This window comes from Arvicanthis niloticus, chromosome 30 (assembly GCF_011762505.2).
Source record: "Arvicanthis niloticus isolate mArvNil1 chromosome 30, mArvNil1.pat.X, whole genome shotgun sequence".
Classification (NCBI taxonomy): domain Eukaryota; kingdom Metazoa; phylum Chordata; class Mammalia; order Rodentia; family Muridae; genus Arvicanthis; species Arvicanthis niloticus.
The window spans coordinates 694,141-838,319 of NC_133438.1; positions in this window are offsets into that span (position 1 = coordinate 694,141).

Below are 144,179 nucleotides of genomic sequence, written 5' to 3' on the forward strand. Positions count from 1 at the left end.
GTGGACAGTGGGAAGAGTGTCCATGTGGTGGACAGTGGAAAGGACATCCCTGTGGTGGACAGTGTGGAGGATGTTTCTGTGGTGGACAGTTTGGAAGACATCTCTGTTGTTGACAGTGGGAAGGACATCCCTTTGGTGGTCAGTGGAAAGAACATCCCTGTGCCTGACAGTGGGGAGGACCTCTCTGTGGTGGACAGTGGTTAGGATGTCCCTGTAGTGGAGAGAGGGAAGGACGTCCCTTTGTTGGACTATGGGAAGTAGGTCCTTGTGATGGACTGTGGGAAGTACATCTCATTGGTGGACAGTCGGAAGGACGTCCCTATGGTTGATTGTGGAAAGGACGACTCTGTGGTGAACAGTGGTGAGGATGTCCCTGTGGTGGACTGTGCAGAGGACATTCCAATGGTTGACAGTGGGTAGGATGTCCCTGTGGTGGACAGTGGGTAGAACCTCTCTGTTATTTACAGTGGAAAGGACTTCCTGTGGTGATCAGTGGGAAAGATGTTCCTGTTTTGGACAGTTGGAAGGACTTCCCTGTGGTGGACAGTGGGGAGTAAGTCACTGTGGTGCACAGTTGCGAGATCGTCTCTGTGGTGGACAATGGGAAGGAAGTCCTTTGGTGGATGGTGGGAAGGATGTCCTTTTGGTGGACAGTGGAGAGGACATTTCTGTGGTGGACATTGGGGAGGACTTTTTTTGGTAGACAATGGGTAGGAAGTCCCTGAGTTGAACAGTGGGGAGAACCTCCCTTTTTTGGACAGTGGGGAGGATGATTTTTGGAAGACTCTAGGAAGGATGTTCCTGTCGTGGAGAGCGAGGAGGATCTCTCTTTGGAGCACAGTGGGAAAGATGTCCCTGTGGTGGACAGTATAAAGGACGTCACTGTGGTGGAGAGTGGGGAGGATGTCCCTGTTGTGCACAGTGCGAAGGACTTCCCTGTGGTGGGCAGTGGGGATAATGTCCCTGTGGTAGTGAGTTGCAAGGACAAATCTGTGGTGGAAGTGGGAAGGACATCTCTTTGGTGGACAGTGGGAAGAATGTCCTTTTGGACATTGGAGACAGTGGAGAGGACATTCCTGTGCTGGACAGTTGGAAGAAATCCCAGTGGAAGACAGTGGGGAGGACCTCCCTGTTGTGGACAGTGGAGAGGACATCCCCGTGGTGTACAGTAGGAAGGATGTCACTATGGTGGCCAGCAGGTAGGACCTCTCTGGAGTCAAGAGTGGGGAGGACGTACCTGTGGGGAAATGTGGGAAGGGCATACCTGTGGTGAACAGTAGAAAGGACATTTCTGTGCTGGGCAGTGGGAAAAAACATCCAAGTGGTGGACATTTTAAAGGATGTTTCTGTGGTGGACAGTGGAGAGGACCTTCCTGATGTGGCCAGTGGTAAGGAAGTCCTATTGGTGGACAGTGGTTAGAACATTACTGTGGTGGACTGTGGGGAGTACGTTCCTGTCATTGACAGTGGGGAGCATGTCCCTGCTGTGGACACTTTACAGGATGTCTCTGTGGTGGACAGTGGGTAGACTTGTCTGTGGTGGTCAGTGGAAAGAACGTCCCTGTGTTGGACAGTGGGGAAGAGATCTCTGTTTTGGACTGTGGGAACTACATACCTGTGGGGGACAGAGATGAGAATATTTCTGTGGTGGACAGTGTAAAGAACGTCCCCGTGGACATCAGTGGAGAGGACCTTCCTGTGGTGGACAGTGGGAAGGAAGTCCCATTAGTGCAGACTGGAAAGGACATCACTGTGGTGGATAGTGGTTAGGATGTCTCTGTTGTGGACAGTGGGAAGGATGTCCCTTTGGTGGACAGTGGGGAGGGTGTCCCTGTGCTGGACAGTTTGGCAGATGTACCTTTGGTGGACCTTGGGAAGGACATCCCTATGGTTGACAGTCGAAAAATGTCCCTCTTATGAACAGTGAGGATGACATCCCTGTGGTGGACTGTGGGGAGACATCCCTGTGGTTGATAGTGGGTAGGATGTACCTGTGGTGGACAGTGGGTAGGACCTCTCTGTGGTGGACATTAGCAAAGACGTCCCTGTTGTGGACAGAGGGAAGGATGTCTCTGTTGTGTACAGTTAAAGGATTCCCCTGTGGTGGACAGTGGGGATTATGTCCCTGTGGTGGACAGTTGGAAGGAAGTCTCTGATGTGGACAGTGGAGAGAATGTTTATGTTGTGGACAGTGGGAAGGATGTCCATGTGTTTGGCAGTGGAAAGGACGTCCCTTTGGTGGACAGTAAGAAGGATGTCTTTGTGGTATGCAGTTGAGAGGACATCCCTGTGGTGTACAGTAGGAAGGATGTCCCTTTTGTGGATAGTAGAAAGGATGTCCCTGATTTAAACTGTGGTGAGGACATCGTTGTGGTGGAAAGTGGGGAAGCCCTCAATGTTGTAGACAGTGGGTAGGACTTACCTGTGGTGGACAATGGGAAGGATGTCCCTGTGGTGGAGGGTGATGAGGATCTCTCTTTGGAGGACAGTGGGAAAGACATTCCTGTGGTGGACAGTTGTGAGATGATTCTGTGGTGGAAAGTATAAAGGACATCACTGTGGTGGACAGTGGGGAGGATGTCCCTTTTGTGCACAGTGTGAAGAACTTTGCTGTAGTGGAGAGTGGGGATTATGTCCCTGTGGTGCAGAGTTGTGAGGACATCTCTGTGGTGGACAGTGGGAAGGACATCCCTTTGGTGGACAGTGGGAAGGACGTCTCTGTGGTGTACAGTAGAGAGGACATTTCTGTTTTGGACAGGGGAAAACACGTCCCTGTATTGGGCAATGGGATGGATGTCCCTGTGGTGGAAAGTGGGGAGGATGTCCCTGTGGTGGACTGAGAGGAGGACAGACCTGTGGTGGATAGTGGGAAGGACGTTCGTTATTTTGGTAGACAGTGTAAAGACCTTTTTCATGGTGGACAGTGGGAAGGATGTCCCTTTGATGGACAGCAGGGATGAAGTCTCTGTGGTGGAGAGTTGGAAAGATAACCCTCTGGTGGACATTGATGAGGATATTTCTGTGGTGGACAGTTGAAAAGACATCACTGTGATGGACAGTTGAGAGGACCTTCCTTTGGTGGACAGTGGGAAGAATGTTCCTTTGGTGGCTAATAAGAAGGAAGTCCCTGTGGTGGAGAGTGGGAAGTATGTATCTTTGATGGACAGTCAGAAGGATGTCCCTATGGTGGACTCTGGAATTGACATCCCTGTAGTAAACAGCAGGGAGGACCTCTCTGTGGTGGACAGTGTGGAGGACATCCCTTCTGTGGACAGTGGAAAGGGTGTCCCTGTAGTGCACCATGGTGAGGACCACCCTGTTGTGCACAGAAGGATGTCCCTGTGGTTCACTGTGTTGAGCATGTCCCTGTGGTGAACAGTGTGTAGGACATCACTGTGCTGGACAATGGTGAGGATGACGCTATGGTGGACAGTGGTAAGGAAGTCCCTGGGGTGTACAGGGGAAAGGAACTCCCTCTAGAGTACAGTGGGGAAAACATCCCTGTGGTGGACAGTGGGAACAATGTCCCTGTGCTAGACCGTGTGGAGGATATCACTGTGGTGGACATTTGTGAGGATGTCCCTGTTGTGGACAGTGGGAAGGACTTCCCTTTGTTCAACAGTGGAAAGGATGTCATTGTAGTGGATAGTGGGGAGAATGTTACTCTTTGGAAGTTGGGGTGGTGCTCCCTGTGGTGGAGTGTGTCTAGGATGTCCCTGTGGTGGAAAGTGGAAAGGATGTTCCTGTGGTCAACAGTGGAGAGGGCCTTCCTGAGGTGGACTGTGATAAGGAAGTCCTAGTGGTGGACAGTGGTTAGAACATCACTTTTGTGGACTGTAGGGAGAAAGTCCCTGCAGTGAACAGTGGGAAGTGAGTCACTGTTGTGGACAGTGAGAAGGACATCCCTGTGGTTGACAGTGGGGAGGATGTCCCTGTGGTGGACATTTGGGAGGACGTCCCTGTTGTGGAAATGGGAAGGACATCACTTTGGTGGACAGTGAAAAGGGCGTTCCTGTGGTTGACAGTGGAAAGGACATCCCTGTGATCTACATTGGAGAGGACCTTCCTGTGGTAGACTGTGGGAAGATAGTCCCAGTGGTTGACAGTGGTTAGGACGTTATTGTGGTGGACAGTGTTGAGGACATTTCTGTGGTGAAGCATGGGAAGGACGTCCTTGTAGTGGACAGTGGGGAGAATGTCATTGTGGTGGATAGTGGGTAGGTGTGGTGAATAGTAAGAAGGATGTCCCTGTGGTTTACAGTTGGGAGAACGACCCTGCTGTGGACAGTTAAAAGGAAGTCACTTTGCTGGATAGTGGGGTGGACTTCCCTTTGGTGGACAGTTGGGAGGACCTTACTCTGATGGACAGTGGAGAGAATGTCCCTGTGGTGGACAGTGGGGAGGAGTTCCTTGTGGTGGACTGTGGGAAGTACATCACTGTGGTGAACATTAGGGCGGACATTTCTGTGGTGGACAGTGGGAAGGAGTTTCTTGTGGTGGACTCTGGGAAGGATGTCACTGTGGCGGACAGTTTGGACTATGTCCCTGTAATTGGCAGTTGGAAAAACGTTTCTTGGGTGGACAGTGGAATGGATGTCCTGTGGTGGACAGTGGGAAGGACCTCTCTGTGGTAGACAGAATGACATCACAGATGTGGACAGTGGAAAGAATGTCTCTTCACAGTGGTGATAATGTCCCTGGTGTGCTCAGAAGGATGTCACTGTGGTGCAGAGTGGGGAGGATGGCCTTGTGGAGAACAGTGGAAGGACGTCACTGTTGTGGACAGTGAAAAGAATGTCCTTGTTCTGGACAGTGGTGAGGATGTTTCTGTGGTGGACAGTTGTGAGGATCTCCCTTTGGAGGACAGTGGGAAGACATGGACAGTGGACAGGATGTCCCAGTGGTGGATGGTGGGGAGGATGTCCCTGTGGTGGACAGTGGAGAGGACCTCCTTGTGGTGGACAGTTTGGTGGATGTACTTTTGGTGGACAGTGGGAAAAACGTTTCTTTTGTGAACAGAAGTATGTCCATGTGGTACACAGTGGGCAGGAAGTCCCTGTGGTGAACAGTGTGTAGGACGTCCTTTTGGTGGACAGAGGGAAGGATGTCCCTGTGATGGACAGTTGGGAGAACATACATGTTTTGGACAGTGGGAAGGACATCCCTGTGGTGGACAGTGGGTAGGATGTCCCTGTGGTGGATGGTGGGGAGGACATTCCTGTGCTGGAGTAGTGTGAAGGATGTCCCTGTTGTGGACAGTGAAAAGGATGTCCTTGTTCTGGACAGTGGGGAGGATGTTTCTACAGTGGACAGTTGTGAGGACCTCCCTTTGGAGGACAGTTGGGAAGACATCCCTGTGGAGGACAGTGGAAAGGATGTCCCTGTGGTGAACAGTGGGAAGGACATTCCTGTGGTGGACATTGGTGAGGATGTCCCTGTAGTGGAAACTGAGAAGGACTTCCCTGCTCTGGACAGTGGGGAGGATGTCCCTGTGGCAGATATTTGAAAGGACTTCCCTGTGGTGGACAGTGGAACGTACATCACTGTGGTGGATAGTGAAGAGGATCTTCCTTTGGTGAACAGTGTGAAAATGTCCCTCTTGTGGAAAGTGTTAAGGACATCCCATAGTGGATAGTTGGGACAATGTCCATGTGGTGGACAGTTGGAAAGATGTCCCTGTGGTGGACTGTGGGAAGGACATCTCTGTGGTGGACAGTGGAATGTACATCACTGTGGTGGATAGTGTAGAGGATCTTACTGTGGTGGACCATGGGAAAGATGTCCCTGTGGTGGACAGTGTGAAAACGTCCCTGTGGTGGAAAGTGGTAAGAACGTCCTGTGGTGGATAGTTTGGAAGATGTCCGTGTGGTTGACAGTTGGAAGGATGTCCCTGTGGTTTACTGTGGGAAGGACATCCCTGTAGTGGACATTGGTGAGGACGATCTTTGTTGGACAGTGGTAAGGACGTCCTGTTGGTACTCAGGAGGAAGTCCCTTTGGTGGCCATTGGGTTAGACATCTCTTTGGTGGATGGTGGGAAGAATGTACCTGTGGTGGACTGCAGGAAAAACATCCCTGTGGTGGACAGTGTGAGGGATGTCTCTGTGGTGGACTGTGGAGAGGGCCTTCTTGTGGTGGACAGTGGGAAGAATGTCCCTGCGGTGGACAGTGGAGAGCATGTCCCTATTGTGGACAGTGGGAAGGATGTTTCTGTGGTGGACAGTGGGGAGAATGTCCATTTGGTGGACAGTTGGGAGGACATCCCTGTTAAGGAGAGTGGGAATGATGTCCGTTTGGTGGACAGTGGGCAGGATGTCCCTTTGGTGGACAGTGGAAAAGATGTCCCTGTAGTGCAAAGTGGAGAGGATGTCCCTGTTCTGCACAGGAGGATGTCCCTCTGGTGCACAGTGGGGAGAATGTCCCTGTGATGAACAGTGAGACAGATATCACTATGCTGGAAATTGTTGAGGATGACCTTGTGGTTGACAGTGGTAAGGACATCCTTGTGGTACACTGGACAGAGAGGAGGACATCAGTGAGGTGGACAGTGGGAAGGACATCCCTGTGGTGGAAAGTGAAGAGGACTTTTTTCTAGTGAACTGTGAGGAGGATATTTCTGTGGTTTACAATGCAGAGGAAATCCATGTGTTGGACAGTGGGGAGAAAGCCACGGGGTGGACAGTGGGGAGAAATTCACTGTGATGGACTGTGGGGTGGATGTCCTTGTGGACAGTTGGGAGTAAGTTTCTGTGGTGCAGGGGAGAATGTCCCTCTGGTGTAGAGTGGGAAGGATTTCCATATGGCGGTGAGTGCGGAGGACATCTCTGTGGTGGACATTGGTGAGGTCACCTTTGTTTTGCACAGGAGGATGTTTTGTGGTGCACAGTTGGGAGGATGTCACTGTGGTTTACAGTGGGAAGAACGTTACTGTGTTTGACAGTTGGGAGGACATCCCTGTGATGACAGTTGGGAGGATGTCCCTGTGGTGGACAGTGGAGAGGATTTCACTGTGGTGATGATGGCTTGTGTACAGTAGGGGAGTACGTTCCTGTGGTGCACACAAGAACATCACTTTGGTGGATAGTGGTAAGCATTTCCCTGTAGTGGAGAGTGCAGAGGACATCTCTGTAGTGGATAGTGGTTAGAACATCCATGTTGTGCATAGGAGGATATCCCTGTGGTGCACAGTGTGGAGGACATCTCTGTTCTGCAGTGGAGGATGTCCCTGTCATGCAGAGTGGAAAGAATGTTCCTGTGGTGAACAGTGGGAAGGACATCACTGTGGTGGAATTTAGAGAGGACGACCCTGTGGTGGACAGTAGGAAGGACATCCCTGTGGTGGACAGCAGGGAGAACCTCTCTGTGCTGGACAGTGGGTAGGATGTCCCTGTGGTGGACAGAGGGAAGGATGTCCCTGTGGTGCACTGTGGGAAGGACGTCACTTTGGTAGACAGTGGGAATGACATCCCTGTGGTGGACAGTGGGAAAGATGTCCCTCTGGTGGACAGTGGGAAGGACGTACCTTTGATGGTCAGTGGGCAGGACATCTCTGTGGTTTACATGTGGAAGGACATCCCTGTGGTGGACAGTGTGGAGGACCTTCCTGTGGTGGACAGTAGGAAAGACGTCCCTGTGATGGACAGAAGGGAGGACGTCACTGAAGTGAACAGTGGGAAGGACATTCCTGTGGTTGACAGTGGGGAGACCTTCTATGTAGTGAACTTTGAGGAGGACATTGCTGTGTTTTATAGTGCAGAAGGACATCTGTGTGGTGGACAGTGAGGAGGAAGTCTCTTTGGTGTACAGTGGGGAGAATTTCACTGTGGTGGTCGTCCTTGTGGAGAGTTGGGAAGAAGTTTCTATGGTGCAGTGGAGAACATCCCTGTGGTGGATAGTGGGAAGGATTTCTGTATCATGTTGAGTGCAGAGGACATCTCTGTGTTGGACATTGGTGAGATCATCCCTTTTGTGCAAAGGAGGATGTCTTTGTGGTGCACATTTGGGAGGATGGCACTGTGGTTTACAGTGGGAAGAACATTGCTGTGTTTTCAGTTGGGAGGACATCCCTGTGGTAGAAAGTGGAAAAAATGTCCCTGTGATGCACAGTGGTGAGGATGTCCTTGTGGTGCAGAGCGGAGAAGATGTCCCTTTGGTTAACAGTGGGAAGAATGTCACTCTGCTGGATATTTTTGAAAACGTCCCTGTGGTGGACAGTGGTAAGGACATCCTTTTGGTATACAGGAGGACAACCCTGTGGTGGAGAGTGGGGAAAACATTTCTGTGGTGTCCACTGGGGTGGATGTCTCTTTCGTGGATGGTGGGAAGAATGTACCTGTTGTGGGCTGTGGGGAACACATCCCTGTGATGGACAGGGTGAGGGATGTCCCTGTAAAAAACATTGGGGAAGACCTCATATACTTTCCACTGTCCACCGCAGGGATGTCCACCACACTGTTCACAACAGGCATGTCCTTCCTACTGTCCACCACAGAAAGGTACACCCTGCTGATCACAACAGGAACGTACATCCTAATGTCCACCTCAATGATGTCATTTCCTCTGTCCACCACAAGGACATTTTCCCACTGTCCAACACATGGTTGTTTTCCCCATTGTCCACCAGAGGGACATGCTTGGCACTGTAAAACACACGGAGGTCTTTCCCAATGTCCACAACATGTATGTCCTTCCCAAAACCCAGAATATAAATGTCCTTCCCACTGTCCACCACAGGGACCTTCTTCCCACTGGTCACCACAGAGAGGTCCTCTATACTATACACCACAGGGATGTCCTTACCACTATTCTCCTAAGTGACGACCTCTCCTCTTTCCACCACAGGGACATCATTCCCATTGTCCACCACAGGGAGTTTCTCATAAATGTCCACCAGAGGGACATCCTTCCCACTGTTCACCACAAGGAGGTCTTTCCCAATGTCCAAAACAGGGATGTCCTTCACACATTCCACAACATATAGGTCCTTCCAATGTTCACCACAGGAACCTCCTTCTCACTGTCCACCACAGGGAAGTCCTCTCTACTGTCCACCACAGGTATGTCCTTTCCACTGTTCTCCACAGGGATGTTTTCCACACTGTCTACAACAGGCATGTCCTTTCCATGGTCCAACACAGGGACCTTATTACCACTGTCCACTACAGGGAAGTTTTCTCTACTGTCCACCATGGGGATGTCCTTTACACTGTCCACCAAAGGGATGTCCTCCGCACTGTCCACAACAGGCATGACCTTCCCACTGTCCACCACAGAAAGGTACATTCGGCTGTACACAACAGGAACGTACTTCCTAATGTCCACCTCAATGTTGTCCTTTCCTCTGTCCACCACAGCGACGTCCTTCCCACTTTCCACCACATGGTGGTCCTCCCCACTGTCCACCAGAGGGACATGCTTGCCACTGGAGAAGACACGGAGTTCCTTCCCAATATCCACAACATGGATGTCCTTCCCAAAATTCACAAATGTCCTCCCCACTGTCCAACACATGGACCTTCTTTCCACTGTTCACCACAGAAAGTTCCTCTCTACTGTCCACCACAGGGATGTCCTTACCACTGTCCAAACCAGTGACATCCCCACTGTCCACAAAAGGGATGTCCTTCCTACTGTCCACCACAGAAAGGTCCTCCCCACTGTCCACCACAGAAATGTCCCTACCACTGACCACCTAAGTGACGTCCTTCCCTCTTTCTACAAGAGAAACTTTCTTCCCACAGTTCACCACTAGGAGGTTTTTCCCAATGTCCACAACAGAGATGTTCTTCCCACAGTTGACAACATAAATGTCCTTCCCACTGTCCACGATAGGGACCTACTTCCCACTGTCCACCACAAGGAAGTCCTCTCTACTGTCCATCAAAGTGATGTCCTTTCCACTGTCCACTACAGGGATGTCCTCGAAACTGTCCACAATGGATATTCTTTCCACTGTCCACTACAGGGACATACTTTTCACTGTCTACCACAGGGAGGACCTCCCCAAACTTCACCACAGGTAGGTCCTCTCCACTGTCCAATACCAGGATGTCATTTCAACTGTCCACCACAGAAATATTCTCCCCAATGTCCAAAATAGAGATGTCCTTCACATTGTCCACCACAGAGACTTTCTACCTACTGCCTTCCACAGGGACATCCTACCCACTGTCTACCACAGGGATTTCCTTCCCACTGTCCACCAAAGGGACATTCTTTCCACTGTCCACTGTACATCTGTACATCTGTACATCTTTCACTTTTCACACTGTCCACTGTACATCTTTCAACTGTCCACCACAGAGACATCCTCCCCAATGTCCACCACAGGGAAATCCTCCCCACTGACCACCACAAGGACGTTCTTCATACAGTCCACCATAGTGAAGTTCTCCCTGTTGTCCACCAAAGGAATGTCCTTCAAACTGTCCACCAAAGGGTCGTTCTTCCCACTGTCCTCCATAGGTACATCTTTCAACTGTCCACCACAGAGACGTCCTCCAAATTGTTCACCACAGTGACATCCTTTTCACTGTTCACCACTGGGACATTTTAACCACTTTGCACAGCAGGAATATTTTCCTGTGCACAACAGGGATATCCTATTTATTGTGCACCACAGGGACATCCTTCCCAATAGCCACAACATGAAGGTCCTCACCACTGTCCACAACAGGGACAACCATTCCACTTTCCACCACAGAAACATCTTCATCACTGTTTATCATAGGGACACATTTACCACTGTCCAGCACTGAGAGGTCTTCTCTGCTGTCCACCACCGGGACATCCTTCACACTATCCACCCCAGTAACATCCTCTCAGTTGTCCAAAACAGAAATGTGCTCCCCACTCTCCACCACAGGGACGTCCTACTTACTGTCCACCACAGGGAGAACCTCCCCACTGTCTACAACAGGGATGTCCTGCCCATTGTCCACCACATGGACATCCTTTCGCTGTCCAAAAAAAACTTCCTTCCCACTTTTTAATACAGGGATGTCTCCCTAACTGTCCATCACACAAATATGTTCCCAACTGTCCACTACAGAAACATCCATCCGACTGTACACAACAGGGACATACTCCCCACTGTCTTCAACAAGGATGTCCATCAAACTGTCCACAACAGAAAGATCCTACCCACTGTCCACAACAGGGACATACTCTCAACTGTCCACCTTAAGGAGTTCCTACCCACAGTCCACCACAGGGATGTCCTTCCCACTGTCCACAAAAGGGACATCCTTCCCACTGTCTACCACATGGATGTCCTTCCAACTGTCCACCACAGGGACATCATACCACACAGTCCACCAGAGTGTGGTCCTCCCCACTGTCTACCACAAAGACATTCTCCTGTGCACAACAGGGATGTCCTCACCACTGTGCACCACAGGGACATACTTTGCATTGTCCACCAAAGGGAAGTCGTGACCACTGTCCACCAAAGTAAGGTCCTCCATGCTGTCCACTACAGGTTCTTCCTTACCACTGTCTATCACAGGTTCATCCTCACCACTGTCCACCACAGGGATGTCCTTCCCACTGTTCACCAGAGGGACGTCTTCCCCAGTGTGCACAAAAGTGACATACTTTTACTGTCCACAACAGGGATGTCCTTCTCACTGTACACCACAGAAACATCCTTTCCACTGTTCACCACAGGGACGTCCTTCCCAATATCCATGACAGGGAAGTCCTCACCACTGGCCACAACAGGGACGTCAGTTCCACTGTCCACCAGAGAAACATCCTCATCACTGTCTATCACAGGGACATCTTTACCACTCTCCACCACAGAGAGGTCCTCCCTGCTGTCCACCAAAGGGACAAGCTTCACACTATCCACCACAGTAACATCCTCTCAGTTGTCCAAAACAAAAACATCCTCCCCACCATTTACAAGAGGGACGTCCTACCTACTGTCCACCACAGGGAGAACCTCCCCACTGTCTACAATGGGGACGTCCTTCCCATTGTCACTACATGGCCATCCTTTCACTGTCCACAAAAAGGACTTCCTTCCCACTGTTTACCACAGAGACATCTTCCTAACTGTACACCACACAAATATGTTCCCAAATGTCCACACCAGAAACATCCATCCCACTGTACACAACAGTGACATACTCCCCACTGTCCTCCACAAGGATGTCCATCCAACTGTCCACAACAGAAAGGTCTTACCCACTGTCCACCACAGGGACATCCTCCCAACTGTTTATCCCCATGAGTTCCTCCCCACAGTCCACCAAAGGGACTTCCTTCCCACTGTTCAACAAAGGGACATTCTTCCCACTTTCCACAACACAGACATCTTACCCACTGTCCACCACATGGACGTCCTTCCCACTGTCCACCACAGGGATGGCCTACCCCACAGTCCACCAGAGTGTGGTCCTCCACACTGTCCACCACAAGGACTGTACTCTTCCCCCCATGAGCAGGACTGAGAGACCTTGGTTGCCACAGCAAGGTCAAGTGACGGAATCTAGGTGGAGTTACCCACCTTGGCTGCCTGGAACACAGCAGAACTGCCCCTGGGCTTGCCCTGAGACATCTCCGGCCATGACCAGGAATGGACTATGGATTATCCCACCCATCTGAAACCAGGAGGGGTTGTGGGTTGGGTCTTCCCCTTTAAATTGAGAGCTGAACATTAAAGCTTTGGGCCTTGACGAGAGAACTTTGTCTTGGCCTCATCTCTTCTCACCGTCCTTCCCCTTTCATTCCCAGCCCCCCTTTCAGGTGAATCCAGTTGACTTGTGGCCACGGGCGGCTACAAAGTACATTCCTCTGTGCACAACAGGAATGTTCTCACCACTGTGCACCATAGGGACATACATTGCATTGTCCACCACAGAGACGTCCTTCCCACTGTCCACCACAGGGTCGTCCTCACCACTGTCCACCACAGGGATATCCTCCTCACTTTATAAAACAGGAAAGCACTCTCCACTGTACAACTCAGTGATGTCCTCTTTACTTACCTGACCTGACCAGCAGGTCCTAGGTTATTCATGAGGGACAAGGAGGATTACAACCTGGAAGAAGAATGGGCGAGAGACAAAATGGACTCAAGGAAGCAAATGCTTGTCAAAAGTCATATATTTGGGCACAAAGCGCTTATTTATAATACATTTTGTAAAGGGAGGGGTAAGAGGGATCCAGGTGATGGAAAAGTGAAGAATCTTCTTGGCCTGTGCCCTGAAAAAATGGCGGTCTAACTGCTTTCCTCAAAAGATATGGTACACTGCTTTAAGTCTATAAATCTATTTGTAACTATCAAGCCGAACCTTGTGGTTACTACGGAGATGAGGCTGCAGGGGATGTAAGTATCAAGCCGAACCTTGTGGTTACCAGGGAGATGAAGCTGCATGGGACATTGTGCAAGTGGGGAGAAGTAGAGGGTGAGGGTAAGAGGCGAGGTTCCTGGCTTCTGACACTTACCACCACAGAAAATTTCTCCCCAGTGTCCACCAGAGGAACATCCTCACCACTGTCCACCAGAGGAACGTCCTCCTCACACTCCACCACAGAAACATCTTCCCCACTGTTCACCACATAGATGTCCTACCCATTGTCCACAACAGGGGGGTCCTTCCTACTGTCAACCACAGAGAGGTCCTCCCAGATGTCCATCATAGGGATATTCTTCTCCCTGTTCACCACAAGGACATCCTCCCCACTGTGCACCACAGGGAAATCCTTCTGTGTACAACAGTGATATCCTCAACCTTGTGCACCACAGGAACATCTTCCTGTGCACACCAGGGATATCCTCAGCACTGTCTACCGCAGAGATGTCTTCTGCACACTCCATGGCAGAGAAAACATTCCCAATGTCCACCAAAGGCTGTTCTCCTTTGCACCAGAGTAACGTCCTCACGACTGTCCACCACAGGACGTCCTCCCCACTGTCCACTAAATGAACATATTCCCCACTGTCCACCAAAGAGAAGTCCTTTCCACTATCCACTGCAGGGACGTTCTTCCCACTGTCCTCCACAGGGAGGTCTTTCACAGTGTCCACCACAGAGAGTACCTCCGAGCTGTCCACCACAGGGATGCTCTTATCACTGTTCACCACAAGGACATCCTACACACTGTGCACCACAAGGACATCCTCCCATGCACAACAGAGATGTCCTCACCCTTGTGCACCACAGGAACATCCTCCTGTGCATACCTTGGATGTACTCACCACTGTCTACCCCAGAGATGTTCTCTGCACTCTCCAAGACAGGGACATCATTTCTAATGTCCAACAAAAGGACGTTCTCCTTTGCACCAGAAAGATGTCCTGCCAACTGTCTAAGACAGGGACATCCTCCCCAGTGTCAAACAAAGGAATGTGCACCCTACTGTCCACTACAAGAATGTTTTCTGCACAGTCCAACACAGGGGCATCCTCACCAATGCCCATCACAGGGACATCTTTCCTACAGTCCACCACAGGGAGGTTCTCTCCACTGTCCACAACATGGATGTTCTTCTCACTGTAAACCAAAGAAATGTCCTTCCCAGAGTTCACCACAGTGACGTCCTCCCAACTTTTGACTACATGGACATCCTCCCCACCATCCACCACAGGGAGGTCCTCCCCATAGTCCACCACATAGATGTCCTCCAGAGGGAAGTCCTCCTCAGTGTGCACTACAGTGAAGTACTCACCACTATATACCACAGGGATGTCCTTCCCACTGACCACCTCAGTGATTACCTCCCTTCTTTCCATCACAGGGACATCCTACCCACTGTCCACCACAGAACGGTTCTCCCTGTTGTCCACCACAGAAACATCCTTACCACTATTTACCACAGGGTCGTCCTCACCAATGTCCACCACAGGGAAATCCTTTCCACTGTTCACCACAGGAACATCCTTTCCACTGTGCACCACAGGGACATTCTTCTGTGCATAACAGAAATGTTCTTACCACTGTCCATTTCAGAGATGTCCTCTGCACTCTCCACTCCAGGGAAATCCTTCCCACTGTCCACAAAAGAGACGTTTTCTTGTGCACCACAGGAATGTCCTCCACACTCTTCACAAAACCATCATACCCACTTTCCACCACAGTGAAATTCTCTCACCAATGTCCACTGCAGAGATGTCCTTCCCACGGTCTACCACAGGGATTTTCTTCTCACTGTCCACCACAGGGACTTCCTTTCCACTGTCCATCACATGGAGGTCCTCACCATTGTCTACCACAGGGACATCCTTCCCACTGCCCATCAAAGGGAAATCATTCAAATTATTCACCACAGGGACATCCTCCAAATTCTCCACCACAGTGACATCCTTCCCCTGTCTACCACAGAGATGTAAACCCCAGTGTCCACCACAGGGATGTTTCCCCACTGTCCACTACAGGGTTGTCCTCACCAATGTTCACCACTGGGGTGTTCTTTCCCACTGTTCAATACATGGACATCCTCTCTACTGTGCACCACAGTAACATCCACCTGTGCACAACAGGGACATCCTCATGACTATGCACCACAGGGACATCTTCCAGTGCACACCAGAGACATCTTCACCACTGTCGACCCCAGAGATGTCCTCTGCATTCCCCCAAACAGGGACATCCTTCCCACAGTCCACCAAAAATACATTCTCCAGTGCACCACAGAAAGGTCCTCACCACTGTTCACCACAGGGATGTCCACCCCACTGTCCATCACAGGGACATACTTCCCACTTTTCACAACAGGGTCGTTCTTCCCATTGTCCACCACAGGGACATCATTCCCACTGTCCACCATAGAGAATTCCAACCCACTGTCCACCACAGGGATGTAATATCTACTTCGGCCAAAGGGATGTCCTTCCCACAGTCCACCACAGGGACATTCTTCCAACTGTACACCACACGGACATCCTCCCTACTGTCCATCACATGGACGTCCTTACCACTGTCTACCACAGGGATGTTCTTCTCTCTGTGCATCAAAGGGATGTCCTTCCCACTGTCGAACACATGGACATAATTCAACTGTCCACCACAGAAACATTTTCCCCATTGTCCACCACAGAAACATCCTCCCCACTGACCACCACAAGGACGTCCTTCATACAGTCCACCATAGAGAAGTTCTCCCAGTTGTCCACCAAAGGGACATCCTCCCACTGTCCACCACAAGGACGTCCTTCCAAATGTCGACTAAATGGACATCAACCCCACCATCCACAACAAGAAGGTCCTCCCCATAGTCCACCACATGGATGTCCTCCACAGTGTAATCCACAGGGATGTCCTCTTCAGTGTGCACTACAGTGAAGTACTCACCACTATATACCACAGGGAAGTCCTTCCCACTGACCAACTCAGTGACTACCTCCCCTCTTTCCATCACAGGAACATCCTACCCACTGTCCAACACAGAAAGGTTCTCCCTGCTGTCCACCACAGAGACATCCTCACCACTACTTACTACAGGGTCGTCCTCACCAATGTCCACCACAGGGAAATCCTTCCCACTGTTCACCACAGGAACATCCTTTCCACTGTGCACCACAGGGACATTCTTATGTATGTAACAGAAATGTTCTTACCACTGTCCATTGCAGAAATGTCCTCTGCACGCTCCACTCCAGGGAAATTCTTCCCACTGTCCACCAAAGAGACGTTTTCTTGTGCACCACAGGAACGTCCTCCCCACTGTCCACTAGGCCGTCTTCCCCACTGTCCACCACAGTGAAATTCTCTCACCAATGTCCACTGCAGAGACGTCCTTCCCACAGTCCACCACAGGGATATCCTCCCAGCTGTCAAATGCAGGGACGTACTTCCCACTGTAAACCACAGGGACATCCTCCTCACTGTGCACCACAGGGACATCTTCCGGTTCACACCATAGATGTCCTCACCACTGTCCAAGAGGAGATTTCCTCTGCACTCTCCAAAACAGGGACATCCTTCCCACAGTCCACCAAAATAATGTTTTCCTGTGCACCACAGAAATGTCCTTAACACTGTGCACCAGAGGAACTTCCTCATCACTGTCCAGCACTGGGATGTCCTTACCACTGTCTACCACAGCAACATCCCCCACACTGTTCACCACAGGGACGTCCTTCTGCCTGTCCATCACAGGGATGTACTCTTCATTCTCCACAAAAAGATATCCTTCCCACTGTCCACCACAGGGATATCACCCCAACTGTCCAAAACAGAGAGTTCCAATTCACTGTCCACCACAGTGATGTCCTTCCCAACTGTCCACCAGAGGGATATCCTTCCCACTGTCCACCACAAGGAGGTCCTTCTTAGTGTCCACAAAAGGGACATCCTTTTTACTGTCCACAACAAAAAAGTCCTTCTCACTGTCCACAACAGTGACATCCTACCCAAGGTCTACCACAGGGATGTCCTATCTACTGTTGTCCTTTCCACTGTTCACCACAGGGACGTCCTCCTCACTGTCCACTACAAGGACATCCTTCCCACAATCCATCAAGGAACCACCTCCCCACTGTTCACCATGGGAACGTCCTACACTCTGTTAGCAACAGGGACATCCTGCTCAATGTCCACCACAGGGATGTTCTCACCAATGTCCAACACAGAGTTGTACTCAGCACTCTTAACCACAGGGACATCTTTCCCCCGTCAACCATAAAGAGGTCCACACCACTGTCCACCACAGAGATGTTTCCCCACTGTCCACTACATGGGCGTCCTCACCAATGTCCACCACAGGGGTGTTCTTTCCCATTGTTCAAAACAGGAACATCCTTAACATTGTGCACCACAGAGACATCCACCTGTGCACAACAGGGACATCCTCATGACTGTGCACCACAGGGACATCTTCCAGTGCACACCAGAGATATCTTCACCACTGTCCACCCTAGAAATGTCCTCTGAACTCCCCAAAACAGGGACATTCTTCCCACGGTCCACCAAAATGATGTTCTCCAGCGCACCATAGATACATCCTCACCACTGTTTACTACAGGGATGAACTCCCCACTGTCCAGCACAGGGACATCCTCCTCACTGTCCAGAACAAGATGTCCTTCTCACTGTCTACCATAGGGACATCCCTTCAACTGTCCACTGAAGGGATGTCCTTCCCAAGTCCACCAGAGGAATGTTATTCCAACTGTCCACCACATGGACATCCTCCCCACTGTCCATCACATGGACGTTCTCACCACTGTCTACCACAGGGACGTCCTTCCCACTGTCCATCAAAGGGACATCCTTCAAATTGTTTACCACAGGGACATTCTCCAAATTTTCCACCACAGTGACATCCTTCCCCCATCTACCACAGAGACATAATCCGCTGTCCACCACAGAGACATTCTTCCCAAGGTCCACCACAGAGATGTCCTCCTCACTGTCCACCAAAAAGATGTCCTCCCCACTTTAAACATGCATGTCCTCCCCACTGTCCCCCACAGAGACATCCTACCCATATCCACCACAGGGAGGTCCTCAGCACTGTCCAACATAGAAACGTACTCCCCTTGTCCACACCATGGACATCTTTCCAATGTCCACAAAAAGAATATTATTCCTACAGTTTAGCACAGGGATGTCCTCCCCACTGTCTACGACAGGGACTTTGTACAAACTGTCCACCAAAATGAGGTCCACCAAACGGTCCACCACAGGGATTTCCTCCAAAATGTCCATAAGAGAGAGGTCCTTCCCACTGTCCCCCACAGGGATGTCCTCCTGTGTACCACAAGGACATCCATAAAACTGTCCACCACAGGGCCATCTTCACCAATGTCCAGCAGAGTGAAATTCTTCCCATTGATCACCACAGGGACAGCCTCCTGTGCATATCAGGAACATCCTGACCAATGTGCACTACAGGGACATCCTTTCCACTGTCCACCACAGGGACATTTTCCACAATGTTCACTACAGACTGGACCTCCCCACAGTCCACTACATGGACCTCTTTCCCACTATCAATTAACCAAAAATCCTCCTCACTTTGCACCACTGGGACATCCTCCTATGCACAACAGGGATGTACTCACAACTGTGCACCACAGGAATATTCTTTTCACTGTCCAAAAGAGAGATGTCCTTCCCACTGTAGACCACAGGGATGTCCTCACTGCTGTCCACCACAGGAACATTCTTCCTACTTTCCACAACAGGAATGTCCTCCCCACTGTCGACCAATGGGATGTTCTCCCCACATTCCACCACAGAGAATTCCATCCCACTGTCAACCACAGAAACATCCACTCCACTGTCCACCACATGGAGGTCCTCCCAACTGTCCAACACAGGGACGTCCTTTCCACTCTTCACCAAAGAGATGTCCTTCCCACTGTCCACCACAGGGATATCCTCCTGTGTACCACAAGGACATCCTTGCCACTATCCACAACAAGGTTGTCCTCAACAATGTCCACTACAGGGACATTCTCACCACTGTCCACAACATGAATATTTTCCATACTGTAAACCACAGGAAATCCTACACATTGTGCACCACAGGGAGGTCCTCCCCACTGTCCACAACAGGAATATCCTTCTGCCTGTCCACCACAGTGATGTCCTCCCCACTATACATCTCAGGGACATCCTCCTGTGCACAACAGGGATGTTCCTACCACTGTACACCCCTGAGATGTCCTCTGCACTCTCCACTACAAGGACATCCATCTCACTGTCCACCAAAGAGACATTCTCTTGTGCACCACAGAAACGTTCTTACTGTCTACAAGGCTGTCATCTGCACTGTCCACCACAATAAAATCCTCTCAACTCTCAATCACAGTGACATCCTCCCAACTGTCCACAACAGGGAAGTCCTCCCAACTATCAGACACAGTGAAGACCTTCCTACTGTAAATAACGGGGACATCCTCCCCACTGGGCACAATAGGGATGTCCTAACTACAGTCCACCACAGAGATGTCCTCCGCATTCTCCACCATATGGGCATCCTTCTGACTATGCACCACAAGGATGTTCTCCAGTGTACCACAGTAACACCCTTTCCACTGTACATCACAGTGAAATCCTCTCCACTGTCCACCACAGGGATGCCCTCCCCACTGTCTACAACAGGGATATCCTTTCCACAGTTCACCACAGTGATGTCCTCCACACTGTCAACAGCAGACATGTCCTTTTCACTCTCCACCACAGGGACCTCCTTCCAATGTCCACCACAGGGAAGTCTTCTCTACTGTCCACTACAGGCATGTTCTGTCCACTGTCCTCCAGAGGGATATCCAGCACACTGTCCACAACAGGCATGTCCTTCCCACTTTCCACCACAGAAAGGTACACCCTGCTGTCCACAACAGGAACGTACTTTCTAATATCCACCACAATGATGTCCTTTTCTCTGTCCACCACAGGGACATCCTTCCCACTGTCGACCAAATGGTGGTCCTCCCCACTGTCCACTAGAGGGACATGCTTACCACTGTAGAACACATGGAGGTCCTTCCCAATGATCACGAAGTGTACGTCCTTCCCACAATTTACAAAATAAATGTCTTTCACACTCTCCACCAGTGGGATATTTTTCCCTCACTTCACCACAGAGAGGTCCTCTCTACTATCCACCACAGGGATGTCCTTACCACTGTCTACCTAAGTGACGTCCTCCACACTGTCCACAACAGGTATGGCCTTCCCTCTGTCTACCATAGGAAGGTACACCCTGCTGTCCACAACTGGAATGTACTTCCCAATGTCCACTAAATGATGTCCTCTCGTATGTCCACAACAGAGATGTACTTTTCACTGTACACTGCATGTTGTTTCTCCCCACTGTCCACGAGAGGGACATGCTTCCCACTGTCCACCACATGGCAGTTCTTCCCAATGTCTACTAAATGAACATCCTTCCCACAATCCACAACATCAATGTCCTCTCCACTGTCCAACACATGGACCTTCTTCCCACTGTTCACCACTGAAAGGTCCTCCACAGCGATATGCTTTTCAATGTCCACCTAAGTGATGTCCTCCCCTCTGTCAACAAGAGGGACATCCTTCCCAATGTTCACCACAAGGAGATCTTTCCAAATGTCCACAAAAGAGATGTTCTTCCCACAGTCCACAACATAAATGTCCTTCCCAATGTCCACCACAGGGACATCCTCCAAATTGTCCATCACAGTGACATCCTTTTCACTGTTCACCACTGGGACATCCTACCCATTTTGCACAACAGGGGCATTGTCCTGTGCACAACAGGGATATCCTACCACTGTGCAACACAGGGACATACTCCTTTGCACACCAGGGATGTCAGCAACTCGCTCCACCCCAGAGATGTCCTCTGCACTCTCCACGACAGGGACATTCTCCCCACTATCCACCAAAGAAACATCTTTCCCACTATTCACCACAGGGATGTCATCCCAAATGTCTAGCACAGAAATGTCCTCTTCACTGTCCACCACAGGGATTTCCTTAACCCTGTCCATCACTGGGATGTCCTCCCCACTGTCCACCAGAAGGATATCCTTCCCACTGTTCACCACAAGAAGGTCCTTCCCAATATCGACAACAGGCACTTCCTTCCCACTGTCCACAACATAAATCTTCTTCCAACCGTCCACCACAGTGTGTTTCTCTCCACTGTCCACCACAGGAACATCCTTGTAACTCTCCAATTCCCATCTGTTCACAAAACGGATGTCCTCCCAACTATCAAACACAGCGAATTCCTTCGACTGTAAACAACAGGGACATCCTCCCCACTGTGCACAACAGGAACATCCTTCTGTGCACAATAGGGATGTCCTAACCACTGTCCACCACAGAGATGTCATCCACACTCTCCAGCATATGGACATCCTTCCAACTATGCACCACAGGGACATTCTCCAGTGAACTACAGTAACATCCTCCCCACTGTCCATCACAGTGAAATTCTCCCCACTGTCCACCACCAGGATATCCTCCCCACTGTCTACAACAGGGATGTGCTTCCCACTATTCACACCAGGAAGGTCCTCCCTACTGTCCACCAAGAGGACTTCCTTCCCATTGTCCACCTCAGTGATATACTCTCCTCAGATCATAACAGGGATATCCATTCCACTGTACACAACAAGGAGGTTCCCCCAATGTCCACCAGAGTCACACACTTCCCAGTGTCCACAACAAATAGGTCTTTTCCAATGTACACAACAGGGACGTCCTTTCCACTATCCACAACATATATTTCCTTCCCACTGTCAAACAAATGGACCTCCTTCCCACTGTCCATCACAGGGAAGTCCTCTCTATTGTCCACCACAGGGATGTCCTTTCCACTTTCCACCACATTGACATCCTCCGCACTGTCCACCACAAACATGTACATTCCACTGTCTACCACAGAAATGTCATCTCCACTGTCGACTACAGGGAGGTCCTCCAAACTTTCCACCACAGGGACGTCCTTTCTACTGTTCACCAAAGAGATGTCCTTCCCACTGTCCACCACAGCGACATCCTCCTGAGTATGACAAGGATATCCTTATCACTGTCCACAACATGGTTTTCCTCAACAATGTCCACTACAGGGACGTCCTCACCACTGTCCACATCATGAATATCCTCCACACTGTAAACCACAGGGACATCCTACACATTGTCAACCACAGGAAGGTCCTCCTCACTGTCCACAACAGGAACATTCTTCTGCCTGTCCACCACAGTGATGTCCTCCCCACTGTACACCTCAGGGACATCCTCCTGTGCAGAACAGGGATGTTCTTACCACTGTACAACCCAGAGATGTCCTCTGCACTCCCCACTACAAGGACATCTTTCTCACTGTCCACCAAAGAGACATTCTTTTGTGCACCACAGGAACATTGTTCTTACTGTCTACAAGGCCATCATCTGCACTGTCCACCACAGTGAAATACTCTCAACTCTCCATGACATTGACATCCTCCCAACTTTTCACAACAGAGATGTCCTCTCAACTATCAAACACAGTGAAGTCCTTCCCACTGTAAACAACAGGGGCATCCTCCCCACTGGGCACAACAGGGATGTCCTAACCACTGTCCTCCACAGAGATGTCCTCCGCACTATCCAACATATGGACATCCTTCTGACTACGCACCACAAGTACATTCTCCAGTGCACCACAGTAACATCCTCCCTACTGTCCACTACATTGAAATCCTCCCAACTGTCCAGCACAGGGATGTCCTCCACACTGTCTACAACAGGGATGTCCTTCCCACAATTCAAAACAGAAAGGTCCTCCCGGCTGTCCACCACAGGGATGTCCTTCCTTCTGTCCACTTCAGTGATATCCTCCCCTCAGACCATAACAGGGATGTCCTTCCCACTTTCCACCACAAGGACGTCCTACCCACTGTCCAAAAGAGGGTCATCCTTCCCACTGTCCACTAAAATGACTCTCCCAATGTCCACAACAGGGATGTTCTTCCCATTGTCCACCACATGGACATCCTTTTGCTGTCCACATAAAGGACTTCCTTCCCACTGTTTAACACAGGGATGTCTCCCTAACTGTCCAACACAAATATGTTCCCAAATGTCCACTACAAAACATCCATCCCATTTTACCCATTGTAAACAACAGGGACATACTCCCCACTGTTCTCCACAAGGACATACATCCAACTCTCCCCAACAGAAAGGTCCTACCCACTATCCACCACAGGGACATCCTCCCAACTCTCCACCCCAAGGAGTTCCTCCCACACAGTCCACCAAAGGGACGTCTATCCCACTGTCCACGAAAGGGACATCCTTCCCACTGTCTAAAGCACAGACATCTTCTCCACTGTCCACCATATATGCGTCCTTCCCACTGTCCACCACAGTGACGTCCTACCCCACAGTCTAGCAGAGTGAGGTCCTTCCCACTGTCCACCACAAGGACATCCTCCTGTGCACAAGAGGGATGTCCTCACCACTGTGCACCACAGGGACATAATTTGCATTGTCCACCACAGGGATGTCATTCACACTGTCCACCAAAGTGAGTTCCTCTCTGCTGTCTACCAAAGGGTCATCCTTACCACTGTCCACCACAGGGTCGTCCTCACCACAGTCCACCACAGAAATATACTTCCCACTGTTCACCAGAGGGACATCTTCCCCAATGTGCAAAAACGGGACTTCCTTTTACTGTCCACAGCAGGGATGTCCTTCCCACTCTCTACCACCCAGTGGTCGACCCTGCTGTACACCACAGGGACAGGCTTCCCGCTGTCCACCATAGAACGTCTTTCCACTGTCCACCACAAGTACATCCTCTGCACTGTCCAACAGAGAAACATCCTTCCCATTGTACACCACAAAGAGGTTCATTCTGCTGTCCACCACAGGGACATTCTTCCCACTGTCCACCACAATGATGTCCTCCCTGGTTTAAACAGGGATGTCCTCTCCACTGTCCACCACAGGGATGTCCTGTGTACCACAAAGAAATCCATAAGACTGTCCACCACAGTGTCATCTTCACCAATGTCCAGCACAGTGACATCCTTCCCACTGTTCACCACAAAGACATCCTCCTGTGTACAACAGGGACATCCTGACCAATGTTCACCACAGGGACATCCTTTCCACTCTCCACCACAGGGATATTGTCCCCAATGTTCACTACAGAATGGACCTCACCACAGTCCACCACATGGACATCTTTCCCATTGTCCGCCAAAGAAACATCCTCCTCACTTTGCACCACAGGGACTTCTTCCTATGCACAACAGGGACGTCTTCACGACTGTGCACAACGGGAATATTCTTTCGATTGTCCACAACAGTGATGTCCTTCCCACTGTAGACCACAGAGATGTCTTCCCTGCTGTCCACCACAGGGACATTCTTCCCACTTTCCACCACAGAAAAGTCCTCCCCACTGTCCACCAAAGTGATGTCCTCCCCATATTCCACCACAGGGTGTTCATCCCACTGTCTGCAACAGAAATGTGCTCCCACTGTCCACCACAGGGTGGTCCTCCCAGCTGTCCACCACGGGGACGTTCGTTCCACAGTCCACCAAAGAGATGTTTTTTCCACTGTCCACCACAGGGACAGCTTCCCCACTGTCCTCGACAGAAATGTCCTCCACAATGTCCACCACAGAGAGGTCCTCCCAACTGTCCATCACAGGTACTTTCTTTCCATGGCCCACCAAACAGATGTCCTTCCCACTGTCCACTCACCTGGACATCCTCCTGTGTACTACAAGGACAGTCTTACCATTGTCCAAAACATGGTTGCCCTCAAAAATATGCACTACAGGTAATCCTCACCACCATCCAACACAAGAATATCCTCCGCAGTGTAAACCAGAAGGACATCCAACCCACTCTCTACCATAGAGAGGTCCTCCCCTCTGTCCAACAAAGGGACATCCTTCTGCCTGTCCACCACAGTGATGTCCTCCCCACTCTCCTACAAAGGGACGTCCTTCCCACTGTCTTCCACAATGACGTCATTTCAATGGTCCACCACAGGAAAGTCCTCTTCAAAGTACACCACAGGGATGTCCTTCCCACTCTACACCACAGGGACATCCTCCTGTGCACAACAGGGATTGTTCTTACCACTGTCCATTCCAGAGATGTCTTCTGCACTCCCCACTACAAGGACATCCTTCTCACTGTCCACCAAAGAGACATTCTATTGTGCACCACAGGAGCATTGTCCTTACTGTCCACATGGCCTTCATCAACACTGTCCACCACAGTGAAATCTTCTCAACACCCCAACACAGGGACATCCTCCCAAATGTCCACAACATGGATATCCTCCCAACTATCAAACACAGTGATGTCCTTCCCACTGTAAACAACAGGGACTTTCTCCCCTCTGTGCATGACAGGGACATCCTCCTGTGTACAACAGAAATGTCTTAACCACTGTCCACCACAGAGATGTCCTCTGCACACTCGACCATATGGACATGCTTTCAACTATGCACCATAGGGACATTCTCCAGTTCACCACAGTAACATCCTCCCGACTGTCCATCACAGTGAAATCCTCCTCACTGTACACCACTGGGATATCCTCCCCATTGTCTACAACAGGGATGTCCTTCCTACTATTCACACCAGAAAGGTCCTCCCCGCTGTCCACCAAGAGGACGTTCTTCCCACTGTCCATATCAGTGATATCCTCTCTCAGATCATAACAGAGATGTCCTTCCCACTGTCCACCACAAGGAGGTCCTCCCCACTGTCCACCATGGGCACACCTTCCCATGTCTACCTCCAAGAGGTCTTTCCCAATGTCCACAACATGGACCTCCTTCCTACTGTCCACCACAAAGAAGTCCTCTCTACTGTCCAACACAGGGATGTCCTTTCCACTGTCCACCACATTGACGTCCTCTACACTGTCCACAACAAACATGTACATCCCACTGTCCACCACAGTAATGTCCTCTCCCCTGTTCAAAAGAGGGAGGTCCTCCCAACTGTCCACCACAGGGGTGTCCTTTCCACTGTTCACCAAAGAGATGTCTTTCCTGCTGTCTACCACAGGGACATCCTCCTGTGTACTACAAGGACATCCTTACCACTGTCTACAACATGGTTGCCCTCACCAATGTCCACTACAGCGATGTCCTCACCACTGTCCACAACATGAATATCCTCTACAATGTAAACCACAGGGACATGTTACACATTGTCCACCACAAGAATGTATTCCCCACTGTCCACCACAGGAACATCCTTCTGCTTGTCCACCACAGTGATGTCCTCCCCACTGTACACCTCATGGACATCATCCTGTGCACAACAGAGATGTTATTACCACTGTACACCCCAAAGATGTCTTCTGCACTCCCCACTACAAGGACATCCTTCTCACTGTCCACCAAAGGGACATTCTCTTGTGCACCGCATGAACGTTGTTCTTACTGTCTACCTGGCCATCTGCACTGTCCACCACAGTGAAATCCTCTCAACTCTCCAGCACAGTGACATACTCCAAACTGTCCACAACAGGGATGTCCTACCAACTACCAAACACAGTGAGGTCCTTCCCAATGTAAACAACAGGGACATGCTCCCCACAGAGTACAACAGGTATGTCCTATCTACTGTCCACCACAGCTATGTCCTCCGCACTCTCCACCATATGGACATCATTTTGACTATGTACCACAAGGACGTTCTCCAGTGCACCACAGTAAATCAACCACACTGTCCACCACAGTGAAATCCTCCCCACTGTCCTACACATGGACGTCCTCTCCACTGTCTATAACAAGGATGTCCTTCCCACATTTCCAAACAGAAAGGTCCTCCCTGCTCTCCACTACAGGGACGTCCTTCCTGCGGTCCACCTCAATGATATCTTCCCCTCAGACCATAACAGGGATGTCCTTCCCACTTTCCACCACAGGGACATCCTCCCCACTGTCCACAAGAGGGTCATCCTTCCCACTGTCCACCAAAGGTCTTTCCCATTTTCCACAACAGGGACATCCTTCACACAGTCCACACCATATAGTTCCTTCCAATGTCCACAACATGGACTTCCTACTGTCCACCACAAGGAAGTCCTCTCTACTGTCCACCACAGGGATGTCCTTTCCACTGTTCACCACAGGGATGTCCTCCACACTGTCCACAACAGGTATGTCCTTTTCACTCTCCACCACAGTGACCTCCTTCCCACTGTCCACCACAGGGATGTCCACCGCACTGTCCACAACAGGCATGTCCTTCCCATTCTCCACCACAAAAAGGTACACCCTGCTGTCCACAACAGGAACATACTTCACAATGTCCACTAAATGATATCCTTTCCTATGTCCCACATAGACGTTCTTCCCACTGTCCACCACCTGGAGTTTCTCCCCACTGTCCAGGAGAGGGACATGCTTCCCACTGTCCACCACACGGAGGTCCTTCCCAATGTCCACAACATGTATGTCCTTCCCACAATCCACAACATAAATATCCTTCCCACCCTCCACCATGGGTATCTTCTTCCCACTGTTCACCACAGAGAGGTCCTTTCTAATATCCACCACAGGGATGTCCTTACCACTGTCCACCTAAGTGACGACCTCCCCTCTCTACACCACAGGGACATCTTTCCCATTGTCCACCACAGGGAGTTCCTCCCCAATGTCCACCAGAGGGACATCCTTCCCACTTTTCACCACAAGGAGGTCTTTTCCAATGTCCACGACAGGGACGTCCTTCACAAAGTCCACAAAATATATGTCCTTCCAATGTCCACCACAGGGACCTCCTTCTCATTGTCCACCGCAGGTAAGTCCTATCTACTGTTCACCACAGGGATGTCCTTTCCACTGTCCACCACATTGACGTCCTCTGCACCATCCACAACAGGCATGTCATTTCCATGGTCCACCACAGGGACCTCCTTTCCATTGTCCACCACAAGGAAGTCCTCTCTACTATCCACCACAGAAATGTCCTTACCACTGTCAAAACAAGTGACATCCTACCCACTGTCCACAACAGGGATGTCCTTCCCACTGACCTCCACAGAAAGGTCCTCCTCACTGTCCACCACAGGGATGTCCTTCCCAATGTCCACCTAAGTGACGTCCTCCCCTCTGTCCACAAGAGGGACATTCTTCCCACAGTTCACCACAAGGAGGTCTTTCCCAATGTCCACAACAGAGATGTTCTTCCCACAGTCCACAACATAAATGTCCTTCCCACTGTCCACCACAGGGACCTCCTTCCCACTGTCCAACACAGGGAGGTCCTCTCTACTGTCCATCAAAGTGATGTCATTACCACTGTCCACCATAGGGATGTCCTCCCCACTGTCCACAACAGGGATGTTATTTCCACTGTCCATCACAGGGACGTCCCCCTCACTGTCCACCACAGGGACATCCTCCCCACTTTGCAAAACAGGGATATATTCCTGTACACAACAGGAATATCCTCACTACTATGCACCACAGGGACATCCTCCTTTGCACACCAAGGATGTCAGCAACACTCTCCACCCCAGAGATGTCCTCTGAACTCTCCACGACAGGGACATCCTCCCTACTATCCACCAAAGAAAGGTCTTTCACACTAATCACAACAGTGATGTCATCCCAAATGTCTAACAAAGAAAAGTCCTCTTCACTGTCCACCACAGAGATGTCCTCCCCACTGTCCATTACAAGAATATCCTCCCCACTTACCAAACAGGGATGTCCTCCCCACTGTCCACCACAGAGATATCCTACACATGTCCACCACTGTCTCCCATAGGGACATACTCCCCTTGTCCACAACATGAACATACTTCCACTGTCCACAAAAGGACATTATTATGACAGTTTACCGCAGGGATGTCCTCCCAACTGTCCACTACAGGGATGTTCAACACACTTTTCACCACAGGGAAGTCCACACAACTGTGCACCACAGAAATTTCCTCCCCACTGTCCATCAGAGAGAGGTCCTCCCCACTGTCCACCACAGAGATGTCCTCCTGTGTACCACAAGGACATCCATAAAACTGTCCACCACAGGTTGATCTTCACCAATGTCCAGCACAGTGACATGATTCTAACTGTTCACCAAAGGGACATCCTCCTGTGCACAACAGGGACATCCTTTCCACTGTCCACCACAGGGAGTTTCTCCCCAATGCTCACTACAAAGTGGACCTCCCCAAAGTCCACCACATGGATGTCTTTTCTACTGTCCAACAAAGGAACATCCCCCAAATTGTCCACAACAGTGATATCCTTTCCACTGTTCACCACTGGGACATCCTACCTACTTTGCACAACAAGGACATTTTCCTGTACACAACACGGATAACCTCACCACTGTGCACCACAAGGTCATCCTCCTTTGCACACCAGGGATGTCATCAACGGTCTCAACCCCAGAGATGTCCTCTGAACTCTCCACGACAGGGACATCCTCCCCACTATCCACCAAAGAAAAATCTTTCCCAATATTCACCACTGGGATGTCATCCCAAATGTCCAACACAGAAAAGACCTCTTCACTGTCCACCACAGGGATGTCTTCCCCCTGTCCACCACAAGGAGGTCCTACCCAATATCGACAACAGCAACTTCCTTCCCACTGTCCACAATATAAATGTTCTTCCCACTATCCACCAGAGTGTGTTTCTCTCTACTGTCCACCACAGAGATGTACTTTCCACTGTGCACCAAAGGGACATTTTCCTTTGCATAAGAGAAACTTCCTCACCACTGTCCACCACAGAAACGTCCTCACCACTGTCCACCACTGTGACGTCCTTTCTACTTTCCACCATGAGGAGGTCCTCTCCACTGCCCACCACAGAAACATCTTTTCCACTATTCACCACAGGGACATCCTGCCCAATGTCCACCACAGGGATGTTATCACCAATGTCTAACACAGAGTTGTCCTCATCACTCTTCACCACAGGGACATCTTTCCCCCATCAATCACAAAGTTGTCCATGCCACTGTCCACCAAAGAGATGTTTCCCCACTGTCCACAACAGGGGCGTCCTCACCAATGTCCACCACAGGGGTGTTCTTTTCCATTGTTCAAAACAGGAACATGCTACCCACTGTGCACCACAGGGACATCCTCCTGTGCACAACAGGGACTTCCTCATTACTGTGCATCACAGGGACATCTTTCAGTGCACAACAGGGACATCTTCACCACTATGTACCCCAGAGATGTCCTCTGCACTCTCCAAAACAAGGACATTCTTCCCACGGTCCACCAAAATGACATTCTCCAGTGCACCACAGAAACATCCTCACAACTGTTTACTACAGGAATGTCTTCCCCACTGTCCAGCGCAGGGTCATCCTCCCCACTGTCCACCACAGGGACATCCTTTCCACTGTCCACCAGAGGTACGTCCTTTCCACTGTCTACCACAGTGACATACTTCCCAATGTCCACCAAAGGGATGTCCTTCCCAAAGTCCACCAAAGGGATATTCTTCCAACTGTCCACCACATGGACATCCTTTCCACTGTCCATCACATGGATGTCCTCACCGCTGTCTACCACAGGGACATCCTTACCACTGTCCATCAAAGGGATGTCCTTTCAATTGATCACCACAGGGACATCCTCTAAATTGTTCACCACAGTGACATCCTTCCCTTTTCTACCACAGAGATGTAAACCCCACTGTCCACCACAGGGTTGTCCTCACCAGTGTCCAAAACTGGGGTGTTCTTTCCCACTGTTCAAAAGATGGACATCCTCCCTACTGTGCACCACAGTAACATCCTCCTGTGTACAAGAGGGTCATCCTCATGACTGTGCACCACAGGGACATCTTCCAATGCACACCAGAGACATCTTCACCACTGTCCACCACAGAGATATACTCTGCAGTCTACAAAACAGAGACATCCTTCCCAGGGTCGACCAAAGGGAAATTCTGCAGTGCACCACAGAAAGGTCCTCACCACTGTTCACCACAAGGATGTCCTCCCCACTGTCCTTCACAGGGACATCATTCCCACTTTCCACAACAGGGTTGTCCTTCCCATTGTCCACCACAGGGACATCCTTCCCACTTTCCACCATAGAGAGGTCCAACCAACTGTCCACCACACCTCTGTTCAAGACAGGGACATCCTCCTTACTGTGCAACACAGGAACAATTTCCTGTTCACAACAGTGATGTCCTCATGAGTGGGCACCACAGGGACATCTTCCAGTGCACACCAGGGACATCTTCACCACTGTCCACCCCTGAGATGTCCTCTGCACTCACCACAACAGGGAAATTCTTCCTATGGTCCACCAAAGAGACGTTCTCCTGTGCACCACAGAAACGTTCTCACCACTGTTCACCACTGGGATGTCCACCCCACTGTCCACCACAGGGACATCATGCACACTGTCCACCACAGAGACATCCTTCCCACTGTCTTCAACAAGGACATTCTTCCCGTTGTCCACCACAGAGACATCCTACCAACTGTCTACTACAGGGATGTCCTTCCCACTCTCCACCAAAGGTACATCTTTCAACTGTCCACCACAGAGTCATCCTCCATACTGTCCACCACAGGGACATCCTCCCCACTGACCACCACAAGGACGTCCTTCATACAGTCCATCATAAAGAAGTCCTCCCTGTTGTCCACCAAAGGGACGTCCTTCCCACTGTCCACCACAGGGACATCCTCCAAATTGTCCACCACAGTGACATCCTTTTCACTGTTTTCCACTGGGACATCCTACCCACTTTGCAGAACAAGGATATTTTCCTGTGCACAACAGGGATATCCTCACCACGGTGCACCACAGGGACATCCTCCTTTGCACACCAGGGATGTCAGCAGCACTCTCCACCCCAGAGATGTTAACTCTGCACTCTCCACGAACAGGGACATCCTCCCCACTATCCACCAAAGAAACATCTTTCTCACTATTCACCACAGGGATGTCATCTCAAATGTCCAACACAGAAAAGTCCTCTTCACTGTCCACCACAGGGATGTCCTTCCCCCGGTCCACCTCAGGGATGTCCTCCCTAATGTTCACCAGACGGATATCCTTCCCACTGTTCACCATAATGAGGTCCTTCACAATATCAACAAAAGGGACTTCCTTCCCATTGTCCACAACATAAATGTTCTTTCCATGTACAGCACATTGTGTTTCTCTCTACTGTCCACCACAGAGATGTACATTCCACTGTCCACCAAAGGGACATTTTCCTTTGCACCAGAGAAACTTCCTCACCACTGTCCACCACAGAAACTTCCTCACCAGTGTCCATCACTGTGACATCTTTTCCATTTCCACCATGAGGAGGTCCTCTCCATTGTCCACCACAGAAACATCCATTCCACTGTTCACCATAGGGATGTCCTTCCCAATATCCATGACAGGGAGGTCCTCACCACTGTCCACAACTGGGACGATTTTTCCACTGTCCACCACAGAAACATGCTCATCACTGTCTATCACAGGTGCACCTTTACCACTGTCCACCACAGAGAGGTCCTCCCTGCTGTTCATCACAGGGACGTCCTTCACAATGTCCACCAGAGTAATGTCCTCTCAGTTGTCCAAAACAGAAACATCCTCTCCACTTTCCACCACAGGGACGTCCACCACATGGAGAACCTCCCCACTGTATACAAGAGGGACGTCCTTCCCTTTGTCCACCACATGGACATCCTTTCACTGTCCACAAAAAGGACTTCCTTCCCACTGTTTAACACGAGACGTCTTCCAAACTGTCCACCACACAAATATGTTCCCAACTGTCCACTACAGCAACATCCATCCCACTGTAGACAACAGGGACGTACTCCTCACTATCCTCCACAAGGACGTCCATCTCACTGTCCACAACAGAATGGTCCTACTCTCTGTCCACCACAGGGACATCCTACCAACTGTCCACACCAAGAAGTTCCTCCCCATCAGTCCACCACAGGGACATCCTTCCCACAGTCCACAACACATCTTCCCCACTGTCCACCACAGGGATGTCCTTTCCACTGTACACATAAGTGACGTCCTCCACTCTGTCCACAAGAGGGACATTCTTCCAACAGTTCACTACAAGAGGTCTTTCCCAATGTCCACAACAGTGATGTTCTTCCTACAGTCCACAAAATAAATGTCCTACCCACTGTCCACCACAGGGACTTCCTTCCCACTGTCTACCTAAGGGAGGTCCTCTCTACTTTCCATCAAAGTGATGTCATTACCACTGTCCACCATGGGGACGTCCTCCCCACTGTCCACAACAGGGATGTTCTTTCCACGGTCCACCAAACAGATGTCCTTCCCACTGTCCACCATAGCGACATCCCTTTGTGTACTACAAGGACATCCTTATCATTGTCCAAAACATGGTTGTCCTCAACAATATGCACTACAGGGAATCCTCACAACCATCCACCACACAAATATCCTCCACACTGCAAACAACAGGGATATCCTACACACTCTACACAATAGAGAGGTCCTGCCCTCTGTCCACCAAAGGGACATCCTTCTGCCTGTCCACCACACTGATGTCTACCACACTGTCTTCCAAAGAAATGTTCTTCCCACTGTTGAATACAATGACATCATTTCAATGGTTCACCACAGGAAAGTCCTATTTACTGTACACCACAGTGATGTCCTTGCCACTGTACACCACAGGGACATCCTCCTGTGCACAACAGGGATGTCCTTACCACTGTCCACCCCAGAGATGTCTTCTGCACTCTCCACTAAAAGGACATTCTTCTCACTGTCCACCAAAGAGACATTCTCTTGTGCAGCACAGGAGCATTGTCCTTAATGTTCACAAGGCCGTCATCAACACTGTCCACTGCAGTGAAATCCTCTCAACACTCCAACACAGGCACATTCTCCCAAATGTCCACAATATGGATATCCTCCCAACTATCAAACACAGTGACGTCTTTCCAACTGTAAACAACAGGGACTTCCTCCCCACTGTGCACCACAGGGACATCCTCCTGTGCACAACAGGGATGTCCTAACCACTGTCCACCACAGAGATGTCCTTTGCACTCTCTACCATATGGACATCCTTTCAACTATGCACCACAGGGACATTCTCCAGTGCACCACAATAACATCCTCCCCACTGTCCATCACAGTGAAATCCTCCCCACTGTCCCCCACCACGATATCCTCCCCATTGTCTACAACAGGGATGTCCTTCCTACTATTCACACCAGAAAAGTCCTCCCCGCTTTCCAACAAGAGGACGTTCTTCCCACTGTCCACCTCAGTGATATCCTCTCCTCAGATCATAACAGGGATATCCGTCCCACTGTCCAACACAATGAGGTCCTCCCCACTGTCCACCAGAGGCACACCCTTCCCATGTCCACCTCAAAGAGTTCTTTCCCAATGTCCACAACAGGGACGTCCTTCCCACTGTCCATAACATATATGTCCTTCCCACTGTCCACCACAGGGAAGTCCTCTCTACTGTCCACCACAGGGATGTCCTTTCCACTGTCTACCACATTGACGTCCTATACACTGTCCACAACAAACATGTACATCCCACTGTCCACCACAGAAACGTCCTCTCCACAGTCCAAAACAGGGAGGTCCTCCCAACTGTCCACTACAGGGACGTCCTTTCCACTGTTCACCAAGGAGATGTCTTTCCCACTGTCCACCACAGGGACATTCTCCTGTGTACCACAATGACATCCCTACCACTGTTCACAACATGGTTGTCCTCACAAATGTCCACTACTGGGACATCTTCACCACTGTCCACAACATGAATATCCTCCACAGTGTAAACCACAGGAACATCCTACACATTGTCCACCACAGGAAGGTCCTCCTCACTGTCCACAACAGGAACATTCTTCTGCCTGTCCACCACAGTGATGTCCTCCTCACTGTACACCTCAGGGACATACTGCTGTGCACAACAGAGATGTTCTTACCACTGTACACCCCAGAGATATCCTCTACTCTCCCCACTACACGAACATTCTTCTCACTGTCTACCAAAGAGACATTCTCTTGTGCACCACAGGAATGTTGTTCTTACTGTCTACAAGGCCGTCATCTGCACTTTTCACCACAGTGAAATCCTCTCAACTCTCCACCACAGTGACATCTTCCCAACTGTCCACAACCTGGATGTATTACCAACTACCAAACACATTGAGGTCCTTCCCACTGTAAACAACAGGGACATCCTCCCCACTAGCACAACAGGGATGTCCTAACTACTGTCCACCACAGATATGTCCTGCACACTCTCCACCATATGGACATCATTCTGAATATGCACCACAAGGACGTTCTCCAGTGCACCACAGTAACTTCCACCCCACAGTCCACCACAGTGAAATCCTCTCCGCTGTACAACACATGGATGTCTTCTCCACTGTTTACATCAGGGATGTCCTTCCCACAATTCAAAATGGAAAGGTCCTCCATGCTCTCCACCACAGGGAAGTCTTTTCTCTGTCCACCTCAGTGATATCCTCACCTCAGAGCATAACAGTGATGTCCTTTTTACTTTCCACCACAGGGACGTCCTCCCCTCTGTCCACAAGAGGGTCATCCTTAGCACTGTCTACTAAAAGGTCTTTCCCATTGTCCACAACAGGGACGTCCTTCCCACAGTCCACACCATATAGGTCCTTCCAGTGTCCACAACATGGACCTCCTTCCTACTGTCCACCACAGAGATGTTCTCTCTACTGTCCACCACAGGGATATCCTTTCCACTGTTCACCACAGCGATGTCCTCCACACTGTCCACAACAGGTATGTCCTTTTCACTCTCCACCACAGGGACCTCCTTCCCACTGTCCACCACAGGGAAGTTCTCTCTACTGTCCACCACGAGGATGTCCTTTCCACTCTCCACCACAGGGATGTCCACCACAATGTCCACAACAGTCATATCCTTCCCACTCTCCACCAGAGAAAGGTACACTCTGCTGTCCACAACAGAAACGTACTTCCTAATGTCCACCTCAATTTTGTTCTTTCTTCTGTCCACCACAGGGACATCCTTTCCACTGTCCAACACATGGTGGTCCTCCCCACTGTCCACCAGAGGGACATGCTTGGCACTGTAGAAAACATGGAGGTCCTTCCCAATGTCCACAAGATGTACGTCCTTCCCTCAATCCACAACATAAATGTCCTTCCCACACTCCACCACAGGTGCCTTCTTCCCACTGTTCAACACAGAGAGGTCCTCTCTAATATCCACGACAGGGATGTCCTTACCACTGTCCACCTAAGTGACGACCTCCCCTCTCTCAACCACAGGAACATCCTTCCCACTGTCCACCACAGGCAGTTCCTCCCCAATGTCCACCAGAGGGATATCCTTCCCACACTTCACCACTAGGAGGTCTTTCTCAATGTCCACAACAGGGACGTCTTTCCCACAGTCCACCACATCTATGTCCTTCCAATGTCTACCACAGGGACTTCCTTCTCATTGTCCACTGCAGGGAAGTCCTCTTTACTGTCCACCACAGGTATGTCCTTTCCACTGTCCACCATCGGGATGTCCTCTGCCCTGTCCAGAACAGGCATGTCCTTTTCATGTTCCACCACAGGGACCTCCTTCCCATTGTCCACCACAGGGAAGTCCTCTCTACTGTCCACCACAGGGATGTATTTTCCACTATCTACCAAAGGGACGTCCACCGCACTGTCCACAATAGGCATGTCGTTCCCACTGTCCACCACAGAAATTTACACCCTGCTGTCCACAACAGGAACATACTTCCCAATGTCCACTAAATGATGTCCTCTCCTATGTTCACAACAGAGACATCCTTCCCACTGTCCACCACATTTAGTTTCTCCCCACTGTCCACGAGAGTGGCATGCTTCCCACTGTCTACCACATGGAGGACCTTCCCAATGTCCACAACATGTACTTCCCACAATCCACAACATAAATGTCCTTCATACTCTCCACCACACATATCTTCTTCCCACTGTTCACCACAGAGAGGTCCTCTCTAATATCCACCACAGGGATGTCCTTATCACTGTCCACCTAAGTGAAGACCTCTCCTCCCTCCACCACAAGGACATCCTTCCCACTGTCCACCACAGGTAGTTCCTTCCCAATGTCCAACAGATGGACACATTCCCACTGTTCACCACAAGGAGGTTTTACCCAATGTACACAACAGGGACGTCCTTCCCACAGTCCACAACTTATATATCATTCGAATGTCCACCACAGGGACATCCTCCTCACTGTCCACTGCAGGGAATTCCTCTCATCTGTCCACCAAAGGTATGTCCTTTCCACTGTCCACCACAGGGATGTCCTCCACCCTGTCCACAACAGACATGTCTTTCCCATGGTCAACCACAGGGACATCCTTCCCATTTTCCACCACAGGGAAGTCCTCTCTACTGTCCACCAAAGGGATGTCCTTTCCACTGTCCTCTAAAGGGACGTCCTCCACACTGTCTACAACAGGTATGTCATTCCCACTGTCCACCACAGAAAGGTACACCCTGCTGTCCACAACAGGAACATACTTCCCAATGTCCACTAAATGATGTCCTCTCCTATGTCCACCACAGAGACTTCCTTCCCACTGTCGACCACATGGAGTTTCTCCCCACTGTCAATGAGTGGGAAATGCTTCCCACTGTCCACCACACGGAGGTCTTTCCTAATGTCCACAACATGGACATTCTTTCCACAATACACAACATAAATGTCCTCTCCACTGTCCAACACATGGACCTTCTTCGCACTGTTCTCCACAGAAGGGTCCTCTCTACTGTCCACCACGGGGATGTCCTTTCCACTGTCCAAACCAGTGACATCCTACCCACTGTCTACAACAGGGATGTCCTTCCCACTGTCCTCGACAGAAAAGTCCTCCCCACTGTCCACCACAGGGATGTCCTTCCCAATGTCCACCTAAGTGACATCCTCCCCTCTATCCACAAGAGGGACGTTCTTCCCACAGTTCACCACAAGGAGGTCTTTCCCAATGTCCACAACAGAGATGTTCTTCCCACAGTCCACAACATAAATGTCCTTCCCACAGTCCACCACAGGGAACTCCTTCCCACTGTCCACCACAGGAAGTTCCTATATACTGTCCATCAAAGTGATGTCATTACCACTGTCCACCATAGGGACGTCATCCCCACTGTCCACAACAGGGATGTTCTTTTCACTCTCCATCACAGGGATGTCCTCCCCAGTGTCTACTACAGGAACGTACCAGCCCCTGTCCACCACAGGGACCTCCTACCCACTGTCTACCACAGGGAGGTCCTCCCCAAACTCCACCATATGTAGGTATTCTCCAATGTCTACCACAGGGATGTCATTTCAACTGTCCACCACAGAAATATTCCCCCCACTGTCTACAACAAGGATGTCCTTCCCACTGTCCACCACAGAGAGTTCTACCCACTGCCCTCCACAGGGACAACCTACCCACTGTCTCCCACAGGGATGTCCTTCCCACTGTAAACCAAAGGGATGTTCATCCCACTGTCCACCAAAGGTACATATTTCAACTGTCCACCACAGAGACACCCTGACCACTGCTAACCACAGTGACATCCTCCCCACCTTTCACAACAGGGACATTTTTCTGTACACAACAGGGATATCCTCACTACTGTAGACCACAGGGACCTCCTCCTTTGCACACCAGGGATGTCAGCAACATTCTCCACCCCAGAGATGTCTTCTGAACTCTCCACGACAGGTACATCCTCCCCATTATCAACCAAAGAAATGTCTTTCATATGATTCACCACAGGGATGTCATCTCAAATGTCCAACACAGAAAAGTCCTCTTTACTGTCCACCACAGGAATATCCTTCCCACTGTCCAACACAGGGATGTCCTCCCCATTGTCCACCAGAGGGATATCCTTCCTACTGTTCACCACAAGGAGGTCCTTCAAAATATCGACAACAGGGACTTTCTTCCCACTGTCCACAACATAAATGTTCTTCCCACTCTCCACCACAGTGTGTTTCTCTCTACTGTCCACCACAGAGATGTACTTTCCAATGTCCACCAAAGGGACATTTTCCATTGCACCAGAGAATCTTCCTCACCACTGTCCATCACAGAAATGTCCTCACCACTGTCCACCACTGTGATGTCCTTTCCACTTTCCACCATGAGGGGGTCCTCTCCACTGTCCACCACAGAAACATCCATTCCACTGTTCACCACAGGGACGCCCTTCCCAATAACCATGGCAGTGAGGTCCTCACCACTGTCCACAACAGGCACGTCCTTTCCACTGTCCACCACAGAGAGGTCCTCCCTGCTGTCCACCACAGGGTCGTCCTTCACACTGTTAACCACAGGAACATCCTTCCCACTGTTCACCACAGGAACATCCTTTCCACTGTGCACCACAGGGACATTCTTCTGTTCATAACAGAAATGTTCTTACCACTGTCCATCGCAGAGATGTCCTCTGCACTCTCCACTCCAGGGAAATCATTCCCACTTTCCACCAAAGAGACGTTTTCTTGTGCACCACAGGAACGTCCTCCCCACTGTTCACAAGGCCATCATCCCCACTGTGCACCACAATGAAATTCTTTCACCAATGTCCGCCGCAGCCACGTCCTTCCCACAGTCCACCACAGGGATTTCCTCCCAACTCTCAAACACAGGGATGTCCTTCCCACTGTAAACCACAGAGACCTCCTCCCTGCTGTGCACCAGAGGGACATCCTCCTGTGCACAACAGGGATATCCTCACGAATGTGCACCACAGGGACATCTTCTGGTGCACACCATAGACTTCCTCACCACTGTCCACACCAGAGACTTCCTCTGCACTCTCCAAAGCAGGGACATCCTTCCCACAGTCCATCAAAATCAGGTTTTCCTGTGCACCACAGTAACACCCTCACTACTGTCCACCACAGGGATGTCCTCATCACTATCCAGCACATGGATGTCCTTACCACTGTCCACCACAGGGATATCCTCCACACTGTTCACCACAGGGACGTCCATCTGCCTGTCCATGACAGGGATGTCCTCCCCACTTTCCACAAAAGACATCCTTCCCACTGTCCACCACAGGGATGTCATCCCAATTGTCCAACACAGAGAGTTCCTCTTCACTGTCCACCACAGAGATGTCCTTCCAACTGTCCACCACAGGGATATCCTCCCAACTGTCCACCAGAGGGATATCCTTTCCACTGTTCACTACTTTGAGATCCTGTCCAATGTCCACAAAAGGGACGTCAATTTAATGTCCACAACATAAACATCCTTCTCACTGTCCACCACAGTGACAAACTTCCCACTGTCTACCACAGGGAGGTACTATCTACTGCCCACCAGAGTGATGTCCTTTCCACTGTCCACCACAGGGACGTCCTCCTCATTGTATACCACAAGGACATCCTTCCAACTGTCCACCACAGAAACCACCTCCCCACTGTCTACTCTGGGAATGTCCTACATTCTCTCAGCCACTGGGACATCTTGCCCAATGTCCACCACAGGGATGTTCTCACCAATGTCCCACACAGTGTTGTCCTCAGCACTCTTCACCACAGGGACATCTTTCCCCCATCAACCACAAAGACGTACATGCCACTGTCCACCACAGAGATGTTTCCCCACTGTCCACAACAGGGGCGTCCTCACTAATGTCTACCACAGGGGTGTTCTTTCCCATTGTTCAAAACAGGAATATCCTCCCCACTGTGCACCACAGGCACATCCTCCTGTGCACAACAGGATAGTCCTCATGCCTGTGCACCACAAGGACATCCTCTACTGCACAACAGGGATGTCTTCACCACTGTCCACCCCAGAGATATCCTCTGCACTCTCCAAAACACGGACATTCTTTCCATGGTTCACCAAAGGGATGTTCTCCAGTGCACCACAGATAGGTCCTCACCACTGTTCACCACAGGGATGTCCTCCCCACTGTCCATCACAGGGACATCCTTCCCACTGTCCACCATAGACAGGTCCAACCCACTGTCCACCACATGGACGTCATACCCACTAACCACCACATGGACGTCATACCCACTATCCACCACAAGGACATACTCATACAGTCCATCATTGAGAAGTCCTCTCTGTTGTCCACCAAAGGGATGTCCTTTCCACTGCCCACCAGAGTAATGTCCTCTCAGTTGTCCAAAACAGAAATGTCCTCCCCACTGTCCACCACAGGGACGTCCTACTTACTATCCACTACAGGGAGAACCTCCTCACTGTCTACAACAGGGACTTCCTTCCCATTGTCCACCACATGGACATCCTTTCGCTGTCCACAAAAAGGACATCCTTCCCACTGTTTAACACAGGGACGCCTTCCTAACTGTCAACCACACAAATATGTTTGCAACTGTCCACTACAGAAATATCCATTCCACTCTACACAACAGGGACGTACTCTCCACTGTCCTCCACAAGGACATCCATCCCACTGTCCACAACAGAAAGGTCCTACCCACTGTCCACCACAGGGACATCCTCCCAACTGTATACCCCAAGGATTTCCTCCCCCACAGACCACTACAGGGATGTCCTTCCCACTGTTCAACAGAGGGACATCTTCCCCAATGTGCACAAAAGGGACATCCTATTACTGTCCACAACAGGGATGTCCTTCCCACTGTCCACAACAGAGAGGTCATCCCTGCTCTCCACCACAGGGACAGTCTTCCCACTGTCCACCATAGAAAGTCCTTTACACTGTCCACCACAGGTATATCCTCTCCAACGTGCACCAGAGGGACATCCTTCCCATTGTACACCACAGAGAGGTCCTTTCTGCTGTCCACCACAGGGACATTCTTCCCACTGTCCACCACAGCGATGTCTTCCCCACTGTCCACCACAAGGATGTCCTCCCCATTTTAAACAGGGATGTCCTCCAAACTGTCCACCACAGAGACATCCTACCCATGTCCACCACAGGAACGTCCTTCACACTGTCCGATACAGTAACGTCCTCTCATTTGGCCAAAACAGAAACATCCTCCCCACTGTCCACCACAGGGACATTCTACTTACTATCCACCACAGAGAAAACCTCCTCACTGTCCTCAACAGGGACATCCTTCCCATTGTCCACCACATGGACATCCTTTCGCTGTCCACAAGAAGGACTTCCTTCCCACCAGTTAAAACAGGGACGTCTTCATAACTGTCCACCACACAAATATGTTCCCAACTGTCCACTACAGAAATATCCATTCCTCTGTACACAACAGGGACATACTCCCCACTGTACTCCACAAGGACGTCCATCCCACTGTCCAAAAGAGAAAGGTTCTACCCACTGTCCACCAGAGGGACATCCTCCCAACTGTCATCCCCAAGGAGTTCCTTCCCCACAGTCCAACACAGAGATGTCCTGACCACTGTCCACCCCAGAGATGTCCTTCCCACTGTTCACCAGACGGACATCTTCCCCAATGTGCACAAAAGGGACATCCTTTTACTGCCCACAACAGGGATGTCCTTCCCACTTTCCACCACAGAATTCCTCCGTGCTCTCCACCACAGGGATAGTATTCCCACTGTACACCATAGAGCATCATTTCCACTGTCCACCAAAGGTACATCCTCTCCAATGTCCACCAGAAGGTCATCATTCCAATTGTACACCACAGATAGTTCCTTTCCACTTTCCACCACAGGGACATTTTTCCCAGTGTCCACTACAGAGATGTCATCCCCACTGTACACCACAAGAATGTCATCCCCACTTTAAACAGGGATGTCCAACCCACTGTCCATGACAGAGACATCCTACACATGTCCACCACAGGCAGGTCCTCCCCACTGTCCACCATAGGGACATACTCACCTTATCCACAACATGGACATCCTTCCACTGTCCACAAAAAGGACATCATTCCCACAGTTTAGCACAGGGATGTCCTCCCCACTGTCCACTACAGGGATGTTCTACACATTATCCACCACAGGGAGGTCCACCCAACTGTCCACCACAGGGATTTCCTCCTGACTGTCCATCAGAGAGAGGTCCTCCCCACTGTCCACCACAGGGATGTCCTCCTGTGTACCACAAGGACATCCATAAACCTGTCCACCACAGGGTCATCTTCACCAATGTGAACCAAAGGGACATCCTTCCTACTGTCCACCACAGGGAGGTCCTTCCCACTGTCCACAACATGGATGTCCTACCCATTGTTAACCAAAGAAATGTCTTTCCCACAGTCCACCACAGGGACGTCCTTCCAACTGTTGACAACATGGACATCCACCCCACTGTCCACAACAGGGAGGTCCTCCCCACTGTCGACCACATGGAGGTCCTCCCCATAGTCCCCCACATGGATGTTCTCCACAGTGTAATCCACAGGGATGTCCTCCTCAGTGCGCACTATAGTGAAATTCTCACCACTCTATACCACAAGGATGTCCTTCCCACTGATGACCTCAGTGACTATCTTCTCTCTCTCCATCACAGGGACATCCTAGCCACTGTCCACCACAGAAAGGTTCTCCCTGATGCCCACCCCAGGGACATCCTTACCACTATTTACCACAGGGTCATCCTCACCAATGTCCACCAAAAGGAAATCCTTCCCACTGTTCACCACTGGAACATCCCTTTCCACTGTTCACCACAGGGACATCTTTCTGTTCATAAAAGAAATGTTCTTACCACTGTCCATCACAGAGATGTCCTCTGCACTCTCTACTCCAGGGAAATCCTACCCACTGTCCACCATAGAGACATTTTTTGTGCACCACAGGAACTTCCTCTCCATTGTCCACAAGGCCATCATCCCCACTGTCTACCACAGTGAAATTCTCTCACCAATGTCTACCGCAGAGTCGTCCTTCCCACAGTCCACTACAGGAATTTCCTCCCAACTGTCAAACACAGGGACGTCCTTTGCACTGTAAACCTCAGTGACATCCTCCCCACTGTGCACCACAGGGACATCCTCCTGTGCACAAGAAAGACATCCTCAATAATATGCACCACAGGGACATCTTACGGTTCACACCATAGACGTCCTCACCACTGTCCAACCCAGAGATGTCCCCTGCACTCTCCAAAACAGGGACATCCTTCCCATGGTCCACCAAAATAACATTTTCCTGTGTACCCCAGAAACGTCCTCACCACTGTCAACCACAGGGACGTCCTCATCAATGGTCAGCACAGAAATGTCCTTACCACTATCCACCACAGGGACATCTTCCACACTGTTCACCAAAGGCACTTCCTTCTGCTTGTCCACCACAGGAATGTCCTCCCCACTCCCCACAAAAAGACATCCTTCCCACTGTCCACCACAGGGATGTCATCCCAACTGTCCAACACAGAGAGTTCCTCTTCACTGTCCACCACAGAGATATCCTTCGCACTGTCCACCACAGGGATGTCCTCCCAACTGTCCACCAGAGGGATATCCTTCCCACTGTTCACCACAAGGAGGTCCTTCCCAATTTCCACACAAGGGACGTTCTTTTTACTGTCCGCATCATAAACGTCGTTTTCACTCTCCACCACAGGGACATCCTTCCCACTGTCTACCACAGGGAGGTCCTATCTACTGTCCACCACAGTGATGTGCTTTCCACTGTCCACCACATTGATGTCCTCCTCACTGTCCAACAAAAGGACATCCTTCCCACTGTCCACCAAAGAAACCACCTCCCAACTGTCCACCACAGGAACGTCCTACACTCTGTCAGCCACAGGGACATCCTGCCCAATGTCTACCACAGGGATGTTCTCAACAATGTCCAACACCGAGTTGTCATCAGCACTCTTCACCACAGAGACACCTTTCCATCCTCAACCACAAAGACGTCCACCCCACTGTCCACCACAGAGATGTTTCTCCACTGTCCACAACAGGGGCGTCCTCACCAATGTCCAACACAAGGGTGTTCTTTCCCATTGTTCAAAACAGGAACATCCTCCCCACTGTGCACCACAGGGACATCCTCCCATGCACAACAGGGTCGTCCTCATGACTGTGCACCACAGGGACATCTTCCAGTGCACAACAGGGACATCTTCACCACTGTCCACCCCAGAGATGTCCTCTGCATTGTCCAAAACACGGACATTCTTCCCATGGTCCACCAAAATGACGTTCTCCAGTGCACCACAGAAATGTTCTCACCAGTGTTTACCACAGGGATATCCTCCCCAATGTCCAGCACAGGGACATCCTCCCTACTGTCCACAACAAGGATGTCCTTCCCACTGTCCACTATAGGGACGTCCTTTCCACTATCCACCAAAGGGATGTCCTTCCCAATGTCCACCATTGGAACGTTCTTCTAACTGTCCACCACATGGACATCCTCCCCACTGTCCATCACATGGACATCCTTACCACTGTCTACGACAGGGACGTCCTTCCCAGTTTCCATCAAAGGGACACCCTTCCAATTATTCACAACAGGGACATCATCAAACTTGTCCACCACAGTGACATCCTTCTCCCATCTACCACAGAGACGTAAATCCCACTGTCATCCACAGGGATGTTTTCCCACTGTCCACCACAGGGTTGTCCTCACCAATGTCCACCACTGGGGTGTTCTTTCCCACTGTTCAAAACATGGACATCCTCCCTACTGTGCACCACAGTAACATTCTCCTGTGCAGAACAGGGTCATCCTCATGACTGTGCACCACAGGGACAACTTCCAGAGCACACCAGAGAAATCTTCACCACTGTCCACCCCAGAGATGTCCTCTGCACTCTACAAACAGGCACATCCTTTCCACGGTCCACCAAAATAATGTTTTCCTATTCACCACAGAAACGACCTCACCACTGTCCACCACAGGGACTTCCTCATCACTGTCCAGAACAGGGATGTCCTGACCAGTGTCCACCACAGGGACATCCTCAACACTGTTCACCACAGGCATTACCTTCTGCTTGTCCACCACAGGGATGTCATCCCCACTCTCCACAAAAAGACATCCTTCCCACTGTCCACCACAGGGATATCATCCCAACTATCCAACACAGAGAGTTCCTCTTCAATGTCCACCACAGAGATGTCCTTCCCACTGTCCACCAGAGTGATATTCTTCCCACTGTTCACCACAATGAGGTCCTTCCCAATGTCCACAGAAGGGACATCTTTTTACTGTCCACAACATAAAAGTCCTTCTCACTCTCCACAACAGGGACATACATCCCACTGTCTACCACAGGGAGGTCCTATCTACTGTCCACCACAGTGATGTCCTTTCCACTGTCCAACACAGGGACGTCCGCCTCACTGTCCACCACAAGGACATCCTTCCTACAGTCCACCACAGAAACCACCTCCCCACTGTCCACCATGGGAACATACTACACTCTGTCAGCAACAGGGATATCCTGCTCAATGTACACCACAGGGATGTTCTCAACAATGTCCAACACAGAGTTGTCCTCAGCACTGTTCACCACAGGGACATCTTTCCCCCATCAACCACAAAGACGTCCACCCCACTGTCCACCACAGAGATGCTTCCCCACTGTCCACAACAGGGGCTTCCTCACCAATGTCCACCACAGGGGTGTTCTTTCCCATTGTTCAAAACAGGAACATCCATACCACTGCGCACCACAGGGACATCCTCCTGTGCACAACAGGGTTGTCCTTATGATTGTGCACCACAGGGACATCTTCCAGTGCACAACAGGGATGTCTTCACCACTGTCCACACCAGAGATGTCCTCTGCACTCTTCAAAACAGAGACATTCTTCCAACGGTCCACCAAAATGACGTTCTCCAGTGCATCACAGAAACTTCCTCACCACTGTTTACTACAGGGATGACCTATCCACTGTCCAGTACAGGGTCATCCTCCCCACTGTCCACAACAGGGATGTCCTTCTCACTGTTTACCACAGGGATGTCCTTTCCACTGTCCATCAAAGGGATGTCCTTTCCACTTTCCACCACAGTGATATCCTTCCCACTGTCCACCAAAGGGATGTCTTTCTCACTGTCCACCACAGGGATGACCTCCCCACTGTCCAGCACAGGGACATCCTCCCTACTGTCCACAACAGGCATGTCCTTTTTACTGTCCACCACAGGGACGTCCTTTCCACTATCCACCAAAGGGATATCCTTCCAAATGTCCACCACAGGGACGTTCTTCCAACTGTCCACCATATGGACATCCTGACCACTATCTACCACAGGGATGTCCTTCCCAGTGTCCATCAAAGGGACGTCCTTCCAATTGTTCACCATAGGGACATCCTCGAAATTGTCCACCACAGTGACAACCTTCCCCATCTACCACAGAGACGTAAACTTCACTGTGAACCACAGGGATGTTTTCCCACTGTCCACCACAGGGTTGTCCTCACCAATGTCCACCACTGGGGTGTTCTTTCCCACTGTTCTAAACATAGACATCCTCCCTACTGTGCACCACAGTAACATCCTCCTGTGCACAACAGGGTCATCCTCATGACTGTGCACCACAGGGACATCTTCCAGTGCACACCAGAGAAATCTTCACCACTGTCCACCCCAGAGATGTCCTCTGCACTCTCCACTCCAGGGAAATCCTTCCCAATGTCCACCAAAGAGGTGTTTTCTTGTGCACCACAGGAACCTCCTCCCGACTGTCCACAAGGCCATCATCCCCACTTTCCAACACAGTGAAATTCTTTTAACAATGTCCACCACAGAGAAATCCTTACCACAGTACCCCACAGAGATTTCCTCCCAACTGTCAAACACAGGGACGTCCTTTTCACTGTAAACCACATGGACATCCTCCCCACGTTGCACCACAGGGACATCTTCTGGTGCACACCATAGATGTCCTCATCACTGACCACCCCAGAGATGTCCTTTGCACTCTCCAAAACAAGGACATCTTTCTCATGGTCCACCAAAATAACATTTTCCTGTGCATCACAGAAACGTCCTCACCACTGTCCACCACAGGGACGTCCTCATCACTGTCCAGAACAGGGATATCCTTAACACTATCCATCACAGGGACATCCTCTACACTGTTCACAACAGGGACGTCATTCTGCCTGTCCACCACAGGAATGTCCTCCCCACTCCTGACAAAAAGACATCCTTCCCACTGTCCAACACAGGGATATCCTCCAAACTGTTCACCAGAGGAATATCTTTCCCACTGTTCACCACAAGGAGGTCCTTCCCAATGTCCACAAAAGGGATGTCCTTTTTAATGTCCACAACATAAACGTCCTTCTCACTGTCCACAACAGGATCATCCTTCCCACTGTCTAACACAGGGAGGTCCTATCTACTGTCCACCACATTGATGTCCTTTCCACTGTCCACCACAGGGACGTCCTCCTCACTGTCCAAAGCAAGGACATACTTCCCACTGTCCACCACAGAAACCACCTCCCCACTGTCCACTGTAGGAACGTCCTACACTATATCAGCCACAGAGACATCCTGCCCAATTTCCACCACAGGGATGTTCTCACCAATGTCCAACACAGAGTTGTCCTCTGCACTTTTCACCACATGGACATCTTTCCCCCCATCAACCAAAAGACGTCCACCTCACTGTCCACCACAGAGATGTTTCCCCACTGTCCATAACAGGGGCTTCCTCACCAATGTCCACCACAGGGGTGTTCTTTCCCATTGTTCAAAGCAGGAACATCCATACCACTGCACACCACAGGGACATCCTCCTGTGCACAACAGGGTCATCCTTATGACTGTGCACCACAGGGACATCTTCCAGTGCACAACAGGGACATCTTCACCACTGTCCACCCCAGAGATGTCCTCTGCACTCTTCAAAACAGGGTCATTCTTCCAACGGTCCACCAAAATGACGTTCTCCAGTGCACCACAGAAACGTCCTCACCACTGTTTACTACAGGGATGACCTACCCACTGTCCAGTACAGGGTCATCCTCCCCACTGTCCACAACAGGGATGTCCTTCTCACTGTTCACCACAGTGATGTCCTTCCCACTGTCTACCAAAGGGATGTGCTTCCCAATGTCCAATACAGGGACATTCTTCTAACTGTCCACCACATGGACATCCTCATCACTCTCCATCACATGGATATCCTCACCACTGTCTACCACAGGGATGTTCTTTTCACTGTTCATCAAAGGGATGTCCTTCCAATTGTCCAACACAGAGATATCCTAAAAATTGTCCAACACAGTGACATCCTTCCCTCGTCTACCACAGAGACGTAAACACCACTGTTCACCACAGGGATGTTTCCACACTCTCCACCACAGGGTTATCCTCATCAATGTCCACCACTGGCGTGTGCTTTCTGACTGTTCAAGACAGGGACATCCTCCCTACAGTGCACCACAGAAAAAATCTCCTGTTCACAACAGGGACGTCCTCATGACTGTGCACCACAGGGACATCTTCCAGTGCACACCAGGGACATCCTCACCACTGTCCACCCCAGAGATGTCATCTGCACTCTCCAGAACAGGGAAATCCTTCCTAAGGTCCACCAAAAAGATGTTCTCCTGTGCACCACAGAAACGTTCTCACCACTCTTCACCACAGGGATGTCCACCCCATTATTCACCACAGGGACATCCTTCCCACTGTCCACCACAAGGAAGTCCTTCCCACTGTCAACAGTAAGGACATCCTACACACTGTCCACCACAGAAATATCCTCCCAACTTTCCACAACAGGGATATCCTTCCCACAGTCCTCCATGAAGATGATCTACCCACTGCCCTCCACAGGGTCATCCTACCCACTGTCTACCACAGGGATGTCCTTTGCACTAGCCAACAAAGGGAGGTTTTCCCACTGTCCACCATGGTACATCTTTCAAATGTCCACCACAGAGACATCCTACCCACTGACCACCACAAGGATGTCCTTCATAGAGTCCACCATAGAGAAGTCCTCCCTGTTGTCCACCAAAGGGACGTCCTTCCCACTGTCCACCACAGGGACATCCTCCAAATTGTCTACCACAGTGACATCCTTTTTACTGATCACCACTGGGACATCCTACCCACTTTGCACAACAGGGACATTTTCCTGTGCACAACAGTGATATCCTCACCACTGTGCACCACATGGACATCCTCCTTTGCACAGCACGGATGTCAACAACACTCTCCACACCAGAGATGTCCTCTGCACTCTCCACGACTGGGACATCCACCCCACTATCCACCAAAGAAACGTCTTTCCCACTATTCACCACAGGGATGTCATCCCAAATGTCCAACACAGAAAAGTCCTCTTCACTGTCCACCACAGGGATGTCATTCCCCCTGTCCACCACAGGGATATCCTCCCCACTGTCTACCACAAGGAGGTCCTTCTCAATATCGACAACAGGGACTTCCTTCCCACTCTCCACAACATAAATGTACTTCCCACTGTCTACCACAGTGCGTTTCTCTCTACTGTCCACCACAGAGATGTACATTCCACTGTCTACAAAAGGGATGTTTTCCTTTGCACCAAAGAAATATCCTCACCACTGTCCACCACTGTGACGTCCTTTCCACTTTCAATCTTGAGGAGGACCTCTCCACTGTCGTCCACAGAAACATCCTTTCCACTGTTCACCACAGGGACTTCCTTCCCAATATCCAAAACAGGGAGGACCTCACCACTGTCCACAACAGGGACATTCTTTCCAGTGTCCACCACAGAAACATCCTCATCACTGTCTATCACAGGGACATCTTTACCAATGTCCACCACAGAGAGGTCTTCCCTGCTGTCCACTACAGGGACGTCCTTCACACTGTCCACCACAGTAAAGTCCTCTCAGTTGTCTAAAACAGAAATAGGTTCCCAACTGTCCACTACAGAAACATCCATCCCACTGTACACAACAGGGACATACTCCTCACTGTCCTCCATAAGGACACCCATCCCACTGTCCACAACAGAAAGGTCCTACCCACTGTCCACCACAGGGACTACTTACCAAATGTCCACCCCAAGGAGTACCTCCCCACAGTCCACCACAGGGATGTCCTTCCCACTGTCCACCAAAGGGACATCCTTCCAACTGTCCACAACACAGACATATTCCTCACTGTCCACCGCATGGACGTACTTTCCACTGTCCACCACAGGGACGTCCTTCCCCACAGTCCACCAGAGTGTGGTAGTCCCCACTCTCCACCACAAGGACATCCTCTTGTGCACAAGATGGATGTCCTCACCTGTGTGCACCACAGGGACATACTTTGCATTGTCTACCACAGGGACATCATTCTCACTGTCCATTAAAGTGAGGTCCTCCCTGCTGTCCACCACAGGGGCATCCTTACCACTGTCCACCACAGGGTCGTCATCACTACTGTCCACCACAGGGATGTCTTTTCCACTGTTCAACATCTTTCCCAATGTGCACAAGTGACATCATTTTACTGTTCACAACAGGAATGTCCTTCCCACTGTCCACCATAAAGAGGTCTTTCCCAATGTCCACAAAAGCTACGTTCTTCCCACTGTCCACAACATATATGTCCTTTCCACTGTCCACCACAGGGAGGTCGTCTCTACTGTACACCACAGGGATGTCCTTTCCACTGTCCAACACATTGACGTCCTGCACACTGTCCACAACAAACATGTACATCTCCACTGCTCCACCACAGAGAGGTCCTCCCAACTGTCCACCACAGGGACGTTCTTTCCAATGTTCAACAAAGAGATGGCCTTCCTACTGTCCACCACAAAGACATCATCCTGTGTACCAAACGGATATCCTTACCACTGACCACACCATGGTTGTTCTCAACAATGTCCACTACAGGGACATCCTCACCACTGTCCACAAGAGGAACATCCTTCTGCCTGTCCACCACAGTGATATCCTCCCCACTGTACACCTAATTGACATCCTCCTGTGCACAACAGGGATGTTCTTACCACTGTACATCCCAGAGATGTCCTATGCACTTCACACTACAAGGACATGCTTCTCACTGTCCACCAAAAAGACATTCTCTTGTGGACAACAGGAACCTTGTTACTACTGTCTACAAGGCCGTCATCTGCACTGTCCACCATAGTGAAATCCTCTCAACTCTCCACCACAGTGACATCCTCCCAACTGTCCACAACAGGGATGTCCTTCCAACTATCAAACACAGTGAACTCCTTCCCACTGTAAACAACAGAAACATCCTCCCCACTGGGCACAACAGGGATGTCCTAACGACTGTCTACCACAGAGATGTCCTCTTCACTCTCCACCATATGGACATCCTTCCAACTATGCACCACAGGGACATTCTCCAGTGCACCACAGTAACATCCTCCCCACTGTCCATCACAGTGAAATCCTCCCCAATGTCCACCACCGGGATGTCCTCCTCACTTTCTACAACAGGGATGTCATTCCCACAATTCACATCAGTAACATCCTCCCTGATGTCCACCGAAAGGACATCCTTCCCACTGTCTACCTCAGTGATATCCTCTTCTCAGATTATAACAGGGATGTCCTTCCCACTGTCCACCACAAGAAGGTCCTCCCCACTTACCACCAGAGGCACACCCTTCCAATTGTCCACCAGAGGCACACCCTTCCCACTGTCCACCACAAAGAGGTCTTTCCCAATGTCCACAAAAGGGATGTCCTTCCCACTCTCCACAACATATATGTCCTTCCCACAGTCCAACACAGGGACCTCCTTCTCACTGTCCACCACAAGAAAATCCTCTCTACTGTTCACCACAGGAATATCCTTTCCTCTCTCCACCATATTAACGTCCTCCACAATGTCCACAACAAATATGTACATTCCACTGTCCACCACAGAAACGACCTCTCCACTGTCCACCAAAGGGAGGTCCTCCCAACTGTCCACCACAGGGACATCCTTTCCACTGTTCACCAAAGAGATGTTCTTCCCACTTTCCACCACAGGGACATCCTCCTGTGTACCACAAGGATATCCTTAACACTGTCCACAACATGGTTGTCCTCACCAATGTCCACTACAGCGACGTCCTCACCACTGTCTACAACATGAATATCCTCCACACTGTAAACCACAGGGACATCATATAAATTGTCCCAAACAGGGAGGTCTTCCCCACTGTCTAGAACAGGAATATGCTTCTGCCTGTCCACCACAGTGATGTCCTCCCCACTGTACAACTCAGGGACATTTTCCTGTGCACAGGGATGTTCTTACCATTGTACATCCCAGAGATGCCCACTGCACTCCCCACTACAAGGACATCCTTCTCACTGTCCACCAAAAAGACATTCTCTTGTGCACCACAGGAACATTGTTCTTCCTGTCTACAAGGCTGTCATCTGCACTGTCCAACACAGTGAAATCCTCTCAACTCTCCACCACAGTGACATCCTCCCAATTGTCCACAACAGGGATGTCCTCCCAACTATCAAACACAACGAAGTCCTTCCTACTGTAAACAACAGGGACATCCACCCCACTGGGCACAACAGGGAATTCCTAACCACTGTCCACCACAGAGATGTCTTCCACACTCTACACAATATGGATATCCTTCTGACTATGTACCACAAGGACATTCTCCAGTGCACCACAGTAACATCCTCCCTACTGTTCACCACATGAAATCCTACACATTGTCCATGACAGGAACGTCCTTCTTACTGTCCACCACAGGGAGAACCTCCCCACTGTCTACAACAGGGATGTCCTTCCCATTGTCCACCACATGAACATCCTTTTGCTGTCCACAAAAAGTACTTCCTTCCCACTGTTTACCACAGGGATATCTTCCTAACTGTCTACCACACAAATATGTTCCCAACTGTCCACTACAGAAAAATCCATCCCACTGTACACAACAGGGAAGTATTCCCCACAGTTCTCCACCAGGACTTCCATCCCACTGTCCACAACAGAAAAGTTTTACCCACTGTCCACCACAGGGACTTCCTCCCAACTGTCCCCCCAAGGAGTTTCTCCCCCACAGTCTACCACAGGGACTTCCTTCCAACTGTCCACCAAAGGGACATTCTTCCCACTGTTCACAACACGGACATCTTCCCCACTGTCCACATTATGGACGTTTTTCTCACTGTCCACCACAGGGACGTCCTACCCCACAGTCCACCAGAGTGTGGTCCTCCCCACTATCCACCACAAGGACATCCTCCTGTGCACACGGGGATGTCCTTACCATTGTGTACCACAGGTGCATACTTTGTATTGTCCACCGCAGGGACTTCATTTACACTCTCCACCAAAGTGCGTTCCTCCCTGCTGTCCACCACAGGGGCATCCTTACCACTGTCCCCCACAGGGTTGTCCTCACCACTGTCCACCACAGGGATGTCCTTCCCAATGTTCACCAGAGGGACATCTTCCCCAATGTGCAAAAAAGGGACATCCTTTTACTGTCCAAAACAGGGATGTCCTTCCCACTGTCCACTACAGAGAGGACCTCCCTGCTCCCCACCACATGGACAGTCTTCCCACTGCCCTTCATAGAATGTCATTTCCTCTGTCTATCAGAGGTACATCCTGTCCACTGTCCACCAGAGGGATGTTCTTCCGATTGTACACCACAGAGAGGTACTTTCCACTGTCCACCACATGGATATTCTTCCCACAGTCCACCACAGTGATGTCTGCCCCACTATCCACCAAAGGATGTCCTCCCCACTTTAAACAGAGATGTCCTCCCCACTGTCCACCACAGAAATATCCTACCCACTGTCCACCACATGGAGGTCCTCCCAACTGTCCACCACAGGGACGTCCTTTCCATGGTCAACCAAACAGATGTCCTTCCCACTGTCCACCACAGGGACATCCTCCTGTGTACTACAAGGACATCCTTACCACAGTCCACATATGGTTGTCCTCAACAATATGCACTACAGAAAAGTCCTCACCGCCATCCACCACACAAATATCCTCCGCACTGTAAACCACAGGAACATCCTACCCTCAGTCCACCACAGGAACATCCTTTTGCCTGTCCACCAAAGTGATGTCCTCCCCACTGTCCTCCAATGGGACTTCCTTTTCACTGTCGACCACAAGGAGGTCATTTCAATGGTCCACCACAGGGAAGTCCTCTTCACTGTCCACCAAAGGGATGTCCTTCCCACTGTACATAACAGTGACATTATCCAGTGTACAATAGGGATGTTCTTACCACTGTCCATCCCAGATATATCTTCTGCACTCCTCACTACAAGGACATCATTCTCACTGTCCCCAAAGAGACATTATCTTTTGCACCACAGGAGCGTTGTCCTAACTGTCCACAAGGCCATCATCCACACTGTCCACCACAGTGAAATCCTGTCAACTCTCCAACACAGGGACATCCTCCTAACTGTCCACAACATGTATGTCCTCCCAACTATCAAACACAGTGAAGTCCTTCCCACTGTAAACAACAGGGACATCCTCCCCACTCTGCACCATAGGGACATCCTCCTGTGCACAACAGGGATCTCCTAACCACTGTCCACGAGAGTGATGTCCTCCACTCTCTTCACCATATGGACATCCTTCCAACTATGCACCACAGGAACATTCTCCAGTACACCACAGTAACATCCTCCGCACTGTCCATCAGTAACATCCTCCTTACTATCCATCTCAGTGAAATCCTACCCACTGTCCACCACTGGGATGTCCTCCCCACTGTCTACAACAGGGATGTCCTTATCACTATTCACACCAGAAAGGTCCTCCCCGCTGTCCACCAAGAGAACATCCTTCCCACAGTCGACCTCAGTGATATCCTCTCCTCAGATCATAACAGGAATGTCCTTCCCACTGTCCACCACTAGTAGGTCTTCCCCTCTGTCCACCAGAGGCACACCCTTCCCACTGTCCACCACAAAGTGTTCTTTCCCAATATCCACAACAAGAATGTCCTTCCCATAGTCCACAACATATATGTCCTTCCAATGTCCACCACAGAGACCTTCTTCTCACTGTCCACCACAGGTAAGTCCTCTCTACTCTACACCACAGTGATGTCCTTTCCACTGTTCACCACAGGGAAGTCCTCTGCACTATCCATAACAGGCATATCCTCTTCACTCCACCAGAGGAACTGCTTATCACTGTCCACCATAGGGAAGTTCTCTCTACTGTCAACCACAGGGATGTCCTTTCCACTGTCCACCACAGGGATGTCCTCTGAACTGTGCACAACAGGAATGTCATTCCCACTGTCCACCACAGAAAGGTACACCCTGCTGTCCACAACAGGAACGTGCTTCCCAATGTCCACTAAATGATGTCCTCTCCTCTGTCCACCACAGGAAAGTCCTTCCCACTGTCCACTACATGGTGGTCTGTTCTATTCTCTAATAATTGTTACATATATTAGAGAAATCCAAAGCATCTCATTTTTAACAACTTTGAATATAAAGAAATTAAAATAATTTGAACAGTATTTTATCAGCAGGTACAGTTATACTCATGGAGGGAAGTAGACATAATTTTAATGTCTCCAGCATAATCATAACTTTTAGCCCACAGACTGTTGTGAAGTCTTTGGGTCTTAGATTTATCCCTCTTCTCACAAGAAACAATAAAGACAAAGGACGAATTCCCGTAAACACACCTCCAGGACCTGGCAGTGAAGACCCAGAACAAAAGGGATGCTTAGCACTTGGGCTTCTGCAGCTCAGTCTGCATTGTCTTAATTCAAATGTAAATGCGCTTTACCTCCAGCCTGTTCTCTGAGGCTTGGCTAGGCCTGAATTGTGCGACTTTGACTTTAACTTTAACCCTTAAATTTAAACTGTAAACTTTAAAAGACAGGTGTTGTATCTTTTCTCTATAAACATAGGCAAATCAAAAATTTTCAAACTCTCGGTTGAACCACCAACTGTATCCAATGGATTATTGGCAGTTTAACTATGTTTTTAAGCCTCTTTTGTAATATTAGAGTATAGCCATATTTTTGAGAAACAAAACCAATCTTTAACGATGTAAGCAATCTATTTTCTCTAAAATCAACATCAAGTAGATTACCTTTATGCTATAAAGTTTTGCTGCCACAAAGCAAAGTGTAAAATTTAATGAAAAACTTGTAGCATTATATAACTCAGGCTGCTGGTAGGTGCACCAAGAACACAGGGCATCCATGTAACACTCAGTAGCTGTAAACAATGGCAGCACTGAAGAATTTGAATGTACTGGCATGGGAACAGGCCAAGATCTAACTATGGCCCATAGTGGTATACTTATCCACAAATCGAACATCAGTATCAGGAGACTCAGAGCCATAATCTTGCAATCTAGCTTCATTCTTCACAATCTGCACCAGCCGCATAGGGACCTAAATTGGATTTTCTTCACCTATGGAATAAGCACAAACATCTCCCCTCCCCGGGCCGCAACAGGCTCTCAGCCAATCTTGTAGCCTCTTGTTCCTATGAGGGACAATGGCTGCACAGCATTCAGCTGTGGCATTTTCAAAGATCATCTGTTCTATCACTGGCATTGCTTGCTCTGGTTCCCCAAAGGTTCTGCCATAAAGGAAGGTCCTTTTGTCCTCCACTCTCTCTCCAGCAGCTGGTGGAGGGTCCTTAACCTTAACAGGCTCTGCAGTAGCCCTTGTTTCTTTTGAGTACTCTCTCTTTACCAGACTCTTTGGCCTTACCTGTTTCTCCAGGCTCTTTGGCCTGATCCCCAGGATCTTTGGCCTGATCCCCAGGATCTTTGGCCTGATGTCGGCTAACATGCTCTGGTTCTGATAGCCTGGAGCGGACCTCTCTTGAAACCTCTTGACTTGCCCTAATAGCTGTGCTGTGGGCTGGATTCTCACAACACAAATAAGCTAAAAGCGAAAACAACACAAGTAAGAGGCCAACTACTGTAGCGGTGGCAATGGGTGAATATCCACTCGCAACGAAGGCGTCCACACCAAGCATACCTCTCAGAGACGTACCTCAATCCTGTAGTCTTTTAACCCACACCAAAACTTTGGGGGTCTCTGCTGTGCCTTGAAAATCCCGAGTTTCAGCACCAGATGTTCCGAGCCCCTCCGTGTCCCCTTTGCCCGTGAAAAAGGACACGTGAGGCAATGTTCGGGTGGTTACTACAACGAGGCTTTACTTCTTGTATAAGCAGAAGCGGAAAGACGGAAAGACCGGAAAAGGCACTGCTTAAATACACCCTAGAGTGACGTGTTCACTTCTGATTGGCTGTTCACTCATTATCCATAATACGCCCCGGGATGGGCAGTGACTTTGGCGTGCTTTTTGCCTTTTGCGCCTGAGCAGTCAGTTATTTACTAGTGGGAGGACAGGATGCCCAGTGTCCATCTTGGAATGGCAAATGCTCACGTGGCTCCCAACAGTGGTCCTCCCCACTGTCCACAAGAGGGATATGCTTCCCATTGTTCACCACACAAAGGTCCTTCCCAATGTCCACAACATGGACGTCCTTCCCACAATCCACAACACAAATGTCCTTCCCACTCTCCAACACAGGGACCTTCTTCCCACTGTTCACCACAGAGAGGTCCTCTCTACTATACACCAGAGGGATGGCCTTATCACTGTCCACCTAAGTGACGACCTCCCCTCTCTCCACCACAGGGACATCCTTCCCACTGTTCACCACAAGGAGGTCTTTCCCAATGTCCAAAACAGAAATGTCCTTCCCACAGTCCACAACATATATGTCTTCCTAATGTCCACCACAGGGACTTTCTTCTCACTGTTCACCACAGGAAAGTTCTCTCTACTGCCCACCACAGGGATGTCCTTACCACTGTTCACCAAAAGTACGTCCTCTGCACTGTCTACAACAGGCATGTCCTTCCCACTGTCCACCACAGAAAGTTACACCATGCTCTCCACAACAGTAAAGTACTTCCCAATGTACACTAAATGATGTCTTCCACTCTGTCCAATACAGAGACGTCCTCCCAACTGTCCACAACCTGTTGGTCCACCCCACTGTCCATGAGAGGGACATGATTCCCACTGTCCAGCACACAGAGGTCCTTCCCAATGTCCACAACATGGACATCATTCTTAAAATCCACAACATAAATGTCCTCCCCACTGTCCATCACATGGACCTTCTTCCCATTGTTCAGCACAGAGAGGTCCTCTCTACTGTCCACCACAGGAATGTCCTTAACACTGTCCACCACAGAAAGGTCCTCCCTGCTGTCCACCACAGGAATGTTCTTAACACTGTCTACCTAAGCGACATCCTCCCCTCTGTCCAAAGAGGTACATTCTTCCCACAGTTCACCACAAGGAGGTCTTTTCCAATGTCCACAATGGAGATCTTTTTCCCACAGTCCACAACATAAATGTTCTTCCCACTGTCCACCACAGGGACACATTCCAAACTGTTCACCAGAGGGATGTCCTTCTGCTTGTCTACCACAGGGATGTCCACCCCACTCCCCACAAAAAGACATCTTTCCCACTGCACACCACAGGGATGTCAGCCCAACTGTCCAACACAGAGAGTTCCTTTCACTGTCCACCACAGAGATGTCCTTCCCACTGCCCATCACATGGATGTCATCCCAACTGTCCACCAGAGGGATATCCTTCCCACTGTTCACCACAAGGAGGGCCTTCCCAATGTCCAAAAAAGGGACGTCCTTTTTAATGTCCACAACATAAACATCCTTCTCACTGTCCACAACAGGGTCATACTTTCCACTGTCTACCACAGGGAGGTCCTATCTATTGTCCACCAGAGTGATGTCCTTTCCACTGTCCACCACAGGGATGTCCTCCTCACTGTCCAAAGCAAGGACATACTTCCCACTGTCCACCGCAGAAACCATCTCCCCACTGTCCACCACAGGAACGTCCTACACTCTGTCAGCCACAGAGACATCCTGCCCATTTTCCACCACAGGGATGTTCTCATCAATGACCAACACAGAGTTGTCTTCTGCACTCTTCACCACAAGGACAACTTTCCCCCATCAACCAAAAGGCGTCCACCCCATTGTCCACCACAGAGATGTTTCTCTACTGTCCACAACAGGGACATTCTCACCAATGTCCACCACAGGCATGTTCTTTCCCATTGTTCACAACAAGAACATCCTCACCACTGTGCACCACAGGGACATCATCCTGTGCACAACAGGGTTGTCCTCATGACTGTGCACCACAGGGACATCTTCCAGTGCACAACAGGGAAGTCTTCACCACTGTCCACCCCAGAAATGTCCTCTGCACTCTCCAAAACAGGGACATTCTTCTCATGATCCACCAAAATGACGTTCTCCAGTGCACCACAGAAACGTCCTCACCACTGTTTACTACAAAGATGACCTCCCCACTGTCCAGCACAGGGACATCCTCCCCACTGTCCACATTAGGGATTTCCTTCCCACTGTCCACCACAGGGACGTCCTTTCCACTGTCCACCACAGTGACGTCCTTCCCACAGTCCACTAAAGGGATGTCCTTCCCAAAGTCCACCACAGGGACATTCTTCTAACTGTCCACCACATGTACATCCTTCCCACTGTCCATCACATGGATGTCCTCACCACTGTCTACCACAGGGACATCCTTCCCACTGTCCATCAAAGGGATGTCCTTCCCCCTGTCAGCAACAGGGATTTCCTTCCCACTGTCCTACACAAAGATGATCTACCCATTGCTCTTCACAGTGTCTTCCTACCCACTGTCTACCACAGGGACATCCTTCAGACTGTCCAACAAAGGGACGTTTTTCCCACTGTACACCAAAGGTACATCTTTCAAATGTCCACCACAGAGACATCATCCTCACTGTCCACAACCAGGACATCCTCCCAACTAACCACCACAAGGACGTCCTACATATAGTCCACAATAGAGAATTCCTCCCTGTTGGCAACCAAAGGGACCCCCTTCCCACTGTCCACCACAGGGACATCCTCCAAGTTGCCCACCACAGTGACATCCTTTTCACTGTTCACCACTGGGACATCCTACACACTTTGCACAACAGGGAGATTTTCCTGTGCACAACAGGGATATCCTCACCACTGTGCACCACAGGGACATCCTCCTTTACAAACAAGGGATGTCAGCAACACTCTCCACCCCAGAGATGTCCTCTGCACTTTCCACGACAGGGACATCCTCCCCACTATCCACCAAAGAAACGTCTTTCCCACTATTCACCACAGGGATGTCATCCCAAATGTCAAACACAGAAAAATCCTCTTCACTGTCTAGTATAAGATGTCCTTCCCTCTGTCCACCACAGGGATGTCCTCCCCACTGTCCACCAGAGTGATATCCTTCCCACTGTTTACCACAAGGAGGTCCTTCCCAATATCGTCATCAGTGACTTCCTTCCCACTGTCCACCACAGTGTGTTTCTTTCTACTGTACACCACAGAGATATACTTTCCACTGTCCAGCAAATGGATGTTTTTCTTTGCACCAGAGAAATGTGCTCACCACTGTCTACCACTGTGATGTCCTTTCTAGTTTCCACCATGAAGAGGTCCACTTCACTGTCCACCACAGGAACATCCTTTCCACTGTTCACCACAGGGACATCCTTCCAAATATCCACAACTGAGAGGTCCTCACCACTGTCCACAACAGGGACATCCTTTCCAGTGTCCACCACAGAAACATCCTCATCACTGTCTATCACAAGGACATCTTTACCACTGTTCACCACAGAGATGTCCTCCCTGATGTCCACCACAGTGACGTCCTACACAGTGTCCACCAAACTAACGTCCTCTCAGTTGTCCAAAACATAAACGTCCTCCCCACTGTCCACCACAGGGACGTCTTACTTACTGTCTACCTCAGGGAGAACCTCCCCACTGTCTCCAAAAGGGATGTCCTCCCATTGTCCACCACTTGGACATTCTTTTGCTGTCCACACATAGGACTTCCTTCCCACTGTTTACCAAAGGTACGTCTTCCTAACTGTCTACCACACAAATTTGTTCCCAAGTGTCCACTACAGACACATCCATCCCACTGTACACAGCAGGGAAATACTCCCCACTGTCCTTCACAAGGATGTCCATCCAACTGTCCACAACAGAAAGGTCCTACCCACTGTCCACCACAGGGACGTCCTTCCAACTATCCACCCCAAGGAATTCCAAACCCACTGTCCACCACAGGGACATCATTCCCACTCTTCACAAAAGAGAAATACTTCTCACTGTCCACAACACGGACATCTTCCCCACTGTCCACCACAGGAACGTCCTACCCCATAGTCCACCAGAGTGTGATCCTCCCCACTGTCCACCACAGGACATCCTCCTGTGCACAACAGGGGTGTCCTCACCACTCTGCACCACAGGAACATACTTTGGATTGTCCACCACAGGGACGTCCTTCCCACTGTCCACCAAAGTGAGGTCCTCCTTGCTGTCCACCACAGAGGCATCCTTACCACTGTCCTCCGCAGTGTCCTCCTCACCACTGTCCACTACAGGGATGTCCTCCTCACTGTATAAAACAGGGAAGTACTCTCCACTGTACACCTCAGTAATGTCCTCTTTACTTACCACCACAGGAACATTCTCCCCCGTGTCCACCTTAGGAACATCCTCACCACTGTCCACCAGAGAGATGTCCTCCCCACTCTCCACCACAGAAACATCTTCCCCACTGTCCACTACAGGGACATCCTTCCCACTGTCCACCACAGTGGTGTCCTCTGCATTGTCCACCACAGGCATGTCCACTACACTTTCCACAACAGGAAATTCCTCTCCATGTCCACACACAAAAACATCCTATCCACTGTCCACCACAGAAACGTCCTCATCACTGTCCATCACTTGGACATCTTTCCCAGTGTCAACCACAGAGATGTCATCCCTGCTGTCCACCACAGTAATGTCCTCCCCACAATCTACAATAGTAAAGTCCTCCCCACTGTCCAAAACAGGGATGTCCTAACCACTGTCCACCATATGGACCTTTTACCCACTGTCCAACACAGGGAGGTCCTTCCTACTTTCAACCACAGAGTGGTCCTCCCAGCTGTCCACCACAGGGACATCTTTCTCAGTGTTCACCACAAGGACATCCTCCCCACTGTGCACCACAGGGACATCCTTCTGTGCACAACAGTGATGTCCTCACCATTGTGCACCACAGGAACATCTTCCTGTGCACACCAGGGATGTCCTCACCACTGTTTACCCCAGAGATGTCATCCGCACACTCCTCAGCAGGGACATCATTCCCAATGTCCACCAAAGGATGTTCTCCTTTGCACAAGAGAAACATCCTCACCACTATACACCACATGACATCCTCCCCACTGTTCACCAAAGGAACATATTCCCCTCTGTCCACCAAAGAGAAGTCCTTTCCACTGTCCACAACAGGGACGTCCTTCTCACTGTCCACCACAGGGAGGTCCTTCCCACTGTCCACCATAGGGAGTTTCTCCCAGCTGTTTGCCAAAGGGTCCTCCTTCTCACTGTTCACCACAAGAACATCCTCTCCACTGTGCACCACAGTGGCATCCTCCCATGCACAACAGGGATGTCCTCAACCTTGTGCACAACAGAAACATCCTCCTGTGCACACAATGGATGTCCTCACCACTGTCTACCCCAGAGATATTCTCCACACTCACCATGACAGGGACATCATTCCCAATGTCCACCAAAGGGACGTTCTCATTTGCAACAGAGAAAAGTCATCATCACTGTCCACCACAAGACGTCCTCCCCAATGTCCACCACAGGAACATACTCCCCACTGTCCACCAAAGGATATTCCTCTCCTCTGTCCACAATAGGGATGTCCTTCCAAGTATCCACCACAGGGAAGTCCTTCTTTCAGTCCACCACAGGGATGTACTCCCCACTGTCTACAACAGGGATGTCTTTCCCACAATTCAAAAGAGAAAGGTCCTCCCTGTTGTCCACCACAGGGACGTCTTTCCCTCTGTCCACCTCAGTGATATCCTCCCCTCAGACCATAACAGGGATGTCCTTCCAACTTTCAACCACTGGTATGTCCTCCCCACTGTCCACAAGAAGGTCAACCTTCCCACTGTCCACCTAAAGGTTGTTCCCAATGTCCAAAACAGGGATGTCTTTCCCACATTCCACACCATATATGTCCTTCCAATGTCCAACACAGGGACATCCTTCCAACTGTCCGCCACAGGGAAGTCCTCTCTACTGTCCAACACAAGGATTTCCTTTACACTGTCCACCAGAGGGATGGCCACTGCACTGTCCAGAACAGTTATGTTCTTCCCACTGTCCACCACAGAAAGGTACACCCTGCTGTCCACAACAAGAATGTACTTCCTAATGTCCACCTCAATGATGTATTTTATTCTGCCCACCACATGGACATCCTTCCAACTGTGCACCACATGGTGGTACTCCTCACTGTCCACCAGAGGGACATGATTGCCACTGTAGAACACACGGATGTTCTTCCCAATGTCCACAACATATACATCCTTCCTACAATCCACAACATAAGTGTCCTTCCCACTCTCCACCACAGGGATTTTCTTCCCACTGTTCACCAGAGAGGTCCTCTCTACTATCCACCACAGGGATGTATTTACCACTGTCATCCTAAGTGATGACCTCCCCTCTCTATACCACAGGGACATCCTTCCCACTGTCCACCACAGGGAGGTCCTTCCCAATGTCAACAACATGGACGTCCTTCCCACAATCCACAAAATAAATGTCCTCCCAAATGTCCAACACATGGCACTTCTTCCCACTGTTCACCACAGAAAAGTCCTTTCTACTGTCCCCCACAGGGACGTCCTGCCCACTGTCCACAAGAGGGATATTCTTTCCACTGTTCACCACAGGGACGTCCTCCCCAGTGTCCACCTCAGAAACGTACTACACACTGTCCACCACAGTGATGTCCTACCCACTGTCTACCACATGGAGGTCCTCCTCAATCCCCACCACAGGTAGGTCCTCTCCACTGTCCACCCCAGGGTCGTCATTTCAACCGTCCACCACAGAAATATTCTCCCCACTGTCCACAACATGGATGTCCTTTCAACTGTCCAACACAAAGACGTTGTACGAACTGCCCTTCACAGGGACATCCTACACACTGTCTACCACAGGGATGTCCTTCCCACTGTTCACCAAAGGGACGTCCTTCCCAAAGACCACAACAGGGACATCCTCCATATTGTCCACCACAGTTACATCCTTTTCACTGTTCACCACTGGGACATCCTACACACTTTGCACAACAGGGACATTTTCCTGTGCACAACAGGGATAGCCTCACCACTGTGTACCACAGGGACTTCCTCCTTTGCACACCAGGGATGTCAGCAACACTCTCCACACTAGAGATGTCCTCTGCACTCTCCACGACAGGGACATTCTCCCCACTATCCATCAAAAACCGTCTTTCCCACTATTCACCACAGGGATATCATCCCAAATGTCCAACACAGAAAAGTCCTCTTCACTGTCCACCACAGGGATGTCCTTCCCCCTGTCCACCACAGGAATGTCCTCCCCACTGTACAACAGAAGGATATCCTTCCCACTGTTCACCACGAGGAGGTCCTTCCCAATATCCACAACAGAGACTTGCTTCCGACTGTCCACAATATAAATGTTCTTCCCACACTCCACCACAGTGTTTCTCTGTACTGTCCAGCACAGCGATGTACTTTCCACTGTCCAACAAAGGGACATTTTCTTTTGCACCAGAGAAACTTCCTCATCACTGTCCACCACAGAAATGTCCTCACCACTGTCCACTACTGTGCCATCCTTTCCACTTGCTACCATGAGGAGGTCCTCTCCACTGTCCACCACAGAAACATCCTTTCCATTGTTCACCACATGGATGTCCTTCCCAATATTCATGACAGGGAGGTCATCACCACTGTACACAACAGTGACGTCTTTTACACTGTCCACCACAGAAACATCCTCATAACTGTCTATCAAAGGAACATCTTTACCACTTTCCACCACAGAGAGATCCTCCCTGCTGTGCACCACAGTGACGTCCTTCACACTGTCCACCACAGTAATGTCCTTTCAGTTGTCCAAAACAGAAATGTCCTCCCCATTCTCGAATATAGGAAAGTCCTACTTACTGTCTACCACAGGGAAAACCTCACAACTGTCTACAACAGTGAAGTCCTTCCCATTGTCCACAACAGGGACATCCTTTTCCTGTCTTCAAAAAGGACTTCCTTTCTACAGTTTACCACATGAATGTCTTCCTAACTGTCCACCACACAAATATGTTCCCAACTGTCCACTACAGAAACATCCATCACACTGTATACAACAGGGACATAGTCCCTACTGTCCTCGACAAGGATATCCATCCCACTGTCCACAACAGAAAGGTTCTACCTACTGTACACGACAGGGACATCCTTCCAATTGTCCACCCCAAGATGTTCCTCCCCCATAGTCCACCACAGGGACGTCCTTCCAACTGTCAAACAAAGGGACATCCTTCCCACTGTCCACAACTCAGACATCTTCTCCACTGTCCACCACATGGACGTCCTTCTCACTGTCCACCACAGGATGTCCTACTCCACAGTCCACCAGAGTGTGGTCCTCCTCACTGTCCACCACAATGATATCATCCTGTGCACAAAAGGAATGTCCTCACCACAGTGTACCAAAGGGACACACTTTGCATTGTCCACCACAGGGACATCATTCCCACTGTCCACCAAAGTGAAGTCCTCCCTGCTGTCAATCACAGGGACCTCCTTCCTACTGTCTGCCACAGGGAAGTCCTCTCTACTGTCCACCACAGTGATGTCCTTTCCACTGTCCACCACAAAGATGTCCACAGCACTGTACAGATCAGGCATGTCCTTCCCACTGTCAACCACAGAAAGTTACACCCTGCTGTCCACAACAGGAACGTACTACCTAATATCCACCTCAAGGATGTCCTTTCCTCTTTCCACCACAGGGACATCCTTCCCACTGTCCACATCATGGTGGTCCTCCCCACTGTCCACCAGAGGGACATGCTTGCCTCTGTCCACCACATGATGGTCCTTCCCAAAACAGTGAAATCTTCCCCAGTGTCCACAACAGGGATGTCCTTCACACTGTCCACCACAGAGAGTTCCTCCCCACTGTCCATGACAGGGATGTCCTTCCCACTCTCCATCTAAGTGACATCCTTCCCTCTTTCCACAAGAGGGACATTCTTCACAAAGTTCACCACAAGGAGGTTTTTCCCAATGTCCACAACAGAGATGTTCTTCCCACAGTCCGCAACATAAATGTCCTTCCCACTCTCCACCACAGCCACCTCCTTGCCACTGTCCACCACAGGGAGGTCATCTCTACTGTCAATTAAAGTGATTTCCTTTCCACTGTCCACCACAGGGACGTCCTACACACTGTCCACCACAAGGATGTCCTACCCACTGTCTACCACAGGGAGATTCTCCCCAATCCCCACCACAGGTAGGTCCTCTCCACTGTCCACCACTGGGACATCATTTCAACCGTCCACCACAGAAATTTCCTCCCCACTGTCCACCACAGGGACATCCTTCCCACTGATGACAACAAGGACATCCTTCATACAGTCCATCATAGAGAAGTCCTTCTTTTTTATCCACCAAAGGGACGTCCTTCCATCTGTCCACCACAGGGACATTCTCCAAATTGTCCACCATAGTGACATCCTTTTCACTGTTCACCACTGGGAAATCCTACTTATTTTGCACAACAGTGACATTTTCATGTGCACAAAAGGGATATCCTCACCACTGTGCACCACAGGGACATCCTCCTTTGCACACCAGGGATGTCACCAACACACTCCACACCAGAGATGTCCTCTGCACTCTCCACAACAGGGACATCCTCCCCACTATCCACCAAAGAAACGTCTTTCCCACTATTCACCACAGGGATGTCATCCCAAATGTCCAACCCAGAAAAGTCCTCTTCACTGTCCACCACAGGGATGTCCTTCCCCCTGTCCACCAGAGGGATATACTTCTCACTGTTCACCACAAGGAGGTCCTTCCCAATATCGAAAACAGGGACTTCCTTCCCACTCTCCACAATATAAATGTTCTTCCAACAGTTCATCTCAGTGTGTTTCTCTCTACTTTCCACCACAGAGATGTACTTTCCACTGTCTACCAAAGGGACATTTTCCTTTGCACCAGAAATACTTCCTCACCACTGTCCACCACAGAAACGTCCTCACCACTGTTCACTACTGTGCCGTCCTTTCCACTTTCCACCATGATGAGGTCCTCTCCACAGGAACATCCTTTCCACTGTTCACCACTGGGGCGTCCTTCCCAATATCCACGACAGGTAGGTCCTCACCACTGTCCACAACAGGGACATCCTTTCCACTTTCCACCACAGAAACATCCTCATCACTGTCTATCACAGTGACATCTTTACCACTGTCCACCAGAGGGAGGTCCTCCCTGCTGTCTACCACAGTGATGTCCTTCAAACTGTCCACCACAGTAACGTCTTCTCAGTTGTCCAAAACAGAAATGTCCTCCCCACTGTCCACCACAGAGATGTCCTGCTTACTGTCCACCACACAGAGATGCTCCCCACTGTCTACAACAGGGATGTCCTTCCCATTGTCCACCACATGGACATCCTTTCTCTGTCCACAAAAAGGACTTCCTTCCCGCTGTTTACCACAGGTATGTCTTCCTAAATGTCCACCATACAAATATGTTCCCAAGTGTACACTACAGAAACATCCATCCCACTGTACACAACAGGGACTTACTCCCTACTGTCCTCCACAAGGATGTCCATCCCACTGTCCACCACAGGGATTTCCTCCCCAATGTCCACCAGAGGGACATCCTTTCCACTGTTCACCAAAAGGAGGACTTTCATAATGTCCACTACAGGGATGACATTCCCACAGTCCAAAACTTATATGTCCTTCCAATGTCCACCACAGGGACCTCCTTCCCATGGTGTACCACAGGGAAGTCCTCTCTACTGTCCACCACAGGGATGTCCTTTCAACTGTTCACTACATTGACGTCAACTGCAGTGTCCACCACAAACATGTACATCCCACTGTCCACCACAGAAACGTCCTCTCCACTGTCCACTACAGTGAAATCCTCTCAATTCTCCACCACAGTGACATCCTGCCAACTGTCCACAACAGGGATGTCCTCCCAACTATCAAACACAGTGAAGTCCTTCCCAATGTAAACAACAGAGACATCCTCCCCTCCGGGTACCAAAGGGATGTCCTAACCATGGTCCACCACAGAGATGTGCTCAGCACTCTCCACCATATGGACATCCTTCTGACTATGCACCACAAGGACATTCTCCAGTTCACCACAGTAACATCCGCCCCACAGTCCACCACAGTGAAATCCTCCATACTGTCCACCACAGGAATGTTCTCCCCACTGTCTACAACAGGGATGTACTACCCATTGTAAACCACAGGGACATCATTTCACTGTCCACAAAAAGGACTTCCCTCCCACTGTTTACCACAGGGACATCTTTCTAACTGTCCACCACACAAATATGTTCCCAATTGTCCACTACAGAAACATCCATCCCACTGTACACAACAGGAACGTACTCTCCACTGCCCTCCACAAGGACGTCCATCCCACTGTCCACAACAGAAAGGTATTACCCACTGTCCACCACAGGGACATCTTTTCAACTATCGTCCCCAAGGCGTTCCTTCCCCATAGTCCACCACAGGGACATCCTTCTCACTGTCCACCAAAGGGACATTTTTTGCACTGTCCACAACACTGACATCTTCCCCACTGTCCACCACATGGACTTCCATTCGACTGTCAACCACAGGGACGTCTTACCCCACAGTCAACCAGAGTGTGGTCCTCCCTACTGTCCACCACAAGGACATTCTCCTGTGCACAAGATGGATGTTCTCACCAGTGTGCACCACAGGGACATACTTTGCATTGTCCACCACAGGGACGTCATTCCCACTGTACACCAAAGTGAGGTCCTCCCTGCTGTCCACCACAGGTGCATCCTTACAACTGTCCACCACAGGTTCATCCTCACAACTGTTCACCACAGGGAGGTCCTTCCCACTCTTCACCAGAGGGATATCATCCCCAATGTGTACAAAAGAATCATAATTTTACTGTCAACAACAGGGATGTTCTTCCCAATGTCTACCACAGAGAGGTCCTCCCTGCTCTCCACCACAGGGACAGTCTTCCCACTGTCCAACATAGAACATCCTTTCCACTCTCCACCTCAGGTAAATCCTCTCCACTGTCCACCAGAGGGACATCCTACCCATGTCCACCACAGGGAGATCCTCCCCACTATCATCCATAGGGACATACTCTCCTTGTACGCAACATGGACATCCTTCCACTGTCCACAAAAAGGATATTATTCCCACAGTTTAGCACAGGGATGTCCTCCCCATTTTCCACTACAGGGACATTCTACACACTGTCCACCACAGGGAGGTCCACCCAACTGTCCACCTCAGGGATTCCCTCCCTACTGTCCATCAGAGAGATTTCCTCTTCACTGTCCACAACAGGGATGTCCTCCTGTGTACCTCAAGGACATCCATATAACTGTCCACCACAGGGTCATCTTCACCAATGTTTAGCACAGTGATCTCCTTCCCACTGTCCACCACAAGGACATCCTCCTGTGCACAAAAGGTAAATCCTGAACAATGTGCACCACAGGCACATCCTTTCTACTGTCCACAACAGGGACATTCTCCCCAAAGTTCACTACAGAGTGGACCTCCCCAGAGTCCACCACATGGACGTCTTTCCCACTGTCCACCAAAGAAATATCCTCCTCACTTTGCACCACAGGGACATCCTCCTATGCACAACAGGGACGTCTCACAACTGTGCACCACAGGAATATTCTTTAAACTTTCCACAACAGAGATGTCCTTCCCACTATAGACTACAGAGATGTCATCCCGGCTGTCCACCACAGGGACATTCTTCCCACTTTCCACCACAGAAATGTCCTCCTTACTGTCCACCAAAGGGATGTCCTCCCCAAATTCTGCCACAGAGACATCCATCCCAATGTCCACAACATAAATGTCCTCCCCACTGTCCATCACAGTGATGTCCATTCCACGGTCCACCAAACAGATGGCCTTCCCACTGTTCACCACAGGGACATCTTCCTGGATACTACAAGGACATCCTTACCACTGTCAACAAAATGGTTGTCCTCAACAATATGCACTACAGAGAAGTCCTCACTATCATCCACCACACGTATATCCTCCGCAATGTGAACCTCAGGGACATCATAACCACTGTCCACCACAGGGAGGTTCTTTCCTCTGTCCAAAACTGGGACATCCTTCTGCCTTTCCACCACAGTGATGTCCTCCCCACTGTCCTGCAAAGGGACCTCCTTCCCACTGTCGACCACAAGGATGTCATTTCAACGGTCCACCACAGGGAAGTCCTCTTCACGGTCCACCACAGGGATGTCCTTCCCACTGTACAACACAGCGACATCCTCCTGTGAACAACAAGGATGTTCTTACCACTATCCACCCCAGAGATGTCTTCTGCACTCCCCACTACAAAGTTATCCATCTCACTGTCCATTAAAAATACATTCTCTTGTGCACCACATGAGCATTGTCCTTACTATCCACAATGCTTTCATCCACACTCTCCACCACAGTGAAATCCTTTCAACTCTCCAACACATGGACATCCTCCCAACTGTCCACAACATGGATGTCCTCCCAACTATCAAACACAGTGAATTCCTTCCCACTGTAAACCACAGCGACATCCTCCCCACTGTGCATCACAGGGACATCCTCCTGTGCACAACAGGGATGTCCTATCCATTGTCCACCACAGAGATGTCCTCCGCACTCTAAACCATATGGACTTCCTTCCAACTATGCACCACAGGAACATTCTCCAGTGCAACACAGTAACATCCTCCCCACTGTCCATCACAGTGAAATCCTCCACACTGTCAACCACCAGGATGCCCCCCACTGTTTACAACAGGGATGTACTTCCCACTATTCACACCAGAAGGTTCCTCCACAGTGTACACCTAGAGGATGTCCTTCCCACTGTCCACCACAGTGATATCCTCTCCTCAGAACATAACAGGGATGTCCTTCCCACTGTCCACCACAATGATATCCTCTCCTCAGAACGTAACAAGGATGTCCTTCCCACTGTCCACCACAAGGAAGTCCTTCCCACTTTATACCAGAGGCACACCCTTCCTACTGTCCACCACAAAGAGGTCTTTCCCAATGTTCACAACATGGACGTTTGTCCCACTGTCCATAACATATATGTCCTTCCCACTGTACATCACAGAATGGTACACCCTGCTGTCTACAACATGAATGTACTTCCTAATATCCACCTAAGTGACGACCTCCTCTCTCTCCACCACAGGGACATCCTCCCACGGTCCACCACAGGGAGTTCCTCCCCAGTGTCCACCAGATGGACATCCTTCCCACTGTTCGCCACAATGAGGTCTTTCCCAATGTCCACCATAGGGACCTCCTTCTCACTGTTCGCCACATGGAAGTCCTCTCTACTGTCCACCACAGGTATGTTCTTTCCTCTGTCCACCACATGGATGTCTTCCACCCTGTCCACAACAGGCATGTACTTTCCACAGTCAACCACAGGGACGTCCTGCCCCCATTCCACCAAAAGGACACTGTCCACAACACAGACATCTTCCCTACTGTCCACCATGTGGACATCCTTCCCACTGTCCACCACAGGAATGTACTAGCCTACAGTCCACCAGAGTGTGGTCGTCTCCACTGTCCACCACAAAGACATCCTTCTGTCCACAACAGGGATTTCCTAACCACTGTGCACCACAGGGACATACTTTTCATTGTCCATCACAGGAAAGCCCTTCCCACTCTCCACAAAAGTGAGGTCCTCCCTGCTGTCCACCACAGGGGCTTCCTTACCACTATCCACCACAGGGTCCTCCTCACCACTGTCCACCACAGGGATGTCCTTCTCACTGTTCACCAGAGGGATGTCTTCCCCAATGTTCACAAAAGGGACATCCTTTTACTGTCCACAACAGGAATGTCCTTCCCTCTGTACACCACAGAGAGGTCCTCCCTGGTATCCACCACAGGGACAGTCTTAACAATGTCCATCATAGAACGTCCTTTCCACTGTCCACCAAAGGTACATCCTCTCCACTGTCCACTGGAGTGACGTCCTTCCCATTGTACACCACAGAGGTGTCCTTTCCGCTGTCCACCACTGAGACATTCTTCCAAATGTCCACCACAGAGATGTCCTTCCCTCTGTCCACCACAAGGATGTCCTCCCCACTTACCAAACAGGGATATCCTCCCCACTGTCAACCACCGAGACATCCTACACATGTCCACCATAGGGATGTCCTCCCCAATGTCCACCATATGGACATACTACCGTTGTACACTACATGGTCATCCTTCCACTGTACACAAAAAGGACATTATTCTCACAGTTTATCACAGGGATGTCCTCCCCACTGTCCACATGAGGAATGTTCTACACACTTTTCTCCACAGGGAGGTCCACCCAACTGTCCACCACGGGGATTTCCTCCCCACTGTCCTCCACAGGGACACCTTCCCAACTGACCACCACAAGGAGGTCCTTCATACAGTCCACCATAGAGAAGTCTTACCTGTTGTCTACCAAAGGGACGTCCTTTCCACTGTCTACCACAGGGACATCCTCCAAATTGTTCACCACAGTGACATCCTTTTCACTGTTCACCTCAGGGACATCCTACACACTTTGAACAATGGGGACATTTTCCTGTGCACAACAGGGATATCCTAAACACTGTGCACCACAGGAACATCCTTCTTTGCACACCAGGATGTCAGCAACACTCTGAACCCCAGACATGTCCTCTGCACTCTCCACAAAAAGGACATCCTACCCACTATCCACTAAAGAAACATCTTTCCCACTATTCACCACAGGGATGTCATCCCAAATGTCCACCACAGTGGTGTTCTTTCCCATTGTTCAAAACAGGAACTTCCTCCCCACTGTGCACAACAGGGACATCCTCCTGTGCAAAACAGGGTCATCCTCATGACTGTGCACCACAAGGACATCTTCCAGTGCACAACAGGGATGTCTTCACCAATGTCTACCCCAGAGATATCCTCCACACTCTCCACAACAGGGACATCATTCCCAATGTCCACCAAAGGGACGTTTTCCTTTGCACCAATGAAAAAAAGTCCACCAAAGTCCACCAAAAGATGTCCTCCCCACTGTCCACCACAGTGATGTTTTCCACATGGTCCAACACAGGGGCGACCTCACTAATGTCCACCACAGGGACATCCTTCCTAATGTCCACCACAGGGAGGTCCTCCCCACTGTCCACAACATGTATGTCCTTCCCCCTGTAAACCAAAGAAATATCCTTTCCACTGTCCACCACAGGGAAGTCCTCCCCACCATCCACCACAGGGAGGTCCTCCCCATATTCCACCACACGGATGTGCTCCACAGTGTAATCTACAGGGATGTCCTCCTCAGTGTGCACGACAGTGAAGTACTCACCACTCTATACCACAGGGATGTCCTTGCCATTGACCACCTAAGTGAATACCTCCCCTCTTTCCATTACAGCGGCATCCTACCCTATGTCCACCACAGAAATGGTCTTCCTACTGTCCACTACAGGGACATCCTTACCACTATATACCACAGGGTTGTCCTCACTTATGTCCACCACAGTGAAATCCTTCCCACTGTTCACCACAGGAACATCCTTTCCACTGTGCAAACACAGGGACATTCTTCTATGCATAACAGAAATGTTCTTATCACTATGCATCGCAGAGATGTCCTCTGCACTCCCATCTCCAGGGAAATCCTTCCCACTGTCCAGCAAAGGGAAGTTTTCTTGTGCACCAGAGGAACATCCTCCCCACTGTCCACAAGGTCATCATCCCCACTGTCCACCACAGTGAAATTCTGTCACCAATGTCTACCGCAGAGATGTCCTTCCCACAGTCCACCACAGGGATTTCCTCACAACCTTCAAACACAGGAACATTTTTCCCATTGTAAACTACACGGACATCTTCCCATTGTGCACCACAAGGGAATCCTCCTATGCACAACAGATATGTCCTCATGAATGTGCAACACAGGGACACCTTCCAGTGCACAACAGGGATGTCTTCACCAATGTCTAACCCAGAGATATCCTCCACACTCTCCACAACAGGAACATCATTGCCAATGTCCACTAAAGGGATGTTCTCTTTGTACCAGTGAAACATCCTCACCAAAGTCCACCACAAGACGTCCTCCCCACTGTCCACCACAGTGATGTTTTCCACATGGTCCAACACAGGGGTGCCCTCACCAATGTCCACCACAAGGACCTCCTTCCCACTGTCCACCACAGAAACATCCTCCAAATTGTCCACCACAGTGACATCCTTTTCACTGTTAACCACTGGGATATCCTACCCACTTTGCACAACAGGGACATTTTCCTGTGCACAACAGGGATATCCTCAACACTGTGCAACACAGGCACATCCTCCTTTGCACACCAGTAATGGCAGCAACACTCTCCACCCCAGAGATGTCCTCTGCACTCTCCATGACAGGTACATCCTCCACACTATCCAACAAAGAAACGTTTTTTTCACTATTCACCACAGGGATGTCATCCCAAATATCCAACACCGAAAAGAACTCTTCACTGTCCACCACAGGGATGTCCTTCCCCCTGTCCACCACAGGGATGTCCTCCCCAATGTCCACCAGAGTGATATCCTTCCCACTGATCACCACAAGGAGGTTTTTCCCAATATCGACAACAGGGACTTTCTTCCCACTGTCCACAACATAAATATTCTTCCCACTGACCACCACAGTGTGTTTCTCTCTACTGTCCACCACAGTGATGGGCTTTCCACTGTCCACCAAAGGGATGTTTTCCTTTGCACCAGAGAATCTTCCTCACCACTGTCCACCACCAAACATCCTCACCACTGTCCACCACTGTGATGTCCTTTCCATATTCTACCATGAGGAACTCCTCTCCACTGTCCACCACAGAAACATCCTTTCCACTGTTTACCACAGGGACATCATTCCCAATATCCACAACAGGGAGGTCCTCCCCACAGACCACAACAGTGACGTCCTTTCCACAGTCCACCACAAAAACATCCTCATCACTGTCTATCACAGGGACATCTTGACCACTGTCCACCACAGAGAGGTCCTCCCTTCTGTCCACTAGAAAGACGTCCTTCACACTGTCCACCACAGTAACGTCCTCTCAGTTGTCCAAAACAGAAATGTCCTTCCCACTGTCCACCACAGGGATGTCCTACTTACTGTCCAACACAGGGAGAACCTCCCCACTGTCTACAACAGGGATGTCCTTCTCATTGTCCACCACAGGGATATCCTCCTGTGTACTACAAGAACATCCTTACCACTGTCAACAATATGCACTACAGGGAAGTCCTCACCACAGTCCACCACCCAAATATCCTCCACACTGTAAACCACAGGGACATCCTACCCACTGTCCACCACAGGGAGGTCCTCCCATCTACCCACCACATGGACATACTTCTGCATGTTCACCACAGTGATGTCCTCCCACTGTTCTCCGAAGGGACATCCTTCCCACTGTCGACCACAAAAACACCATTTCAATGGTCCACCACAGAGAAGTCCACTTCACCGTCCAACACAGGGATGTCCTTCCCACTGTCCACAACAGGGACATCTACCAAATTGTTCACCACAGTGACTTCCTTTTCACTGTTCACCACTGGGACAATCTAACCACTTTGCACAACAGGGACATTTTCCTTTGCACAACAGGGATATACTCACTTCTGTGCACCAGGGATGTCAGCAACACTCTCAACCCCAGAGATGTCCTCTGCACTCTCCACAACTGGGACATCCTCCCCACTATCCACCAAAGAAACATCTTTCCCACTATTCACCACAGGGATGTCATCCCAAACGTCCAACACAGAAAATCCTCTTCCCTTCCACCACAGGAATGTCCTTCCCCCTGTCCACCACAGGGATGTCCTCCCCACTGTCCATCAGAGGGATATCATTCCCACTGTTCACCACAAGGATGTCCTCCCCACTTACCAAACAGGGATGTCCTCCCCACTGTCCACCATTGGGGCATACACCGCTTGTCCACAACATGGACGTCCTTCCACTGTCCACAAAAGGACTTTATTCCCACAGCTTAGAACAGGGATGTCCTCCCTACGGTACTCTACAGGAATGTTCTACATAATTTTCACCACAGGGACGTCCACCCAACTGTCCACCACAGGGATTTCCTCCCCAGTGTCCATCAGAGAGAGGTACTCCCCAGTTTCGACTACAGGGATGTCCTCCTCTGTACCACAAGGACATCCACAAAACTGTCCAACACAGGGTCATCTTCACGAATGTCCAACACAGTGACATCCTTCCCACAGGTCACCACAGGAACATCCTCCTGTGCTCAAGAGGGACATCCTGACCAATGTGCACCACAGGGACATCCTTTCCACTATCCACCACAGGGACATTCTCCCCAATGTTCACAACATAGTTGACCTCCACACAGTCCACCACATGGATGTCTTTCCCACTGTCCACCAAAGAATCATCCTAAGCACTTTGCACCACAGGGACATCCTCCTATGCACAAAAGGGCCGTCCTCACAACTGTGGACCACAGGAATATTCTTTCCACTGTCCAACACAGAGATGTCCTTCCCACTGTAGACCAGAGAGATGTCCTCCCTGCTGTCCACCACAGGGACATTCTTCCCACGTTCCACCACAGAAACGTCCTCCCCACTGTCTACCAAAGGGATGTCCTCCCCACATACCGCCACAGAGACGTCCATCCCACTGTCCACAACAAAAATGTCCTCCCCAATATCCACCACAGGGAGCTCCTCCCAAATGTCCACCACAGGGAAGTCCTTTCCACGGTCCATGAAATAGATGTCCTTTCCACTGTCCACCACAGGGACATCCTCCTGTGTACTACAAGGATATCCTTACCACTGTTCACAACATGGTTGTTCTCAATAATATGCACTACAGTGAAGTCCTCACTGCTGTCCACCACATGAATATCCTCCGCCCTGTAAACCACAGGGACATCCTACGCACTGTCCACCACAGGGAGGTACTCCCCTCTGTCCACCACAGGGACATCATTCTGCCTGCCCACCATAATGATGTCCTCCCCATTGTACACTACAGGGATATCCTCCTGTACACAACAGGGATATTCTTACCAGTGTCAACCCCAGAGATGTCTTCTGCACTCCCCTCTACAAGGACATCCTTCTCACTGTCCACTAAAGAGACATTTTCTTGTGCACCACAGGAGCATTGTCCTTACTGTCCACAAGGCCTTCATCCACACTGTCCACCACACTGAAATCCTCTCAACTCTCCACCACAGTGACATCCTCCCAACTGTCCACAACAGGGATGTCCTCCCAATTATCAAACAGAGTGAAGTCCTTCCCACTGTAAACAACAGGGACATCCTCCCCTCTGTCCACCACAGAGACATCCTTCTGCCTGTTAACCACAGTGATGTCCTCCCCACTGTCCTCCAAAGGGATGTCCTTCCCACTGTCGTCCACAAGGACTTCATTTCAACGGTCCACTACAGGGAAGTCCTCTTCACTGCCCACCACAGTGATGTCCTTACCACTGTCCACCTAAGTGACGTCCTCCCCTCTGTCCACAAGACAGACATTCTTCCCACAGTTCACCACAAGGAGGTCTTTCACAATTTCCACCACAGAGATGTTCTTCCCACAGTCCACAAATGTCCTTTCCACTGTCCACCACAGGGACCTCCTTTCCACTGTCCACCACAGGGACATCCTCCCCACTGTCCACAACAGGGATTTTCTTTCCACTTCCACCACAGGATGTCCTACCCACATACTACTACACCAAAGTCCTCCCCAATCTCCACCACAGGTAGGTTCTATACACTGTCCGCCACAGGGAGGTCATTTCAACTGTCCACCACAGAAATTTTCTCCCCACTGTTGACAAGAGTGATATCCTTCCCACTGTCCTCAACAGAGACGTTCTACCCAATGACCTCCACAAGGACATCCTACCCACTGTCTACCACAGTGATATCCTTCCCACTTTCCAACAAAGTGACGTTCTTCCCACTGTCCACCAAAGGTACATCTTTCAACTGTCCACCACAGAGACATTCTCCCCACTGTCCACCACAAGGACATCCTCCCCACTGACCACCACAAGGATGTCTTTCATACAGTCCACCATAGAGAAGTCCTCCCTGTTGTCCACCACAGTGATGTCCTACCCACTGTCTACCACAGGTAGTTCCTCTCAACTGTCCACCACAGGGATGTCATTTAAACTGTCCACCACAGAAATTTTCTTCCCAATGTCCACCATAGAAACATACTCCTCACTGACCACTACAAGGACGTCCTTCATACAGTCCACCATAGAATAGTCCTTTGTTGTCCACCAAAGGAAGTCCTTCCCACTGTTCACCAAAGGGACATCCTACCCCACAGTCCATCAGAGTCTGGTCCTCCACACTGTATACCACAAGGTTATCCTCCTGTGCACAACAGGGATGTACTCACCACTGTGCACCACAGGGACATAATTTGCATTGTCCACCACAGGGATATTCTTCCAACTGTTCATCACAGAACATCCTTGCTACTGTCCATCACATGGACGTCCTCACCACTGTCTACCACAGGGATGTCCTTCCCACTGTCCATCAAGGGGACATCCTTCCCACTGTCCACCACAGGGACATCATCCAAATTGTCCATCACAGTGTCATCCTTCCCTCTCTACAACAGAGACGTAAACCCCACTGTCAAACACAGCGATGTTTCTCCACTCTCCACCACAGGGTTGTACTCATCAATGTCCACCACTGGGGTGTTCTTTCCCACTGTTCAAGACAGGGACATCCTTCCTATTGTGCACCACAGGGACATATTCCAGTGCACAACAGGGATGTCCTCACCACTGTCCAGCCCAGAAATGTCCTCTGCACTCTCCACAACAGGGACATCCTTCCAACGGACCACCAAAGAGACGTTCTCCTGTGCACCACTGAAACATTCTGACCACTGTTTACCACAGAAATGTCCAACCCACTGTCCACCCCAGGACATCCTTTTCACAGTTTACCACAAAGACTGTCTACACACTGCCCTCCACAGGTACATCTTACACACTGTCTACAATAGGGACGTTCTTTGAACTGTCCAGCAAAGGGACGTCCTTCCCACTGTCCACCAAAGGTACATCTTTCAATTATCCACCACAGAGACATCCTCCCCACTGTCCATCACTGGGACATCCTCCTCACTGACCACAACAAGGACGTGCTTTATACAGTCCACCATAAAGAAGACTTCCCTGTTGTCCACCAAACGGACATCCTTTCCACTGTCCACCACAGGGACATCCTCCAAATTGTTGATCACAGTGACATCCTTTTCACTGCCCACCACTGGGATATCCTACCCACTTTGCACAAGAGGGACATTTTCCTGTGCACAACAGGGATATCCTCACCACTGTCCACCACAGTGACATCCTTTTCACTGTTCACCACTGGGACATCCTATTCACTTTGCACAACAGGGACATTTTCCTTTGCACAACAGGGATATCCTCCCCACTATCCACCAAAGAAACATCTTTCCCACTATTCACCACAGGGATGTCATCCCAAATGTCCAACACAGAAAATCCTCTTTACTTCCACCACAGGGATGTCCTTTCCCCTGTCCACCACAGGGATGTCCTCCCCACTGTCCATCAGAAGGATATCATTCCCACTGTTCACCACAATAAAGTCCTTCCCAATATCAAGAACAGGGACTTCCTTCCCACTGTCCACAACATAAATTTTCTTCACACTTTCCACAACAGTGTGTTTCTCTCTATTGTCAACCACAGAGATGTACTTTCCACTGTCCAACAAAGGGATGCTTTCCTTTGCACCAGAGAAACGTCCCCACCACTGTCCACCACTGTGACGTTTTTTTCACTTTCCACCATGAGGAGGTCTTCTCCACTGTCCACCACAGAAATATCCACAATTAACCACAGGGACGTCCTTTCCAATATCCTTGACAGGGAGGTCCTCACCACTGTCTAAAACAGGGACGTCCTTTCCACTGTTCACCACAGAAATATCCTCATCACTGTTTATCACAGGGACATCTTTACCACTGTCCACCATAGGGACATCCTACTTACTGTCCACCAGAAGAAGAACCTACCATCTGTCTACAACAGGAACGTCCTTCCCATTGTCCAACACATAGATATCCTTTTGGTGTCCACAAAACAGACTTCCTTCCTACTGTTTACCACACAGATGTCTTTCTAACTATCCACCACCCAAATATGTTCCCAACTGTCCACTACAGAAACATCCATCCCACTGTACACAACAGGGACATACTCCTCACTGTACTCCACAAGGACGGCAATATCACTGTCCACAACAGAAAGGTCCTACACACTGTCCACCACAGTGACATCCTCCAAACATTCCACCCCAAGGAGTTCCTCCCCCACAGTCCACCACAGGGACGTCCCTCCCACTGTCCACTGTTGAGGACTGCACTAGCCCCACGTTGGGCACCATAAAATGTTGGGGCCTATGCTGGCCCACTTTGGGCAGCCAAAAAATGTTGGGAACCGCACTAGTCCCACGTTCGGGTGCCAAAAAATGTCGCGGCCTGAGCAAAATGTTGAGGCCCGGGCTGCCTCACGTTTGGTGGCCACTGTATCTCGGTCCAAGCTGCCGCTCAGGTCTGCGGGTCAGGGTTCAGCAAGAGAGAGAGTGAGGACTTGAAGAATGGAGACCAGACAGAGTATGATTCAATCCTGTTTATTCTTCAGTCTCTCTTCCTGGTCTAAGTCCCAAGTCTTAAGTTCCTAGTTCCTAGTTCCTAGTGCCTCCAAGTTTCAAGTTACTTCTTCCAAGTTCTCTCCCAAGTGCCTGCTTCTCTGTGTTTCTCTTCAGTGTCTCCCTAATGTCTAATTCTCTGTCATCTGCCTCTGCCTTTTATGTCTCACTTCTAAGCCATATCTTTTGGTCACACCTTTAATCATGCCCTTAGGTCTTGTCTCTAAATCTGATCTCTAGGTCACTCTTAAGTCACACACTTAAGTTTCACACCTTTAATCTCACACACCTTTAATCTCACACGCCCAAGGTATCTAAACCAAGATTATCAGAGTGTGCTCAGCTGTTGTGGGCTATTGTAATCCAAGTCTCATGTCAGGGTGTATGGCTCAAGATGGCTGCAAAGCTGATAGCCACTTTCTGCTAAAAGTCAGCCCCCAACAGTCCACCAAAGGGACATCTTTCCCACTGTCCACAACACAGACATCTTCACCACTGTCTACCACATGGATGTCCTTCCCACTCTCCACCACAGGGATGTCCTACCCCACAGCCCACCAGAGTGGGGTCCTCCCCATTGTCCACCACAAGGACATCCTCCTGTGCACAACAGGGATGTCCTCACCATTTTGCAACACAAGGATATCATTCCCCCTGTCCACCATAGTGAGGTCCTCCCTGCTGTCCAACACAGGGGCATCCTTACCACTGTATTCCACAGGGTCGTCCTCACCACTGTCCACCACAGGGATGTCCTTCCCACAGTTCACCAGAGGGACATCTTCTCCAATGTGCACAAAAGGGACATCCTTTTACTGTCCACAACAGGAATGTCATTCCCACTGTCTACCACAGAGAGGTCCTCCTGCTCTCCACCACAGGGACAGTCTTCCGACTATCCACCATAGAACATCCTTTCTACTGTCCACTGCAGGCACATCCTCTCCACTGTCCACCAGAAGGACGTTCTTCCCATTGTACATCACAGAGAGGTCCTTTCCCTTGTCCACCACAGGGACATTCTTCCTACTTTCCACCACAGAGATGTCCTCCCCACTGTCCACCAAAAGCTTGTCCTCCCCACTTTAAACAGGTATATCCTCCTCACTGTCCATCACAGAGACATCCTACCCATGTCCACCACAGTGAGGTCATCTCCATTTCCACCATAGGGATGTACTCCCCTTGAACACAACATGTACATCCTTCCACTATCCACAAAAAGGACATTATTCCCACAGTTTAGCATAGGGATGTCCTCCCACTGTCCACTACAGGGAGGTTCTACACACTGTCAAACACAGGGAGGTCCACCCAACTGTCCACCACAGGGATTTCCCCTCATTGTCAATCAGAGAGAGTTCCTCACCACTGTCCACCTCAGGGATGTCCTCCTGTGTACCACAAGGACATCCATAAAACTGTCCACCACAGGGTCATCTTCACCAATGTCCAGAGCAGTGATGTTCTTCCCACTGTTCACCACAAGGACATCCTCCTGTGCAGAACAGGGACAACCTGACCAATGTGCACCACAGGGACATCCTTTCCACTGTCCACCACAGGGACATCCTCCCCAATGTTCACTACAGACTGGACTGCCACACAGTCCACCACATGGACGTCTTTCCCACTATCCACCAAAGAAACATCCTCCTCACTTTGCACCACAGGGACATTGTCCTATGCACAAAAGGGACATCCTCACAACTGTGCACCACAGGAATGTTTTTTCCACTGTCCACAACAGAGATGTCCTTCCCACTGTAGACCACAGAGATATCCTCCCTGCTGTCCAACACAGGGACATTCTTCCTACTTTCCACCACAGAAATGTCCTCCCAACTGTCCACCAAAGGGATGTCCTCCCCACATTCCGCCACAGAGACGTCCATCCCACTGTCCACAACAGAAATGTCTTCCCCAATGACCACCACAGGGAGGTCCTCCCAACTGTCCACCACAGGGATGTCCTTTCCACATTCCAACAAAGAGATGTCCTTCCCACTGTCCACCACAGGGACATCCTCCTGTGTACTACAAAGACATCCTTACCATTGTCCACAACATGGTTGTCCTCAACAATATGCACTACAGGGAAGTCCTTACCACTGTCCATTACACAAATATCCTCCGCACTGTAAACCCCAGGGACATCCTACCCACTGTCCACCACAGGGAGGTCCTCCCCTCTGTCCACCACATGGACATTCTTCTGCCTGTCCACCACAGTGATGTCCTCCCCACTGTTCTCCAAAGTGATGTCCTTCCCACTGTCGACAACAAGGAAGTCATTGCAATGGTCCTCCACAGGGAAGTCCTCTTCACTGTCCACCACAGGGATGTCCTTCCCACTGTACACCACACGAACATCTTCCTGTGCTCAACAGGGATGTTCTTACCACTGTACACCTGAGATGTCTTCTGCACTCCACACTACAAGGACATCCTTCTCACTGTACACCAAAGAGACATTCTCTTGTGCACCACAGGATTATTGTACTTACTGTCCAAAAGGCCATCATCCACACTGTCCACCACAGTTAAATCCTCTCAACTCTCCTACACAGAAACATCCCCCCAACTGTCCACAACATGGATGTCCTCCAAACTATCAAAAACAGTGAAGTCCTTCCCACTGTAAACAACAGGGACATCCTCCCCACTGGGCACAACAGGGATGTCATAACCACTGTCCACTACAGTGATGTCCTCCGCACTATCCACCATATGGACATCCTTCTGACTATGCACCACAAGGATGTTCTCCAGTGCACCATAGTAACATCCTCCCCACTGTCTACCACAGTGAAATCCTCCCCACTGTCCAACACAGGGATATCCTCCCCACTGTCTACAAAAGGTATGTCCTTCCTACAATTCAAAACCAAAAGGTGCTCCCTGCTGTCCCCCACAGGGGTGTCCTTCCCTCTGTCCACCTCAGTAATATCCTCCCCTCAGACCATAACAGGGATGTCCTGCCCACTTTTCACCACAGGTATATACTCTGCACTGTTCAGAACAGGCATGTCCTTTTCACTCTCCACTACAGGAACATCCCTCTCACAGTCCACCACAGGGAAGTCCTCTCTACTGTCCACCATAGGTATGTCCTTTCCACTGTCTACCACAGGAATGTCTTTCGCCCTATCCACAACAGGCATGTCATTTCCATGGTCCACCACAGGGACCTCCTTCCCACTGTCCATCACAGGGAAGTCCTCTCTACTGTCCACCAAAGGGATGTCCTTTCTACTGTCAACCAAAGGGACATCCTCCGCACTGTCCACAACAGGCATGTCCTTCACACTGTCCACCACAGAAAGGAACACCCTGGTGTCCACAACTGAAACATGCTTCCCAATGTCTACTAAATGATGTCCTCTCCTATGTCCACCACAGAGACTTCCTTCCCAATGTCCATCACATGGAGTTTTTTTCACCACTGTCCATGAGAGGAACATGCTTCGTATTGTTCACCACACGGAGGTCCTTCCCAATGCCCACAACATGGACATCCTTCCCACAATCCACAAAATAAATGTCCTCCCCAATGTCCAACACATGAAACTTCTTCGCACTGTTCACCACTAAAAGGTCCTCTCTAATGTCCAGCAGAGGGATGTCATTACCACACTCCAAACCAGTGACATTGACCCACTGTCCACCACAGGGATGTCAATCCCACTGTCCACCTAACTGATGTAATCCCGTCTGTCCACAAGAGGGACATTCTTCCCACTGTTCACCACAAGGAGGTCTTTCTCAATGTCCACAACAGAGATGTTCTTCCCACAGTCCACTACATAAATATCCTTCCCACTGTCCAAGACAGGGACCAACTTTCCACTGTCCACCAGAGGAATGTCCTCCCAACTGTTCACAAAAGGGATGTTCTTTCCACAGTCCACCACAGGGACGTCCTCCCCAGTGTCCACCACAGGAACATACTGCCCACTGTCCAACACAGGGATGTCCTATCCAGTGTCTACTACAGGGAGGTCCTCCCCATCTCCAGAACAGGCAGGTATTCTCCACTGTCCACCACAGGGACGTCATTTCAACTGTCCACAACAGAAATATTCTCCCCACTGTACAAAACAGGGATGTGCTTCCCACTGTCCACCACAAAGACGTTCTACCCACTGTGCACCACAGGGACATCCTAACCACTGTGCACCACAGGGACATCCTTTCCACTGTCAACCACAGGGACTTCCTCTACAATGTTCACTACGGAGTGGACTTCCACATAGTCAACCACATGGACATCTTTACCACTGTCCACCACAAGAAGTTCTTTTCCAATGTCCACCACAGGGACCTCCTTCTCACTGTCCATCACTGGGAAGTCCTCTCTACTGTCCACCACAGGGATATACTCCACACTGTCTACAACAGAGATATCCTTCACACAATTCAAAACAGAAAGGTCCTCCCTGCTGTGCACCACAGGGTAGTCCTTCCATCTGTCCACCTCAGGGATATCCTCCCCTCAGACCATAACAGGGATGTCCTTCCCACTTTCCACCAAAGAAACATCTTTCTCACTATTCACCACAGGGATGTCATCCCAAATGCCCAACACAGAAAAGTCCTCTTCACTGTCCACACAGGGATGTTCTTCCCCCTGTCCACCACAGGGATGTCCTCCCCACTGTCCATCAGAGGGATATCATTTCCACTGTTCACCACAAGGAGGTCCTTCCCAATATCCACAACAGTGACTTCTTTCCCACTGTCCACAACATAAATATTCTTCCCACAGTCCACCACAGTGTGTTTCTCTCTACTGTCCATCACAGAGATGTACATTCCAATGTCCAACAAAAGGACATTTTCCTTTGCACCAGAGAAACTTACTCACCACTGACCACCACGGAAATATCCTCACCACTGTCCACCACTGTGACGTTCTTTCCACTGTCCACCATGAGGAGGTCCTCTCCACTGTCCACCACAGAAACATCCTTTCCACTGTTAACCACAGGGACATCCTTCCCAATATTCACAACAGGGATATACTCAACACTGTCCACAACAGGGACGTCCTTTCCACTGTCCACCACAGAAACATCCTCATCATTGTCTATCACAGAGACATCTTTATCACTGTCTACCAGAGAGAGGTCCTCCCTGGTGTCCACCACAGGGACGTCCTTTACACTGTCTACCACAGTAATGTGCTCTCAGTTGTCCAAAACAGAAATGTCCTCCCCATAGTCCACCCCAGGGATGTGATACTTACTGTCCACCACAGGGAGAACCTCCCCACTGTCTACAACAGGGACATCCTTCCCATTGCCTACCAAATGGACATCCTTTCACTGTCCACAAAAAGAAATTCCTTCCCACTGTTTACCACAGGGACATCTTCCTAACTGTCCACCACACAAATATGTTCCCAACTGTCCACTACAGAAACATCAATTCCACTGTACACAACAGGGACATCCATCCCACTGTCCTCCAAAAGGATGTCCATCCAACTGTTCAAAACAGAAATGTCCTACCCACTACCCACCACAGAGACATCCTCCCAACTGTCCACACCAAGGAGTTCCTATCAACATTCCACCACAGGGACATCCTTCCCACTGTCCAACAAAGGGACATCCTTCCCACTGTCCAAAACACAGACATCTTCCCCACAGTCCACCACACGGATGTCCTTCCGACTGTCCACCACAAGGATGTCCTACCCCACAGTACACCAGAGTGTTGTTCTCCCCACTGTGCATGAGAAGGACATCCTCCTCTGCACAACAGGGATGACCTCACCACTGTGCACCACAGGGACATACTTTGCATTGTCCACCACAGGGACATTCTTCCTACTGTCCACCAAAGTGAGGTCCTCCCTGCTGTCCACCACAAGGGCATCCTTACCACTTTCCATCACATGGTCATCCTCACCAATGTCCACCACAGGGATGTCCTCCTTACTATATAAAACAGGTAAGTACTCTCCACTGTACACCTCAGGGATGTTTTTTTACTGACATCCACAGAAACTTTCTCCACAGTATCCATCAGAGGAAAATCCTCACCACTGTCCACCAGAGGGACGTCCTCATCACTCTCCACCACAGAAACATCTTCCCCACTCTCCACTAAAGGGACGTCCTTCCCACTGACCACCAGAGGGAGGTCCTCTTAACTATCTACAACAGGCATTTTCACCACACTGTCCAGCACAGAAACATCCAATCCACTGTTCACCACAGAAACGTTCTCATCACTGTCCATCACTGGGACATCTTTCCCACAGTCAACCACAGAGAGTTCCTTCCTGCTGTACACCACATGGATGCCTTCCCACTGTCCACAACCGTAACATCCTCCCCAATGTCCAAAACAGGTATGTCCTCCCCACTGTCAAACACATGGACGTCCTACCCACTGTCTATCACAGGGAGGTCCTTCCTACTGTCCACCACAGAGAGGTCCTCCCAGCTGTCCACCACAGGGACATCCTTCTCACTTTTCACCACAAGGACATCCTCCCCATTCTGCACCACAGGGACATCCTCCCATGCACAACAGTGATGTCCTCACTCTTGTGCACACAGGAACGTCTTCCTGTGCACACCAGGGATGTCCTCACCACTGTCTACCCCAGAGATGTCCTCCACACACTCCACGGCAGGGACATTATTCCCAATGTCCACCAAAGAATGTTCTCCTTTGCACCAGAGAAATGTCCTCACCACTGTCCACCACAGGACCTCCTCCCTACTGTCCACCAAAGGAATGTATTCCCCACTGTCCACCAAAGGGAAGTCCTTTCCACTGTCCACCAAAGGGATGTCCTTCCCACTGTCCACCACAGGGAGGTCCTTCCCACTGTGCACCACAGAGTTCTTCCCAGGTGTCCACCACAGGGAACTTCTTCTCAATGTTCACCACAAGGACATCCTCCCCACTGTGCACCACAAGGACATCCTCCAGTGACCAACTGGGATGTCCTCATCCTTGTGCACCACAAGAAAATCCTCCTGTGCACACCATGGATGTCCTCAACACTGTCTACCCCAGAGATGTTCTGAACACTCTCCATGACAGGGACATCATTCCCAATGTCCACCAAAGGGACATACTCCTTTGCTCCAGAGAAACGTCCTCACCACTGTCCACCAACAGACGTCCTGCCAGCTGTCCACCACAGGAACGTACTACCTACTTTCCACCAAAGGGAAGTCCTCTCCACTGTCCACAACAGGGACGTCCTTCCCATTGTCCACCACAGGGACATCCTTTTGCTGTCCACAAAAAGGACTTCCTTCACACTGTTTACCACAGGAACATCTTCCTAACAGTCCACCACACAAATATGTTCCCAACTCTCCACTACAAAAACATCCATCCCACTGTACACAACAGGGAAGTACTCCGCACTCTCCTCGACAAGGACGTCCATCCCACTATCCACAACAGAAAGGTCCTACCCACTGTCCACCACAGGGATATCCTCACAACTGTCTGCCCTAAAGAGTTCCTCCCCCACAGTCTACCACAGCAACGTCCTTCCTACTGTCCACAACACAGACATCTTCCCCACTGTCCAACACATGGACGTCCTTCCCACGGTCTACCACAGGGACATCCTACCCCACAGTCCACCGGAGTGTGGTCCTCACCACTGTCCACCTCAAGGACAGCCTCCTGTGCACACGAGGGATGTCCTCACCACTGTGCACCACAAAGACATACTTTGCATTGTCCACCACAGAGAGGTCTTCCCTTCTCTCCTCCACAGGGACAGTCTTCCTACTCTCCACCATAGAACATGCTTTCTACTGTCCACCACAGGTACATCCTCTCCACTGTCCACCAGAGGAACGTCCTTCCCATTGTACACCACAGAGAAGTCCTTTCCGCTGTCCACTACAGGAACATGCTTCCCACAGTCCACCATAGAGATGTCCTCCCCACTGTTCACAACAGAGACATCCTACCCATGTCCACCTCAGGGAGGTCCTCCCCACTGTCCACCATAGTGACATACTCCCCTTGTCCACAACATGGACATCCTTTCACTGTCCAAAAGTCTACATTATTCCCACAGTTTTGCACAGGGATGTCCTCCCCATTGTCCACTACAGGGATGTTCTACACACTGTCCACCACAGGGAGGTCCACCCAACTGTCAACCACAGGGATTTCCTCCCCACTGTCCATCAGAGTGAGGTCCTCCCCACTGTCCACCACAGGGATGTCCTCCTGTGTAGCACAAGGACATCCATAAAACTGTCCACCACAGGGTCATCTTCACCAATGTCCAGCACAGTGACATCCTCCTGTGCACAACAGGGACATCCTGACCTATGTGAAAAACATGGATATCATACAGATATTACAGAGTGGACGTCCCCACAGTCCACCACATGGACGTATTTCCAACTGTCCACCAAAGAAACATCCTCCTCACTTGGCACCACAGGGACATATTCCTATTAACAACAGGGACATCCTCACAACTGTGCACCACAGGAATATTCTTTCCACTGTCCACAACAGAGATGTCTTTCCCATTGTAGACCACAGAGATGTCCTCCCTGCTGTCCACCACAGGGACATTCTTCCCACTTTCCACCACAGAATCATCCTCACCACTGTCCACCAAAGGGATGTCCTCCCCACATTCCGCCACAGAGACATCCATCCCACTGTCCACAAAAGAAAAGTCATCCCTACTGTCCACCACAGGGAAGTCCTCCCAACTGTCCACCACAGGGACGTCCTTTCCACGGTCCACCAAACTGATGTACTTCCCACTCTCCACCACAGTTACATCCTCCTGTGTACTACAAGGACATCCTTAACCACTGTCCACAACATGGTTGTCCTCAACAATATGCACTACAGGGATGTCCTCAATGCCGTTCACCACATGAATATGCTCCGCAGTGTAAACCACAAGTACATCCTACCCACTCTCCACCACAAAGAGTTCCTCCACTTTTTTCATCACAGGGACATTCTTCTGCCTCTCCACCACAGGGATGTCCTCCCCACTGTCCTCTAAAGGGACTTCCTTCCCACTGCCAACAAGGGTGTCATTTCAAAGGTCCACCACAGAGAAGTCCTCTTCACTGACCACCACAGGGATGTCTGTCCCACTGTACACCACAGGGACATCCTCCTGTGCACAACAGGGATGCTCTAACCACTGTCCACCCCAGAGATGTCTTCTGCACTCCCCACTACAAGGATATCCTTCTCACTGTCCACTAAAGTGACATTCTCTTGTGGACCACAGGAGCATTGTCCAAACTGTCCACAAGGCCGTCATCCAAATTGTCCACCACAGTGAAATCCTCTCAACTCTCCAACACAGGGACATCCTCCCAAGTGTCCACAACATGGATGTCCTCCCAACTATCAAACACAGTGTAGTCCTTCCCACTGTAAACAACAGGGTCATCCTCCTCACTTTCCATCACAGTGAAATCCTCCCAACTGTCCACCACCGGGATGTCCTTGCCATGTCTACAACAGGGATGTCCTTCCCACTGTTCACCACAGGGATGTCCTCTCTACTGTCCAACACAGGGATGTCCTTTCCACTGTCCAACAGAGGGATATCCACTGCCTGTCCACAACAGGAATGTCATTTTCACTCTCCACAACAGGGACCTCCTTCCCAGTGTCCACCACAGGGAAGTCCTCTCTAGTGTCCAACACAGGGATGTCCTTTCCACTGTCCACCAAAGAGATGTCCACTGCACTGTCCACAACAGGCATGTCCTTCCCACTGTCCACCCCAGAAAGGTACACTCTGCTGTCCACAACAGGAACGTACTTCCTAATGTCCACCTCAATGATGTTCTTTCCTCTGTCCAACACAGGGATGTACTTCCCACTGTCAACCACATGCTGGTCCTCCCAATTGTCAACCAGAGGGACATGCTTGGCACTGTAGAAAACATGGAGGTCCTTCCCAATGTCCACAACATGTATATCCTTCCCACAATTCACAACATAAATGTACTTCCCACTCTCCATCACATACCTTTTTCCCACTGTCCACCACAGAGAGGTCCTCTCTACTATCCACCACAGGGATGTCCTTACCACTGTCCACCTAAGTGACGACCTCGCCTCTCTCCACCACAGGGACATCCTTCCCAAAGTCCACCACACTGAGTTCCTCTCCAATGTCTACCAGAGGGAAATCATTCCCACTGTTCACCACAAGGAGGAATTTCCCAATGTCTACAACAGGGACATCCTACCCACAGTCCACAACATATATTTCCTTTCAGTGTCCAACACAGGTACCTCCTTCTTACTTTGCACCACAGGGAAGTCCCCTCTACTGCCCACCACAGGTATGTCCTTTCCACTGTCCACCACAGGAATGTCCTCTGCTGTCCAGGCATGTCCTTTCCAGGATCCACCACAGGGACCTCCTTTCCACTGTCCACCACAGGGAAGTCCTCTCTACTGTCCACCACAGTTATGTCCTTTCCACTGTCCACCAAAGGGATGTCCTCTGCACTGTCCACAACAGGCATGTCCTTCCCACTGTAGAAAACAGAAAGGTACACCCTGCTGTCCACAACAGGAACGTACTTCCCAATGTCCACTCAATGATGTCCTCTTCTCTGTCCACCACAGAGACATCCTTTCCACTCAACCACATGGTGTTCCTCCCCACTGTCCATGAGAGGGACATGCTTCCCACTGTCTATCACACAGAGGTCCTTCCCAATGTCCACAAAATGGACGTCCTTCCCACAATCCACAACATAAATATCCTAACCACTGTCCAACACATGGACCTTCTTCCCTCTGTTCACCACAGAAAGGTCCTCCCTACTGTCCACCACAGTGATGTCCTTAAAAGTGTCCAAACTGGTGATATCCTCCCCAATGTCCACAACAGGGATGTCCTTCCCACTGTCCACCTAAGTGACATCCTCCACTCGTCCACAAGAAAGACATTCTTTCCACAGTTCACCACAAGGAGGTCTTTCCCAATGTCTACAACATAGATGTTCTTACCACAGTCCACATCCTAAATGTCCTTTCCACTGTCCACCACAGGGATGTCCTCCCGTGTGTCCACCACAGGAACGTACTACCCACTTTCCACCATAGGAACGTCCTACCCACTGTCTACCACAGGGAAGTCCTCGCCAATCTCCAGCACACATAGGTCCTCTCCATTGTCCACCAAAGGGACGTCATTTCAAGTGTCCACCACAGAATTTTCCTCCCCACTGTCTACCACAGGGACATCCTCCCCATTGACCACCACAAGGATGTCCTTCATACAGTCCGCCATAGAGAAGTACACCCTTTTGTTCACCAAAGGGATATCCTTCCCATTATCCAGCTCAGGGACATCCTTCAAATAGCCCAACATAGTTACATCCTTTTCACTGTTCACCACTGGGACATCCTACACACTTTGCACAACAGGCACATTTCCCTGTGCACAACAGAAATATCCTAACCACTGTGCACCACAGGGACATCCTCCTTTGCACACCAGGGATGTCAGAAACACTTTCCACCCCAGAGATGCCCTCTGCACTCTCCACGACAGGGACATCCTCCCCATTCTACACCAAATAAACGTGTTTCCCACTATTCACAACAGGGATTTCATCCCAAATGTCCAAAACAGAAAAGTCCTCTTCACTGTCCACCACAGGGATGTCCTCCCCACTGTCCACCACAGGGATATTCTTCCCACTGTTCACCACAAGGAGGTCCTTCCCAATATCAACAACAGGGACTTCCTTCCCACTGTCCACAACAAAAATATTCTTCCCATTGTCCAACACAGTGTGTTTCTTTCTACTGTCCACCACAGAGATGTACATTCCACTGTCCAACAAAGGGACATTTTCCTTTGCACCAGAGAAACTTCCTCACCACTGTCCACCACAGATTCGTCCTTTCCACTGTTCACCACAGGGATATCCTTGCCAATAGCCATGACAGGGCGGTCCTCACCACTGTCCAAAACAGGGACATCCTTTCCACTGTCCACCACAGAAACATCTTCATCAGTGTCTATCAAAGGGACATCTTTACCAAAGTCCACTACAGAGAGGTCCTCCCTGCTGTCCACCACAGTGATGTCCTTCCCACTGATTACAACATTAACCTCCTAATATTTATTTAAAACAGTGATGTCCTCCCCACTGTCCAACACATGGATGTCCTACACACACTCCACCATAGGTAGGTCCTTCCTACTGTCAACCACAGAAAGGTCCTCCCAGCTGTCCACCACAGGGACATCATTCTCACTGTTCACCACAAGGACATCCTCCCCACTGTTCCTGAAAGTGACATCCTCCTGTGCACAACAGTGATGTCCTCACCCTTGTGTACCACAGGAACAACTTACTGTGCACATCAGGGATGTCCTCACCACTGAATACCCTCAGAGATGTTCTCCACACACTCCAAGGCAGGGACATCGTTCCCAATGTCCACCAAAAAACGTTCTCCTTTGCACCAGAGAAACATCCTCACCACTGTCCACCACAGGACAACCTCCCCACTGTCCACCAAAGGAATGCATTTCCCACTGTCAACCAAAGAGCAGTTTTTCCACTGTCCACAACAAGGACATCCTTCCCACTGTCCACCACAGAGACGTTCTACACACTGACCTTAACAGGGACATCCTAACCATTGTCTATCACAGGAATGTCCTTCCCACTGTCCACCAAAGGGATAGTTCTTCACACTGTCCACCAAAGGTACATCTTTCATCTGTCCACCACAGAGACAACCTCCACACTGTCCACCACAATGACATCCTCCCCACTGACCACCACAATGACATCCTACATACAGTCCACAATAGAGAAGTCCTCCCTGTTGTCCAACAAAGGGATGTCCTTCCGACACTCCACCAAGGGACATCCTCCAAATTGTCCACCACAGTATCATCCTTTTCACTGTTCAACAATGGGACATCCTACACACTTTGCATAACAGGGACATTTTCCTGTGCACAACAGGGATATCCTCACCACTGTGCACAACAGGGACATCCTCCTTTGAACACCAGAGATGTCTGCAACACTCTCCACCCAGAGATGTCCTCTGCACTCTCCATGACAGGGACATCCTCCCCATTATCCACCAAAAAAACATCTTTCCCAATATTCACCACAGTGATGTCATCCTAATTGTCTAACACAGAAAAGTCCTCTTCCTTGTCCACCACAGGGATGTCTTCCCCACAGTCCAACAGAGGGATATACTTCCCACTGTTCACCACAAGGAGGTTCTTCCCAATATCGACAACAAGGACTTCCTTCCCACTGTCCACAACATAAATGTTCTTCCCACTGTCCACCACAGTGTGTTTCTCTCTACTGTCCACCACAGAGATGTACTTTCCACTGTCTACCAAAGGGACATTTTCCTTTGCATCAGAGAATCTTCCTCACCACTGTCCACCATAGAAACATCCTTTCCACTGTTCACCACAGGGACGTCCCTCCCAATATCCATGACAGGGAGGTTCTCACCACTGTCCACAACAGGGACGTCCTTTCAACTGTCCACCACAGAAACATCCTCATCACTGTCTATCACAGGGACATCTTTACCACTGTCCAAAACAGAGAAGTCCTCCCTGGTGTCCACCACAGGGACGTCCTTCACACTGTCCACCACAGTAATGTCCTCTCAGTTGTCCGAAACAAAAATGTCCTCCCCACTGTCCACCACAGGGACGTCCTACTTACAGTCCACCACAGGGAGAACCTCCCGAGTGTCTACAACAGGGACGTCCTTCCCATTGTCCAACACATGGACAACCTGGACATTCTTTCACTGTCCACAAAAAAGACTTCCTTCCCACTGTTTACCACAGGGACATTTACTTAACTATCTTCACACAAATATGTTCACAAGTGTACACTACAGAAACATCCATCCCACTGTAAACAACAGGGACGTACAACCCACTGTCCTTTACAAGGACGTCCATCCCACTGTCTACAACATAAAGTCTTACCCACTGTCCACCACAGGGACATCCTCCCAACTGTCCACTTCAAGGAGTTCCTCCCCCACAGTCCACCACAGGGACGTCCTTCCCACAGTTCACCAAAGGGACATCCTTCACACAGTCTACAACAGAGACATTTTCCCCACCGTCCACCACATGGATGTCTTTCCCACTTTCCACCACAGGGACGTAATACCCCACAGTCCATTAGAGTTTGGTCTTCCCCAATGTTCACCACAAGGACATCCTCCTGTGCACAACAAGGATGTCCTCACCAATGTGCACCACAGGTACATACTTTGCATTTTCCACCACAGGGACATAATTCCCACTGTCCACCAAAGTGAGGTCCTCCCTGCTGTCCATCACATGGGCATCCTTACCATTGTCCACCGCAGGATCGTCCTCACCACTGTCCACCACAGAAATGTCCTTCCCACTGTTCACCAGAGAGACATCTTCCCCAGTGTGCACAAAAGTGACATCCTTTTACTGTCCACACCAGGGATGTCCTTCCCACTGTCCACCACAGCGAGGCCTTCCCTGCTCTAAACAATAAGGACTGTCTTCCCACTGTCCATCATAGAAAGTACTTTCCACTGTCTACCACAGGTACATCCTCACCACTGTCCACCAGAATGATGTCCTTCCCATTGTACATCACAGAGAATTCCTTTCCACTGTCCACCACAGAGACATTATTCCCACTGTCCACCACAATGGTATCCTCTCTACTGTCCACCACAAGGATGTCCTCCCCACTTACCAAACAAGGACGTCCTCCCAACTGTACACCACAGAGACATCCTACCCATGTCCACCACAGTAAGGTCCTCCCCACTGTCCACCATAGGGACATACTCCCCTTGTCCACAACATGGACATCCTTCCACTGGCCACAAAAAGGACATTATTCCCACAGTTTAGCACAGGGATGTCCTCCCAACTGTCCACTACAGGAATGCTCTACACACTGTCCATCACAGAGAGGTCCACACAACTGTCCACCCACCACAAAGATTTCCCCCCACTGTCCATCACAGAGACGTCCCCCCACTGTCCACCACAGGGGTGTCCTCCTGTGTACCAAAAGGAGAGACATAAAACTGTCCACCACAGGGTCATCTTCACCAATGTACAACAGAGTGACATCCTTCCCACTGTTCACCACAGGGATATCCTCCAGTGCACAACAGGGATATCCTGACAAATGTGCACCACAGGGACATCCTTTCAACTGTCCACCACAGGGACATCCTCCCCAAAGTTCACTAGAGAGTGGACCTTCATACAGTCTACCACATGGACATTTTCCCACTGTCCACCAAAGAAACATCCTCCTCACTTTGTACCACAGGGACATCCTCCTATGCACATCAGGGACGTCCTCACAACTGTGCATCACAGGAATATCCTTTCCACTGTCCACAACAGAGATATCCTTCCCACTGTAGACCACAGAGATGTTCTCCATTCTGTCCACCACAAGGACATTCTTCCCACTTTCTACCACAGAAAAATACTCTCCCCTGCCCCCCAAAGAAATGTCCTCCCCACATTCTGCCACAGAGACTTCCATCACACTGTCCACAACAGAAATGTCCTCCCCACTGTCCACCACAGGAAGTTCCTCCCAATTGTCCCCTAAAGAGACGTACTTTCCATGGTCCACCAAACAGATGTCCTTCCCACTGTCCACCACAGTGACATCCTTCTGTGTACAACAAGGGCATCCTTACCACTGCCCACAACATGCTTGTCCTCAACAATATGCACTGCATGGAAGTTATCACCGCAGTCCACCACAAGAATATACTCTGCACTGTAAACCACAGAGACATCCTACCCACTGTCCACCACAGGAAGGTCCTCTCCTCTGTCTACCACAGGGACATCCTTCTGCCTGTTCACCACAGTGTTGTTCTCCCCACTGTCCTCCAAAGATACGTCCTTCCCACTGTCAACCACAAGGATGAGATTTCAATGGTCCATCACAGGGAAGCCCCATTCACTGTCCACTACAGGGATGTCCTTCCCACTGTACACCGCAGGGACATCCTCCTGTGCACAACAGGGATGTTCTTACCACTGTCCACACCAAAGATGTCTTCTGTGCTCCCCACTACAAGGACATCATTCTCACTGTCCACCAAAGAGACATTATCTTGTGCACCAGCAGAGCATTGTCCTGACTGTCCACAAGGCTGTCATCCACACTGTCCACCACACTGAAATCTTCTCAACTGTCCAACACAGGGACATCCTCCCAACTGTCCACAACACGGATGTCCTCCCAACTATCTAACACAGTGAAACCTTCCCACTGAAAACAATAGGGACATCCTCCCCACTGTGCACCACAGGGACATCCTCCCAACTGTCCACAACATGGATGTCCTCCCAACTATCAAACACAGTGAAACCTTCCACTGAAAACAATAGGGACATCCTCCCCACTGTGCACCACAGGGACATCCTCCTGTGCACAACAGGGATGTCCTAACCACTGTTCACCACAGAGATGCCCTCCGCACTCTCCACCATATGGACATCCTTCCAACTATGCACCACAGGGATATTCTCCAGTGCACCACAGTAACATCCTCCCCACTGTCCATCACAGTGAAATCCTCCCCAACGTCCACCACATAGATGTGCTCCCCAATGGGGATATCCTTCCCACTATTCAAACCAGAAAGGTCCTCCCCGCTGTCCACCAAGATGACATCCTACCCACTGTCCACTTCAGTGATATTCTCTTTTCAGCTGATAACAGGGATGTCCTTCCCACTGTCCGCCACAAGGAGGTCCTCCCCACTGTCCACCAGAATCACACCCTTCCCATTGTTCACCAAAAAGAGGTCTTTCCCAATGTCCACAACAGGGACTTCCTTCCTATTGTCCACAACTTATATGTCCTTTCCACTGTCCAGCACAGGGACCTCCTTACCACTGTCCACCACATTGAAGTCCTCCGCACTGTTTACAACAAACATGTACATAACACTGTCCACCACAGAAACGTCCTCTCCACTGTCGACCACAGGGAGGTCCTCCAAACTGTAAATCACAGGGAAGTCCTTTCAACTGTTCACCATAGAGATGTCCTTCCCATTATCCACCACAGGGACATCCTCCTGTGTACCACAAAACATCCTTACCACTGTACACAACATGGTTGTCCTCACCAATGTCCACTACAGGGACGTCCTCAACACTATCCACAACATGAATATGCTCCACACTGTAAACCACAGGGACATTCTACACATTGTCCACTACAGGGAGGTCCTCCCCACTGTCCACAACAGGAACATTCTTCTACCTTTCCACCACAGTGATGTACTCCCTACTGTACACCTCAGGGACATCCTTCTGTGCACAACAGGGATGTTCTTAACACTCTACACCCCAGAGATATCCTCTGAACTCCCCACTACAAGGACATCCTTCTCACTGTTCACCAAAGAGACATTCTGTTGTGCAACACAGGAATGATGTTCATATGGTCTACAAGGCTGTCATTTGCACTGTCCAACACAGTGAAATCCTCTCATCTCCATCACAGTGACATCCGCCCAACTGTCCACAACAGGGATGTCCTCCCAAGTATCAAAATCAGTGAAGTCCTTATAACTGTAAACAACAGGGACATCCTCCTTACTGAGAACAACACGGATTTCCTAACTACTGTCCACCACAGAGATGTCTTCCACACTCTCAACCATATAGACATCCTTCTTACTATGCACCACAAAGACTTTCTCCAGTGCACCACAGTAACATCCTTCCCACTGTCCACCACAGTGACATCCTCCCCACTGTTCACCACAGATATGTCCTCCACACTGTGTACAACAGGGATGTCCTTCCCACAATTCAAAACAGAAAGGTCCTCCCTGCTGTCCACCAAAGGTACTTCCTTCCCTCTGTCCACCTCAGTGATATCCTCCCCTCAGACCATAACAGGGATGTCCTTCCCACTTTCCACCACAGGTAAGTCCTCCCCTTTGTCCACAAGAGGGTCATCCTTCCCACTGTCCAGCAAGAGGCCTTCCCCAATGTCCACAACAGGGACGTCCTTCCCACAGTCCACACCATATATGTCCTTCCAATGTCCACCACAGGGACCTCCTTCCCACTGTCTACCACAGGGATGTCCTTTCCATTGTTCACCACTGGGACATCCTACCCACTTTGCACAATAGGGACATTTTCCTGTGCACAACAGGGATATCCCCAAAATTGTGCGCCACAGGGACATCCTTTGCACAACAGGGATGTCAGCAACACTCTCCACCCCAGAGATGTCTTCTGCACTCTCCACGACAGGGACATCTTCCCCACTATCCACCAAAGAAACGTCTTTCTAACTATTCATCACAGGGATGTCATCCCAAATGTCCAACACAGAAAAGTCCTCTTCACTGTCCACCACACGGATGTCCTTCCCCCTGTTCAACACAGGGATGTTCTTCCCACTGTCCACCCGAGGTATATCCTTCCCACTGTTCACCACAAGGAGGTCCTTCCCAATATCATCAACAGGGACTTCCTTCCCACTGTCCACATCATAAATGATCTTTCCACTGTCCACCACAGTGTGTTTCACTCTACTGTTCACCAAAGAGATGTACTTTCCACTATCCACCAAAAAACAGACGTTTTTCTTTGCACCAGAGAACCTTCCTCACCACTGTCCACCACAGAAACGTGCTCACCACTGTCCACCACTGTGACATCCTTTCCACTTTCCACCATGAGGAGGTCCTCTCCACTGTCCACCACAGAAACATCCTTTCCACTGTTCACTACAGGGAAGTGCTTCCGAATATCTACTACAGGGAAGTCCTCACCACTATCCACAACAATGATGTTCTTTCCACTGTCCACCACAGAGATATCCTCATCACAGGGACAACTTTCTTACTGCTAACCAAAGACAGGTCCTCCCACCTGTCCACCACAGTGACGTCCTTCCCACTGTCCACAACAGTAAAGTCCTCCCCTCTGTCCAAAACAGGTATGTCCTTTCTACTGTCCACCACATGGACGTCCTACCCACTAGCCACCACAGGGAGGTCCTTCCTACTGTTAACCACAGCGAGGTCCTCCCAGCTGTCCACCACAGGAACATCCTTCTCACTGTTCACCAAAAGAACATCCTCCCCACTGTGCACCACAGGGACATCCTCCTGTGCAAAACAGTGATGTCTTCACCCTTGTGCACCACAGGAATATCTTCCTTTGCACACCAGGGATGTCCTCACCACTGTTTACCCCAGAGATGTCCTCCGCACACTCCAAGGCAGGTACATCATTCCCAATGTCCACCAAAGGACGTTCTCCTTTGCACCAGAGAAACTTCCTCACCACTCTCCACCACAGGAAGTCCTCCCCACTGTCCAACAAAGGAATGTAATCCCCAAAGTCCACTAAAGAGAAGTCCTTTCCACTGTCCACAACAGGGACATCCTTCCCATGGTCCACCACAGGGAGGTCCTTCCCACTGTCCACCACAGAGAGTTTCTCCCAGCTGTCCACCACAGGGACGTCCTTCTCACTGTTCACCACAAGGACATCCTCCCCTCTGTGCACAACAAGGAAATTTTCCTCTGCACAACAGTGATGTCCTCAACCTTGTGCAACACAGGAACATCTTCCTTTGCACATCAGGGATGTCCTCACCACTGTCTACCCCAGAGATGTCCTCCGTGCAATCCACGACAGGGACATCATTCCCAATGTCAACCAAAGGGACATTCTCCTTTGCCCCAGAGAAACGTCGTCAACACTGTACACCACAAGACATACCGCACACTGTCCAGCACTGGGACGTACTCCCCACTGTCCAGCTAAGGGAAGTCCTCTCCACTGGTCACAGCAGGGACCTCCTTCCAACTATCCACCACAGGGGCGTCCTTCCCACTGTCCACCAGAAAGACATCCATTAACTGTCTACCACAGGGACATACTCCCCATTGTCAACCAAAGGGATGTCCACCCCACTTTCCACCACAGGAATGTTTTCCACACAGTCCAACACAGGGGTCTCCTCACCAATGTCCACTACAGGGACATCCTTCCTACTGTCCACCACAGGGAGGTCCTCACCACAGTCCACAACATGGATGTCCTTCCCACTGTAAACCAAAGAAATGTCCTTCCCACTGTCCACCACAGGGACGTCCTTACATCTGTCGACTACATGGACATCCATCCCACTGTCCACCACAGGGAAGTCCTCCCAACCGTCCTCCACAGAGAGGTCCTCCCCATAGTCCACCACACAGATGTCCTCCACAGTGTAATCCACAGGCATGGCCTCGTCAGTGTGCACTACAGTGAAGTACTCACCACTCTATACCACAGGGATGTCCTTCCCATTGACCACCTCAGTGACTACCTCCCCACTTTCCATCCCAGGGACATCCTACCCACTGTCCACCACAGAAAGGTTCTCAATGCCGTCCACCAAAGGGACATCCTTACCACTATTTACAACAGGGTCATCCTCACCAATGTCCACTACAGGGATGTCCTTCCCACTGTTCACCACAGGAACATCCTTTCCACTGTGCACCACAGGGACATTCTTCTGTGCATAACAGAAATGTTCTTACCACTGTCCATCACAGAGATGTCCTCTGCACTCTCCACTCCAGGGAAATCATTCCCACTGTCCACCAAACAGACGTTTTCTTGTGCACCACAGGAACGTCCTCCACACTGTCCACAATGTCATCATCACCACTGTCCACCACAGTGAAATGCCCTCACCAATGTCCACTGCAGAGACGTCCTTCCCACAGTCCACCACATGGATTTCCTCCCAACTGTCAAAAACAGGGATGTCCTTCCCACTGTAAACCACAGGGATATCCTCCCCACTATGCACCACAGGGACATCCTCCTGGGCAAAACAGGGATGTCCTCATGAATGTGCACCACAGGGACATCTTCTGGTGCACACTATAGATGTCCTCACCACTGTCCACCCCAGAGGTGTCCTCTGCACTCTCCAAAACAGGGACATCCTTCCCACGGTCCACCAAAATAACATTTTCCTGTGCACCACAGTAACATACTCATCACTGTCCAGCACAGGGATGTCCTTACCAATGTCCATTACAGAAACATCCTCCACATTGTTCACCACAGGGACAACCTTCTGCTTGTCCATTACAGGAATGTCCTCCCCACTCTCAACAAAAAGACATCTTTTGCACTGTCCACCACAGGGATGTCATCACAACTGTCCAACACAGAGAGTTCCTCTTTACTGTCCACCGCAGAGATGTCCTTCACACTGTCTACCACAGTGATGTTCTTTCAACTGACAACCAGAGGGATATCCTTCCCTCTGTTGACCACAAGGAGATCCTTCCCAATGTCCACAAAAATGATGTCCTTTTTACTGTCCCCAACATAAATGTCCTTCTCACTGTCCAAAACAATGATATCCTTCCCACTGTCTACCACAGGGAGGTCCTATCTACTGTCCACAGCAGTGATGCCCTTTCCACTGTCCACCACAGTGATGTCCTCCTCACTGTCCACCACAAGGACATCCTTCCCAATGTCCACCACAGAAACCACCTCCCCACTGTCCACCAAGGGAATGTCCTACACTGTCAGCCACAGGAAGATCCTGCCCAATGTCCACCACAGGGATGTTCTCACAAATGTTCAACACAGAGTTTTCCTCAGCACTCTTCACCACAGGGACATCTTTCCCCTCTCAGTCAACCACAAAGTCATTCACCCCACTGTCCACCACAGAGATGTTTCCCCACTGTCTACAACAGGGTGCTCCACACCAATGTCCACCACAGAGGTGTTCGTTCCCATTGTTCAAAACAGAAACATCCTCCTCACTGTGCACCACAGGGACATCTTCCAGTGCACAACAGGGACATCTTCAGCACAGTCCACCCTAGAGATGTACTCTGCAGTCTCCAAAACAGGGACATTCTTCCCATGGTCCACCAAAATGACATTCTCCAGGTCACCACAGAAATATCCTCACTACACTTTACTACAGGGATGACCTCCCCTCTGTCCAGCACAGGGACATCCTTTCCACTGTCCACCATAGTGACGTCCTTTCCACTGTCCACCACAGTGACGTCCTTCCCACTGTCCTCCAAAGGGATGTCTTTTCCAAAGTCCTCCACAGGGACATTCTTCCAACAGTCTACCACATGGACATCCTCCCCACTGTCCATCACAATGACGTCCTCTTCACTGTCTACCACAGGGACGTCCTTCCCACTGTCCATAAAATGGACATCCTTCCAATTGTTCACCACAGGGACATCCTCCAAATTGTCCAACACAGTGACATCCTTACCCCATCTACCACAGAGTTGTAAACCCCACTGTCCACCACAGGGATGTTTCCCAACTGTCCACCACAGGGTTGTCCTCACCATTGTCCACCACTGAGGTATTCTTTCCCACTGTTCAAAACATGGACATCCTCCCTACTGTGTGCCACAGTAACATCCTCCTGTGCACTACAGGGTCATCCTCATGACTGTGCACCACAGGGACATTTTCCAGTGCACACCAGAGATATCTTCAACACTGTCCACCCCAGAAATGTCCTCTGCACTCTCCAAAACATGGACATCCTTACCGAGGTCCACCAAAGGGACGTTCTCGATCTCACCACAGAAAGGTCCTCACCACTATTCACCACAGGAATGTCAGCCCCACTGTCCATCACAGGGACATCCTTCCCACTTTCCACAACAGTGTCGTCCTTTCCATTGTCCACCACAAGGACATCCTTCCCATTGTCCACCACAAGGACATCCTTCCCACTGTCCACCATAGAGAGGTCAAACCCACTGTGCACCACAGGGACATCATACCCACTGTCCAGCAAAGGATTGTCCTTCCCACAGTCCAAAACAGGGACATTGTCCAACTGTCCACCACAGGGACATCCTCAACATTGTCCACCACAGTGACATTCTTCCCTCATCTAGCGCAGAGACGTAAACCACACTGTCCACCACAGGGATGTATCCCACTTGCCACCACAGGGTTGTCTTCATCAATGTCCACCACTGGGGTGTTCTTTTTCACTGTTCAAGACAGGGACATCCTCCCTACTGTGCACCACAGGAAAAATCTCCTGTTCACAACAGGGATGTACTCATGACTGTGCACCACAGGGACATCTTCCAGTGCACACCAGGGACATCCTCACCACTGTCCAACCGAAGGATGTCCTCTGGACTCACCAAAACAGGGAAATCCTCCCTATGTTCCAACAATGGGACGTTCTCCAGTGCAACACAGAAACGTTCTCACCACTGTTCACCACAGGGATGCCCACCCGACTGTCCACCACAAGGACATCCTTACCACTGTCCACCACAGAGATGTCCTTCCCATAGTTCACAAAAAGGACGTCCTTCCCACTATTCACCACAGAAATATCCTCCCCACAGTCCACAACAGGGAAGGCCTACCCACTGTCCACCAAGAAGACATTCTACCCACTGTCCTCCACAGGAACATCCTACCCACTGTCTACCACAGGGAAGACCTTCCCACTGTCCAATAAAGGTACATCTTTCAACTGTCCAGCACAGAGACATCATCCCCACTGTCCACCACAGGGACATCCTACCCACTGATCACCACAAGAACGTCCTTCATACAGTCCACCATAGAAAAGTCCTCCCTGTTTTCCACCAAAGGGACGTCCTTCCCAATGTCCACCACAGGAACATCGTCCAAATTGTCCACCACAGTGACATCCTTTTCACTGTTCATCACTGGGACATCCTATCCACTTTGCACAACAGGGACATTTTCCTGTGCACAACAGGGATATATTCACCACTGTGCACCATAGAGACATCCTCCTTTTCACACCAGGGATGTCTGCAACACTCTCCACCCCAGAGATGCCCTCTGCACTCTCCACGACAGGGACATCCTCCTCACTATCCACCAGAGAAACATCTTTCCCACTATTCACCACAGGGATGTCATCCCAAACGTCCAACACAGAATAGTCCTCTTCACTGTCCACCACAGGGATGTCCTCCCCACTGTCCACCAGAGGAATATCCTTCCCACTGTTAACCACAAGGGGGTCCTTCCCAATATCCACAACAGGAACTTTCTTCCCACTGTCGACAACATAAATGTTCTTCCCACTGTCCACCACAGTGTGTTTCTCTCTACTGTCAACCACAAAGATGTGCTTTCCACTGTCCACCAAAGGGACATTTTCCTTTGCACCAGAGAAACTTCCTCACCACTGTACACCATAGAAACGTCCTTTCCACTGTTCACCACAAGGTCGTCCTTCCCAATATCCAAGACAGGTAGGTCCTAACCACTGTCCACAACAGGGACTTCCTTTCCACTGTCCACCACAGAAACATCGTCATCACTGGCTATCACAGAGACATCTTTACCACTTTCCACCACAGAGAGGTCCTCCCTGCTGTCCACCACAGGGACGTCCTTCACACTGTCCACAGCAGAAAGATCCTAGCCACAGTCCACCACAGGCAAATCCTCCCAACTGTCCACACCAAGGAGTTCCTCCCCCACAGTCAACCACAGGGACGTCCTTCCTACTGTCCTCCAAAGGGACATCCTTCTCACTGTCCACAACACAGACATCTTCCCCACTGTCCACCACATGGATGTCCTTACCACTGTCCACAACCTGGACGTCCTTCCCAGTGTCCACCACAGGGTCATACTACCCCAAAGTATACCAGAGTGTGGTCCTTTCCACTGTCCACCACAAGGACATCCTCCTGTGCACAACAGGTATGTCCTCACCACAGTGCACCACAGAAAATTACTTTGCATTGTCCTCCACAAGGATGTCATTCCCACTGTCCCCAAAAGTGAGGTCCTCCCTGCTGTCCACCACAGGGGAATCCTTAGGACTGTCCACCACAAGGTCGTCCTCACCACAGTCCACCACAGGGATGTCCTTCCCACTGTTCACCAGAGAAACATCTTCCCCAATGTGCACAAAAGAGACATCCTTTTACTGTCCACAACAGGGGATGTCCTTCCTGCTCTCCACCACAGGGACAGTCTTCCCACTGTCCACCATAGAACGTCCTTTCTACTATTCACAACAGGTACATCCTCTCCACTGTCCACCAGAGGGACGTCCTTCCCATTATACACCACAGAGAGGTCCTTTCTGCTGTCCACCACAGAGACATTATTACCAATGTCCACCACAGAGATAACCTCCACACTGTCCACCACAAGTGTGTCCTCTCCACTTTAAACAGGGAGGTCCTTTCCACTGTCTAACATAGGGATGCACTCCCCTTGTCCACAACATGGTCATCCCTCCATTGTCCAAAAAAAGGACATTTCTCCCACAGTTTAGCACAGGGATGTCTTTTCCACTGTCCAATACAGGAACGTTATACCCACTGTCCACCACAGGGAGGTCCACACAACTGTCCACCACAGGGATTTCTTCCCCACTGTCCATAAGAGAGAGGTTCTCCCCATAGTCAACCACAGGGATGTCCTCTTGTGTACCACAAGGACATCCATAAAACTGTCCACCACAGAGTCATCTTCACCCTTGTGCAGCACAGTGACGTCCTTCCCACTGTTCACCACAGGGACATCCTCCTGTGCACAACAGGGACATCCTTTTCACTGTCCACCAGAGGGACCTCCTCCCCAATGTTCACTACAGACTGGACCTTCCCACAGTCCACCACATGGACGTCTTTCCCACTGTCCACCAATGAAATATCCTCCTCATTTTGCAACACAGGGACATACTGCTATGCACAACAGGGACATCCTCACAACTGTGCACCACAGGGATATTCTTTCCCCACTCCACAACAGAGATTTCCTTCCCACTCTAGACCAAAGACATGTCCTCCCTGCTGCCCACGACAGAGACATTCTTCCCACTTTCCACCACAGAAGCATACTCCCCTCTGACCACCAAAGGGATGTACATTTCACATTACATCAGGGAGGTGTCCATCCCACTGTACACAACAGAAATGTTCTCCCCACTGTCAACCACAGGGAGGTCCTCCCAACTGTCCATCACAGGGACATCCTTTCCACAGTCCACCAAACAGAAGTCCTTCCCACTCTCCACCACAGGGCCATCCTCCTATGTACTACAAAGACATCCTTACCACTGTCCACAACATAATTGTCCTCAACAATATGCACTACAGGGGAGTCCTCACCACAGTCCACCACACAAATATCCTCCACACTGTAAACCACAGGGACATCCTACCCACTGTCCACAACAGGGACATGCTTCTGCCTGTCCACCACTGTGATGTCCTCACCACTGTCCTCCAAAGCGACGTCCTTCCCACTGTTGACCACAAGGACATCATTTCAACAGTCCACCACAGTGAAGTCCTCTTCACTGACCACCACAGGATGTCCTTCACACTGTACACCACAGGGACATCCTCCTGTGCACAACAGGGATGTTCTTACCACTGTCCACCCCAGGGATGTCTTCTGAACTCCCCACTACAAGGATATTTTTCTCACTGTCCACCAAAGAGACATTCTCTTATGCACCACAGGAGCACTGTTTTTACTGTCCAAAAGGCTGTCATCCACACTGTCCACCACAGTGAAATCCTCTCAACACTCCAACACAGGGTCATCCTCCCAACTCTCCACAACACAGATGTCCTCCCAAATATCACACACAATGAAGTCCTTCCAACTGTAAACAACAGGAAAATCCTCCCCACTGGGCCCAACAGGGATGTCCTAACCACTGTCCTCCACAGAGATGTCCTCCGCACTGTTCACAACAGGCATGTCCTTTTCACTCTCCACCACAAGGACCTCCTTTCCACTGTCCACCACAGGGAAGTCCTCTCTACTGTCCAACACAGGGACGTTATTTCCACTGTCCACCACATGGATGTCCACCGCACTGTCCACAACTGGCATGTCCTTTCCACTGTCCACCACAGAAAGGTACACCCTGCTGTCCACAACAGGAACGTACTTCCTAATGTCCACCTCAATGATGTCCTTTCCTCTGTCCTACACAGGGACGTCCTTCCCACTGTCCACCACATGGTGGTACTCTCCACTGTCCACCAGAGGGGCATTCTTGCCACTGTAGAACACACGGAAGTCTTCCCAATGTCCAAAACATGTACATCCTTCCCACAATCCACAACATAAATGTCCTTTTCACTCTCCACCACAGGGACCTTCTTTCCACGGTTCACTACAGAGAGGTCCTCTCTACTATCCACCTCAGGTATGTCCTTACCACTGTCCACCTAAGTGACGACCTCCCCTTTCTCCACCACAGGGACATCCTTCCCACTGTCCACCACAAGAAGTTCCTACCCAATGACCACCAGAGATACATCCTTCCCACTGTTAACCACAAAGAGGTCTTTGCCAATCTCCAAAACAGGGCCACCCTTCCCACAGTCCACAACATATATGTCCTTTGAATGTCCACCACAGGGACCTCCTTCTCACTGTACACCACAGGGAAGTCCTCTCTACTGTACACTACAGGTATGTCCTTTCCACTGTCCACCACAGGGATGTCCTCCACCCTGTCCAAAATAGGCATGTTCTTCCCATGGTCCACCACAGGGACCTACTTCCCACTCTCCACCACAGAAAGTCCTCTTCACTGTCCACCACAGGGATGTCCTTGCCACTGTACACCACAAAGGGGTCTTTCCCTATGTCCACAACATGGACGTTTTTCCCACAGTCCACAACATATATGTCCTTCACACTGTTCACCACAGGGACCTCCTCCCCACTGTCACCACAGGGAAATCCCCTCTACTGTCTACCACAGAAATAACATTTCCACTCTCCACTACATTGACATCCTCTGCACTGTCCACAAAAAACATGTACATCCCACTGTCAAAACAGAAACGTCCTCTTCACAGTCCACCACAGGAAGGTCCTCCCAACTGTCCACCACAGGGATGTCTTTTCCACTATTAACCAAAGAGATGTCCTTCCAGCTAGCTGTCCACCACAGGGATATCCTCCTGTGTGCCACAAGCACATCCTTACCAATATACACAACATGGTTGTCTTCACCAATGTCCACTACAGGGACGTCCTCACCACTGTCCACAACATGAATATACTCCACAGTGTAAATCACAGGGACATCTTACACATAGTCCACTACAGGGAGGTCCTCCCCACTGTCCACAACAGCAACAACCTTCTGCCTGTCCACCACAGTGATATTCTCCCCACTGTACACCTCAGGGACATCCTCCTGTGCACAACAGGGATGTTTTTACCACTGTACACCCCAGAGATGTAGTCTGCACTCCCCACTAAAAGGACATCCTTCTCACTGTCCACCAAAGAGACATTCTATTGTCCACCACAGGAATGTTGTTCTTACTGTCTACAAGGCCGTCATCTGCACTGTCCACCACAGTGAAATCCTCTCAAGTCTCCACCACAGTGACATCCTCCCAACTCTCAACAACAGGGATGTCCTCCCAACTATCAAACACAGTGAAGTCCTTCCCACTGTAAACAACAGGGACATCCTCCCCACTGGGCACAACAGGGATGTCCTAACCATTGTCCACCACCACATAGATGTCCTCCACACTCTAAACCATATGAACATCCTTCTGACTATGCACCACAAGGACATTCTCTAGTTCACCCCAGTAACATTCTCCCCATTGTCCACCACAGTGAAATCCTCCCCACTGTCCACCACAGGGATGTCCTCCCCACTGTCCACCTCAATGATGTCCTCCCCAAAGACCATAACAGGGATGTCCTTCCCACAATTCAAAACAGAAAGGTCCTCCCTGCTGTCCACTACAGGGACGTCGTTTCCTCTGTCCACCCCAGTGATATCCTCCCCACAGACCATATCAGGGATTTACTTCTTACTTTCCACCACAGAGACATCCTCCCCACTGTCCACAAGATTGTCATCCTTCCCACTGTCCACCAAAGGGTCTTTTGCAATGTCCACAACATGGTTGTCCTTCCCACTGTCTACCACAGAAAGGTCCTCCCCACTGTCCACCACAGGAATGTCCTTCCCATTGTCCACCTAAATGACGTCCTCCCCTCTGTCCACAAGGGGGACATTCTTCCCACAGTTCACCACAAGGAGGTCTTTCTCAATGTCCAAAACAGAGATGTTCTTCCCACAGTCCACAACATAAATGTCCTTCCCACTGTCCACCACAGGGACCTCCTTCCCACTGTCCACCACATGGAAATCCTCCCTACTGTCCATCAAAGTGATGTCCTTTCCACTGTCCACCACAGGGACATACTCCCCACTGTCCAAAAAAGGAATGTTTTTTCCAATGTCCACCACAGGGAAGTCCACCCCAGTGTCCACCACAGGAATGTACTACCCACTCTCTACTAAAGCGATGTCCTACCCACTGTCTACCCCAGGGAGGTCCTCCCCAGTCTCCACCACATGTAGGTCCTATCTACTGTCCACCTAAGTAACGTCCTCCCCTCTACCCAATAGAGGGTCATTACTCCCACAGTTCACCACAAGGAGGTCTTTCCCAATGTCCACAACAGAGTTGTTCTATCCAAAGCCCACAACATAAATGTCCTTTCCACTGTGCACCACAGGGACATCCTCCTGTGTACTGAAAGGACATCCTGCCCAATGTCCACAAGGTTGTCCTCAACAATATGCACTACAGGGAAGTCCTCACTGCCATCCACCACATGAATATCCTCCGCATTGTAAACCACAGGGACATCCTACCCACTCTCCACCATAGGGAGTTCCTCCCCTCTGTCCACCACAAGGACATCCTTCTGCCTGTCCACCACAGTGATGTCCTCCCCACTGTCCTCCAAAGGGACATCCTTCCCAATGTTGACAACAAGGACGTCATTTCAATGGTCCACCACAGGGAAGTCATTTTCACCGTCCAACACAGGGATGTCCTTCCCACTGTACACTACAGGGACAACCTCCTGTGCACAACAGGGATGTTCTTACCATTGTTCACCCCAGAGATGTCTGCTGCACTCCCCACTACAAGGATATTCTTCTCACTGTCCACCAAAGAGACATTCTCCTGTGCACCACAGGAGCGTTGTCCTTACTGTCCACAAAGCCATCATTCACACTGTACTCCACAGTGAAATCCTCTCAACTCTCCAACACAGGGACATCCTCCCAACTGTCCACAACTCAGATGTCCTCCCAACTATGAAACATAGCGAAGTCCTTTCCACTGTAAACAACAGGGACATCCTTCCCACTGTGCACCACAGGGACATCCTCCTGTGCACAACAGGGATGTCCTAACCACTTTCCACCACAGAGATGTCCTCCGCATTCTCCACCATATGGACATTCTTCCAACTATGCATCACAGGTATATTCTCCAGTGCACCACAGTAACATTCTCCCCCTGTCCTTTACAGTGAAATCCTCCCCACTGTCCACCACTGGGATGTCCTTCCCACTTTTTACAAAAGGGATGTCCTTCCCACTATTCACACCAGAAATGTCCTCCCCACTGTCCATCAAAAGTATGTCTTTCACACTGTCCACCTCAGTGATATCCCTGCCTAGATCACAACAGTGATGCCCTTCCCACTTTCCACCACAAGGAGCTCCTCTCCACTGTCCACCAGTGGTACACCATTCCCACAATCCCTCACAATGAGGTCTTTTCAAATGTCCACAACAGGGACGTCCTCCCCACAGTCCACAACATATATGTCCTTCCACCTTTCCACCACAGGGAGCTCCTTCCCAGTGTCCACCACAAGAATCCACTCTACTGTCCACCACACGGATGTCCTTTCCACTGTCCACAACATTGATGTCCTCCGCACTGTCCACAACAAACATGTACATCCCACTGTCCACCAGAGATATGTCCTCTCCACTATCCACCAAAAGGAGGCATGTTCTTTCCATGGTCCACCACCGGGATCTCCTTCCCATTGTACACAACAGGGAAGTCCTTATTACTGTACACCACAGGGATGTCCTTTCCACTGTCCAACAAAGGGAAGTCCTCTGCACTGTCCACAACAGGCATGTCCTTCCCACTGTCAAACACAGTAAGGTATACCTTGCTGTCCACAACACGAATGTACTTCCTAATGTTTACTAAATGATGTCCTCCCCTATGTCCACCACAGAGAAATCCTTCCCACTGTCCACCACATGGTGTTTCTCATCACTGTCCATGAAAGTGACATGCTTCCCACTGTCCAGCACACTGAAGTCCTTCCCAATGTCCACAACATAGATGTCCTTCCCACAATCCACAACATAAATGTCCTCAACACTGTCCAAAATACAGACCTTCTTCTCACTTTTCACCACAGAAAGGTCCTCCCCAATGTCCACCACAGGGATGTCCTTCCGAATGTCCACCTAAGTGACGTCCTCCCCTCTGTCCACAAGAGGAACATTCTTCTCACAATTCATTACAAGGAGGTCTTTCCCAATGTCCACAACAGATTGTTCTTCCCACAGTCTACAACATAAATGTCCTTCCCACTGTCCACCAATGAGACTTCATTTCCGCTGTCCACCACAAGGAAGTCCTCTCTACAGTCCACCACAGGGATGTCCTTTCCACTGTCCACCAAACGGATGTCCTCTGCACTGTCCACAACAGGCATGTCCTTCCCACTGTCCACCACAGAAAATTACATTCTGCTGTCCACAATAGGAACGTACTTCCCAATGTCCACTAAATGATGTCCTCTTCTATGTCCATCATAGAAACTTCCTTCCCACTGTCCACGAGAGGTTTTTCTCCCCACTGTCCATGAGAGGGACATGCTTCCCACTGTCCACCACACGGAGGTCCTTCCCAGTGTCCAAAACATGGACTTCCTTCCCACATTCCACAGCATAAATGTCCTCCCCATTGTCCATCACAGGGATGTCCTTCCCACTGCCCACCACAGAAAAGTCCTCCCCATTGTCCACCACAGGGATATCTTTCCCACTGTTCACCTAAGTGACGTGCTCCCCTCTGTCCACAAGAGGGACATTCTTTCCACAGTTCACTGCTAGGAGGTTTTTCCCAATGTCCACAACAGTGATGATCTTTTCAAAGTCCACAACATAAATATCCTTCACAATGTCCACCACAGGGACTTCCTTCCCACTGTCCATCACAGTGAGGTCCTGTCTACTGTCTATCAAAGTGATGTCCTTTACATTGTCCAACACAGGGATGTCCTCCATACTGTCCAAAACAGCAATGTTCTTTCCACTGTCCACCACAGGGACGTCATCCCCAGTGTCCACCACAGGAACGTACTACCCACTGTCCACCAAAGGGATGTCATACCCACTGTCCACAACAAGGATGTCCTTTCCACTGTCCACCACAGGGATGTCCTCTGCCCTGTCCAAAATAGGCATGTCCTTTCCATGGTGCATCACAGGGACCTCCTTCTCACAGTCCAGCACAATGATGTCCTCTCTACTGTCCACCACAGGGATGCCCTTTCCACTGGCCACAAAGGGACGTCCTCCACACTGTCCACGACAGGCATGACCTTTCCACTGTCCACCACAGAAAGGTACACATTGCTGTCCACAACAGGAAAGTACTTCCCAATGTCCACTAAATGATGTCCTCTCCTATGTCCACCACAGAGACCTCCTTATCACTGTCCACCACAGAAAGGTACACGTTGGTGTCCACAACAGGAAAGTACTTCCCAATGTCCACTAAATGATGTCCTCTCCTATGTCCACCACAGAGACCTCCTTATCACTGTCCACCACATGCTGTTTCTTGCCACTGTCAATGAGAGGGTCATGCTTCCCAATGTCCACAACATATATGTCCTTCCCACAATCCACAACATAAATGTCCTCCCCGCTGTTCAACACATGGACCATCTTTCCACTGTTCACCTCAGAAAGGGCATCTCTGCTGTCCACCACAGGGATGTCCTTACCACTGTCCAAACCAGTGACATCCTACCCACTGTCCAAAACAGGGATGTCCTTCCCAGTGTCCACCACAGAAAGCTCCTCCCCACTCTCCATCACAGATATTTCCTTCTCACTGTCTACCTAAGTGATGTCCTCCCCTCTGTCCACAAGAGGGACATTCTCCCCACAGTTCACTACAATAGCTCTTTCCCAATGTCCCTAACAGAGATGTTCTTCCCACAGTCCACAACATAAATATCCTTCCCACTGTCCACCACAGGGACCTCCTTCCCACTGCCGACCACAGAGAGGTCCCCTCTAATGTCCATCAAAGTGATGTACTTTTCACTGTCCACCACAGGGACATACTCACCACTGTCCAAACAGGATTGTTCTTTCCACTGTCTACTAAATAGACGTCCTCCCCAGTGTCTACCACAGTGAGGTGCTCCCCAAACTCCACCAGAGTTAGATCCTCTCCACTGTCCAGGATAGGGACGTCATTTCAACTGTCCACAACAGAAATATTCTCCCCACTGTCTACAACAGGGATGTTCTTCCCACTGTCCATCACAGAGACGTTTTTCCCACTGCCCTCCACAGGGACATCCTACCCAGTGTCTACCACAGGGATGTCCTTCCTACTGTCCAACAAAGGGACATTCTTCCCACTGTGCACCAAAGGTACATCTTTAAACTGTCCACCACAGAGACCTCCTCCCAACTGTCCACCACAGGGACATCCACCCCACTGACCACCACTAGAATGTCCTGCATACAGTCCACCATAGAGAAGTCCTCCGTGTTGTCCACCAAAGGGACACAGGGATATCCTCCCCACTGTACAACAGAGAGATATCCTTCCCACTGTTCACTACAAGGTGTCTTTCCAATATCAACAACAGCAACTTCCTTCCCACTGTCCACAACGTAAATGTCTTCCCACTGTCCACCACAGTGTGTTTCTCTCTACTGTCCACCACAGAGATGTACTTTCCACTGTCCTCCAAAGGGACGTTTTTCTTTGCACCAAAAAAACTTCCTCACCACTGTCTACCACAGAAACCTCCTCAAGACTGTCCAACCACTGTGAAGTCCTTTCCACTTTCCACCATGAGGATGTCCTCTCCATTGTCCACCACAGAATCATTATTTCCACTGTTCACCACAGGGACGTCTTTCCCAATGTCCAAGACAGGGAGGTACTCACCACTGTCCACCACAGTGACATCCTTTCCACTGTCCACCACAGTAATATCCTCATCATTTTCTATCACAGGGACATGTTTACTACTGTCCACCACAGAGAGGTCCTCCCTGCTGCCCACCACAGGGACGTCCTTCACACTGTTCACCACAGTAACGTCCTCTCGTTTGTACAAAACAGAAATGTGCTCCCCACTGTCCACCACAGGGACGTCCTACTTACTGTCCACCACAGGGAGAACCTCCAAACTGCCTACAACAGGACATCCTTCCCATTGTCCACCACATGGACATACTTTTGCTGTCCACAAAAAGGACTCCCTTCCCACTGTTTACCACAGGGACATCTTCCTAACTGTCCACCACACAAATATGTTCCCAACTGTCCACTACAGAAACATCCATCCCACTGTACACAACAGGGATATACTCCCCAGTATCCTCCACAAGAATGTCCATCCAACTGTCCACAACAGAAAGGTCCTACCCACTGTCCACCACAGAGATTCTCCCAGCTGTCCACCCCAAGGAGTTCCTCCCCACAGTTCACCACAGGGACATCCTTCCCACTGTCCACCAAAGGGACATCCTTCCCAATATCCACCACAGGGATGTCCTACCCCACAGTCCACCAGAGTATTTTCCTCCCCACTGTCTACCACAAGGACATCCTCCTGTACACAACAGGGATGTACTCACCACTGTGCACTGCAGGGACATACTTTGCATTGTCCACCACAGAATCATCCTTCCCACTGTCCACCAAAGTGAGATCCTCCTTGCTGTCCACCAAAGGAGCATCCTTACCACTGTCCACCACAGGATCCTCCTCACAACTGTCCACCACAGGGATGTCCTCCACACTGTATAAAACAGGGAAGTACTCTCCACTGTACAGCTCAGGGACATCCTCGTTACTTACCACCACAGAAACTTTCTCCCCAGTGTCCACCAGAGGGACATCCTCAACACTGTCCTCCAGAGTGATGTCCTCCCCTCTCTCCACCTCAGAAGCATCTTCCCCACTGTCCACTACAGGGATGTCCATCAAATTTTCCACCACAGGGAGGTCATCTCCACTGTCCACCACAGGCATGTCCACCACACTGTCCACCACAGGAATGTCCTCTTCACTGTCTACCACAAAAACATCCAATCCACTGTCCACCACCAAAACATCCTTATCACTATCTATCACTGTGATTGTGGTGCACCACAGGAATATTCTTTCCAAAGTCCACAACAGAGATGTCCGTCCCACTGTAGACCACAGAGATGTCCTCCCTTCTGTCCACCACAGGGACATTCTTCCCACTTTCCACTACAGAAACTTCCTCCACACTGTCAACCAAAGTGATGTCCTCCCCTCATTCTGCCGCAGACATCCATCCCAGTATCCACAACAGAAGTGTCCTCCCCACTGTCCATCACAGGGAGGTCCTCCCAACTGTCCACCACAGGGATATCCTCCTCACTTTGCAAAACAGGAACATCCTCCTATGCACAAAAGGGACGTCCTCAAAACTGTGCACCACAGGAATATTCTTTCCACTACCCACAACAGAGATACCATTCATACTGTAGACCACAGAGATGTCTTCCCTGCAGTTCACCACAGGGACATTTTTCTCCATTTCCACCACAGAAACATCCTCCCCAATGTCCACCAAAGGGAAGTCCTCCCCACATTCCACCAGAGACGTCCATCCCACTGTCCACAACAGAAATGTTCTCCCACTGTCCACCACAGGTAGGTCCTCCCAACTGTCCACCACAGGGACATCCTTTCCACGGTCCACCAAACAGATATCCTTCCCACTGTCCACCACAGGGACATCCTCCTGTGTACTACAAGGACATCATTACCATTGTCCACAACATGGTTCTCCTCAACAATATGCACTACAGGGAAGTCCTCACTGCAGTCCACTACACAAATCCTCCGCACTCTAAACCACAGGGACATCCTACCCACTGTCCACCACAGGGAGGTCCTCCCCTCTGTCCACCACAGGCACATCCTTCGGCCTGTCCACCACAGTGATGTCCTACGCACTGTCCTCCAAAGGGATGCCCTTCCCACTGTTGACCACAAGGATGTCATTTCAAAGGTCCACCACAGGGAAGTCCTCTTCACTGTCCACCACAGTGATGTCCTTCCCACATTACACCACAGAGACATCCTCCTGTGCACAACAGGTATGTTCTTACCACTGTCTACAAAAGAGATGTCTTCTGCACTACCCACTACAAGGATATCTTTCTCACTGTCCAACAAAGAGACATTCTCTTCTGCACAACAGGAGCGTTGTCCTTACTGTCCACAAGGCCAACATCCATACTGTTCACCACAGTAAAATCCTCTCCAATCTCCAACACAGAAACATCCTCCAAACTTTTCACAGCACAGATGTCCTCCCAACTATCAAACACAGTGAAGTCCTTCCCACTGTAAACAACAGAGACATCTTCCCTACTGTGCACCACAGGGACATCCTTCTGGGCACAACAGGAATGTCTTAACCACTGTCCACCACAAATATGTCCACTGTACTCTCCACCATATGGACATCCTTCCGACTATGCACCACAGGGACATTCTCCAGTGCACCACAGTAACATCCTCCCAACTGTCCACCACCGGGATGTCCTCCCCAATGTCTACAACAGGGGATGTCCTTCCAACTATTCACACCAGAAAGGTACTCCCCGCTGTCCACCAAGAGAATGTCCTTCCCACTGTTCACCTCAGTGATATCCTCTCCTCAGATCATAACAGGGATGTCCTTCCCACTGTCCACCACAAAGTTCCTCCCCAATTTCCACCACATGGTGTTTCTACCCACTGCCCATGAGAGGGACATGCTTCCCACTGTTCACCACATGGAGGTCCTTCCCCATGTCCACACCATGGACATCCTTCCCACAATCCACAACATAAATGTCCTCACCACTGTCCAACGCATGGGCCTTATTCCCACGGTTAACCACAGAAAGTCCCTCTATACTGTCCTACACAGGGATGTCCTTACCACTGTCCAAAACAGTGACATCCTTTCCACTGTCCACAACAGGGATGTCCTTCCCACTGTCCACCACAGGAAGGTCCTCCCCAATGTCCACCACAGGGATGTCCTTCCCACTGTCCACCTAAGTGATGTCCTTCAATCTGTCCACAAGAGGGACATTTTTCCCACAGTTCACCACAAGGAGGTCTTTCCCAATGTCCATAACAGAGATGTTCTTCCCACAGTCCACAACATAAATGTCCTTCCCACTGTCCACCACAGGGACCTCCTTCCAACTGTCCACCATAGGAAGGTCCTCTCTACTGTCCATCAAAGTGATGTCCTTTCCATTGTCCACCACAGGGATGTACTCCCCACTGTCTAAAACATGGATGTTCTTTCCACTGTCCTCCCCAGTGTCCACCACAGGAATATACTACCCATGGTCCACCACAGGGATGTCCTACCCACTGTGTACCAAAGTGAGGTCCTCCCCAATCTCCACCACAAGTAGGTTCTCTCCACTGTCCACCACAGGGACGTCATTTCAAATGTCCACCACAGAAATATTATCCCCACTGTCCACAACAGGGATGTCCTTCCCACTGTCCACCAAAGATAGGTCCTCTCCACTGTCCACCACATGGATGTCTTTCCCACTGTCCACCTAAGTGATGTCCTCCCCTCTGTCCACAAGAGGGACCTTCTACCCACAGTTCACCACAAGGGGATCTTTCACAATGTCCCAACAGAGATGTTCTTCTCACAGTCCACAACAGAAATATCCTCACCACTGTCCACTAAAGGAGGTCCTCCCAACTGTCCACCACAGGGATATCTTTCCACGGTCCACCAAAAAGATGTCCTTCTCACTGTCCACCACAGGGACATCCTCCTGTGTACTACAAGAACATCATTACCACAGTCAACTACATAGTTGTCCTCAACAATATGCACTACAGGGAAGTCCTTATCACCATCCACCACACAAATATCCTTCACACTGTAAACCACAGGGACATCCTATACACTGTTTACAACAAGGAGGCCCTCCCCTCTGTCCACCACAGGGACATCCTTCTGCCTGTCCACCACAGTGATGTCCTCCCCACTGTCCTCCAAAGGGACGTCCTTCCCACTGTCAACCACACAACATCATTTCAATGGTCCATCACAGGGAAGTCCTGTTCACTGTGCACCACAGGGATGTCCTTCCCACTGTACACCACAGGGATATCCTCCTGTGCACAACAGGGATGTTCTTACCACTGTCTACGACAGAGATGTCTTCTGCACTCCCCACTACGAGGACATCATTCTCACTCCCCACTACGAGGACATCATTCTCACTGTCCACCAAAGAGACATTCTCTTGTGCACCACAGGAGCATTGTTCTTACTGTACACAAGGCCTTCATCCACACTGTCCACCACACTGAAATCCTCTCAACTCTCCAAAACAGGGACATCCTCCCAACTGTCCACAACTCAGATGTCCTCCCAACTATCAAACACAGTGAAGTCCTTCCTACTGTAAACAACAGGGACATCCTCCCCACTGTGCACCACAGGGACATCCTCCTGTGCACCACAGGGATGTCCTAACCACTTTCCACCACAGAGATGTCCTCTGCACCCTCCACCATATGGACATCCTTCCACCTATGTACCACAGGGACATTCTCCAGTGCACCACAATAACATCCTCCCCACTGCCCATCACAGTGAAATCCTTCCCACTGTCCACCACTGTTATGTCCTCCCCAATGTCTACAACAGAGATGTCCTTCCCACTATTCACACCGGAAAGGTCCTCCCCACTGTCCACCAAGAGGACGTCCTTCCCGCTGTCCACCTCTGTGATATCCTCTCCTCAGATCATAACAGGGATATCCTTCTCACTGTCCATCACAAGGAGGTCCTTCCCACTGTCCACCAGAGGCACACCCTTCCTACTGTCCACCACAAAGAGGTCTTTCCCAATGTCCACAACAGGGACGTCCTCCCCACAGTCCACAACATATATGTCCTTCCCACTGTCCACCACAGGGAGCTCATTCCCACTGTCCACCACAGGGATGTCCTTTCCACTGTTCATCAAAGAGATTTCCTTCCCATTGTCCACCAAAGGGACATGCTCCTGTGTACTACAAGGACATTCTTACCACTGTCCACAACATTGTTGTCCTCACCAATGTCCACAACAGAGACGTACTCACCACTGTCCACAATATGAATATCCCCCACACTGTAAACCACAGGGTCTACCTAAGCCTAAGCTTTAGCTTCTTTATAAAATAAACAGAGTAATCTCTGCCTCAGAGGGCTGTTAACATAAAATGAAATCACAGCCATGAATAGTCTCTGTTCAGGTTGCTGGTAACAAAATATCATAAGCTGAGTAATATAAAAAAAATACAGGTTTGTCTCTGAAGACTGAGAAGTCTACATTCAAGTCCCTGGAAGATTCAGGGATGGCATAGGCAGTTTGCTCCCATTTATTAGAAGGTAGACAAGGCAGCTTTCTGGGGTCCTTTTAAAAAAAACTAATCCTATTCATGAATGCTCTATAACAGACCCCAGACCTTAGCACAGCTGACTCCATAATGGAAATGCCATTCAGGCTATAAAATTCAACATGTAGACAGCACCACCTGCCAAAACTAAAACAAAGACCTAATCCATCAAAGTCCATACAGTTCTGGGAAAAGTGTCAAAATATACTAACCTTGCTTTTTGCGTCTGTAGTTCACTCCTGGCTAACTGTTCTTGTTAACTGAAGCATGTAAACCCAGAATGTGGGTTTTGGGCTTAAAAGCTCATCCTGAAAAAAGCTTGGGGCTACACTGGGATCCAGAGCAGCCAGTGTAGTCACCAGCTGGCTAATAAAGGCTTTCTGTTGGCTTAAAGCTATGTCTAAGCAGTCTTCTCTGGTGGATGCTCTACAACAGGTTCCACTCTCATGATCAAACCCCAACCCAATATTATCCTTTTGTTTTCATGCAAAAGATAAGAAAGGGATAGAAGTTGGCATTGATATGGGGGCTTGATTCTAGCTGAAAGTAGACCCAAAGAAGCCCTAAGACAGACTCATTTCATTTGAGGGTTAGCTCAGGGAATACTCTGACATTACAGTCTCTCATGAGCAGAGCACAAAACCCCCCACCCACATTGAACCTCCAGAACCACTCAAAACCAGATGCCTGGGATTTTCTGGTGGGCATATGTTAAGAAGTCAATAAAAGGAGGTCTCGGCACTTTGTTGTGAGTTAGCTGCACCATTCACCGAGACAACTCTAGAATGGTTGCTATGAGTATGTCCCTTATCATGGTTTTTCTTTTTAAAAAGCACAGAAAAAGTAAATGGTATTTCTAGAACCCAGGAACTTGGTTGTCTTTCCTTCCCCCCAAACCCCAATTAACTCCCCACATGAGAGTAATCAGATATGTATAGCTCAGAACTAGGAAGACACGGGAAGAATTAGATATCAGAATTCTCAGAATCCTAGAGGAGCTATTTCTGACACAAGGTCCTAAAGATTTCCAAACGATGCTGAAAGGGAGTGTGCTCCTAAGGTGCTGTCGCCATTTCCGTGATGATTAGATGCATGCGTGGTCCATATTATGCAGCCACACACTGACGAGGTCCACTAACGGTTCCTTGTAGTTTTTGTCCCTTCTGTCAAGATTGGTAATTGTCACTGGCTTCATTTCTGCTTACCCTGTGTGTGGTCATGGGTATTAATTAACTTCCATATAGGTTTACATGAATATCCATCACAGCCCTGCTGCTGATCATGAAACTTCACAAGGTTAACCTTGAGAACATGGAATGCAGATCAAAGCAAGGCAAAGAAATATGGCTGGAGTGGTCTTGAGAAATTACAGTTCTGGTCACACCCTGGAAGGTGTGGGTAGGTCCACCTCCCACTGTCTCAGTCCCTGTCCCTACTCCTGAAGCTCCTCCCTCACAGCAAAGACCTACAGTTTTATGTGACCACCAGAGTTGCCATGTTGTTTGTGTAAGGGGAGGAGGGTGGCTTGCAGTTGGACAGAGGGTAGTTTCCCATTTGTACAGCTCCTTCCCCTCTCCAAACTGCTGTTTTCTAGCTGTAAATGGAATAACATATGACCACTTTATGTTTCTAGACTTGTAAACAAAGGCTAAATGGTGTGACTTCTCTTAAAAGCACTTTGGACTTTAAAAATTTCTAGAGCATTTGGCCAGGTGATTCACTTTTGGAAATCCATCCTCAGAAAACATCTGAAATGACCTGAGCCAGCCAACACTTGCCAGCCTATTACTAGGCAGCAACCAGTTTACCACACGGGCACATACACATACACACACACACACACACACACACACACACACACACACACACACACACACGACTGCCACTGTCTTAATCTGCCCTTACACCTCCAACACTCACCCCCTCACCTCATCTACTTCCTCTAGGGATCAGGGATCCCCCTTCCCCCAGTCTTTAGGAAAAGAAGCCAAACCGAATTGTGCAGAATCCCCTTTAACAGGGAAGAGAGAAATGAATGAACATCCACCATGGAAGTAAGAAAAACCTGCTCCATGTTTAATAGAGAGAATCTGTTCACAGGACACATCTAATGCTCCAAGTTACGCACCCTATCTGTTCTTCCCTTCCTCCTTTTGCTCAGCTAGTTTACATTAAACACCTGTGGTGCAGCAGACGTTATCCTAGTTGGTGGGATCATAGCATTTACACTTAGTTGGTGAGGTAATTCATTAAGAGGCTGAAGAGATGGCTCAGTGGACTCACAGAGGACTAGAGCTTAGGTCCCAGTGTAAGGCCTTCACAAATGTAGGACCTCACCCAAGCCTCGGGAATTCTCAGCCACCCATTAACTGCAAGACACCAAACCTGATGTAATCAGCAAGAGTCATATTTTAATCAGTATATTGAGGTCAAGACCCAGGACCCACGCAGGGGCAGTGGGGTCCAACCCCAGGGCTTTGGAGACAGAATTTAAAGCCCAAAACCACAACTCATGGGAGGACCACAACCCAGGGGGAGTAAGGGAGGGCTATTGGAGAGCACCTGTGGAAAGTCCCAGTCCATTATTCAGTTTGTGACAGGGTACAAAAAACAGGCTATTCTCTAAGAGCCTATAGTCAGCCAAGTTCCTGGTATCCAGGATGCACAGGCATGCTGACTTGAACTCTCAGCTTAAACCCTATTTAGTCTATCTTATGGTTAGTTTATAGTTCCTGGTACCCATAGTGATTGGTCAGGCTGTCCTGAACTCCCAGCTCTGAACTCTTAGCTTATCTATTTTGTCTTGTGGATAGATAGTTTCCTAGGACCCAGAGTGCAGAACAAGCTAATTTGCACTTTTGACTCCGTCTGTGGAAGGTTTAAAATTTTTTAACTCTTTCACCAGCACACATCCATATCAGGTAGCTAACAACCTCATCTAACTCCAGTCCCAGAGAATTCTATGTCCTCTTTTGTCCTCTGGAGGCATGACGCACGCGCGTGTGCATACACACACACACACACACACACACACACACAATTAGAAACATCTTTTTTAAATGGAAATTGAATGGGAAAAGTGAAATCAAAGAGGGAGGACATGATCACTCGTCAAGTGTGGAGATCTGTATTGTAGCTATAAGGGAGAAAGCAGGCAGAGGGCAGAGTCCAGGCAGAGCATGGCCTGACTAAAGCTAACCATGAGAGGAGAAAGGGGGAGGGAGAGCATGAGACACATCATAGACCAAGAGACTGGTGTAGCCAAAATGTCTGAGTTATATAGGAATTGAGCATGCATCCTCTACCACTGGGGTAACCACACTCGTTAACAGAAGTAAAACCACATGGTTTGTTGGCTTGCTATCTTACATGAACGACATTCTAGGATGTTATCTGTCCTTGGACAAGAGGGGCTTCCAAGTTAAAGGCATTTTGTTTTGTAGCTCTCATAAGCCCAGCAATTTAAACCTAAAACACAGCCTAAGCCACTACAGTATTTGTGGCTAGATAAAATAATTTCAGGGGTGAGAGACAAAGAAAAGGAAAAGGGGCCAAGCTCTTGATAATTCCAAACTTTAAAGGTTTAAAACAACAGAAGGAATGTCAAAAGAAGGAACCAAAGAAGCACCATCCACGAAGGTGGGAGAGAGCGTTGTCTCAAGGGAGGGAACCAGGCCAAGAGCTGCCAAGAAACCAGCCTTGGTGTGCCAGTCCAACTGGAATGCGTTCAAGAATCAGGGACATGGGAAGGGAAGGGAAGGAACCAATGAAGACACAGTTTTATCATGAGGTTTCGGTGACAGGGAAACCATCTGAGACTGTCACTGGAGAATGAAGAGGTAGTTACTCAGAATGGGGACACATAGGACAGCAACTTGTTGGCACTGCAAGGGCAGCCCCAGGTCTAGATCCTGCTACGAGAGTGTTAAGTTTGAGCTGTAGATACCCAACAACCAGAAATTAACTTCATGCTCTAAATGAGCTCAGAAATTGACGGAGGTGAGTATTCTCAGTTTGAACTATTTTCCAGCATCCCCAAAGACTGGTGGCGTGCAATGGTTTATCATATTGCTCACGCACAAATCTGAATCCCACACACTACAAGGCAAGTGGGCAGGACTGAATTACATAGGTGGTAAATGAACTGGGCTGACTGCCCAGGGTCTATTCTCAATGTCGTTTGTCCATTAATACCTGAAAACAGTATTCTAAGAACAAAAAGTGTGTTTCAAGAAGAAAGCCATCCTTTACAGTTGTAGCTGTAATGGGAGGAAGGCTGCAGAGAAGTAGAGATTTTAGAAAACTATGCAGGCAGTGAAAATATCCCTGTCAGAATGGCCTTCAGACAAGCACCTGCTGTACTTTCTTGGTTCGTGATTGCTGTGGGAGGGTCCAGACCCCAGGATGTAGTAGAAAGCAAACCATGAGAAGAAAGCCAGTGAGCGTCATACCTCTGTGGCCTCTGCCTCAATGCCTGCCTCCAGGTTTTTTTGTCCTGATCCACCTGGGTGATGGATCATAAGCTGTAAATTGGAATTAACCCTTTCCTCTTCAAGTTGCTTTTGGTCAGTCTTGGGGGTTTTATTGCTTTGAAGAAACATCACGACCAAAAAAGTCAAGTTAAGGAAAAAAAGGATTTATGTGGCTTACACTTCCACATCCGTAGTCTATCACCAAAGGAAGTCAGGACAGGAACTCACACAGGGCAGGAACCTGGAGGCAGGAGCTGATGCAGAGGCCATGGAGGGGTGCTGCTTACTGGCTTGCTCCCTGTGGCTTTGTTCAGCTTGCATTCTTGTAGAACCCAGGATAAGAAAGCCAGGGATGGCACTGCCCACAGTGAGCTGGGCCCTCCCATTAATCATTTATGGAGAAAAAGTCCTACAGCTGCATCTTATCGAGGCATCTTCTCAATTGAGGTTCCCTCCTTTCAGGTGGCTCTAGCTTGTAGCAAGTTGACATAAAACTATCCAACACAACTGACCCCTTGTTAACTTGACACATGAACATATTGTTGTTAATTTATAACCTGTCCTTTCTTATCCATTCCTAAGGTCACTCATTAACATCAACATCACAACATAAAACATTTTGCAAACTTTAAAATTCCCACCATCTTTACAAATTGAAACACCTTAAAATTTGTCTCTAAAAAATCCAAGATGTCGCCTGGCAGTGGTGGCACATGCCTTTAATCCCAGGACTTGGGAGGCAGAGGCAGGCAGATTTCTGAGTTCAAGGCCAGCCTGGTCTACAGAGTGAGTTGCACGACAGCCAGGGCTACATAGAGAAACCCTGTCTTGAAAAAAAAATCCAAGGTGTCTTTTAAAAACCTAAAAATCTCTTTAAAAAACTCAGTCAACTGTGGGCTCCAATAAAGTAAAAAATAAGTTAAATATTTTCTTACTTCAATAGGGAAGCACCAAGGCATAGTCATAATCTGAAGAAAGCAAAACCAAACTCCAACAATATAAATAACTCAACATCCAATATATAGGATTTACTCACGATTTTCTGGGTTCCTCCAAGGGACTTGAGCCCCATCCTCTGAAACACACACAACTACTAAGATCCAGTAGGCTCCACCCCACCACTACTGCTGTTGTTGAGGGTCATCCTGTTCTATTGGCTTTTCCAATCTTCTGCTGCATCTGGGCTTCACATTCACCAATAGCCTCTCATAGGCTCTCTTCCTGGTGGGTGCAAAGCCTCATCTTCTCTGCATGACTGCTTCAGTCCTGGGCTTTCAACTTCCACTGAGGCTGCACCTTCACTAATAGCCTCTCCTGGGCTCTCACAGTGCCAAGACTCAGCTGGTCTCCATGACCCCTTTGTACCCTCAAAACCAGTACTACCTGGGTCACTCTTACACTACCAAGTTCAGCTGCCAGCCCACAATACAACCTCAGCCAGTTCTGAAACACAGCTTCTGTGTGCTCTCAGGAAACACTTCAGAGATTTCACCTTGATGATGCTGGTCTCTTCTAATCACTTCTAATTTCTTAGCTCCAGTTGGTCAGCATCAAGTTTCCCAGAAAAAAAAAATCAAAGGTTTCAATTTAGTAGTTCTGGTATCTTGTTAATCACAGCTGATTCTTCTTCAGCCCTAGCTGACCAGAACTACAGAATCTGAATTCTAAGTAACAAATCGTCTTTAATCTTTCATCTGAAATTCACAAACCAGGCCTCCATCTTTAGCATAGCCCTGAAATTCTTATCTTCCAAGCCTTCATAGATCAGCTAACCAAGTTTTGAACATCTGATGGCTTTTCTAGCCCAACTTTCCAAGGTCCTTTCATAATCCTCTCAAAAATAACAAAGTCAAGTCTGTCACAGCAATACCCTGCTCCCTGGTACCAACTGGTCTTAGTCAGGGTTTCTATTACTGCAATGAAACACCATAACCAAAAAACAACTTGGGGAAGAAAGCATTTATTTGGCTTACATTTCCATATCACTGTTCATCACTGAAAGAAGTCAGAACAGGAATTCAAACAGAGCAGGAACCTGGAAGCAGGAGCTGAAGCAGAGGCCATGGAGGGTGCTGCTTACTGGCTTGTTCCCCATGGCTTGCTCAGCCAGCTTTCTTGCAGAAGCCAGGACCACCAGCTCTGAGAATAGCACTGCCCACAATGGGCTGGCCCCTTTCCCATCAATCACTAAGAAAATGCCCTACAGCGGAATCTTTTTTTTACAGTTAACTTCTTGTGCTTTTTTAAGATATTTTATTTACACTTCAGATGCCATACCCTTTCCCCATTCCCCCCTTAGAAAATCCCTATCCCATGCCCTCTTTTTCTTGTTGCACATATACATTTTTTTAAAATGTTAATCATAGGCTTGATAAGTTTGGTATTGCTCACTCAGAGGTGTAACCTACTACCCAACCTAGATATATTAAGTATCTTTGACTGGTGGAGATACATGAACATCTGCCTCACTGTCTCCCCCCTCTTTCTCTCTTTCATCACCTAGCTTCTCCTCTCCTTCTCCTCCTCTTCTTACTCCTTCTCTTCCTCTCAGTACTCCTCCCACCTAAGCTCCTCCTACACATCACCCTTCCTATTAAAATGAAACTTTTCTCTCAAAATACAATTAGAGCATAATTATGCCAATTTGTACCAGTGAGGTACAAGATAGTCCTCATACCCAGTCCAACATTTTGTTGACTAATCAGAACCTCTGTCGTCTCTCCTAACTAAAACACTTAGTTCTGAATTTGGCTTTTTCCTTGGCTTTAGGATGAATGTCAGCTGATGACCATCCACTCAAATCTTTTCTCTCAAGGTAAATAGCCAGAATTGGCTATGAGGCTATAAGTTTTCAACCCCGTCAGAAATCCAGAATGACTGAGTTAACTATAATTGTGGGAAGCACAAAGCATAGCTTCTAAAACTTAGCCAATTTATAGAGACCTCTGACCACCTGGACACTCCCTATACTACATAACATTGGAGCATGTGTTCTTCCACCTTCTGGCCCAGGATCATCTGACAGACCTTAGTGCTGCAGAATTATTAAGGGCTGATTGCTCTGTCTCGGCAGATATAATCAGTCGACTATTCTGCAAGTGTGTCCTTTTCTGGACAGTAATTTGTCTGTAGAAGGACAGATGCACTTCTTGTCTAGTGGTTGTCTCACCACAACTGGAGTAACTCCAAAGATGTTCAATTTCTTTTTAGAATTCAATATATGAAGCTAACAGGAGCAGACAGTACTCTATTCAAAATGAACATTAATACAAAAATGTTTGTCATGTCAATTCTGTCGATTTCTGATCTTTTGAAAACCAACTATCCATGTAAAGTAATCTGGATAAAGTAATCCTGTTAACTCCACTCAGCTATTTCTAAATAAAACATAGAAAACACCCTAACAGTAAACTCCAACCCATGAATTTGCTGTAGTCCCTTAACTCACAGGCTGACCATCTCAAATCAGTTTAAAAAAGTTAAAGAAGGACTAGGTCTAAGCCTTGTATTCCTAAGTGTGTTATACTGGTACAATGCCTATGAGGGTAACAATATTCATCTCACTCTTATATCAATAAGAAGTCGTACCAATGAAAACCTTAAAATTTGTAATCAAAGTAAATTGGTGCTGTTTAAGAATTTATATCTTCATCTTGATACTAATTATACAGATTTCTACTAATAGGTTATGGCTATGCAATAAACCCTATCTATTCCTCTCTATTCCGACCAAACCACTACTTTTCCCTAGAAAGAAATCCCAACATTTACCACCTTAGTCCCCAAGCCCAGGGAATAGGGGCGCTGACTCTTCATTAGCTTCTTCAAGCTGACGATGGGCGTTGAGATATTAGAAGATGAGTGGGGAGAAGAGCAAATTGATAAGCCTCTGATGTTGTGTCTTCACTGCCGCCAGATGGAATTCCTGGACCTCAGAGGTTTGAGCAGGTCTGCCCAGCTTGCTTGTTGAGTAGATACCCCAAGGCTGATCATTCTGCAATATACAATTCTCAAAACAAATTTTAGTATCAAGATAGTTTTTTTTTAAAGAAGGCTATTTTATTAAGGATGTCCGTTCTAACCGCTTTTCTTTTTTTCCCTCTCTTTTATTGGATATTATGTTTACATTTCAAATTTTATCCCCTTACTGCATTCTCCCCATCTCCCTGGAACCCCTTATCCCATCCCCCCTCCTTCTGCTTCTATGAGAGTGTTTACCCACCTACCCGCCAATCCCCCTCCCCACCCTCAGATTATCCCCCCTACTCAGTGCTCAGCCTTCAAGGTACCATTGACCTCATCTCCCACCTATGCCCAACAAGGCTATCCTCCCCTACATGTACAGCTGGAGTCATGTGGATCTCCATATGTGCTCCTAGGCTGGTGGTTTAGACACTGGGGAACTCTAGCTGGTTGGTATTGTTGCTCTTCTCATGAGGCCACCAACACTTTAGGCTCCTTCAGTTTACTCTCTAACTTCTCCATTGGGAACCTTTGATCAGATTAATGGTTAGCTGTGAGTATCTGCCTCTGGGTATGTCAGACTCTGGGGGACCCCTAATGAGACAGCCTTATCAGGCTGCTGTCAGCTTTCCCTTCCTGACATCCATATCAGCGTCTATTTTTGGTGACAGCACATGGAATGAATACCCAGATGGAATGGTCTCCATATAACCTCTCCTTCAGATTCTGTCCCACACTTTGTCTTCATATTTGCTCCCTTGAGTATTTAGTTACTCCTTTTAAGAAAGACCTAGGCATCCTCACTTGTTCTTTCTTCTTCATGATCTTCATTTTGTCTGGTAGTTGAATCTGTGTTGTTTCAAAATTAGGGCTAATTTCTGCTTATCAGTGAGTAAATACCATGTGTGTTCTTTTGTGATTGGGTTACCTCACTCAGGATGACATTTTCTAGTTCCATCCATTTACCTAAGAATTTCTCAAATTCATTATTTTTAATGGCTGCATAATATTCCATTGTGTAAATGTACCACATTTTTTGTATCTATTCCTCTGTTGAAGGCCATCTGGGTTCTTTCCAGCTTTTGGCTATTATAAATAAGGCTGCTATGAACATAGTGGAGCATATGTCTTTGTTATATGTTTGGGCATTTTCTGGGTATATGCACAGGAGTGGTATAGCAGGGTCCTCAGGTAGTGCTATGTCCAATTTTCTGAGGAACCACCAGACTGACTTCCAGACTGGTTGTACCAGTTTGCAACCCCACCAACAATGAAGGAGTGTTCCTCTTTCTTCACATCCTCGCCAGCATCTACTATCACCTGAATTTTTGATCTTAGCTATTCTAACTGGTGTCAGGTGGTATCTCAGTGTTGTTTTGATTTGCATTTCCCTTATGACTAAGGATGTTGAACATTTCTTAAGGTGCTTCTCGGTCATTCCTGTTTCTTCATTTGAGAATTCTTTGTTTAGCTCTGTACCCCATTTTTAATGGGGTTATTTTGTTGTTTGGTGTCTAATTTCTTGAGTTCTGTGTATATATTCAATATTAGACCTCTATTGGATGTAAGATTGGTAATGATCTTTTCCAAATCTGTTGGTTGCTGTTTTGTCTTGTTGACAGTGTCCTTTGCCTTACAGAAGCTTTGCAATTTGATGAGGTCCCATTTGTCGATTCTTGATCTTAGAGCATAAACCATTAGTGTTCTGTTCAGGAACTTTTCCACCTGTGACTCTTTATTTTTATTTGAGGGTCTTCCCCAACTTCTCTTCTATTAGTTTCAGCATATCTGGCTTTATGTGAAGGTCCTTAATCCACTTGGAGATCAGCTTTGCACAAAAGGATAAGAATGGATTAATTTGAATCCTTCTACATGTTGACCTTCAGTTGAGACAACACCGCTTGTTGAAGATGTTGTCCTATTTTCACTGGATGGTTTTAGTTCCCTTGTCAAAGATTAAGTGACCATAGGTGTGCGGGTTCATTTCTGGGTCTTCAATTCTATTCCATTGATCTTCCTGTCTGTCTCTGTACTAATACCATGCCGTTTTTATCACTACTGCTCTGTAGTACAGTTTGAGGTCAGCGATGGTGATGCCCCCAGAAGTTCTTTTATTGATGAGAATAGTTCTTGCTATCCTAGGTTTTTGTTATTCTAAATGAATTTGTAGATTGCTCTTTCTATCTCTATGAAGAATTGATTTGGAATTTTGATGGGTATTTCACTGAATCTGTAGATTGCTTTTGGCAGGATAGCCATTTTTACTAAATTAATCCTGCCAATCCAGGAGCATGGGAGATCTTTTCATCTTTTGAGATCTTGTTCAATTTCTTTCTTCAGAGACTTGAAGTTCTTGTCATACAGATATTTCACTTGCTTGGTTAGATTCACTCCAAGATATTTTATTTTATGTGTGGCTATTGTGAAGGGTGTTATTTCCCTAATTTCTTTCTCAGCCTGTTTATCCTTTGAATAGAGGAAGGCTACTGATTTGTTTGAGTGGATTTTATATCCAGCCACATTGCTAAAGTTGTATATCAGGTTTAGGAGTTCTCTGGTGGAAGTTTTAGGGTCACTTAATTATACTATCATATCATCTGCAAATAGTGAAATTTTGACTTCTCCCTTTCCTATCTGCTTCCCTTGACTTCTTTTTGTTGTCTAATTGCTCTAGCTAGGACTTCCAGTACTATATTGAATAGGTAAGGTGAGAATGGGCAGCCTTGTCTAGTCCCTGATCTTAGTTGGATTGCTTCAATTTTCTCTCCATTTAGTTTGATGTTGGCTACTGGCTTGCTGTATATTGCTTTTACTATGTTTAGGTATAGGCCTTGAATTCCTGATCTTTCCAAGACTTTTAACATGAATGGATGTTGAATTTTGTCAAATGCTTTCTCAGCATCTAGTGAGATGACCATGTGGTTTTTTTCTTTAAGTTTATTTATGTAGTGGATTACATTGATGGATTTCCAAATATTGAACCATCCCTGCATTCCTGGGATAAAGCCTACTGGATCTTGATGGATAATTGTTTTGATGTGTTGTTGGATTCGGTTTGTGAGAATTTTATTGAGTATTTTTGCATCAATATTCATAAGTGAGATTGGTCTGTAGTTCTCTTTCTTTGATGGCTCTTTCTGTGGTTTAGGTATGAGTGTAATGGTAACTTCATAGAATGAATTGGGTAGTGTTCCTTCTGTTTCTATTCGATGAACTAGCTTGGAGAGGATTGGTATTAGGTCTTCCTTGAAGGTCTGAAAGAATTCTGTGCTGAAACCATCTGGCCCTGGACATTTTTTGGTGGGAAGATTTTTAATGACTGTTTTTATTTCTTTAGGAGTTATGTGACTGTTTAGATGGTTTATCTGTTCCTCCTTTAACTTTGGTACCTGCTATCTATCTAGAAAATTGTCTATTTCATCCAGATTTTCCAATTTTGTTGAGTATAGGCCTTTGTAGTAGGATCTGATGATTTTTAATTTCCTCTGTTTCTGTTGTTATGTCTCTCTTTTCATTTGTGATTTTATTAATTTGAATACTGTCTCTGTGCCCTTTGGTTAGTCTTGCTAAGGGTTTGTCTATCTTGTTGATTTTCTCAAAAAACCAGCACCTGGTTTTATTGATATTTTGTATAGTTCTTTTTGTTTCAGCTTGGTTGATTTCAGCCCAGAGTTTGATTATTTCCTGCTGTCTACTACTCTTGGGTATATTAGCTTCTTTTTGTTCTAACGCTTTCAGGTTTGCTGTCAAGTTGTTAATGTATGCTCTTTCCAATTTCTTTTTGTGAGCACTTAGAGCTATGATTTTTCCTCTTAGTACTGCTTTCAGTGAGTCCCACAAGTTTTGATATAATGTGTCCTCATTTTCATTTAAATCTAAGAAGTCTTTAATTTCTTTCTTTATTTCTTCCTTTACCAAGTTATCATTGAGTAGAACATAGTTCAGTTTCCAAGAGTATGTGGGCTTTCTGTTGTTTTGTCCATGTCAAAGACAAGTCTTAGTCCATGGTGGTCTGATAAGGTACTAGGGATAATTTCAATCTTTTTGTATCTGTTGAGGCCTGTTTTGTGACCAACTGTATGGTCTATTTTCAAGAAGGTACTAAGAGGTGCTGAGAAGGTATATTCTTTTGTTTTAGGATGAAATGTTCTATAGATGTCAGTTAAGTCCAATTGGTTCATAACTTCTGTTAGTTTCATTGTGTCTTGGTTTAGTTTCTGTTTCCATGATCTGTCCATAGCTGAGAGTGGGGTTTTGAAATCTCCCAGTATTATTGTGTAGGGTGCAATGTATGCTTTAAGCTTTAGTAAAGTTTCTTTTATGTATGTGGATGCTCTTGCATTTGGGGGCATAGATGTTCAGAATTGCGAGTTCCTCTTGGTACATTTTTCCTTTGATGAATATGAAGTGTCTTTTTTTATCTTTTTTGATTACTTCTGGTTGAAAAATGATTTTATTTGATATTAGAATTGCTACTCCAGCTTGTTTCTTGGGACCATTTGCTTGGAAGATTGTTTTCCAACCTTTTACTCTGAGGTAGTGTCTGTGTTTTTCACAAAGGTGAGTTTCCTGAATGCAGCAAAATGTTGGGTCCTGCATACGTATCCAGTCTGATAGTCCATGTCTTTTTATTGGAGAATTGAGTCCATTGATATTAAGAGATATTAAGGAGAAATGAATGTTGTTTCCTGCTATTTTTGTTATTGGCAGTGGAGATATGTTTGTGTAGCTACCTTCTTTTATGGCTTTTGGAAGATTACTTTCCTGCTTTTTCTAGGTTGTAGTTTCCCTCCTTGTGTTGGAGTTTTCCATCAATTATTCTTTGAAGTGCTGGATTTGTGTTGAGATACTGTGTAAATTTGGATTTGTCATGGAGTATTTTGGTTTCTCCATCAATAATGATTGACAGTTTTGCTGGGTATAGTAGTCTGGGCTGGCATTTGTGTTCTCTTAAAGTCTGTATGATGTTGATCCAGGATCTTCTGGCTTTTATGGTCTCTGGTGAGAAGTCTGGTGTAATTCTTATAGGTCTGCCTTTATATGTTACTTTGCCTTTTTCCCTTACTGCTTTTAGTATTTTTTCTTTGTTCTGTACATTTGATATTTTAACTATTATGTGGCAGGAAGTATTTCTTTTCTGGTCTAAATTATTTGGAGTTCTGTAGGCTTCTTGTATATTTATGGACATCTCTTTCTTCAGGTTAGGGAAGTTTTCCTCTAAAATTTTTTTGAGGATATTTACTGGTCCTTTAAGTTGGGTGTCTTCCCCCTCGTCTATACCTATTATCCTTAGGTTTGGCCTTCTCATTGTGTCTTGGATTTCTTGTATATTTTGGGTTAGTAGCTTTTTGTATTTTGCATTTTCTTTGACAGTTGTGTCAATGTTTTCCATTGTATCTTCTGCAAATGAGATTATCTCTCTTCCATCTCTTGTATTCTGTTGGTGATACTTGTGTCTATGGCTCCTGATCTTGTTTTTAGGTTTTCTATCTCCAAGGTATTCTCCCTTTGTGATTTCTTAATTGTTTCTACTTCCATTTTTAGATCCTGCATGGTTTTGTTTAATCCCTTTTCCCGTTTGGTCGCATTTTCTTGCAATTTTAAGGGATTTTTGTGTTTCCTCTTTAAGGGTTTCTATCTGTTCTTTGAGAGTGTTATTTATGTCTTTCTTAAAGTCCTCTATCATCATCATGAGAAGTGATTTTAATTCTGAATCCTGTTTTTCTGGTGTGATGAGGTGTTCAGGGCTTGCTATGATGGGGGAACTGGGTTCTGATGATGTCGTGTAACTTTGGTTTCTGTTGCTTACGTTCCTGCTTTTGCCTTTTGCCATTTGGTTAATTCTAGTGCTGCCTGTACTTGCTGTCTCTGACTGAAGCCTGCCTTTCCAGTTATCTCGATTGTGTATGATCTCCTAGGGTTCCAGATATCTCTGTGATCTTTTCCACCTGTACTGATTACAGTGGTACCTCTAGGATGCCTCAGGATTTGGTGCCTCCAAGGTAGCAGTCCAGCTAGGTGTCTGCTGTTCTGGGTGCAGTGTCTCCTCTAGGATATCTCACGATATGTTGTCTGACACTCTGAGTTCAGTAGTTCCTCTGTGGCTCTGGGTTGAGTGGACCTTTCAGTATATCTCAGGCGGAATCCGGGGTCCACACAACAGCAAACCCGGCAGAGGTCTCGTCCAGGCCTCAGATCCAGGAGAGTTCTGGAAGGGGAGTGCTGCTCCACAGGGGTGGGGAGGGGGGGGTATCTGCTGAAATCTGAGAGCTCCCAGCACCCAGCTATGGGCTTAGGGTAGTATGTGGGTCTTCCTGCATAATGCTGGCTGTGGGATCCATGAAGCCTCCAGAATGTCTCAGGCGGAATCTGGGGTCCACACACAGCAGACCCGGCAGAGGTCTCGTCCAGGCCTCAGATCTGGGGGAGGGCCGGGAGGGGAGTGCTAATGCTGGTTGTGGGATCCATGAAGCCTCCAGAATGTCTCACGAGGCATCCCCCTACAGCTGAATCTTAACGAAGGCATTTTTTCAACTGAGGCTCTATCTTTTCAGATGACTTTAACTGTGGCAAGTTGACATGAAACTATGAAGCTCAGACGACAATGGGAGGATTGAATCATCTTGCTTTTGATGGGATTTTGAGTACAGAGGAAGGTGAGAGAGAGTAAGGGATCCACAGGTGAGAGAGCAGACGTACCGGTATGTAAGTTATGTGCTGTCGGTGTTTTGTTTTGACTAACATCTGCTTTTACTGCTGCGTCTTTATGAAAGAGCCTGCTTTCCTGAGTGATCTGAGGTAAGTTAAGATGGCATTGTGCTCCACATTTTGATTGATTCTGAACATTTTAAAAAAGGAAACAGACTCAGGAGTCAAGATGATGGTGGATTTATAAGTTCTGGAAGGCAGGAAGATAAGCCAGTGGATGACTGAGAAGACAGAGTCCTTCCCTGGATAGAAAGAGGTTGTGTCATTTAGGCTTTTCCAGAGACATAGACTGGCTGTGTGGAAATCTCACTCAATTGTTGCTAAGCAACAATCTGGAAGGCTGCAGCCTCCCAAGCAGCCGTGGGCCTGGTGTCCCCGTGGGGCCCTCAGAGCAAGGGGAAGAAAACCTGGATGCCAAGAAGACAGAACAAGGGGAAAGTGAAAACTCATGGGGACCACCTGAAGCCCTCACAACCTCCAACCATGACAACACAGGTAGCCTACACAAGGAGCTGACATCTCTACTACACCGCCAGCAGCAGAATTTAGAGATATTCAGGGAAGAGATCCAGAAGGAGCTGGAGGAGCTGTGGGCCTGGATGCTGCCCTGTATCAATGACATGCACATGAGGTGAATGGTGTTTGTAAACTATAAGAGCACTTGGCATCTCACACAGAACACATGTCTCGCACACAGCAGCCTGATAGTAGTTCTAACAAGTATCACACACACACACACACACACACACACACACACACACACACACACACAGAGAGAGTCCACATGGTTTGCCTGCATCCAGGGATCCCAGCTGTTTGAAAAATCCTGTCATAAATTAGTCAGTGGTTTAGTCAGTGGTTTAGTGCCTATACCATAGCCTAATATTCTTTATCTACACTTTGCAAAGTACAGAGACCCAGCTGGTGTGGAAACTAAATCTTTGGAAGCATATTTCATCATTCTGTCAGGCAGCTCCTTCAGTGCTGAGGAACATTGTTATGACTAGTAAATACCATGAGCACAAGGCAAGTCCATACTTACATTGCTATTGAATACGCCCCTTGGTCAGAAGCCTTTTGTGGTAATACCTTCATCTGACTATGTGATGTCAGCTCAACAGATGGCAGGGTTGGCCAAAGCACCATGGTCAAGGAAAACAAATCCAAAGCAAACACCTCTCCCAGTAGAACAAAGCATTGTGTCTTCCGAGATGAATGCAGTCCAATGCAATCAGCAGCTAGCTCACCTCTTGTGTGCTGGTACCATCTCTGCTATCACCATGTAGGGCACTCAGCAGCTACCATAGTGAATGGAAATCCCTGATGCTGAATTCATGCATGGCCTTCATCTTTGCTGCAATGGCCACTTTACATACAAGTCTATCAGGCATGGGTGGGGTGATCTGGGAAAAAACCTGGACAAACATAAGACAAACATGGTCACCCCCCGAAAGTCATTCAGAAAGATCTAACCACACACATCCTGATTGCCACCTTTCAGTCCAGCTCCATCTTAAGGAGACATGAACATTCAGTCCATAATCCTAACCGTCTAAATGAATAATGAGGCACTGCCTATGGATTGTTTATAGGACCATGATGGAGTGTCTCTCTTCTTCCAGGAAAGTATAAGTTGTGTTTATTCTTTTGAAGCCTGGTGTTGAACTTGAGGCTTTTATCACATGACACTTGGATGACAAGTCAGTCCCACTAGGAAAAATTAAAAGCTAGGTACACTTCTTGAAGACCTTTCCAAGAGCAGGATTTTCCTTCACCCTTTTGCTGAAGAAAGCAGCCAGAGTGGAACAGTTACACTGTGTTATATACATTGGCCATGTGTCTATGGTCCAGTCCTGAAACAGTCTTCCTCCATCACTGTTAGGAGTAGAGCCTTCTCACGAGGACATATACACAGTGTGTGTGTAACAGAGAGGATACAAGACAACAAGAGGAGCAATAGTGAAACTTCTCCAGGAACTTGAAACATGACCAACTTATATTCATGTGCGAGTCGATCGTTTGGGGGACCAGACAACAATCAGTATATAAACAGCCCCTCATGCTCACTCAGTGGTCACATACCCATGAAGCTGGTCACCTGCCTACCCAGCAAGCCATATGCTGTTCGCCAGAAGACCAGTCATCTGCCAAGGCGAAAGTCCTGCTCCATCTATAGGTACACACCATAATTCCCCTGTAGAAGCTTCCAAGAGTCTCTGGGTCACACAGACGTGTCACAAATAATCAGATCTTCAAGGTCCCACAGCAAATAACTTCAGGTGACAATCCATTGCAAATCCTTCTGGTTTTCTGAGTAATGCTTTGGCCTCTGTCTGTAATCATGCATATGTACACATGACATACAATCATGCCTACTTTTCTATTCAGAACTTATACATGGAAAAGGAGTTACACTCTTATACATGAGTCACAAGGACTCCGGCTCTTTTTTTGTTGAAGCACTTGAGGAGGGGCTGGTACCCAGTAACTGGCCTATATGAGACAGATCTGAAAGTCAAGGAAGAAACAAGCACCAATAACCAAAGAAAGTTGGCTCTAAAATAATTTACTGCAAAATGGAAAATCCAGTCAATCAACTCTTTGGGGCTTTTGTTTTCCACTGCATTAATCGCCCAGTTTGATGGATGGCCCAGTTTATTTTGGTGCCACAGCCTATAAGTAATAACCCTAAGCTTCCTTGCAAAACAGGGAGTTTGGTAAATGGAGAATCGTTTTAACTGTGTGAACATTACAGCTTCAAACCCTTGGCTTCAAATCATATTTATTTTGTATTCTTTCAGGCCAAGCTGAACAAAAAATGCTAATCTAACCCAGTTCAAAAAAAACACGGAGGACAAAGATTTCACTTGAAATGGGATCATTTTTATTCCTGTCTTCTCTGCCTTGGACATAGACATTTAATATTTAAATGTTATTCCCTGTGAGATCTGGACTTTCAGTATTTTGTGCCTCTGACAGGATTCAAATTTCATATTCTACCTTGTGTGAAAATATCATTTCAAAGTCTGTGCCCCACGTGAATGATATTAAAGCTGAGTCTTGGCTTTTTTTTTAAGATGAACTTTTTTTCATAGTTCTCTTTGAAAATATGGGTTCTTTCTTCTCCTTTCCAGACCAGGAGTCAAGGAACAGTGTCTACTGCTATATACCAATTAAGTGCATTCTGGATCTACTAGCAAATTATTTATTGTAAGCAGGTAAGTAATTGCTAAATGCATCGAGATTATTGAATCTGCATTTAATACATTAATTATGATGTCTTATTGCACGCTAACCATGCCTTTTGATTCTGCTCTGAGATGTTGCTGTTGTCTCTAATTATAATTTGAATATTAAGAACAGGCCTGTTGTTTTCTTTTGCTCTTAATATAATCCCAAAAACACCTGCCCACCACGTTCTACATGTTAGGGGCTGCAGCAATTAATAGCAGAAAATCTTATGAAATCGATTTTTATCCTCCAGCAGTCTGAACAAATTGTGTCATTAAAATATCTTAGCTTAAATGCTACATTGCTCTGGCACATCTCACAAGGCTGCATAAATTTTGTCACTCCGTGTAACATAATTCACATCACAGAAAAATACACCATTCTGAATTTAACCATAGAGTGTCCACGCATGACCACAAGCATGTGTCTGGTGGAAATACGTGAATTCATGAAATCATGACAACGAGGATCTCCATGTTATCCTTCATTGGTATTTTCCTGGCTAAGTCCTTCCTGGTTCCTTTCACAATTCCCCATGACAACAGTCTTCCATGATTTCCTGAAGGGAGCTAACTTTAAGAAAGCACATTTTATTGGATCTGCATTTCAGTGTGGGTTAGGATGAAGAGCTAATTTCTGGTTTCACTAAAGTTAGCTTTTTGGCTGGAGGGCATTTTTGTCACAAAGGGCAGATAGCAGGAAGATAGAAAAAATTAAGAAAAGACTTCTTATGCTTTAATCTTCATTTGTCCCTCTCTTTTCTAGCCCTCCTACCCCCATCTCTTTTTAAATGTGTGGGTGTTGTGCCTGCATGTCTGTAGGTCTGTGTGTTCAGTGCCTCTGGAGAACAGAAGAGGCCAAAAGATCCCTGCAGCTGGAGTTACAGAGAGTTCTGAGCTGCCCTGTGGGTTCTGGGGACCTCTGGAAGAGCAGCTAATGTCCCTAATCGCTGAGCTACTATTCCAGCCTCCCTAGAATTTTGGTTCAAACTTTGTTATGGTTCATCTTCATGAATGGAGAGTGACTGGTGGACACATTAGAGAAGTATGAGTTTTATGTCAGAGAGCCAGAATCTGCAGGTATTGGCAAGTCTTGTGCCAGTGTGACATCATCCTACGCAACAGCATCAAAACCTGATGAGAAGGCTAAATATGAAACAACCAAAAAAATCATAACTATACCAGAAGAAGTAACAGCAGCCATTTGGTGATAGCTTGCAAATGAATGGCTAAGATGTTTAGTCCGCTTAAATTAATGTAACAAGCCAGGGAAAAAAAGCAAAAAGAAGCAGGCATCACACATTTGAGACATTTGAGTTCAGCCAGCACTGCATAGCAAGACCTCAAAAACAAAAATAGGGCTGGAGAGCTGGCTCAGGCCCCAAATGTGTACATGGCTTTTGGAGGATCCTGGGTGGAAGGCATCCCTAGCCCCCAAGGCAGGCAGCTCACCACCTCTTCCAGCTCCAGGGGGTCAGACACTGCCTTCTGACCTCCACAGACACCTACTCTCACATGTACACAAACCCACAACAATGTCACAATATAAACACATGTATACACATAATTTAAAATAAAAATAAATCTTTTTAAGGGAATTTAATGTGCAGACCCTTTACCAGATACTTTCAAAAACAAAAAAATGAAACAATGAAACAAAGAGAGAGATACATCACTATCACACACATAATTCTAAGACTAAAGAAACTAAAGTCACCAACCTGCCCAATAGCTCTGGTTTTCTACTGGGGACACCCTGCTCAGGTAAGTCTTCATCAGTAGTGATTATTGGATCACAGAAATAATCTTGACAGACACTAATTGAGTAACTCATGAACCAACAATCCAGCCAAGCACTGCACACCATAGTAGAGAATTACACCCTGTGGAAGTTTAGCTTCAGAGAAGTTATCAGACAAATTAAGATAGAGAACCGTAATAATTATGTATTAAAGGTGACAAAGTGTAGTAACTAGAAAGACCTGATTTGGATTGGAAAATCACAGAGGCCCTGTCCACGAAAGAGATGTTTAAGCTATTATTTGAAGCATCTTTCAGAGTGGGGTAGGAGTATCCCACCCAGCATAGATATCAGAAGGTCTGAGACTTCCAGAAGGCCTGAGAAAAGGTCAGTGTCACTAAAAAGGAAGAGGGGATAGGAAAAGAGCTGCAGGGCATGAAACGAAGTAAAAAACACTGGTCTGGCCCAGCAGTGGCCAATCACAGGAGACTTAAGAACCATGGGGCCACAATCCAGGGGCTGTTCATTTTGGGGAGAAAGGACTATATAAATAGGAAAATTAGTTGGGAGAAACTGGGGAAGTCCAGACACAAGAATGGAGAGACATCACGATCAGATATACATTACTAAAACAGCACTTCCATTTCCTATCAGTCTCACCAGAGTTTAGACACAGGACAAGATAGCGTGTTGAGACACAGATTCAGCCCAGCTTCGGTCCAGATGACCAGGTAGCTTCCAGGATGCTGTCCTTGCCGCCTCCCGCCCCCCCTCACCCAGCCCCCTAAGCAGAACATCCCTCAAGGAAAGGTGCCTCCAGACCAGGGATGCAGGAGAAACTGAACAAGGTTAGATGTTCATTTTGTGAACACAGGTTCACTTTGTGGAGGTTAACAAGTCACTTAGGTCAAAACTGAGCGACTGTGTGATCTTCATTAGAGAGATGAAGCTTTGTCTTGCTGTCTATCTCCCAATCAGATGATTCCTAACTGACAAGCTATTGAGTATTGACCATGCCCCTGAAACCAATCTACTATCTCCACAGGGCAGACACTGAAAAGCCCTGGCAATCAGCACTCAACCCTGGACTCCTGGTCCTGTGTGTTTAAGTTACATCTCTGTGCTGACAACCCCCATGTTCTTATAGTTTCTTACTCCTGAACTCCAACTGCCCCCTCAACATCTCTAACTCCAGTGACTGATATCAGTAACAGCCTTTTTATTAAATTAACTATCATTTACATTTATGGGGTAGAATGTAATGTTCTGTAATGTTTTGATATGTTTATACAATGAAAAATTATGAAATCAAATTCATCAACTTATTGCATCTCTTAATTGCCTTATTTTGTTGTGATACATCTCAGATTTACTCCTAGCAAATTTGAAATATACGATACATCATGTTACCCAGCAGATCTCAAAAACATATTCCTGCTACCCAAAACTTTTTTTCCTTTTCTGATATTTGGTCTCATTATGTAGTCTTGGCTGTCTTAGAACTCACTATGCTAGACACGCTAGGCTGGCAATACTCCTACCTCTGAAATTTCAACATCTCTCATAACTGAAACTCTGTATCACTTGACCAGCATTTCCTCCTTGGCTACACCAACACCCCAGCTACCCACAGTACCCTCCATTATTCATCATTACACTCTGTTTCTGAGAGGTCTTTATGGATGCCACAAACGAGAGAGTATACGTAAGTATCTGTCTGTCTGTGACTCTCTTATTTCAGTTAGCACAGTATCTTCAATGCTTATCTATGTTACTGTAGACAGCAGGTGTTCCTTCCTATGGCAGAACAATATTCTATTGTGTGCTTGTACCATGCTTGTCTATTGATAGATGCTTAGCTTGATTTTGTAGAGTGACTTTTAGTGAATAATTCTGAAATGAACACTGGAATACAGATCTCTCTTCATCCCTCCTTTGGATAAATGCCCAGAAGTTGGATTTCTGGGTCATCTGGTAGTTCCGTTTTGTTTTTGTTTTTGTTTTTTAAGGAGCCCCTTTGCTACTCTCCAGAATGCTGCACTAATTTA